We start from the raw sequence: 144,179 nt of genomic DNA on the forward strand, positions 1-144,179 counted from the left end.
ACCAGTAAAAACCAGATTTAGGAAGTTCGACTAGTAAAAACTGAATTCAGGAAGTTCAACCAGTAAAAACCGGATTTAGGAAGTTCGACCAGTAAAAACCAGATTTAAGAGGTTCGATCAGTAAAAATTGGATTCAGGGAGTTCGATCAGTAAAAATTGGATTCAGGGAGTTCGACCAGTAAAAACCAGATTTAGGAAGTTCGACTAGTGAAAACTGGATTCAAGGAGTAGGCTTCACCCAAAGGTTGACTGGTAAAAACAGTTTCGATAAAAAACTCAACCCGAAGGTCGAATTTGAAAAAGATTGGTGTTTAGAAAGCGCTTGATGATTGTGATGTGAGATTTTCAATCTTCACCCTCACGATGACCTAGACAAATGTCACGGGTCTCAGGATTTATCCCTTATCCTGAATGGGTAACTCAGGTTTATCCCTTAACCTAAAGGAAAAAAATGAATTTGATGCAAATGGATGCAAATGAATGCAAAATGGGTGCACATGCGTGCAAAATGCGAGATTTGTTTGATCATGCCTGCATACATAGTTTCTAAAAAGAATAAATTTTTATAATAAAAAAAATACCCCAGTATAACTGAGAAGAAAGAATAATATTTGAAAAATGCTATTTTAGAAAATAGGAGAACTTAAAAATGGGATATTTAGAAAAAGAATTGAAAGAATTTTTGACAAAAGAAGGAATCAGGTCGACAAAAGATGATATCCCATTACCAGGGATTGGGTCATCACAAAATTTGCGACAATTATGTTGTTCCTCCATGGGGAAGAATAAATAATTAGAATATAAAAGAAAATGTTATATTTTTTAAAAGATATATCTTTGAAAAGAGATTTTATTGTGAAAAGGTAAACAAGAATTTTAGAAACAGAATCAAGATATACACTGGAAGATATGAAAAAGTTTGAAAATAGATGATAAAGATTTAAAATTTGAAAAATAGCAGGCAAAATCAAAATATGGTTGAAAATTCGAGATCCAGAGGAAAGGTAGGAAAGGGAAATCGCCTAGACTTTTTTGAAGAAAAATATGAGGTTTTTGAAAATCGTCCAGGGTTTTGATAAAATTATTGGAAATATAGATGAAATTTGGAGAATGATATAAAAGAGAAATAAAATAAGGCATTCCATTATACTCTGCACAAACAATTATGTGCATACAGCATTCTCTAAGAAGCTGACTCTAAATGCATCAGTTTTGAAAGAGTTGTAGGACCCTAATCCTGACTCTAGGCTCAGATCAGCTGTGTCCAATCATGCTATGCCGATATACTCGAGCCAAGGCCCGATGTACGTGGCATAAGATCAATTTCTCTGGTTCTAGGTTCATGTTTTTCATTATCCTTGAGCGTCTGCCGATATACGTTGGACTATGACCCTTGGTACGTGGTAGGGGGGGGGGTTTACCCAAATAGGTGGCTCAGTTGTGAGGCTTTGTCTTGAACTATGGTTCTGGAAGAAAGCCCAGCAACGTGAAGACCGGGTAGACATAGGTGGGGTGGTTTTTTGAAAACATGAGCACATGCAAGCAAACAGAGGGCTCTAAAACCTAAAGAGATAGAGATTTTGAAATTTTTGAAGAAGCAAACATTGTGCTCATACAAATCCTAGATTGAGGAGTGTTGTATTAGACCTAAGTCTATATGAGCATGAAAATTTCCTCCTCAATATGGCCCTACCAAACCATGCCTAGTCTACATGTAATCCATGTCAGCTGGGTTCAAGTCTAGGCCCCTAGGTTCACATGATATCAAAAAGTAAAAGCTGACATTCTATAGAACACGATTTTGACAATTTGAATTGAGTCAAGCACACAATTGATCAGGCGAAGACAGGTCCCATAACGGTCGCCAAACCTGTTATCATCGCAAAATTTTACTTTTGCAAGTCAAACTGACCTTTGAAAAAGTTTTTGAAAATAACTCGCCTCCGTTTTTAAAATGCAGGATAATTTCGAGGAATGGGACTCGCCTGTCGGTACGAGGTTCAACTGTTTCTTGCGCCTTTACCAGGGGTAATCGAACCAAGGATCAAAAGTGTGTTTAGCTTTGTTCAACTTGTCTAAATCGTGTTCTGTTTCCTAAATGCACAAAGAATCAGGCATGTGCCATGAATTTCTGAAAATGCAAATTTGAAAACATGATGTTTGCTTCAAAGTTTGGAGAAAATACTTGGAAAAGAAGTCCTTTGAAAATCGTGAATCCTGATTTAGAGGATGTTTCTGAGAAAATAAAAATCGATTTACGAAGAAATTTTGAAGTTTTGTGAAAATCGATTCTGGGAAAACTTGGTTAATTCTGAGAAAAGTTTGAATTTTGAACTTTGGAATTGAAGATGTTAGGATTTGGAAATTGAAAATATAACTTGAAAAATCAGGATTTTGAACTTGAGAAACACTTGAAATATCCTTTGAAAACTCAATATTTTGAGAAAATCGATTTTTGAATAAGACTTGAAAATTTTTGAGAAAATCAATTTCTCTGAATGGGAATTGGAATTTGCAAATTGAATGAAATGAATGAATATGGATTTGAAAGACATGATTTTGAGGAATTGAGAAAATCTTTTTGTATTTTTGAGAAATGCAGTGCATTTTGAAGTTAGCCTAAGAGTGTAGGCTGAATGTGGCTAATATGAAGATCACAAATCTAGGCCTCATTCGTATTCTGACTATGGTCATAAATACGAATTCCACCGAGTTTGTCAACTCTATAAGAGCTTGTGCACGTGCCATTCGTGTAGACCATGGTGAATTTGTAAAAATATGCATATGAATGACAAGCATAACAGTTATATATCAAAGTTCAAACTATATGCAATGCAAATCCTAATCTAAGTAGAAATTGAAATTCTTATTCCAAAGTTTACATTTAATTTACATCACTAATTCAATTTAAATATATAAAAATAAAGTCTTCAATGTCCCTGCAAAACTAGAAAACTTGTTAGTGAAGATATGTTGGCTTTTCTAGATTTATCCAGAAATATCTAGAAATTATTGGATTTTGCTAGATATAAGACTTTTTCCATGATTTCCTGAGATAAACATAATGAAGTATTAAATAAAATTTAAGAAATATAAAAATGGGATTTGAAAATTCGAAATTGGGGTCAAAATAACCAAAATACCCCTCATAACAAGACTATGGCCTTGAAACCAGGGTTTTCAGAAAGAAATTTTGTAAAATACAACTTTTAAAATTCAAATGAGGATAAATCAAACTAAAGATGATATGATATGATTAAAAAAGAGAAAACCAAAGTTTGGAATTTCGAAATTGAGGTCAAATGACCAAGATGCCTCTGATAGCAAGACTATGGCCTTGAAATTAGGGTTTTTTAAAATAGATTTTGGTAAAAACTTTGGATTTAGAATTGAAATAAATATAAAATCGACCATGAAGCATCCTAATATGATTCTAAACATGAAAAAACCCTAAAATCATGAACTTATGCATAAAAAACCAAAAATATCACAAAAATCATGATTTTGGCAGTGTTTCGGGATCCTCCAAGCACCCTGTTTTGCAATTTGGCTCATCTAAGCATCAAATGGATTCTAAAATTGATAAAAATCAGTACCTGCACTTGTTATCACCTTAAAATTAGATGGGAATCAGAAAAATGTATTTTTAACATTATTGCAATTCGAAAATTGCATTAAAACCCTAAAATATGTTATTTTTACCCATGGGCATGTACCAGTTTTAGTGTCAGACCCAAATGAGGGATCAATTCACCATGAAAATTTCTGAAATTTTATAGAGCAATAGTAGACAGAAAAAAAAAAAGAATCTCCCTTTTACAGATTGGAAAAATCATCTCCGGTTAGGGAGATATCGTTCCGACAATCTGAACTTAAATTTAACGAACATAAAATTGATCAAAATAGATATTTTTAGTTGTAAATACAAGGAAAAATAGCATAATTCATTAAAAATTTCTGAGATTTCAGTAGTGAATAGTATACATATAAATAATGAGCTTTCCTTTTTACAGATCATGAATCGGATCTACGGTTAAGGATCTATGACCAACGCAAGTTGAATTAGGGTTTTTCTAAATCAGAACGAGTTTCAATACATGGACCTGACTTTCTGACAGAGGAAAAATTGTAAACAAAGATAAAAAAATTATAAAAATTTTGCAGTAAATAGCCTACATCAACACGAAGCCACTGCACTTTACGGATCTTAAATCGAATATTGGATGAAAGAAATAACGCATCTGCAAGTTATTCTTGAATTTGAACAACGATTTTAATCAACAGAAATACTGATTTGACTTTGTATTTTATAAACAATGTTTTTGAATCCCAAAACGTCTGATTTTTTTACACAAACTCAACAACATATCCATGTATCACATATAAAAAAATCAGCAATTTCTAAACAACAAAACAAAAATAAATTTAATGTTGAAACACATGCAATGAACATTAATATGATAAAAAAATAAATAAAACACAGGGAATCCATGACTGAAATTATTTTCACCTTTGAAAACATAGATTTAATCCATTTAACAGATAAATCTCATGTTTTTTTGGTTACGAACATGAAAAACGATAATGTAAACGATTCTAATGGATTAGAATCTCAAAATACAGCACTAAACAAGGTTAGATCATCTTCTTTGACTAAACTTGAGGTTCTTGGATGGATTCCATGGTTGAATCCATGAAACAAAAGACTTCCATGGTGAAATCATGGTAAAATAAGGAAAAAAATTAATAAAAGCATAAAAAAAATAAAAAAACATACCTTGGATGGATGCAGCTGCAAGGAGTAAGGAGAGGGCTGTAGAGAGGAGAGAGAGACCACGAAATTGGGAGAGAAAAAGTGCCCCCTTTAACCCCTCTAAAGACCCCTTTTTATAGTTTTTTCAAAACCCATGTAATTAGGACTAATTAATACCTAACTTTGACTTTTTCAAACTCTATCTAAAACCACCAAGGGAGGACTATTTTTTGTGGTTTCCTAACCCTAAAGGGACCCTAACTAACCCAAATTAAACTTCTAAATGTTTTAGGGAACTTCCCAAATGTGGCGCTACTTGGCGTTTTTCAAAAAACCCTAATTTAAAACTTTAAAATCAAGGTTAAAATCTAAAGTAAAAAAATATGATTTTTAAAATCAAGTTTGGATTCTTATAGATTCCTAACCTCTAAACTAACTAGAAATATGACTAACACTAGTCTAACCCTGACTTTTACAAATGTGGCACCACCCAGAGTGGGCCCCACTTGAATTTTCAAAAAACGATTTTAAAACTTGAAAATGAGAGGTTTTTCAAAAGATATTCAAAAGTAGACTTTGAGATTGAAAGTTTTGAAATTGTACAGAGTCTTGACTGAGTCAGAACTCCTCTGGATATGGTGCCAACTGAGTGGGCCCCACATCGAAGTTTTGAAAATTTGAAATAAAGACTGAAAATAGCTTTGAAAATGGGTTAAAATCAATAAATAAAATTTAAAGGCTTGAAAATAGAGTCCTAATCGAATTGGAACTCTAGGCTAGACTTCTGAAACTTTAGGACTCTGAGATTTTAAGATTTTAAAAGCCAAATGAAGAATTTTTTGAATGTTTTTATCGAAACTAATGAAAATAACTCAGAAAATACAATCAGGGTTAGACTCCTAGCTCAACCGAAACTCTGGGATAGAGTCCTGAATCAACTGAGACTCTACAAAATGACCTAAATTTTGAAAAATAAATGAAAATAAATGAAAATGTAAGTAAAAACAGACTTCAGAACAAGCTCCTAACTGAATTAGGACTCTGGGACAGAGTCCTGATCGGACTGAAACTCTAGTTTTTTTTGGTATTTTCTGAAAAACAGATGAAAGAACTTGTGAAAATAGTAAAAACAATAACAAATATTGAAATCAAAACAGAGTCCTGATCCAACTGGGACTCTGGGGACAGAATCCTGATTGGACTAGGACTCTCAGAATTTTAGAATTTTTGAGAAAACAAATTAGAGGATTTTGAAAAACAAGTGAAAACTAGATAGAATTGAAGTTTGGTTCAGAGTCCTGATCTGATTAGGACTCTAAAGAAGAGTCCTAATTCGACTAGGACTCTGAAAATTTTTTGTTTTCTGAGAAACAAATGATGAGATTTAAACAAAGCTTTTGAAAAACCAGTGAAAATGAAGTGAGAAAATAAACTTTGGATAAAGTCCTGATTCGATCAGGACTCTGGGATAGAGTCTTGATTCGATCAGGACTCTGGGATAGAGTCCTGATTCGATCAGGACTCTGGGATAAAATCCCAAAATTTTGAAATTCCATGATAAAGGTATAACAGTTTTGATTCCTGAAAGGATAAATAAAAGGATTTTTGAAAGATACTCGCAAAATTAAAATCAGGGTCAGAGTCTTGATCCAACTAGGACTCTTCAAAAAGAGTCCTGGTTCAACAAAAACTCTAAGTTTTTAACTTTTCTTTGCAAGATTTTGAAAGATTTGATTAAAAACATGTAAGAATAACGATGAAAGATAGAGTCCTGGTTCGATTAGGACTTTGAGAAAGAGTCCTAATTTGACTGGGACTCTATCTTTCATCGTTATTCTTACCTGTTTTTAATCAAATCTTTCAAAATCTTGCAAAGAAAAGTTAAAAACTTAGAGTTTTTGTTGAACCAGGACTCTTTTTTAAGAGTCCTAGTTGGATCAAGATTTTGAAATTCCATGATAAAGGTATAACAGTTTTGATTCCTAAAAGGATAAATAAAAGGATTTTTGAAAGATACTCTCAAAATTAAAATCAGGGTCAGAGTCTTGATCCAACTAGGACTCTTCAAAAAGAGTCCTGGTTCAACAAAAACTCTAAGTTTTTAACTTTTCTTTGCAAGATTTTGAAAGATTTGATTAAAAATAGGTAAGAATAACGATAAAAGATAGAGTCCTGATTCGATTAGGACTCTGAGAAAGAGTCCTAATTTGACTGGGACTCTAGAATTTTGGCAAAAAACAAAGGATTTTGATATGTTTTCTCAAAAACAGGTAAAAAGGGTAGTAAAAAATAGAGTTCTAATCCGACTAGAACTCTGAAAAAAGAGTCTTGATCCAATTAGGATTCTAGAAAAATAGTCCTTATTGGACTGATATTTTGAAATTTGGACAAAAATGACAAGAATGGGCAAGGATATGACCACAGCTGGTTTAAAATCTGAATGGTGTTTTAAAAAGTTTCAAAAAGATGAAAATACAGAGTCCTGATCCAACTAGGACTCTGAAATTTTTGAGATTTTTGATAAATAAAGGGATCCAGAAGCGACACCACTTACATGGGTCTCATCTGATAATTGAAATCAATTGAAATTGAGTTTAAAATGAATCCAGATTGTTTTCTGAGAAAAACATTTCGAATTATAAGATTCTGGGGGTTGGCAAATGGCAAAAATGTTGATTTAAAACCCAGGTTTTGAAATTGATTTCGAAAGAAAAGTTTTTAAAACTCAAATCTGGATTAATATTTTAAAAACAAAAGTTCTGGATCTCGATAATGAGATGCAATGACATGCAATGCTATGCAATGCAATGACATGCAATGCAATGAAATGACATGTCAAATGCATGCAATGACCTGCAGTGACACATGAAATGTAATCACTGGATGAGGGTGAAAATTTGGTGTGTTACACATGTGCATAAGGGTGTGAGTGTATGAAGTGAATGATTTTTAATCATTTTTTAACTGAATTTTAGAACCAAACATTACTATCTTTTGCACTTATCATTTTATGTGGATTTTCGTGGAGTTTTAAATCCAAATTTTTTCTATTCTTTTCCTCCACGTGTCCTCTAAGTGAATACCAAAAATCAACCCATTTGGAGTTGATTTGGTCGGGTTTTCAAGTGTTTTTCAAAAACTAGTTTATCAAAAGATTGAATTTCGGGATAGACCAATTTTCAAATTTTATGTGTTCTTGAAATGCTTATATCTGAAGATTATGGATAAATTTTTGAATTTTGTAAAAAGGGTCAGATTTCTGCATGTGTCAAAAATCCAACAAAACACATTTTATAAATTTTGGATTCCATTTGACCCTTCAAATCGTTTGCTTTCCAAAGTCTATCAGAAAGTCATTCCTACACTATAGCGAGGGCAAAATAGATATTTCAACAGTCAATTAATTTTCTGTAGTTTTTTGTAGTTTTTTGTAGATTATATAGTTTGATTTTATGATTTAGTGTAATTAGCAGTAGATGAAATTAATTGTTTTATTAGAATTTATATCTTAGTGTAGTTTTATTTAAATTACAAATTAGTTGTAGTAGTTATTTTTTTGAATTAATTTAGTTGAATTTCTGAATTATTGTAGTAATTTCAGTTGCTGACTTTTAATTTTCCTTTTTATAGGTTGAAAAGTATACTGCAGGTCAAAAGGTATTTACGCCAAGGGTACAAATGCCATAACTTGTGAAAGGATGAAAATACCCTTTTGGACTTGGAGAAGGCTTGAACAACATAGTTTATATTTTTTTTAGTTAATTTTTATTTATGTTAGTGTTGAATTAACTTGTACTTTTAATTGTAGACATTTTAAAATATTAATAAGTTGAAGTAATTAGATTTTATATTGAATATTATCCCATTCTCTATGAATTCGACCCGTACTCACCACGATTATGAAAGTTCTATTTTTATATATTTGGTTGCTGAATTTCCAAAATAATTATTGAAAATATATTTTTAAAATCAACATTGCAAAAACCACAACCACTTAGAAAGTCCTATAGATCAATACAAGGGACCAGATGAGTCATCCGGGTACATATCTTATTTGCGGGAGTTTGGGCAGCACTTCTATAGCGTGGTTTCAAAGCCTCTAAAAATTTTGGTAGTGCTTCCACTACACGTTATCAAATTTTCTGATGGTGAGCGAAGATTTTTGCAGCCTAACGACATAACATAAGCATATTGTTCAATTTAAACGAAGGGACGAACAACTAGGTGTTGGTTGTTCTAGTCTGTCGCACGTAGAGTTGTGCATAGACGCAGCAGTGCAGGCATGTAGAGAGGTTCACTGGCAAAGGAGGAAAGCTGAGAAAGCCACATGTGTTGTAAGTGAACTAGAATAGGTGCCTAGGCAGCACCTATGGATTAGTAGGTTCATCGACAAAGGAGGGTGGCCGTGAAGGCCTTCGGTGCCTTGTCTTAACGAAGGCGAAGGTTCTAAGAAAGGTGTATAGTGGTGAGAGGTTCCACAAACAAAAGAGGGTAGCTCATTAAGACCGGTGTTGTGGGTGTCTGTGTAAATACGCCTTGACAGAGGCGTGTGCGCCTAGAAGTGCACTCTAAGGGGTGCATGGTAGTGGGGTCTCCGTGCCATAAGGGGTGGCAATTTAAGGCATCCATTGTCATGGTTGCATCATATAAAACATCTCGAATATGCTTCAAGGATTAACCAACACAAGGGGCGTGTGTGTGCATGGCTAAGTCACAAGAGAACTCAGATTTGCTTATCGTGTTTTGATTTGGACAACACTCCTATTGGTGATGCTCCAAAAGCCAAATTCGTTTGGGCATGGCTCCCCCAAACAAACTGAAACCGCCAAGCTGTAGAGGCAAGGGGCGTAGGGGCTTCTAGTGGAGTGGATCAAAAAATTGATGAAGACTTGGGTTAGAATTCAAGAGAGAAGTTAGAGAGAGAGAGGGGAGGAGAGGGAAATTTTGAGGAGAGAGGAGGGGAAATTTTTTCTAAGGAGAGAGAGAGAGCTCCAGGGGGCTATTTATAGCCCAAGGGGGGTGCTCCCTGTTGGGTGTCCTTTCCTGATTTGTTTCCTTTAAGATCATGTTTTGGGCTCAAGGTTTCTGGAACATGGTTTTCAAAAACCACTTACATAAATCATTGGCCTTTGATAGTTTTACAAAAAAGGTGGAAACTTTTATTATTTTATTATTTCTTTCATTTATTTCTTTTATAATTTCTATAAATCTCATTTATTTTTACCAAAATAGCCTTGGTCTATTTTTACATAACCATGCCACTTGGGTTATAAAAATTACCTTTTTACCCCTTTGTGGTTTTGACATTTACCTGATTATGTGCTTCGGGTGGTAAATTACCAATTTATCCTTGTACAATTCAACTATTCTCCTGAAAAATATCCTTGAGTTATAAAATTATCATTTTACCTTTAGTCAATTTTATTATTTCTCAAAATATACCCCTAAGTTGTGAAATTATTGTTTTGTCTCTGAATAATTTAAATATTTTTCAGCATATATCCCAAAAATATGGATTTGGATTAATAACCACTAAAAATATTCACTTGGATAATGTTCATATATGCTTAAAGGATTCAGTCACTATCTGGGCATGGATCTGGATCAATATTCAAAACAAAGAATTTAGATCCTTATCTTACTTTGATCGAGCTTCTGGACTTCGAATCTCATTCTAATTCGACTCAAATTCGATGGGGTTCAAGCTTACATAAAAAATCACAAATCATAATAAAAGAACTTATTAAGCCTTTAAAATTTTCAGTATTATAATAAGGTCCCATGAAAAAACTAGCAAGGCAACATGATGTAATGGCTTCATCATTTCCCTTTCAAAACCATGACATTTTGTAAGGGTGAAGGTGTTTTTCAAATGTCAAATCCAGTCTCTGGACCAATGTTGAAGACATCATGTTTTCACATGCCCCTCTATCTATGATGACACTACAAATTCGACCCTTGCAATTCATATAAAAAAAGTTATGTCGTAGCCAACTATGACCTCTAGACTCACGTTTGGATGAGAGAGTGTGACGAACTTAGAGAAGATTATTGACATCAATACCATCGATCTCAATAATTTCTTTATCGGTATCACTTTCATATCCTGATTCTTGAGCATCCTCATGACATCCCAAACTAGACTCGTCACCTTCTTAAGTTTGTTCACCCAGATGATTACATTTAGTGAGGGTAGGACACTATGCAGCTAAGTGGCCCATCTCATTATAACGAAAATAACGAGTTGCTTGTTAGGTTGCCAGAGTTCTCAATCCAGTATTGTAAGTGGGTCCTGAGTCTTCCTTGAGGTGAGGCTTTAGGTTCGCTTTGGTGGTCTTCGATTCCCTAGTGTTGGGGGAGGCTACTCGTCTGGCTAGAGGGCTGAAGCTAGATTGATGGGATGTTAGGCGAGACTCACCTTTTTTGTTCTAGATTTCTTTCAGGTTATACTTACTAGTTTGATCTATATCGCTTACTGAGACACAACTAAATGCATTAGACAAAGAAGTACAGAGCAGAGTTACCGGAAGCGCCTATGTAAAAGGGGAAGTGCGCTTCCTCGAAGCGCGAAACATCGTGCTTCCGAAGCGTGTGGAGAAGCGTCACTTTTAAATGGGAAGTGTGCTTCCCTTTTATGGGAAACACGCTTCCCTTTTATGGGAAACACGTTTCCCTTTTATGGGGAGCGCGCTTCCCATCATGCTTCCCCAATTTTTTTGTATTTTTTATTTATTTTTTTTATTTTATTTTATTGCTTCCCCCTCGCTTCCTAGGTCACTTCCGGTTCGCTTCCTAGGTTGCTTTCAAGACGATTCCCGACTCACTCCTAAGTGGTTCCACGCTTCCCACTTCCTAAAATTTTGAAAGTACCTCATTTTCCGCTCCCGCTTCCTGTATTGCTTCCTGCTCCCGCTTCCTCAATTGGCAACCACGGTACAGAGTCCAACAATATACCTGGTGACTGTCTGCATGGATGTCTCTTGCAACTGAATATAAAGTGATAAGCAATGAAACTCCTCAGTATACTCATACACGAGTCGTGAAGCCTACTGTAGGAGGAGGTACTACTTGTAAACCCGCTCTACATAATATAAAGGGATGAACTTAGCGTGTATCAAACACTTCATCTCATCCTAGTCTTGGATCTACCCTAATCCTTGGTACTCATGAGTCCATTATAGATCAATCCACCACACCTGAACCAAACCCCTCAAATGTGATGAAGCTACTTGTGTCTTCCGTTGCTCTGGAACGTTGCCACTCAAACGACGACTCCATCGAATGAAAATAAACTCTACATCAAATCTGCCTACGAACTTGAGGTTGTGTGTATTGGGTCGTGTGTCCTCACGTTGTCGCCACTACACTACCCGATGGATGCTCGTGCCAAAAAACATCATTGTTAGATCGAAGCAGGTTATATGTTCCCCCCGAAACACGTAGGTGCGTGTTCTCGGGTCTGAATGAGCATCATGTATGTAAGCACGTGGGGCTTATTTCCCCGTGTGTGTCAGCATCACTTAGCATCGGAGTCTGGTGCGTTTGCAAAGACTTAAGTACCCTTTCTCGCATTAGCGCCATAAAATGATGTTTCGAGTAAAGGACAAAAATGTTCTCCCACCATAAGGGGTTAAAACCATCATCGTTTTTGCCCTAAGGAGTAAACTCCTTTGCTTTAACAAGAACTCCTCGCAATATATCACCCTAAATGTTCTGGATCACCCTTTGGCGATGCACCATCTGCTGTAACAGAAGTCTGATTGACGACGCACCCTTTGTCGTCGTCTGCTGTCGTCGGAGCACCCTTTGTTGTCGTCTGCTATCATCGGAGCACCCTTTGTCGTCGTTTGCTACTGTCAGAGCACCCTTTGTCATCGTCGTCTATTATCGTTGGAGCACCCTTTGTCGTCGTCTGTTCGTGAGAAATAGTTGAACTATCAGAAAAATCAACATTTTGTCCATTGTTCATCATGATACGAGAGTGCAAACGTCGAACTGAGTAGACAGAGAATAACGATTTACAGAGATAATGATGACAACGTCAAACTGAGTAGAGTAATGATTTATAATAAAAATCAGATAAGAGAGTAATGATTTATAGTAGAAATCAAATTAGAGAGTAACGATTTACAGTAGAAATCAGATAAGAGAGTAGCGATTTAAAGTAGAAATCAAATCAGAGAGTAACGATTTATAATAAAAATTAGATAAGAAAATAGCAATTTACAGTAGAAATCAGATAAGAGAGTAGCAATTTACAGTAAAAATCAGATCAAAGGGTAGCGATTTACAGTAGAAATCAAATCAGAGAGTAGCGATTTACAGTATAAATCAGATAAGAAAGTAGCGATTTACAGTATAAATCAAATCAGAGAATAGTGATTTACAGTATAAATCAGATAAGAAAGTAGCAATTTACAGTATAAATCAAATCAGAGAGTAGCGATTTACAATAAAAATTAGATAAGAGAGTAGCGATTTACAATATAAATTAGATAAGAGAGTAACGATTTACAATAGAAATCAAATAAGAGCGTAGCGATTTACAGTAAAAAATAAATCAAAGAGTAGCGATTTACAGTAGAAATCAAATCAAAGAATAGTGATTTACAGTAGAAATCAGATAAGAGAGTAGCGATTTACAGTAGACATCAAATCAGAGAGTAGCGATTTACAATAAAAATCAGATAAGAGAGTAGTGATTTATAGTAGAAATCAGATCAGAGAGTAGCGATTTACAGTAGAAATCAAATGAGAGAGTAGCGATTTACAGTAGAAATCAGATCAAAGAGTAACGATTTATAGTAGAAATCAAATCAAGGAATAGCGATTTACAGTACAAATCAGATTTTTACTGTAAATCGTTATTCTCTGATTTGATTTCTACTGTAAATCGTTACTCTCTAATCTGATTTGTACTGTAAATTGCTTTTTTCAACAAAGAGAGAATAAAAAAACCCACGGCCACTCAGAGAGAAATCTTATTGCTCTTTTCAACAGTTACAAGAGAGAAAGAAAAGAAATAATTTATACAAGGCAAGGGCGAAAACCCTAAAACTAAACAAGTTGGGTCTGATCCATAAGAAACAGAGTCTCAAACATAAGCCAAATAAAATATCTTTCGAGGGGCGCTGCCCCCCCTGACCCCCGCCCGCTCCGGGGAGAGCCCCCGAACCCTCCTTCCTGCAAAGGCAAAAACTTTGAATCAAACTCCACAACTCATCAGGCAGGAACGAAAAGGCGGTCATGTGTTGTAACACAAGCAAAAAACAAAGGCGAAACGTACAAATCTATTTACGGGGAGCAGGAGGACATTTTCATCCAACACATATCTATCTTATCGGAGGACATTTCCGTCAAAAGCATATCTATCTTTTTTATATATTATTTTATTATAAAGTCATCATGGGCAACATTGGCATATGAATTATCACAGGTCCCAAGATATTCCTCTGTACACACAGGAACACGCAAATTTGTGTTTCGAAGAGAACACACACCACCCTCCCTGGATTCAGCAAAAGCATCATCAGGGTCACTTCGAACATCATGTCATTGTGGGTCCCTCTCTCGAGGTCTGGGGAACCCATCCTCTCTAAATATCTGCAAGTGGTGGTACAACAAGGAGCATGTGTTGTGCTCAGACCGGAGGTCATGGATCTAGACCTCTCAGTGGATCAGGTGCCCAAACTAGTCCAAAATTGAGGTTTAGAACAAAATAGGTAGGGCTAGGTGGGTCATGATGGGGGTAAAGGCGGTATAGGGTCCACGTAGAACTGGTTTGGATATGGGTTGGTTTGGCTCTCTGTTAAGGTGGGGTTTGGGTCTAGATAATACTAGGTTTGGTGAAAATCTGGTTGGATCGTAATCGGATTGGGTATTATATTAGTTGTGGGACCCAGTTAAGGATAGGTTGGACTCTGGATTGGGTCTTGGGGTACATTGACCTTGTTTAGACCCAATCTAGATTCATAATGTGCATGGGTCTGGTCTTGACGTTGCCCAAAATGTGATTGGAGTAGGGTTTCGGTCTGAACAAGTTAGGCTTGTGTTGAATTTAATGCATTGAGACCAAAAATGATCAGGTTGGGGAAGATCTAGACTGAAAACCAGATCAGACACGATGAGATTAAGTAGATTTTGGGTCAGAACTAGGTCCCATACCGTATAAAACAGTTCTGGATCCCCACAACTGGCCAGATCCATCGTGAATGGGGTGAACTGGATCAGAACCAAACCAATTTGAGCCATTAGGGGCAAGGTTGTCAAATGCGATGAGGCGAAGCGAGGCGTTGAGCCTGCGCTTCGCCTCTGAGGCGCCTCAGGTACTGAGGAGTACGCCTCTCACAATTGGATTGGAAGTGAAGCGGTGGGAGGGGAGGCAGTAGGAGAAGGACCATGCGCCCAGCTGGTACGGAATCGAGGGGGGGCGCGTCCAGTGGTCGGAGAAGACTGAGCAGCCAACAGCGAAGTTCGCCACCTGGGAATTTGTAACCGGGGAACTGTGATGAGGGGCAAATTGCGCATCACAGCAACGCCTCAGTACCTTGAGCGTGCGCCTCGCCTCTGAGGCGTACGCTTCAGGTACTGAGGCGTACGCCTCTCACAACACTGATTAGGGGTGCCCTGTTGCTAGGACACCCGACATCGAGTAGAGAAGAACCCCAACCGTGTTGCCCTGTGTGCCACCGTCGGGAGCCCACTTGTAGGGGTTGGCTAAAGCCCTCTGGCAAGCTCCCGCCGGTAAGGCATCGCCAGCGGGCGGATGAAGAAGAACCCCATGTGCCACTGTCGGGGGGCCACCCGAAGGGGGTGGGTAAACCCCTTCGGCCAGCTCGGTAAGGCTTCACCGACAGGCGGGTGCTTGAATCCACGTGCTGATCCATGTAGGTGGTGAGTCTCGTACCTGTCGTCGATGCCATCCTCGGTCAGGTTTCACCGAGATTCCAACCACGTCACCCTCGCTCGCTGCTCCAGCTATGCCGTCATGGAAGACGAGGGCTGGTACAACCGACAGTAAGGGTTGGCTACCCTGCCATCGCCACGAGTTCTTTTCGGCTTCCTTCGCTGGCTGCGAGATGATGATCACCTTCGGCCAGTCTCTGTTACAATTCGGTTGCCACTTCTTGTTGAGGATTGCCCACCAGCAACCCTGTCGCCGAGCATTCCCCTTGCTAGGAACAAACCTCACTTTGCGGAATCACTGCCACCCGTTCTGATGCGCTTTCACGTGTGCCATATTTGGCTTGTGGTTGCATGAGGCATTCCTCTGATAAAAGTTCCCCAAACCAATCGACATGGCGATTGGGGTGTCCTTTATGTTTTTGTGCGTCCCTCAGATTAGACCCAGGTTCGCACACCTGAAAATCAGGTCCAAGTCTGGTTCCACCTGAGTCCGAACCAAACCCGACCCGTTGACACCCCTACCGACACTACTGAAAAATGCTGTATATATCAAAGCACTTTACTATTTCCACTTAAACCAATGGGATCGCCAACTTAACAAAACTTGATGTTTGAAGGGAGAACCTGCCTAAATCCGGACAAAATCTGAGAAGAACCAGTCTCCTAGTCTTGCAAAGGCAAACGCCAACTTAACAAAACTTGGTTTTCCTAACCTAATCCTCATACGGTCCTATTCCCCACAAAAATAATTAACCATACGAGCATCCTATTAATTAATTACACTAAAAGGATTAAGAGCAAACAAGAAAAAGGAAATCATGGCAAAACTGAGCCTGTCAAGTACTCAATCGACTTCCTCAAAAAGCAGTTGGCCGATACTAAGTTCAAGACGCATGCAACGAAGAACATGTGCCAAGTCAATGGTGGGACGGCACCGTAAAGCCTAAAGTTTGCTAACATCCTGAAGGCAACTCTGCTCGCAACCGCCTCAACCCAACAAGGGATTCCAAGCGGGTCCAATATTTGACCCAGGGAATCCATGCGTGATACTCAAGTATATGCGGTTGTTTCTTTCCAATATGAAAATGGAAAATATATCAATCGACGTGATCTTGCGTCTTGGATGGACCCTAATTTGGCAATCAGTGGTAAGAATCTGATTCTTGGCCCATCATCCGTGGACTAAAGCTCTTTGAGTAGGCAAAACAAATTTTATATATGTACATATATGAGAGAGAGAGCCATACCAAGTGGATGGCACCCGCAATTTTTTTTTTACCAACGATGCAAATCAGATCTGGCATGTATTCATCATGATATGTTTACTGGAAACCAGCACTTGCAAATTTTCTTTTTTCAAGGAACCTGCGGGTTTCGTAATCAGATGGTTCAAGAGCTGATTACTTGCATCTTTGGGAAAGCTCATAGAACAAAGCCACAATGTAGGGCATCTCAAAGGATTGCTTGGCAAGATGGTGCTCCAACGGTTTCAACCAGGACATATCCTGATTGTAGAAACAGTAATCCCAATAAGATCTTTTAAAATCTTTGATTTTTACCTGTGAGCAATATCAGCAGCAAATAAATTAAAATAAAAATAACTACACCAGTAAGCACCGTGACCTTACAGGGTAAAAATAATACAGCCAGGATGACTGAAATGACATGAAGCCATGATCTAGATTAAGATGTGGGAATTATAGTTCAAGTTCATAATCAATGGCCATGTGGATTATTATGTGTTCATACCAACAAGCCAGATCACGTTCTCATGACATTCACCTGTAGTTTGTTCCAAAATTCATCTTGAAGGGCGTTACATTAGACCAGGGAGATACTGTTTAAAGAAAAAAAAAAACCTTTGGGGTAATGCCTGTGGAGTAGACAGGTCGCCTTCTTTTACATATGTGAAAAATAATCTACAAGTTCAAAAATAACTCCATATTGGAGAAATGCAGAAGAGCCACGGAAAACTCGTCATTTGGACTTCTTCTTCAGCTTGCTCCACTTGAGATAAATTTGGTAAGACAAACCACCAAACACCATGAGCACACATCCCCATTGCTTCGAGGACAACGGATTTCCACTCAACAATGATGATACAACTATGCTCACAAATTTCCGAGTTGTTGTTATAGTGGTGTTGGTGAGGGATCCGAATCGGCTGATGGTCATGAAGATGAAGTTCTGTCCAACAGCACCACAAAGACAGTACAAGAAGATATCCCATGCCACTTCTGGGTGCTGCTTGCAAAATTGAACTGCCTCATAACCAATTCCACCGGACCAACCAAACATGTAAAGGCTGTTGTATATGATACCCCAGAGGTTCATCCCAAGCATGATATCCCAAGCACTCGTCTTTGGATAACTGTTAAATATATCATATAGCTAATAAGGTCAGTATCTGTAAAACATTGACTAAATTATGAACTGAAGCACTCGGACTCGGATTAATCAGGATAATAGTCTGACAGCACAACTCAACAACTTGAATAGTGTTCATGATCGGAGACACTAATTTGGCTAATTTTTAATTTCCATTGTTAAAGAAACAACTCAACTCAAGTTGCAGCAAATAGAATCCCTGCTCACAACTATTGATAACCAGTCCGTGACCGAGGGTTTCTCGTCTCCAACACATCATGGACTATTCCCCAGCTTGATATAACTGAAAAAAACTACTAAATAGTGCACAGCCCAATTTTGCCAGAAATGCCAAAAGTACTACTACATTTCAATAGCATAGAGCATTTTTGTTATAATTTCAAATGTCTTACCTTAATGTCAAGGAATCTTGAGTGGCATTAGTGAACCCATCCAATGCTAAGTTGACGAAACACAATCCATAACCGAGGGGTGCATTAGGATGTGCAAGCTTGGTAATGGTCTTTGAGCTAGTCTGCAGAAAAAAGAAACAAAAAATCTGTAAGAAGTAAAATTCAGCATGGAAAATAAAAGTGTAGGAAACTTCCAACAACTGCCAACGCCACCTGGAGCACTTAGGTCACTTATTGGTTAGATATCGACTTTGATGGAAACATGCCATTTCTTTCTTTACTGCGTAGCTTCGACTGGTCTAATAAACCAATTACCTTCAGCAGTGCGAATGCAGAAACCCCTCCCGCAACAAGAAGGGTGCAAATGTATTCAGGAACCGTGTATTTGATTCCATAAATAAGAGTTCCCATCAACATTACTGCAGTCATACAAGCAAAGCAGAAAAGAATCAGATAAAATCATTCTACAAACATGACAATCAAAATCCTTGAACATTGAGATTATACAAGAATGTAAAAACATAGAACCTAGGTATGGGTGCGGGTACGAGTACGGAGGGTATGACACGACAAATACAAAAAAATGAGGGTACGGGGACACAACTATATATATATATATATATATAGAGAGAGAGAGAGAGAGAGAGAAATGGAAACCTACCAGATAGAAAAAGTACCAACCCTACCCACTAAGAAATTTTTCGGTGTTTTCTCGAAATTCTGACCTTACAGATGTGTTCAGCATGATTGATTTACTAGAAATTGAAGCCTCAAAAATTTATAAAAACTGTAGACCGTTGATTTTTTTAACCTTATAAAAACATATCCATGCATCGGAATCAAATGATCCAAGTGTCAATTTTTAGTAAATCAATCATGCCCAACACATCTGTAAGGTCAGAATTTCAAAAAAATACCGAAAATTGACAGTCCCATGCAATTGGATACCATCTGGTAGGCTGCCACATGGGTGCGGGTGCGGGGGTGCGGCAAAATAAATAAATAAATATATATATATATATATAATTTGTGCAGGGAAGGTGTTGAGCCGCCTCCATGTGCCCTCTTTGTGCAGAGGAGGGGCCGAGCCCCCTCCCTGTCCTCCCTCTTTGTACAAGGGAGGGGTTGAGTGTAATATCCAAAAATTTCTAAGTTCTTTTCTATAGCATTGTGAAATGTCTTGAATTTCGTGCCAATATAGAACCCTAATTTCTTTAAAAATTAATGCTCGAGTATATTTGTAAGGCTTAGGGGGTTTAATAAGGTTGAATTGTAGTAAATATAAACCCTACACGGTTTGAATAATTGAGAAAATCCTAAGTGATGCCTAATTGAAAATGTCTCTCTTAAAAAGAAAATGTTGAATTTTCTTTAAGTAAAGATAATTAAATAATATGAATTAACAAAAGTAGGTTGTGAAAATATACATATTAATATGCTTAATAAGTTGGAATTAGCTTATATTCAATTCCTTTACATTTTCACATGATTTGTGGTTATATAAAACAAAAACGATTTTTAATTGGAATTTTATGGTTATTTAATTATAGTTTAATAAAATAGAGTTTTTATTTATAAATTAAAATCTATTTTCATTAGTTTAGTAGGAGCCCATAGGTGGGCCGTCCTATCCTATGTGGCATCTTACTTCAAATTTATTTTGAAATTAAAGGCCTAGTGATTTTCAAGATTATTTAAAGCTTAACTAGTCAAATAGGGAGATTAAGGGCTTTCATTGGTCTTCATGCTTTGATCAAGGGATGGAATTAATTCCAGCCCATAACCTAATTTAAGAAGGGTTATAAAACCCTCCCATAGCCCATGCCCCCCTCATTTGTGCTGAAAAAAAAGGAGAGCTTCTCTCTCCCCCAAAAACCCTCTTCTCTCTCTCCTCTCTTTCCCTTCCCTATTCTCTTCTTTTAGGGTTTCTTTTGGTTCTTGAGTGCAAGATCCAGACCTTAAGGGGTGTGGTGCGGAGATCTAAGGTCCTCACCTTCCTGGAAGAAAGGGTTGATCGGTGGATCGAGCAAAAAGGGTCGTTCATCCATCAAGAAATACATTTTTTTCAACAAAAGGTAGGGTTTCTATGTTTTTCTTGCAAGAACAGAGTTCTTGGCATGGATTTTGATGCTTTTTCATGAGTTTAGATCATGATCAAACCCTCCTAACCGTGGGTTTGACTCAGATCTAATGATCCATGGCAAAAACACGTTTTCCCCTAAAGAAAACCATTTTGAAATCGGGTTTATCATAAAAATCGGTTTCTTAGAAATAGATTTGTAAAATATATTTGTATTTGATTTATTCCATGATTTTTATGCAAATATTAGTTTGGATTGATAGATTATGAATTGTTCCATCTACTGTGAATATTTTAGAATTTTCGGAATTTTATTTCATGCGTATTTCCTATTTCTTTTAATTTTTCTTGGGATTCGGGTGACTCGGTTTGATTCACCCAAATGCAAATCTCGGAATTTCAGGTTTTCCACTTGACCTCCGTTCAATAAAATGGTCGTTTCTCCCTCGTCCGGAGGAGTTTTGACGAACGGATTGTTGCGTTGGAAAGCTAACTCCATTGTGCATCTACTGTAGAAATTTGAGCTCTGTTCATGGACCGAGCACGTCTCTATGACAGTCGAAAAAAAAACTGATAGGTCTGTAGTAAAACATGCATAACTCCCTCATACGGAAGAGTTTTTACGAACGGTTTGCGGCTATGGATAGATGACAACAATTTCTATATACTGTAAAAATTTTAGCTCTGTTCATGGAGCCAAAAATTTTCTGTGAGCTCTGTACCAGTCGGACAGAGTTATGAAATTAGAAAAATTAGGGCAAATTCATAAATCAAGGCTCAAAGGGTGCATAGTATATACGTTTTTATTCAATTTCTTTATAGAATTAGTATGCATTATGTGAATGATTATGCAGGTCTGATTTTATACAATCTTATATGATTATGGCATGAATTGTAAATGGAAGGTTACACATTAAAGATTTAGGATCAAAAGGTCCAATGAATACAAGTTTATGTTTTAAATTCTAAAAATGTGTTGACTACATGTATGTCCATGATATCGTGATGATATGATTGTTTCATTGATATGGATGTTCATATATATTCTCCTTATTGCATTGGCCATGTACATGCATATGCATTATGATGTGTGAAAATGAATAAGATGTTTATGCTACGCATGTGCTCAAATGTCTGTTACAAGTTTAATTAAAAGACTTTGTCCAATGATTTATAAGAATGCATCCATGACCATAAAGTGGTTTAAGTTTAATGTTGCATAAAAAGTATGACTGTAATCAAGTAATCATGTGACATTAAACTCAAGATACTTGCTTGGAGAGTAGCAGGTGATACAAAACTTCGTGGGACAAGTTCTGTTACGGGTACGGAAGGTTGCTCCTCCTCTCCCACGATTTTAGGGGGAAAACCCCTGCATTAGACTGCAGCGTATAGGTTATAGTACTCATGAGGAAAAACTGATGCATCGGGTTGAAAGGTGTTGTGAATCTCTCTCGTATTAACGTCCCTCACCCCGTCTTAGTGAATGAACCTGGTCAGGCTAAAGTCACCCCTGTATGTAAAACACGTCTTGTGTCATGGTCCTGATCTGAGAATGTCTGCCTGTGTCGTATCAGTAGAGCTAAGAAGTGATAACTTAAATGGTGTGTGCATTAATTTGGCATCGCATGCATCATCTAATTAAGAAAATGTAACTAAAGATAAGAAAATATGCATGCATTGAAAGAGCTTCTGCATATGGTAAGTCATGCATTTTAATGGTTCATGCATTTTGTATTTTGAATGTATGGATTTATGTTTTTCTATTAAATATGAAAATTCTAAACATGCATGATTTGTTATATGATTGTTTAAGTTAAATTGAATGTTAAACAATGAAATTTCTATTGAAATTTTTGTCTTGTTATTCTGTCTTACAAGTTTAGCATAATTACTCTACTGAGACATGTTGCCTGACCCTATATGGTTTAAAAAAATTCCAGGTGATGAGTAGGTACTTACGTACGAAGGCGAAAGGTTGCGATGGGAACTGAGCCTACCTTTCCTCATGCTTCATGAATTCTAAACTCTGATTTTACTTTAATTCAATTCAAGGACAAATGTGATTAATTTTGGATATTGTGAAACTTGAATTTTATTTCATGCATAGTTAATTAGTTGTTAAAGTTTAAATTCTATAATTACATGTTTGCAAGCATTCGTTTGAAGTAGCACGCCAAGTTTTATGCCAAATGTGTTTTTTCGTTGTTAACTGCTAAAAGATTTAAATGTATTTCAAAAAAAAAATCCACCATTTTCGGGTTATAAAAATTGGGGTGTTACATTGAGCCCCCTCCCTGCACTCTCTCTGTGCAGGAGAGGGGTCGAAGAGGAGAAGAGGAGAGCGGAGGGAGTCGGAGAGGAGAGAGCGTACCTGAGGAGGAGAGGTCCAGCGGAGCAATCGGCAGCGGCGGGGGGGTTCGACGGAGGTCGATCGGCATCGGCTTCAGGAGGAGAGGAAGGGAGGATTAGGGCAAAATTTGCCCTAATCCTCCCCTTCACAGCATATTTTATCGGGCAGAAAAAAAAATTAAATATAAAAATTGGACACAAATGACCTTGGGTGCGGTCAACGCACCCAAGATTGGGTTGACCACACCGAGTGTGGCGCCCGATTTGCCGAGTCCCTGTGACATAGCTGGTAGGGATGCTGTCAAGTAGGTTCCCACTACTATATATATATATATATATATATATATATATATATATATATATATATATATATAGAGAGAGAGAGAGAGAGAGAGAGAGAGAGAGTTTGGATCATATGTGGATCTAAATCTATGTCACAGGGACTCGGTCAACTAGGTGCCGCATCCACGTCACTCGACGTGACGCGGGTGCGGTCAACACACCCAGGATCATTTATGTCCAACTTTTGGACTTTATATATATAATTTTTTATATTTTTGCCGCAGCCCCGCACCCAAGTTTTTTTAAAGTGTCGCACCCCCTCACCCGCACCCACACCCATGTGACATAGATCTAAATTAAGGTTTATATTAAAAATTTAAAAAAAAGGTCTTTATGTGTAAGAAAAAAAGGGGAGGGGAATGAAAATATAAAAAAGGTCTATATGTGTAATTTTCGAAAAAAGGGGTAATGAAATCTCTCTCTCTCTCTCTCTCTCTCTCTCTCTCTCTCTCTCTCTCTCTCTCTCTCTCTCTCTCTCTCTCTCTCTCTCCTTGAAGGAGAACGAGGAGAAGACGAAGAAGAAAAAGAAGGTGGAGCCAATCCTAGCCCCACCATCTCTCTCTCACTCTCTAGGGGTACGAAGGAGAACAAGGACGTGAAGAAGAAGACGAAGAAGAAGATGGAGGAGGAGGTAGGTCTCTCTCTCTCTCTCTCTCTCTCTCTCTCTCTCTCTCTCTCTCTCTCTCTCTCTCTCCCCTCCTGCTGCCGAGGGTGGGAAGGGGGAGGTTTGATAGAAAAAAAAACAAAAGTGTGGGTTTCAGGTTGGGTCTTAGTTGGACCCGACCCAATCCACATGCTCACGTACCCGTATCGGACATGGTACTTGTACGCGTGTCATGCTGTGTCGACATGGCTACTGGTCATGCATAATATTTGCATTTTATTCATCTTTATTTATGCATGATCCATGATGAAATCACATTAAAAACCCATCTTTATCATTGCTTTTGATAATTCGCTTCGAGATTGAATTTCTGAGAAAAAACACATTTTCTGGTTCGGCCCTGCGTTTTTCGATATTTTTATTAGTTTTAGAATTTTCTTAATTGTAGTTTAATTAGATTAGGAGTGTTTTACTAATTTTTAATTAGTTTTAGAAAACCCCCTTTTTAAAAACACGTTTTCTAGAGGACTCTTTGGAAATTGCAAAAATATTTCGGACCTTCTTTAAAAATTTGTGTTTTGACCTAGAATAACTTATAAAAATTCCTTTTTCCAACAAAGAAGTTTTTTCTTCAGAGAAAACGCAGACCACTTCTCTTCTCTTCTCTTCTCTTCTCTTCTCTTCTCTTCACTTCCTCCTCCTCTTCGTTCTCAACCGGTTCTCCCCCGATCTCTTCCTTTCTCCCTTTGATTCATCTTGCTTCTAACGTTTTTCTATCACCGATTCTTCTTGCATTACTCGACGAAGATACGTGAAGCTCAAAGGAAAAGCCATGTTCCTCTTCTCAACCCCACCATCGGATGCAAATCATATTGTTTGTGTCTTCTCCCCCATCTCCGTAGATTTTTAGGTTCATCGCATGCATTTTTTTTTACGTTTTGCATCAGCATTGCATAAAACATATTTTCCTTTGTTGTCATTGCATCCAATTAGATTATTTGTTTTCAGCCTTTGCAAAAAGAAAAAAAAGAAAAAAATCGTAGTTAGATATGTTCGATTTCGTGATGTTTGTTTTCGGTATCTTAGATTAGAGTAGAATAGTTTTAATTTTGATATCATAGTCGTTTAATATTTGTTGTTAAGCACCCACAACGTCAAATTGCAATGTTGTTTTAATTTTTTAGTCGGTTTAGATCACTGCATATTTTTTTACTCAATTGTTTTTAAGCTCTGTGTTTAAATTTTTATTATTCAGTCACTGCATGTTAATTTTTAATCTTTAGGTTCGACATTTTTTAGCGTGATTCAGATTAACATCAGCGTTTTTCTTAATTCAATAACATAGTTGTGGTTAGTTTAGTCGATACATGCTTTAGTTCTTTAGCTTTTGAGTTCAGTAGTTATATGTTTTAGCCGTTTATTCATTAACGGCTGTGTTTTAAGCAATTGATGTTAACAGATTTTTATATAGGTTAGGTTATTTGATTTTTACATAGGTTAGTCAATTAACGTTTTTAGTTTTTATTGTATTAGGGATGGATTCTTCATCAGACCTTTGTTTGTTTTAGTTTTTATTGCATGGATCGTTGACTACATTAGTTGTGTATTTCATTTTATTTTATAGGTCATTGGTTTCATTACTTTATGAATTTAATAGTTGTTCAGTCGGTCCATTAGTTCTAGTTCATGTCATTTAGTTGTAGTGAATTTAGTCAATTTTAATTTACTAATAGCGTTAGTTCAAATAAATTCTTAAACTGATTTTTAATTAGTTTGTTTTAACTCCAGTTCGGTAGCTTAGTAGCCGATTAGGTTAATGTTTAGTGTCTTATTAATTTCTGGAGGTTGCTAGCTGAATAATTATTTTTAATTCTTAATTTTTCGATTAGACTCTCTCCTTATTTTCTTAGTTAGCTTGTTGTACAAGAGTTAGTTCTTGTTATTCAGTTTGTTTCATTCTTTCGTCTTTTAGTAGTTTATTATTAGTTAGTTTAGACCTGTTTTCTTGCTGAATTTTTAAAGAATTAAATCTTAGATCTTGTTTAGTTCTTCGTTGTTTTGCTTTGTTTTCGTGTTTGATTTTTGCGGGGAAGCGGTTAGACGTGCAGTGAGCCCTTTTTCGTACCTTCGAAGTGCCCTCTGAGGTCCCTTCAGGCCTTCATAAGTGCCCTCGAAGAGCCCTCAGAGAGCAAAAGAAAACAAGCATTACCTGAACCATTAAGGGAACTAAAGACTCGTAGCACTGAAGACCTTTTTCTCTTCTTTCTAGATTAGGTTTATTTTATTTTATTCATTTAATTGGGTTTGTAATAAGGCCATTATTCATTTGTTTAAAGTCCTCCACAAAGGGCTGCACTCTCTCCTTATTTACTCAATTAATTGATTTTTTTTCTTTTTGGCAATAAAGCATAATTTAATTATGTGCTTGAATACAAAGTATTTTTCGTTCCTTAAGTTCGACCCGGACTTCACCACTAGTGTAAACCGGTTTTTATTATTTGATGCACGGTTTTGCATAAACATTTTTATTGAAAATATATTATTAAAATGCTTTATTGAAAAAGTTGCATCAAATTTTTGGTATCGTTGCCGGAAAACGGTGATTGATACGAGTATTCACTTTTACTTAGGTTGTTAGTTTCCTTTTTGTTCTTTACTTAAGACTATTTAGTTTACTTTTCCTACTCATTAGTTAGGATTGTTTAGCTTCTTTTCAGCATTTAGATTTAGAACCACGTGTTTGCATACCTTAGATATCAACTTACCTTTATTGCACAACCCACCTATTAGGATACCCTTAGAGGTGACTGCGCACGATTGGTACCGTACTCATAGCTTATTTTTCACAGGATATCTGTTGAGTGCAATTGTGTGGTGCTTATTTATTTTCTGCTTTCTAGTCTTATTTTATTTTCTTTTTACCTGCTTTGTGGTTTGCTATGGTTTGGTCGCACTGCACGTTAGATAGGTAGAAAGCCTTTTACTTAGGACGATTGTTACACCAGTCTACCCTTAGGTGCATGCAAAGGCGACGCTCGCTTGACCCCGAGCTTGCAGAGATAGTTGAGGACCTTGAATCCCTTATTAGGAAAGCCCATCGATCCGACCACATGGCTTGGGATTAACAGTTGAATCATCCTCTTAGGGAGTACTTCACTCCCAATGCTTACACTCTCGCCTCCCGCATCACTAGACCCGTTGTAGGAGCCAATCATTTCGAAATAAAGGCCAGCATAATCCAAATGCTTTCATCTTTTTATGGCCTGAGCAACGAAGACCCCTACTGTCATCTTGATGAGTTCCTCAAGATCTGCTCCACTGTGCGGATCAACAATTTTGGGGATAACTCATTGAGGTTGACGTTGTTCCCGTTCTCCCTCAAGTATAAAGCCAAGCACTGGCTGAAGGCCCTCGATACTTTTTAAATTACCACTTGGGAGCGCATGCAGCGTGAGTCCTCAAGAAGTATTCCCAATTGGTAAGACGAATCAGTTTCGTTAAGTCATTACCAGTTCCCCTCATATTGAAGGAGAACAGTTCCATGAGACCTGGGAGAGGAGGATGAAAGATCTTCTCCATAAGTGCCCCCACCACCAGGTGCTCCATTGGCAACTGGTGGAGTACTTTTACGATAGCCTGACCAAGAAGGACAAGCAAATGGTTAACTCTGTTGAATTAGATTATCGAAATCTTATATATTTTATATATATAAAGGATGATACATTTACATATATGATATATATGTATCTATCCACTTATATATATATATATATATAATATATATATAATATATATATATAATATATATATATATATATTTCCTTATTTTAGCCATAAGGGTAGTTTAGTCATTTCCTCAGTTTTACGCACATTCATTTTCGTGAATGTGATTGTATTTTTTATTTTTATTTTTATTTTTATTTTTTATTTTTTGTACTGAAAGGTACCATGGGGGGCCACTCAAATAGACGTTAAAGGGGCTCCAACGTCTATGAGTGGAGCCCCTCCAAGGCTCCTTTTTGGTGGATTATAAATAAGGGTTCTCCCCTTGTAATTCTTAAGGTTTTGAGTCAAAGCCTACGTGTGATCTAATAAAGTTTTACATTTCTTTTAATGCATTTGTGAGATATTGTAGGTTGTGCCTTTGTGCACAAGTATTCTAAGTGTTCTTATTGTGCATTTGTGCACTTGTTCTCCATCAAGAACATCGTGTCTTGATCATAGTATCTTTTTTAAGACACTTTCACGTGGTATCAGAGCAAGGTTGAAGAAAGAAGATCGTGTGGTTTCTCACCTTTTTTGAGTGCCTCGAAAAATGTGCCCTCAAAATTTTGATGTTTGGCGCGAACTCTTCTCTTCATCCAATATTTTAGAAGCCTCTTTTACCAAGAAAGATCTAAAATTCCTTTGTGGTACATATCTCTTTCTCTCTTTTCTCCTCTCTAATGGGTGAAAAAGATTTTCATTTCTCTCTTGGTTTTAAACTTTGGGTCCAATTATCACGTATGGGCCAAAAACATGGAAGCCCATATTAAAGGAAAAGGGCTTTGAAGCTATGTCCAAGGCTCAATTTCGGAACCAGAGCCTAAAATCACATTGATGGAAAAAAAAGAAATAAAGATCCTTGAAAGAGAAGAAAGAGCCAAGGCTCTTGAAGACTATAGTAAGAGACATGAAGAATGGGAGATGAGGAATTTCAAAATCCTATCATGGATTTTCTCATCCGTTGAGACAAGGATTAATGTCAACATCATCAAGTTCAAGAAAGCCTCTCAAGCGTGGGAATACCTTAAAAAGATGTACACTTCAAGGGATTTGTCCCACAAGTATTATCTTCAAAAAGGGGCCTTGACCCTTCAACAAAACAAAATGACTATTAGAGAGTATTTCGTGAAATTATCGTCTATTTGGGATGAACTTGCTATGCTTGAACTCAAATGGAGTGGAGAGGCTATTGAACTTAGGCATAAACAATTAGAAGAGGATCACTTTTTTAACTTTTTGAATGGGCTTAGGCCTGAATTCGAGCAAATTCGATCCTTCCTTCTTTCCTCTTTCACTTCCCCCTCTCTTGAAGATGTAATTACGAAACTAAGTGGGGAAGAGACTCGTATAGGCATAAGAAAAAATAACCCGTGTTCTAGCAACATCTTCCAACCATGAAGAAAGTGAAGGTGTTAATGTCTCTCAAGACCGAGAAACAGCTTAAAAACTTACAAACCTCCCCACTTCAAGAATCAAAGCCAAGGTACAAGTGGTTAAGGCGTAAAGAGAGATTATAGCAAGCTTGTGTGTCATTTTTGTAAGGAACCGGGGCACATCAAGCCCATTTGTCCAAAGTGGAAGAAGTTGCTAGCTATAGCTACCACATCCCAACATAAAAAAGAAGAGTATTCGTCATCTTCAAATGGAGTTCTCTCGTTACAACAAATTGTGGAGGCACTTCAACCTCTTCTCAAAGGGACAATTTTCGGAGCCGCCATGTCAACATTCTTCACCTTCCGGTAAGACTTCTTGGCTTTTAGATTCGGGTGTTTCATTTCACATGTCTCCATGTATTAGTACTTTTTCTGAATACTCAAACAATCTCTCACCATCCTTCGTCTCAACCGCGGATGGAACATCTCTTAAGTTAAAGGAATTGAAAATTTTAAAAAATATGGGTTTTTTATTCTAAAAATTAAATTTATACCAAAATTAAACTTAAACTTGTTTTCGATTTCTCAACTCTCAGATCATGGGTGTGCTATAAAATTTTTATCTAACAAATGTTGGATACAGGATCACCGGTCTGGGAGGTTGATTGAGGAAGGCTCTAGGAAGGAAGATTTATACTATATTGATTCCCTTCAAATTCTAAAGAACCCTTTTTGTAATGTTGTCCAACAAACGGATATTAATGTATGGCACAAGAGACTTGAACATCCAAATGTTGTAAAAAATTCCTACTTACCTTTTGTTAAACACCTATGTAAAAATGATTTCACTTGTAACGATTGTATTCTTGAAAAAATGAAAAAGATACATTTTTGTCAAAGATCTATGTTTACAACAAGACCTTTTGAAATTGTCCATTCAGATGTATGGAGACCGACACCAGTTTTATCAAAAGGGGGTTTTGCGTATTATGTAATTTTTGTTAACGACAGTATAAGATATTGTTGGATATTTTTCTTAAGCATAAATATGAAGTCTTTTCGACTTTCAAAATCTATCATATGATGATTAAAAATCAATTTAATGGAAACCTAAAAATTTTCAGAACTGACTCTGGGGGAGAATATCTTTCAAGTGAATTCAAAATTTATCTTGAAAGTCATGGTATTCTTTATCAAAGATCTTGTCCAAAAACTCCTCAGCAAAATGGGTTAGCCAAAAGAAAGCATAGACATATAATAGAGACAACTCGAACCCTTCTTATTTCTCAAAACATCCCAAAGGTTTTTGGGCCGAAGCTGCCTTAACATCTGTCTATCTTATAAATTGACTACCATCCAAAACTTGAACAAAATCTCGCCTTTCGAAATGTTGTATACTAAAGAACCTGACTATAGTCAGTTGAGAATTTTCTGTTGCAAATGCTTTGTTCGACAAGAACGACAAACTTTCACTGAAAGCCATTGCATTTCTTGGATATTCCGAAACCCAAAAAGGGTTTCGATGTTATGATGTTAAGAATGATAAGTTATATGTTTTAAAAAATGTGAGTTTTTTGGAAAATGTTAATGGTTTTGAGAAAAGTGAATCTAATAAAGAAAATATGGATTATTCCTTTTTATTTGAGTTGTTATCGAAAGATGATGATAGTGATGATGAACTCACTCATATGATGATAATGATAATTAAGATGAAGAAAATATTTCCTTCTATCCATCTACCTAACAAAACAGTGATGAAGAAGCATCGAGAGATCCTATAACATATACTCATAGAGACAAACAGTTTTAGAAGTGCGATTGAAAAATACAGTGAATCTAGTGGCCCCACTTCAACAAATGAAGAAAACCTACGAAGAACTGAGAGAAATAGAAAGGTGCCTTCTAGGTTCATCTCATATGATTCATTTGAAAAAGTGTATTCTGGATATATTTTGGATATTAAGACCCGGGTCCATTGTATATACAGTCTGAATATTAGGACCTGAGTCTTAAGCATGGTCCATTGTATGTTTTACTTCTTTTGGGTCTGGACATTACACCAGACCCGGACCCTCTGTTCATTTACACTTATTAATACCATGTTTAGGTCACGATTTCAAAACATTGAAATCGTGACAGCCGCACCCTTTGTTCTTCTATTTTCTTCTTCTCTTTTCCCATTTCACAGGTTTCTCTCGAACTTTCATGGTATCAAAGCCGAGATCCAGGATCGAAGAGGCTTCCTCAAAGAAGGGTTCCACCAGAACTAGAGGTTTGAGGTTTTATCTCTCTCGTGTTTTTCTCCTCTCTGTGGATTCACGTTTCACGTGAAATCCCTAATTTCATCATCGTGTCTCTCCTTTATCTCCTCTCTGTGGATTCACGTTTCACGTGAAATCCCTAATTTCATCATCGTGCTTCTCTCCTTTATCTCCTCTCTGTGGATTCACGTTTCACGTGAAATCCCTAATCTCATCACGGTAAGGTGAAACTTTGAAACATCCAAAAGGATCGTTTCTCTCCCTGATTTTCTGGCTCAAATATTCTTCAATATTCAGTCCTCCTCCTTCTGCGTGTTACTTTTCTTTGATTGAAATATCAATTCATTCCTAACCAATGTCTCTATCTCCATTTTGTATTTCTATTCTCACTGTCTTATTTGGTATTCAGAAAACAGCTGACAGTTCATGGTATTTTACCTGTGCTTTATCTGCTATTTGTTTAATTTTTTTTATTATTGCTTCAAACATAAGCCTTATAAAAGGAGGAAAGGAAAATTTTTCTGGATCTGACAGACTCAGATCGCCAATCTCTTGAAAAGTGACAACCGAAAAAAAAAAAGTGACCAGTACCCTTCTCGGCAACAAATTGAGTATTTCACTTCGTGATTGTTATTGTTAATTTTCTTCTCCCTCCTTTCTCTTCATGGATTCGCATTCCTCTCAATCGAGCATTTCTTCGAATTTTCTCAATCAGCTTGTTTCCGAAAAGCTAAACACCTCAAACTTCTTCATCTGGAAGAGACAAATTATCCCTTTTATAAGGAGCCAAGGACTCTTAAGCCACCTGGATGGAACCACTTCGGCACCACTAGAGTTTGTTACGAGAGAAGAGAAAGATGACAAAGGGGTAAGTTCAATTGTGTATGTTAAAAATGTGGAATATCTCAACTGGGAAAGGAAAGATCAGTCAATGGTTGCATATATCACTTCTACCTTGTCCCAAGAGGTCCTTGTTGCCATTCCCGACAATTGTACAGCCCTGCAACTCTAGGAGAGATTGGTTCAGACGTATTCACAGGTTTCACAGGCGATGATGGTTTTTCTCAAAAGAGAATTTCAGTTGCTAAAAAAAGGTTCCATGACCATCATGGAATATCTGAACAAGATGAAGACTATCACAGACCAGCTTGCAGTTATAGGATGTGTAACACCAGTAAAAAAAAAAATAATTAAAGATCGGACCCGGGTCGGGTCCAGACCCGACCCGGATCCAACCTGTGCCAGCCCCTCGAAAACCCTTTTCGAGGGGACTGGCAGCCCACGGCAGGGGGCCTCTCCGGCGACATAGGGGGCGGGCCCTGTGTGCGCCCCCTCCCTATTTAAAAGACGAGAGGGGAGAGGGGAGGGCCTACGAGCCTCCCCCGACCCCCCCCCCCCCCCGACTCTCTCTCTCATCTCTCGTCTCTCTCCCCTCTGCTCTCTCTTCCCCCGACTCCATCTCCCTCTCCCTTTTTGCCGACGCAGGCCAACCCCTCCCCTTCACGGCATCCACTCGCCGGCGAGCCCCTCCCCGACAACCTCCTTTCTCCTCGGCAGCCCAGGTAAACACCCCTCCCCCTCTCTTCTTCCGTTGGCTCGCCGGAAGGCCGGCAGGTGGCCGACAGCCCCTGCCGAGCCTTCCTCCTCCTCTTTTTCGACAGGCAAGGGGCTCCGCCCCCTTGCCTTCCTCTTTCTCGACAGGCAAGGGGCTCCGCCCCCTTGCCTTCCTCTTTTTTCGACAGGCAAGGGGGCTCTGCCCCCCTTGCCCTCATCTCTTAGCAGGCAGGGGGCGGAGCCACCCTGCCCTTTTTAATATTCTGGCAGGGGCCATGGCCCCTGCCCTTCCCTTCGTGTAGGGGCCGATGGCCCCTGCCCCTCCCTGAACCGACAGGGGCCTCTGGCCCCTGTCTCTCTTTCCTGTCGAGCAAAGGCTCGACAGGGGCCATTGGCCCCTGCCACCTCTCCTGATTAGCCGCAGGGGGGGGGGGGGCTTTGGCCCCTGCACTCCCCCTCTTTTCCTTGAAACCCAGCAAGGGCCAATGGCCCCTGCCCCTCTCTAGACCGACAGGGGCCTCTGGCCCCTGTCCCATTTTCTTGTCGAGCAAAACTCGACAAAGGCCATTTGGCCTCTGCACCCATCTCCTTTAACGGCATGGGTCATTGGACCCTACCCCGTTCTCTTTCGCAACGGTAGGGGCCGATGACCCCTGCATTGAGTTGCGGAGAAACCGAGCTTTCTCCCTACCTATATTCATTTTATGCATGCTAAACTACGTATTTTTGCAGTTTACGCAACGGAGCCCGTTCGCGCCCCGCGAACTAAACCGACAATCACTTACGTTCGTAGAAGACTCCATCCTCGCAATACTCCAAGGTAGGAGAAGTTGCACAAGGACTTAAATAATTAAATCAAGCTTAAATAATTGATAATCGAAATGACTTAATGATATATTTATATACTTATATGTATATAAGTACACTTTTAAATCAAGGACGCGGTTTCGCGATCCTTGTCCTTTGCTTTCGCATTTCAGTTTGCCGTCGCGCTTTGCGCCCAGGCTTTTACTTTCGTATTTACTGCTTATTGTCTTTTAATTCAAGGACGCGGTTTCGCGGTCCTTGTCCTTTGCTTACGGACTTTCTGTTTCTGTTGCCGTCGCGCTTTGCGCCCAGGCTTTTGCTTTCATAGTTACTACTTACTGTCTTTTAATTCAAGGACGCGGTTTCGCGATCCTTGTCCCTTGCTTTCGCAGTTCCTGTTTGCCGTCGCGCTTCGCGCCCAGGCACTTCCTTTTCGCATTATTATCTTTTGTTTCTTTTCCTTGCCATAGACTCAGTGTATTCGAGAGGTATACCTATTCCTTTTTCCACCCGATATGTTTTGGGAAAACCCTTGATCTGGGGCAAGACCAAGTTGTTGGGTGATAGGTTCCTTTGTGAAACCCATTTACCAAAACCAGTGTTGTGACTTACATAGCACTCAGACACTGCGTCATCGGATGTCAGATTCGAGAAAATCACATGCCTTATGTTGGCAAGATTGTGTGTGGTTTCGAAAGATTTGATATGTTAAAATAGTTTTTAAAAAACATTATATCTTTGCGAAACACACTCTCGAGGCTCCTATTAAGGACCTGTATCCCTTTTCTCGTAAGTGTACTTCTTAAACATGCGAGACATGTTAGTACTACGACGATTGGATGAGAGAGTCTTATGACCTCGATTAATGCTTAGTGCAGGTTGTTGAAAACACATATAAGAATGGGATCGCCTTCATAGGCAAGATGCTCGTTTCGGTCTAATGGACCAGAGCATGAAGAATGAGGCAACGGCTAAGAAACCCCATCGCGCTCAATTCAACCTTGCTTCGTCAAGAGAGAGGACGAAGGGTACCATCTCCGATGGACAGTCCATTTATGGCTTTCAAAAAGGGCAAAAGACCCGTTTTTCCCCAGTCATCGGAGGTTAGGGAGAGGGATAGGGGCTACATAAGTTAGCCTAACACTTCTGCAAAAGTTGGATGCATCCCTATCAGGCCTTGGGGACTTACTCTCTCGACCATCGGTCGTCTCCATAGGAATAGGATTCAGTCAGACAACCGAGGTATATTAAAATACTTAACATAATGAACACTCGGCTTGGACTCGACTGTCTCGACTCACGTGCCATGTATGTACCCGCATGGCCGGTTATCAAGTAATAACTAAATTGAGCATGCACACCTTTTCAGTTTGTTGTACTTAGCTTATTCCTCCAGTCTATCTGCTTAGTTCGCTCGTTACTACCTGCTGCATAAATTATCTATGCCTAATTTAGTTCTTTCTGTCTTTGTACTCTCCTGCTAGTTTTTCGCAAAACTAACCCATTTCATGGGCACAGGTGACGATTAGGTGCATCAGGCGATGGCGCGACTGCGAGATGATTTAAGGATCCACTGTTTCTGCTCGTAGTGCTTCTCCTTGACATTTTTTTTGGTTTTTGATACGGTTTTCCCTTGAGGAAACCCAAATTTTGTACAAACTTAATACTCTCTCCAAATAGAAGGAATGGTTTCCTAAGTATTATTGCAGATCGTCCATGGTAAATCTTTGTTTCCTCGCTAACGTGCCCAAGGTTGTCAAACCTGTCCTTTTTTCTTTTAAAAGAAATCGTTTCCGCTGATTTAGAAATAAACTCTGTAAAGAAAAGGAATTTTCCAACTATTTCAAGGAATTTATAAGGTTCGAAATTTTGGGGCGTTACAGGATGTGCGGTAAGTGACAGCGATATGGTGCAACAAACTCTAAGTGGATTGGGATCTGACTACCATATGATTGTTACTTCACTATTGTGTCTACCTGCCCTTCCTACCTTTGATGAGTTACGAGCAAAATTAATTCAGTACGAAATGACTCTGAAGGGTTTTTCTGAAGAAACTCATGTTCATACAAATTTCCAAGAAATTCTTGTCACAGGGGTGACTTACGGCCGAGGAAGAGGACGAGGGGGGCAAGGGCGAAGTGGACACGGAGGACGTGGTTTGCTCCCCACTCTGAACATGATGACTCATGCACAGGGACAAAGATCCATCCCCACTTGCTTCCTTTGTAACAAAAGGGGGCATATCAAGGCGAATTGTTGGCACAATCCAGAAAATAAAGGAAAGGCTTCACAGACAGAACCCAAAAGAAATTTCACCAATATCAGAGACAGTGGAGAGATTAAAGACCTGTTGATATCCGCCTTGTCAGAATTGAAATTGAAGCAGAATGATCAAGGCGCTTGGTTTGTTGACTCAGGGGCAGCAACTCATGTGACTGGTGATGCAGGTAAACTTTCCAACCCTATTCCTTATTTTGGTGAAAGTAAAATTGTCACTGGCAATGGATCCCACCATCATGTTTCTCATGTTGGAAAAATTGTCATTCCCATGTCATATTCCACCCTTAAACTTTCTGATGTTCTTCATGCTCCCAACATCAAGAAAAATATTGTGTCTGTTTCCAAATGATAATCATGCTTCAGTTGAATTCACTCCCTTCTCTGTGCAGGTCAAGGACCTTCGCACGAGGGAAACATTCACTGAAGAAAAGAGACGAGGCAATATGTATGTCTTTGAAGAAGCTCCATGTCATTCTGTCCCCCCTGCTCATCTGGATTCAAAGTCTTCATTAGAGTCGTGTTATTCCTCTTCTGCAAATGTTTTTAGTATTTCTGAATGTAATAAGCCTTTCTTATGGCATAGTCGATTAGGACATTGTGGGAGTCATTTTATTGAAAAACTTGTCTCGAATAATCTCATCCCAAAAGAAAGTCTCAATGGGGATGAGAAAAGTCAGAAATGTTCCAGTTGTCTTTTATGCAAAAGTCATGTATTGCCTTTTCATTCTATTAATAAGAGAGCTTCAAAACCTTTTGAAATAATTTGTTCTGATGTATGGGGACCCGCACCAGTTGCCTCTGGATCTGGAAGCAGATACTACCTAATCTTTGTTGATAGTTATTCTCGATACACTTGAATATATTTCATAAAAAATAAGTCGGAAGTTTTCCTTTTGTTTCGAAATTTTCTTTCCTTAGTAAAAAATCAATTCTATGAGTCTATCCAATTTTTCCAATGTGATGGAGGTGGGAGTTCAGCTCTAGTGACTTTATTTCTTTTCTTCAAAATAATGGGATAGGAAGAAGGGTGTCCTGTCCACACACACCTCAACAAAATGGGATTGCTGAGCGAAAACATAGGCATATCGTTGAAAGTGCCATGAGTATGCTTCATGACAGTAATCTTTTCATCAATCTGTGGACAGAAGTTTTTCATTCTACCGTACATGTGATAAATAGACTGCCTATGGTTGTTCTGGAAAATAAGTCCCCTTATTATTGTCTTTTTGGAGCTCATCCTAATTATCATGATTTGCGTGACTTCGAATGTGTTTGTTATGTGCACATTGATCGGTCCTTGAGAAATAAATTTCAGGACAAGGCTCGAAAGTGTAGATTTGTGGGATACGCAGACGACTACAAAGGATATAGGTGTTATGATCCAACCAACAGGCGCATCAGAATCTCAAGGAATGTTGTCTTTGATGAGCAAAATTTTGATCACAGAGTCGACACAACAGACATGTCATCTAATACAACTGAAGTTTATTATCCTTGGTTAAATTCAGAACTTTTTACCAGTTCCAATGAAGTCTGTCCTCCAAATTGTGTACAGCAAGAAGAAGGAATGTTTGAAACCACCGGGACATCGAGATCACAGAATGAAGAAGAAGTATCATCATCTGTACCGGGCAGATACAAGGGCATTTCCTATTCTAGACAGAGAACGAGAACATCAAGTCATCTAAATCCCGTCTCAGCAACCGACCCTACTCCTTCTCATACCCTTGAAGTTAGGAGGTCAAATCGCATACGACATCCTATTGATAGATGGGTGAGCTACAACAACTTTTCCTTGGACTTTCAGTTGTTTTTAACAGCCCTCAATAAGGAAGATGAACCTATTATGTATTGTCAGGCAGCTACTTCTACCAAATAGGTAGAAGCCATGAATGATGAAATGCAATCCTTACATGAATGTGGAACCTGGGAAATTGTTCTTAGACCACCTGACAAAAATGTTGTCGGATGCAAATGGGTCTACAAAATAAAGTATAAACCGGATGGAACCATTGAACGATACAAGGCAAGACTGGTGGCAAAGGGGTTCACCCAAGAAGCAGGGCAAGATTATGATGAGACCTTCAGCCCGGTGGTGAGAATGGGAACGATTCGAATCATTCTTTCCCTGGCTGTTGAACATGGATGGAAGCTGAGTCAACTTGATGTAAAAAATGCGTTTTTGCATGGGGATTTGAAGGAGGAAGTCTATATGGAACAACCTCCTGGATATCAAGAACAAAACTGTAAAACCCATGTGTGCAGGCTAAAGAGAGCTATTTATGGTCTAAAACAAGCATCTCGTTCTTGGTTTGAAAGCTTCTCGCTTGAGATTCAAAAGCATGGATTTTCACATTCCCTACTGGACCACTCATTATTCATTTTTAGAAGTCAGAATGTGACCACCCTACTGTTAATCTATGTTGACGATATTGTCATCACAGGAAACTCTGAAGCTCACATCAAAGAAGTAAAAAAACTTGCTAGGCCAGAGGTTCAAAATGAAAGATCTTGGTGTATTGCGTTACTTTCTTGGTGTAGAAGTTGACAGTCAGGCTCATGGTTTGACTCTCACTCAACACAAGTATACAGTAGATGTTCTCAGTAAGGCAAGTATGAAAGACTGCAAGCCTCTAGGAACTCCAAGTGTGCTTCACCAAAAACTTAGCATTCACGATGGAGACCTATATGAGGACCCCACCAGATATCTCAGTCTAATAGGGATGTTACAGTATCTCACATTCACTCGCCCTGATATTGTTTATTCAGTTAATCAAGTGTCTCAGTTTATGCATGCACCACGTACTGGACATATGGAAGTGGCTAAGAGGATCCTTAGATATCTGAAAGGAACCATTGGGGAAGGATTAATATATTCCCCACAGTCATCTGGCAGCAAGGATGAGCATGAACTTACTGTATATTGTGATGCAGACTGGGCAGGAGACCCTGATGAACGAAGATCTACATCAGGATATTGTGTCTTCATTGGTAGAAATTTAGTCTCTTGGAGTAGCAGAAAACAAAAGGTTGTCGCTAGATCAAGCACTGAGGCTGAGTATAGATCCATGGTTGTCGCTACTGCTGAAGCCACTTGGATCAGGCATCTACTAACTGAAGTGGGAGAAAAGATATCTCACTCTACCTTGTTGTGTGACAATCAAAGCGCTTTCAACATGTCATTCAATCTCATACATCACAGTCGTGCTAAGCATACTGAGATCGACCAACATTTTGTGAGGCAAAAGGTTGAAGAAAAAGAGATTGAGCCTGAGTTCGTCAATACTGAAAGACAAGTTGCAGACATATTTACAAAGGGTTTGACAAAAGATCGTTTTTGGTTGCTTAAAGGCAAGTTGTTCATGGTCCAAAACCATGATCAACTTGAGGGGGGGTGAAAAAGTGTATTCTGGATATATTTTGAATATTAAGACTCGGGTCCATTGTATATACAGTCTGAATATTAGGACCCGAGTCTTAAGCATGGTCCATTGTATGTTTTACTTCTTTTGGGTCTTTCGGGTCTGGACATTACACCAGACCCGGACCCTCTGTTCATTTACACTTATTAATACCATGTTTAGGTCACGATTTCAGAACATTGAAATCGTGACAGCCGCACCCTTTGTTCTTCTATTTTCTTCTTCTCTTTTCCCATTTCACAGGTTTCTCTCGAACTTTCATCTTTTACACCTAAACATAGAGCCTGTCTTAGCGTCATTCACTCCTATGTAAAACCCAAAAACTTTGAAGAAGCCAAAAAGAATGATGAATGGTTAAAAGCGATGGGATGTGAGCTTACAACTCTCAACAGGGCGAAAACTTGAGAATTCCAAGATCTTCCCAAGGGTAAAAAAGCAATAGGGTGTAGATGAGTATTTAAGGTAAAGACTAAAAGCGACGGATCTCTAGAGAGATATAAAGCTCGACTAGTTGTGAAGGGATATAGTCAAGAATACGGGATTAACTATGAAGAAACATTTGCCACTGTGACCCGAATGGTCACTGTCAGATGTCTCATCATTGTTGCCTCAATTAACAAATAGAACATCTATCAAATGGATGTTAAAAATGCCTTCTTAAATGGCGATCTAAACGAAGAAGTATATATGGATGCCCCGCCTGGAACGGAGACTCCTAAAGGAAAAGTGTTTCGTCTTCGAAAAGCATTGCATGGTTTAAAACAAGCCCCCAAGGCTTGGTATGAAAGATTTAATTCTGTAATGTTAAAAAATAGTTTATGATCCTGTTTCACTGACACTGCTCTATTTGTTAGAAAAACCAATGCAGAGATAGTCATTTTGCTTTTATACGTAGATGATATGCTAATAACTAAAAGTGATACTAAAGGAGTTAAAAGCATAAAATCAATTTTAAAGGATAGATTTGAAATGTCTGATTTGGAATTTCTAACATATTTTCTGGGTATTGAACTGGCATACTCTCATAGAGGGTATTTTTTATCTCAAACTAAGCTTGCCTCTGAGATTCTTGACAGGTCAGGTATTACATATAATAAAGTTTCTGTTATAGTAGAAGCCAAAATGAATACTGATGATGGCATTCCCCTCACAGATCCCACTCCCTACAGACAGCTTTTGGGATCGTTGATGTATCTAAGTATTACTAGACCAGATATCTCTCATGTAGTTCATACTGCAAGCCAGTTTCAGCATGAACCAACATTTGTTCACATGAGTGTCATTTTGCGAATCATCAGATACATAAAGGGTGTTAAAATGTAATCTCGTATTTGTATAAATATATATATATAGAGAGAGAGAGAGAGATACATTTACATATATACCACATATATATGCAAATATATCTCTATATATATAAATATATATAGCAATTCTTGTAAAACCCGACAAGGGTATTTGAGTATTCCAATAGGAATATGTTATACTTTTATATTTTATTTCTTTTTCTTTATTTTCTTTTTCTTTTTTCTTTTTTCTTTTTTCTTTTTTCTTTTTTCTTTTTTTCTTTTTGGTCAAACCTTGGGGGCCCCAATATAGTCGTTGGGCCACTCCAACGGTCACATTTGTGACCGTTGGAGGGGCTCCAACGACTATGTTGGAGGTCCCTCCAAGGCCTCCTTTTGGTTCCTTATAAATAGGGGTATTTCCCTTTGTTGTAGACAAGCGGGGGAGCTCAAGCTCTTTCCTCATTTTTTAATATATTTCTTTTTTATGCCCTTGTGCAAGATTATTTTTCTTACGCCTTTGTGCGTACTTGCTCAAGTGTTATTTGAGTGCCTTTGTGCACATCTCTTGTGAGGTTTTTGTGCTTGTATGCGTATTGTATCTTCGTAGATATTTTTACACGGTATCAGAGCTTGGTTAAAGATTGAAGATCGTATGATTCTTCGTTTTTTGAGTGCCTCAAAAAATGTGCCTTTGGCTTCTTGGAGATTGGAATGGGGGCTTCTCTTCGTTATTTTAGAAGGGCATTACGACAAATAAGACTGATGATGCATTAATTACTCATAAACATAATATATTTTTATTGCATAAACGCATCATTTATAAGGTTAGGACTCTCACTTAGATGCATTTAGATGTCATTGAGCTATGGTTCGAATTTTGTTCGAATCGGACTTAAAACGAGAGAAATATCGCATTTACAGTGCATTGGATCAGACCTCGGGGCGAAGCGGGTCAAAAGTGGATCCAAACGGCCATTTAGGCCTTGGATCTGGATCAAAACCCCAAAATCCAACCCACACTCCACCCCATTCACGATTTTTAAAGTATTTGCTAAAAACCCCTCCAAATTAGGCACCTAGTTAATATTTTATTTTTAATCCTTGTTTTGGAAATATCCAAAACATGGGTTTTTGCTTAAAACGCATGGAGAAACCCTAGCATTTTCGTCTCTTGCTTGAGAATTGCGCCCTCACACCCAATTCCTCATCTTCCCACTTCTCTCTCAACCATCCTACGCCCCTCTTCTTCACCCTTCATGGTCGTGTATGGCTTCCAAGCACCTCCATGGAAGTCGTCGTCCCTTCTTCTCCCATTTCCCTTCTTTCATACATTCCCTTCTTTGCCCCTTGCTGAAACTAACGTCTCATGCTCATTGTGCAGGTTATAGCAGTGATGGAAGCACTTCAGCCATAGCAAGGACGCAGTCTGCCCTTCCATGGCTAGTCGGCCCGGCCCCCATCCGGCTCTCTTCACCATTACTTTCACGCCATCCTCGGAGTGCCACCCGTTGCCATTTCCAGCACCCTGCAGCAAAGCAGAGTTTGACAGCACCATTGAGGGTTGTGTGCGAAGGACCTGAGCAAGATTCCGCTCCCCACTACCCCTTCAATCGTCGAGCATCCCAATGTGAGGTATGTTTTTCCTCTTCCCCTTCATTTAGTTAAAACCCATAGTGTGTGTGTGATTTTCTGTCTTGTTTTAGTGTTTGCATTTTTTTTCTTTCTGTTTGTTGTGTTGTCTGCGTGAATATCAGTTGTAGATAGGTGTGTGTGTGTGCTTGAACCAGCACTTAGGTCAAGTGTAGCATTAGGTTTGTTCGTGATTTTTAGCTTCGATCTAAAGCATTTCTCATTAGTGCATAAACCTGCTAGGCTTATGTTAGCCGACTAAAGTCAATTTGTTTTAGGATTTTAATTTAGTTAATGTGCATAATTAGTGTAGATTTCTAAGTGTGTATAAAGTAATTTTAATTTTGTAGAAGACTTATCCGATGCTTAATTTCTATTTCATTTTTAGGTACATTCAAATACCAAACTAAGATGTTTAGGCATTTCGTGTACTTAGGGTATAGTCTTTAATTTTCTGTGTTAACAGCAATTCTTTAGATGTTTAGTTGCTAATTAGTGTAGATTTATTCAGTTTATAGCCATAATGTTTTAATCGGATATTAGGTTCAACTTTGTTTTCGCAGGATTTAGATGATGTTGCATGTTACCCGTTTTTTTTTGTATTTTATGCAAATTAGCTTTTCTTAGTTGTTTTGTGAGTTGTTACCAATAGATTCAGTTAGAAATATGTTAATTATAATATGTTAATTAGTGAGATTAAGTGGTATTAGGTTGATCACTTGTTGAGTTTCGTTTACATGTTACTATAGTTTGAAGATTAGTATTATTAGAAGTAATTTCACTCTAATCGATTCTAGTATTACATATTAAATTAGATTTGCGTAGTCATTGGTAGTTTCCTGTTTTTCCAACTTGTTATCAATGTTGATTAATTAATTCCCTATATGCTACATAGTACTAACATCCTAGATTAGTTATTTGTGTTGTGTGTTAAAATATATGTAATTCATATATATGTATATATTTATATACATATATATTTGTATTATCTAAAATACCCGATAGGGGTATTTTAGTCATTTCACAAGTACCCGATAGGGGTACTTGTTTCTTTTCTTTCTTTTTTGTAAATTCCTTTTTATTTTTTTACTTTTTATTTTTTGGTTTTTTGCCCACCTAAAAGGGGCCCCACCATGGAGTCGATGGGGCCCCCAACGGTCACATTTGTGACCGTTGGGGGCTCCCAACGACTCCATGGGAGCCCCTAGGTGGCTCTTCTTTTAAGGCCATAAGGCCACTCCTCCTCTCCTTTTGTGTATAAATAGGGGTGAACCCCTCTTGTATTTTTTACTCTTAAGAGCTCTGTCTCTTTTCAATAAGAGACATTTATATTTTTATGTTGTGTTGTCTCTTGTGGTTTTGGGTGTTAGCTCTTTTGTTTGTTCATTAGTGGATGTTGTAAGTGCTTAATGCACTCTTTGTTTTTTCGCATATTTCATTACATGGTATCAGAGCCTTGTGTATGCTCTTCTTCTTAATATAGCTAGTTGTTTAGTTATATTTTTTTTCTTGTTGTATCTCTCTTCATTTATCCTCTTGTGAGTGATTAACATGGAAGGAGAACAAAAGATTGATCTCTCCTTCAAGCTCAATGGCTCCAACTACATGATGTGGGCCGCTGCCATGGAGAACAACCTCAAAGGCAAAAAACTTTGGGGATACGTTATGGGCACCATTCCGGAACCACAACTCCAACTAACTAAGATGGATGGTGATCAAGAAAAAGCTCTTGAAGGAAATGCCCGCATGAAGGCCATTGAAGATCACCAATCTAAAGTAGAAGATTGGGAAAGTAAGCATGCCAAGATTCTTGCTTGGTTCATGAACAATGTGGAGCTCAAGATTTGCGCCAACATTGCCAAGTTTCGGATGGCGAATGAAGCATGGTTCTTCATGAAAGGTATGTTTACTCAAAAAGACCTTGCTCGTCAATTCTTTCTTCAAGAAAAAATCCGGACTATCAAGCAAGGAGAAATGAGTGTAAGGGATTACTTTAGCACTCTTGGTCCTCTATGGGATGAACTATCTTTACTAGAACCAAAATGGGTTTCTAGTGTGGATGTGGAATTAAGGAGAGAACAAATGGAAAAAGAACACTTTTTCCAATTTTTAGATGGGCTTAGGCCCGAATATGAACAAGTTAGATCTTCCCTCCTACATAGATCTAAGCCTCTTCCCTTGGAAGATGCCATAGCCGAAATATGCCAAGAAGAAACTCGTCTTGGCATGATTAAAGGAGGAGATGATGTCTTGGCCGTATCAAAACCCGGCAACCATATGAAAACTTACAAACCTCCATATTTTGGAAGGCAAAATAATTATAATGGCAACTATAGAAAAGTCATTTGCCATCATTGTCAAGAGTCGGGTCATATAAGACCTAATTGCCCTAAGTTGAATGAAGCACCTAAAAATAAGGTTGCTTCCGTTAAAGAAGCTACTCAAAAGAAAGAGGAAGTCATCAAAGGAAAGGAATATTTTTCTCTTGCTCAACTATCGGAAGCACTACAAACTCTACTCAAGATACCATCAACTTCGGGTGCCGCCATAGCTTCTTCCTCTCCTCCAAGTATGTCGTCTTGGATCATTGACTCTGGAGCTTCCTTTCATATGACCCCACTTGAAAATGAGCTTTCCGATTTATGTAATAATTATAAAAACTCATATGTTTCAACTGCCGATGGTACATCTTTACAAGTAAAAAGTTTTGGAACTTTAAACTTTTCCAAAGATTTCTTTGTTCCAAACGTGAGAGTTGTACCTCAACTTAATTTAAATATTCTCTTTGTTGCTCAAGTATGTGATCATGGATGTGAAATCCCCTTCTCAACTAAGGATTGCTCTATACAGGATCTCCGGTCCGGGAAGCAGATTGGGCAAGGCCATAGGAGGGGAGATCTCTATTATATGAGCAACTTGAAACTCCCCACTAACTCTTTTTGTAACCATGTCCAAGATAAAAATATTGATATTTGGCATCAAAAACTTGGACATCCAAGTTTCTCAAAAATGTACTCATTTCCATTTGGAAAGAAATTTTGTAATGAGAAACATTTTGTTTGCAAGAATTGTATTTTTGGCAAAATGAAATCTACTCTTTTTCCAAACCGAACTTTTGTTTCCAAAAGACCTTTTGAGTTAGTCCATTCGGACGTTTGGGGTCCTTCCCCGGTCATGTCTAAAGGAGGGTACTCCTATTACGTTACTTTCATCGATGACTACACTAGGTATGTATGGATCTACTTTCTCAATTTAAAATCCGAAGTGTTTGACTTCTTCAAAAAGTTTCATATGATAGTTAAAAATCAATTTTCAAGTAATATCTCTACTCTTAGATCCGATTCGGGTGGAGAATATTTATTAAATGAATTTCGAAACTATTTAGAAGTAAATGGAATTTGTCATCAAAGATCGTGTCCTAGGACTCCCCAACAAAACGGCTTGGCCGAAAGAAAGCATAGACACGTCATGGAAACCACTAGGACACTCCTTATTTCCAAAGAAATTCCAAAGAGTTTTTGGGCTGAAGCGGCCTTAACCTCAACTTATTTAATAAATAGAATGATATCTTCATCCTTACAAAATACATCTCCATATGAAAAACTATTTGAAAGAACACCCGATTTCAATAGATTAAGAATTTTTGGATGTAAATGTTTTGTCCTTACACATAAACGGGACAAATTATCTCCTAAAGCTATTGAATGTGTTTTCTTTGGATATTGAGAAAATCAAAAGGGTTTTAGATGTTTTGACTTGAAAAATAACAAACTCTATGTATCCAAAGATGTAACCTTTTTGGAAAATGAAAATGGTTTTGTGAAAACTAAAGATATTGACGAAAGTGAATATGCTTTTTTATTTGATCTTCTATCTCAAGAAGATGAGACTCCTCAAGAAGAGGAAATCTCTAATGAGTCTTTGAATGACTTAGAGGATATTCCTCTTGATAATGTTATAGATGAAAGTGATAGACCAATCCAAACCTATGTTAGGCGTGGTCAACAAACTCAGATGAGCGCCTTAGAAAAATACTCTCAAGGATCCAACATAGAAGAAACCTCTTTAAGGAGATCCGGTCGGATCTCCAATCCTCCTAATAGGTTTGTTTCCTATGAGTCCCTAACTCCAAGATATAGAGTGTGTCTAATTGCGTTGCATTCATTTCATGAACCTTCACACTATAATGAGGCCAAAAATATTCCCCAATGGGTTGAAGTCATGAACTTAGAGCTTAGTGCCCTTGAAAAGGCAAAAACTTGGGAAATAACTTCGTTACCTACTGGAAAGAAATCAATTGGATGTAGATGGGTCTTCAAAATTAAAACTAAGAGTGATAGTTTATTAGAACGTTATAAAGCACGGTTAGTAGCTAAAGGATATGCTCAAGAGTATGGTATAGATTATGAAGAAACCTTCGCACCTGTTGCTAGAATGACTAGTGCTAGGACTCTTATTGCCATTGCGTCAGTGAAAAAATGGCCTATCTATCAACTAGATGTTAAGAATGCATTTTTAAATGGCGAATTAAATGAAGAAGTTTACATGGATCCCCCACCAGGAGTATGTATTGGGAAAAATAAAATTCTCAAACTTAAAAAGGCATTATATGGTTTAAAACAAGCCCCAAAGGCTTGGCATGATAGATTTAGTAATGTAATGACAAGTTTGAATTTTCGTTCATGTTATATTGACACTGCTTTGTTTGTGAAAAGTGCAGGGTCTTCAGTAGTTATTTTACTACTTTATGTTGATGATATGATCATCACTGGAAGTGATGAGCAAGGAATTTATGATATTAAGAAAGTTTTAAAAGAACATTTTGACATGTCTGATCTTGGCTTCTTAAGATACTTTTTAGGGATTGAAGTGACGTACTCTCCTCGAGGATACATTCTCTCTCAGATGAAACTGGTGTGAGAAATCAGATGTGGGAGTCACCTTACTATCGTAGCAAGAGATAGAGAGAGAGGTAAGAGGGAAGAGAGAAAAAAATGTTGGGCGGCAATGATGTCTTCTCCCCTTTCCATTGATATTTATATGTTGTACGAGTGGTACAATACAGTACAATAGTACAATACAGTACAGTATGTTGTACAATACAGTACAATACAGTATGCTGTACAATACAGTACAATAGTACAATACAGTACAGTATGCTGTACAAGTGGTACAATACAGTACAGAAATATATTCATTTACATATACATATTTAACAGCCTCCCTCAAGTTGAGGATGATCTTCAATCATGCTCAACTTGCCCTTAAGTAACCAAAATTGATGACTAACCAATCCTTTGGTGAAGATGTCTGCTACTTGGTCTTCTGATCTGACATACGAAGCCTCAATTTCTTCTGTTTCAATCTTTTGTCTAACAAAATGCTGATCAATCTCAATGTGCTTCGTGCGACAATGATGAATAGGGTTAAAAGAAATATTAATGGCACTTTGATTATCACATAAAAGCAGAGAGGAAGAGATAGGTTCATTCAACTCTTGAAGAAGATGCCGTACCCAAGTGACATCAGCTGTCCCTGCTGCCATTGCCCTGTACTCTGCCTCAGTGCTGGATTTAGCAATGGCCTTTTGTTTCTTACTACTCCAAGTGACAATATTTGGGCCAATAAAAACACAATATCCTGAAACCGACCTACGCTCATCAGGGTCCCCACCCCAATCTGCATCACAATATGTAAGTAAACGGTGTCCTGTAGTGAAGCTTTCATCTTTGTGATAGAGCAATCCATCTCCAATAGTCCCTTTCAGATATCTGAGAATACGCTTAATACATTCCATATGACAATCGGTGGGAGCATGCATAAACTGAGATGCTTGATTTACAGCATAAGCAATGTCAGGTCTTGTAAATGTAAGATATTGCAACATACCAACAATGCGGCGATATAAAGTGGAATCATGATATAATTGGCCTTCTTTTGCACTAAACTTATGATTTAAGACAGATGGGGTGCTGAGAGGTTTACAATTAATCATACCAGTGGTGTGAAGAATGTCAAGAGTATACTTGTGTTGACTTAGAGTGAGTCGATCATCTTGTCTATCGACTTCAACTCCCAAGAAGTATCGCAATGGGCCTAAGTCCTTCATCTTGAATTTGGCCATGAGTAAAGACTTGACCAAGGCAATATGTGCATCATCACTCCCAGTGATAATGATGTCATCAACATATATAAGAACCCAAGTAGTAACATGATCATTTTTATACATAAATAAAGAATGATCAAGTAACAGTACAGTATGCTGTACAAGTGGTACAATACAGTACAGAAATATATTCATTTACATATACATATTTAACAACTGGCTGCTGACATTTGTTCTAAATCTGGTATCTCTGATGATAAGAAGACAGAAACCTCTGAAGTCATCAATGCAAAGTTAAGGTTGGAAGATGGAACAGCTCTCGAGGATCCTACTCCCTACCGGCAACTTGTTGGGTCTCTAACCTACTTATCCATTACTCGACCAGACATAGCTCATGATGTCCATTCTGTCAGTCAGTTTCAACATGCACCTACAACCGTGCACATGAGTGCAGTCTTAAGGATCGTCAGATATATCAAAAACACCATAACTAAGGGAGTTTTTCTTTCCTCTTCTTCATCACTTGATTTAATTGCTTATACTGATGCGGATTGGGGAGGAAATCCCAATGACCGAGTCTCAACTACGGGTTTTTGTGTTTTCTTAGGTGACTATGATTTCTTGGAGGTGCAAGAAGCAGCACAAAGTATCATTGTCCTCAACGGAAGCGGAATATCGTGCTATGGCCACTACAACCATGGAACTTGTATGGCTAAGAAGTCTCCTCAGTGATATGGGCATTGTCATCTCTACTCCTTCGAAGATGTGTTGTGACAACAAAAGTGCAATTTATATTGCAAGCAATCACACCTTCCATGAGCGTACTAAGCATATTGAGATGGACTGCCATTACGTCCGTGATGAATACCTGAGAGGAACCATAGCACTACCTTACGTCACATCTGAGTACCAGTTGGCGGACTTCTTCACTAAGGCCCTTGCTGCTCCTCGTTTTTTGTTTCTCCTTAACAAGCTTTCGGTTATATCCCCGTAAAGCTTGAGGGAGGGTGTTAAAATATATGTAATTCATATATATGTATATATTTATATACATATATATTTGTATTATCTAAAATACCCGATAGGGGTATTTTAGTCATTTCACAAGTACCCGATAGGGGTACTTGTTTCTTTTCTTTCTTTTTGTAAATTCCTTTTTATTTTTTTACTTTTTATTTTTTGGTTTTTTGCCAACCTAAAAGGGGCCCCACCATGGAGTCGATGGTGCCCCCAACGGTCACATTTGTGACCGTTGGGGGCTCCCAACGACTCCATGGGAGCCCCTAGGTGGCTCTTCTTTTAAGGCCATAAGGCCACTCCTTCTTTTGTGTATAAATAGGGGTGAACCCCTCTTGTATTTTTTACTCTTGAGAGCTCTCTCTCTTTTCAATAAGAGACATTTATATTTTTATGTTGTGTTGTCTCTTGTGGTTTTGGGTGTTAGCCCTTTTGTTTGTTCATTAGTAGATGTTGTAAGTGCTTAATGCACTCTTTGTTTTTCCGCATATTTCATTACATTGTGTTAAGTGTTTTTGGCAATTGATTCATCCAAAAACCAAAACCGAGTAGCCTGTGGCTACTCGATTTGGGCGTTGGGCAAAGATTGACATAGACTAGTAATTGCTGTGAGTTTACATTTTTAGCAATGATTTCCAGTAGTTTATTTGTATATTGATGTGTGGATTTGGTATTAGTTTAGGTGATTTGATGAATGAGTTATATTAATTAGTTTGGTTATTGTATTAGCATTAGTTTGTATTTCGCGCAAATAGTGTAGGTAGTCAATTTAGATTTCATTTTCTTAGTATAATTAGTTGTATTTTCTGTTAGGTAATTAGGAGTAGGCTGTGAATGACTTTAATTGTGTATGTTTTGAGCAACAATGCTTTCTTGGGATTAGCACAAATGAATAGTGGATTGAATTCAAATCCAGAATATTACATGGACTTACACTCATTGTTTTAAGTGTTAATTTTCTAAGTTTTTCCGATATTATTATTCTAGTCTATTCATTAGAGTGTTTACTGTTTGCAAACCAAAATTCAGCTCGTTTCAAGTTGATTTGTTTGCCTTTAAAGCGTTTTACAAAATTAGGTGTTTCGCGATTTTAGATTTCGGGTTAAACGATTCTAGAACTTTTCTTTGAACTTGAAGCGCTTGCATCCGGAGTATCCGAAGAAGTTTTTCAAATCTGTAAAGTCCGACAAATTCTTGAATCTGTTGGGCGCAGAATAAAAGAAAAATATTTCAAATCGGACTTCGTTTCCCCCTTTAAACTCCCTGTTTGCGAAAACCTATCAGAATCTATTTTGCACTACAAGGGTAAAACAGTCATTTACTTAGTTGATTTTCGATAGTTTTTCATATTTTCTGACATATAGTTAATGTACTAACAGTAGTTAGACTAGTTAGAATTAATATGATTAGTTAGTCTAGTTGATTTTTCATTTTCTTTTATTTCTAGTTAATTGTAATTTAGTTTAGTATTTAGTTCAGAATTAGGGTTAGTCTAATTTTTAGAATTACTTCTGGAAGTGTTACCAACTTTTGATTTTCTTTTGTTTAGGTTGATAAGTTAGAAACATATCAACAGGTGTATTCAGAATGCGAGTGCAGATGCACGTGTGGCAAAAAGACATGATTACCTTTGGCGATCCGGAGAAGACTTAATAATCTGTTTCAGTTCATTTTCATTTTCATTTTCATTTTCATTTTTAGATTGTCATTCAATTAGAATTGTAATGTTAACGTAGTTGTAAACATTTGTGATATTAATAAATTAAAGTTTATATTTAATTTGAATGTATCCCGTTCCCCGAGGATTCGACCCGTACTTGCCACATTTATGGAAAGTCGGTTTTTATTACTTGATTGGTGATTTTCCAACACGCTTTCAACGATAAAATAATGTTTTAAAAATACCATTGCAAAAAATAGCGTCAAAGACTTAAAAATCTTATTGCGGTATGTATTTCTTCTTTCATCTTTCCTCTTTAATGGATGAAAAAAAGTCTCATTTCTCTCTTGGATTTAAACTCAATGGCTCCAACTATCACGTTTGAGCCGAAAACATGAAGGCTCACATAAAAAAGAGAGGTCTTTGGGGTTATGTGCAAGGCACAATCTCGAAACCAGAACCAAAAATCACCTTGATAGAGAAAGGTGCAATTAAGATCCTTGAAGGGGAGAAAAGAACCAAAGCCCTTGAGGAATATTCGAAAGAGCATGATGACTGAAAAATGAATTTTAAAATATTGTCTTAGATTTTTTCTTTCGTTGAGTTCAAAATCAACGTGAATATTATCAAATTCAAAAAGATTTCTCAAGCATGGGAGTATCTTGAGAAAATGTATACTTCTAGGGACTTATCCCATAAATATTACCTTCAAAAGAAGGCTCTAACTCTTTTTCATGGCGAAATGACCATTAGAGAATATTTCGCCGAACTTTCTTCCATTTGTGATGAGTTTGCTATGCTCGAACAAAAATGGAGTGGAGAGGCTATTGAACTTCGTCACAAACAATTAGAAGAATATCGATTCTTTAATTTTTTGAATGGGCTAAGGCCCGAATTTGAGTAAATAAAGTTTTCTCTTTTGTCATCTTTCACTCCCCTTCTCTTGAGGATGTTCTCACCAAATTAAGTGGGGAAGAAACCCGTATGGGTCTAATATGCTTGCAGTTCCATCCAATTCCGAAGACAATGATGGGGTCAAATGCGGTGTCTAGGCTCGGAAACAATTTAAGAGCCTACCATCCCCCTCATTTTAAATATCAAAATAAGGAGGAAATGGTGGATAAGGTGGGAAAAAATTATAGCAAAATTATTTGCCATTTTTGTAAAGAACCGATGCATATCAAACCCGTTTGTCCCAAGTGGAAGAAGTTGTTAGCCATGGCCACCACTTCTCAGCCGCAAAAAGAGGAGACCTCTTCAAGTGGATCTCTTTCACTAAATCAAATTGTGGAGGCACTGCAACCTCTCCTCAAGGGAGCCATCTCAGGAGCCGTCGTGTCTTCTTTCTCTCCTGCAGGTAAAACTTCTTGGCTTTTGGATTCGGGTGCGTCCTTTCATATGTCCCCAAACATGTATACTCTTTCTAAATATTTAAAAAGTAGTTCACCATCTTTTGTTTCTTCTGCGGATGGGACTTCACTTGAAATTAAAGGTGTTAAGAATTTTGAAACTCAAAACTTTTTTATCCCCAAAATTAGATTTATAACAAAATTAAACTTGAACCTTCTCTCTGTTTCTCAACTCTCGGACCATGGATGTGATATTAAATTTTTCTCTGATAAATGTTTAATACAGGATCGTCGGTCCGAGAAATTGATTAGGGAAGGCTCTAGGAAGGAAGCTTATATTATATGGACTCTCTTCAAGTTCCTAAAAATTCTTTTTATAATGTTGCCCAACATAAAGATATAAATGTTTGGCACAAAAGACTTGGTCATCCCAATATCACCAAGTTATCTTATTTGCATTTTGCTAAAAATCTTTGTAAAGATACATTCTCTTGTAATGATTGCATTCTTGGAAAAATGATAAGTATGCCTTTTGAACAAAGATCCATGTTTACTTCTAAACCTTTCGAAATTGTTCATTCAGATGTTTGGAGATCGACACTTGTTTCAAAAAGGAGGATTTGCCTATTATGTGATTTTTGTAGATGATTTTTCTAGATACTCTTGGATATATGTTCTTAGACATAAGCATGAAGTTTTCTCATGCTTTAAATCATATCATGTGATGATTAAAAATCAATTTAATAGCGACTTAAAGATATTTAGAACCGATTCTGGAGGAGAGTATCTCTCAAATGAATTCAAGAAGTATCTTGAAGATAGTGGTATTGTTCATCAAAGGTCATGTCCTAAAACCCCTCAACAGAGTGGGTTGGCCGAAAGAAAACATAAGCATATCATTGAAACCCACTCAAACTCTTCTTATAGCTCAAAATATTCCAAAAAAAATTGGGCCGAAGTGGCTCTTGCATCTGTCTATCTTATCAATCGTTTACCATCTAGAAATTTGGGTAAAATCTCTCATTTTGAAACACTATATAAAAGAGAACCTGATTATAACAGATTGCAAATTTTTTATTGCAAATGCTTTGTTCTTATAAATAAAAATGACAAACTTTCCCCTAAAGCTATTCCATGTGTCTTTCTTGGATATTCTGAGACTCAAAAAGGCTTTCGCTGTTACGATTTTAAAAATGATAAGTTATATGTTTCAAGAAATGTGACATTTTTGGAAAATGAGAGTGGTTTTATAAAAAATGACTCTCACCACGAAAATGTTGACTATTCTTTCTTATTTGACCTATTATTTAATAATGGTGATATGTCTAGTGATGATGAAATATCATCAAATCATGATAATGATAATGAAGTAGACATTAACGACTTCAACTCACCCAGTACTTAAGAAGACAGAACAACAAATGACTCAATAACCTATTCTTGTAGAGATAAAAATACTTTAGAAGTGCAATTGAGCAATATAGTGATTATGTTCCCACACATGATCCCAGACGATCTGAAAGAAATAGGAAGCCTCCAACAAGATTTGCCTCTTTTGACTCTTTTTCACCTAAGTATAGAGCTTGTCTTAGTGCTATTCGTTCTTATTTTGAACCAAGAAATTTTGAGGAAGCCAAAAAATGTGTCGAATGGCAAGAAGCTATGGAAAATGAACTCAAAGCTCTTAGGAAAACTAAGACATGAGAATTTCAAACTCTACCTTTTGGAAAGAAAACTATAGGTTGTCGTTGGGTGTTTAAGGTTAAAACTAAGAGCGATGGATCTCTGGAAATGTATAAAGCTCACTTAGTCGCAAAAGGGTATGGTCAAGAATATGGAATTGACTATAAAGAGACATTTGCACTCGTAACACGAATGGTTACAGTCAGATGTCTCGTCGCTATTACATCTATTAAAAAATAGAATATTTTTCAAATGGATGTTAAAAATGCCTTTTTAAATGGTGATCTTAATGAAGAAGTTTATATGGATGCCCCACCAGGTACGAAAGTTCCTAAAGATAAAGTTCTTCATCTTCCGAAAGCTCTCTATGGCGTGAAACAGGCACCCAAAGCCTGGTATGACAAATTTAACAATGTTATGTTAGAAAATGGATTCTCTTCCTGTTATACAGATACTGCATTATTTATCAGAAAATCCGATGTAGGTATTGTGATATTATTATTATTATATGTTGATGATATGTTAATAACATGTGATGATGTCAAAGGAGTCAAGGATATCAAATCCGTCTTGACTTCGAAATTTGAAATGTCAAACTTTGGGTTTCTGACATATTTCTTGGGAATTGAGGTTGCTTACTCCCAACGTGGTTATTTTCTATCTCAAACTAAACTTGCTTGTGAGATTATTGACAGGTCAGGAATCTCAGATGACAATTTAAGAAACTCCTGAAATAGTGGGCTCGAAAATGAAGATCGATGACGGGATTCCTCTGATCAATCCTACTCCTTACAGACAATTGGTAGGCTCGCTGATATATCTTAGCATCACACGGCCTGATTTGTCACATGCAATCCATATTGTTAGTCAGTTTCAACATACACCTACAACGGTTCACATAAGTGTCGTTGTTCGTATCATCAGATACTTAAAGGGAACTGCAAATAAGAGAGTATTTTTGTCTTCATCTTCTGAATTAAAGTTAATTGCCTATACTGATTCTGATTGGAGAGGTGAGCCTAATAACCATCACTCCACCACTGGTTTATGTGTTTTCTTAGGTAAATTGTTGGTTTCTTAGAGGTGCAAGAAGCAACAAAATGTCTCTTTGTCCTCCACCGAAGCTGAGTATAGAGCCATGGCATCTACAACCATGAAAATGGTATGGATTTGGCGTCTGCTAGAAGATATGAGAGTTCATATTCAAAAACCAACAAAGTTATGCTGTGACAATAAGAGTGTGATATACATTGCCAAGAATCATACCTTTTATGAGCGCACAAAGCACATAGAGATGGACTGTCATTATGTTCGAAGGTTATCGATCTTCCATATATGACATCTGAATATCAACTAGCAGATTTCTTCACCAAGGTGCTTTGCTCCCCCAGATTAATATTCTTTTGGGCAAACTTGCGGTCATCACACCGTAAGTTTGAGGGGGGGTGTTAAAATGTAATCTCGTATTTTTATAAATATATATATTTATATAGAGAGAGAGATACATTTACATATATACCACGTATATATGCAAATATCTCTCTCTCTATATATATATATATATATATAAATATATATAGTAATTCTTGTAAAACACGACAAGGGTATTTTAGTCTTTTTTGTTTTGCATATATTCCAATAGGAATATGTTGTACTTTTATTTTTTATTTCTTTTTCTTTATTTTCTTTTTCTTTTTCTTTTTTCTTATTTCTTTTTTTCTTGGGACCCTCCAACAGTCACATCTGTGACTGTTGGAAGGGCTCCAACGATTATGTTGGAGGCCTCATTTTGGTTCCTTATAAATAGAGGTATTTCCCCTTGTTGTAGACAAGCTATGGAGCTCAAGCTCTTTCCTCATTTTTCAATATATTTCTTCTTCATGCCTTTGTGCATGATTATTTTTCTTACACCTTTGTGCATACCTGCTCAAGTGTTATTTGAGTGCCTTCGTGCACATCTCTTGTGAGGTTTTTGTGCTTGTATGTGTATTGTCTTTTCGTAGATATTTTTACAAATGGCACATTAAATAAAGGAGTATTCTTATCATCTTCCTCTGAATTGAAATTAATTTCTTATACTGACTCTGACTGGGGAGGTGACCCAAATAACCGTCACTCCACTGTTGGTTTTTGTGTGTTTTTAGGAGACTCGTTGATCTCATGAAGATGTAAGAAGTAGCAAAAAGTGTTTTTATCCTCTACCGAAGAGGAATATCGAGCCATGGCAACGACTACCATAGAAATTATGTAGATTCATCAGCTATTAGAAGATATGAGGATTAATGTAGAAGGGCCCACCAAGCTTTGCTGTGATAACAAGAGTGCAATCTATATTGCCAAAAATCACACATTTTATGTGTACCAAACACATTGAGATGGACTGTGACTATGTTCGTGAAGCATATTTGAAAGGAGTCATTGATCTTCCATATGTAACTTCAGAATATCAGTTGGAAAACTTCTTGTGTGCTCCGCGTTTCAACTTTCTTCTTGGCAAAGGGGGGGTGTTAAATTAGATTACCGAAATCTTGTAATCTTATATATATTATATATATATAGGATGATACATATACATATATGATATATATGTACATGTATCTATCCACTTATATATATAATATATATTTCCTTATTTTAGCCATAGGGATAGTTTAGTCATTTCCTTAGTTTTACGCACATTCATTTTCATGAATGTGATTGTATTTTTGTTTTCTTTTTCTTTTTCTTTTCTTTCTTATTATTTTTTATTTTTTATTTTTTGTACCAAAAGGTACCTTGGGGGCCCACTCAAATAGACGTTAGGCCCCTCCAACGGTCATATTTGTGACCGTTGGAGGGGCTCCAACATCTATGATTGGAGCCCCTCCAAGGCTCCTTTTTGGTGGATTATAAATAGGGGTTCTCCCCTTGTAATTCTTAAGGCTTTGAGTCAAAGCCTATGTGTGATCTAATAAAGTTTTTCATTCCTTTTATGCATTAATGCATTTGTGAGATATTGTAGGTTGTGCCTTTGTGCACAAGTGTTCTAAGTGTTCTTATTGTGCACTTGTTCTCCATCAAGAACATCGTGTCTTGATCATAGTATCTTTTTTAAGACACTTTCACAAACTCTTCGTGTGGAGGCACTTTCATGCTCAAGAGCGAGGACGAGGCATGGTCCCTATTCAATACATTGAGCGAAAATACCATGCATCATGCCCTGTCCTCGCGTATTGATAGGACCACACCTGTTTCTAGTGGTCCTAAGAAGGGAGGGATTTTCGAAGATGGGTTCGGACATGATTTGAAAATCAAAGTGGACCAGTTGACCAAGAAAGTAGATCAATTACTGGCCAACCCAGCTTCGCTAAATTCAGTAAGAAAAGTGTGTGAGCTATGCACTAGTTCTGCACACTTTGTTTCTGAGTGTCCGGCAGCACCACTCTATCCTAAATTCATTCAAGAGCAAGTAAATGTTGCCCAAGGTTTCGCCAAACCGGTGCACGACCCTTATGCATCTACCTATAACTCAAGATGGCAAAATCATCTCAACTTTGCATTGAGAAATCCACAAGAGCCACCCCACAAGCCTCCCAGACACAACACAAACAGGGTAACCTCACATAAAGTTACCCGTCCTACATTTCCACAGGCCCATCCCCAGCTTAGCTTACCTTCTCCTCAAGAGCCCACATCGAGCCCATCTTTTCAGGAGAAGCTGCTCGAGGCCTTTTCTGACCTTAAGGCCAACCTTAATTCCCGCATGCAATCAATAGCGAATCTAGAGACTCAAATGGGACAGTTGGTTGAAGCCCTAAGCAGGCAAAGCGAGGGAAGCCTCCCTACTCAGTCTGTTGTCAACCCGAAAGGTAAGGAACCCATGTATCACGACCTTCACCTCACAGAGTCCCACCAAGAGTAGGCCAACTCTGTTATGACCCTTCGGAGTGGGAAGGCATTCCACCCTACTCAGGAGTCGACTAGCGAGCCCACTACCACACCTACTGACCAGTCGATCTCCTCCACCAAGCCTAAGGAGAACGGGCAGGGCTCACGGCCTGTGCCTTCTTTGTATATTCCCAAATCTCCTTTACCTGAGGCCTTGGCCAAACCGCACGATTTTGGCAAGCAGGGGGCGTGCATGCACGAGATGCTTGACATGTTCAAGCAGGTTCACATAAACATTTCCTTGTTTGATGTCATCCCACAGGTGCCTGCCTATGCAAAGTTCCTCAAAGAACTTTGCACGCAGAATAGAAAATCGAGGTCGTTGTCCAAGATGATCTTTTTTACTGAGCAGGTGAGCTCCGTGTTTTGGCACCAAGCCCCACCCAAGCTCAAGGATCTTACGGCACCAATCATCTCGTGTGTTATAGAGAACATGACTATCGAGCGTGCATTACTCGATCTTGGAGCAAGTGTGAACATATTGTTGGGTTCCCTATATGACACCTTTGGGATTGGGGATTTAAAGCCCATGACTAGTGTCTTACAGTTGGCTGACGGGTCTACCAAGCGTCCTCGGAGAATCTTGGAAGATGTGTTAGTTAAGGTCGAGGACTTTTACTTCCCTGTCGATTTTCTTGTTTTGAATATGGAGGACACTGATGTCGCTCACCAAATCTCCATCATTTTGGGTAGACCATTCTTGGCCACTGCCCATGCTCATATCGATTGTTATACTGGAGAGATGGAGGTTTTCGTTGGCAACAAGCATTTGTGATTACATATCTTTGATGTTGCCACGAGATCGACAGGACATGACAATTGCCTCCAGGTGGCAGACGTCACAAGGAAGCAATATGATCCACAGTTGAATGTGTGTCTTGATAGTTAGGGACGGCAGTGGACCGGGGGAAAGCGGGGCCCCGCCTCGCCCCATTTGGACCGGGGATGAAGGGTATGAAACGGAGATGGAGGCGGGGACAAAGGTTAAAATCCATCCCCGTTCGGGGATGGACGTACCCTTTTCCCCGCCTCATCCCCACCCCACTCCGTCCCTACCACTTTTCCCCGCCTCATCCCCGCCCTGCCCCACCTCATCCTCGTTTGAACCGGGGATGGAGGACATGAAACGAGGATGAAGGCGGGGGTGGAGGTTAAAATCCATCCCTGTCCGGGGATGGAGGTGGGGATGGAGGTTCTAATCTTGAGGCGGGGTGGGGTGGAGACCTTGTCCCCCGCCCCGCCCCACCCCACTGCCATCCCTATTGATAGTTGTTCGATTTATGACTCACCATCATTTGAGACTAACCTCCTGCCTTCTAGGTTTCAGAGTCATCGTAGGATACTTAGGGGTAGAGTTGGAAGACACATAGTGCATAGTGTCACAGATGACACTATTTTCCTTAGAACCCTTGATTGAGGGTGACTTCACGATCTAATGGACGATGAAAGGTCTTCAGAGATCCGTCTGGCTGAGGACGTAAAACTTAGCGCTTTATAGGAGGTTGCCCATATTTGTGATGTATTATTAGTAGTCTTAGTAGTTTTATGTTTTAGGAAGTTTTCTTCTTTCAAGAGTTAGATGATAGAGCATGTATGTATTACATTTTTGTATATTTTTATGAGTTGCATAATAGGTAGGCAGGTGGAACCTCTGCCGAACCATTCACATGACATATCAGGTAAGGTTCCACAGTGTGCATCAGGTGACTTCTACTCATTTTTTTTATTTATTTTCGTTCTCATATGTATTCACTCAATTTCATACAAGCATGAGGGAGTGCCGCTGAGGACAGTGTCATTCAATCATGGGGGAGGGTGTAGTTTGCACACCCAAATCTTTTTATGTTTTTGTACTTGCACTTTTGATGACAACTCATAAAATTTAAGCTTTTAAGGAATGAGTTTAAACTTATATGAATGCATTGCAAAATCCAATGTTTTTAGAGAATTTTTAAGCCCCACAAATTTTTTTTCCGACACTGATCTAGAAAAACATGGTTGTTTATGTGGATTTCAAAGAAATGGCTATAGATGCATGTTAGAGTTTATTTTGAATCATAAGTATGAATATGCACAGTTTTATTTTTGAAAACTAAACAAATGAATAACATTGAAAATAAGAGCTCAAAAATAAAAAAAGAGCATATGTTTAGTTGTTTGATATCTTTATATTCTCCAGTAGCTGGGCTCAGACACAAGTTGAAGTGTTTAAGTTTCATGTTGAAAAGGATAATGAAGAAAATCACTTCTTTGTCTAAGTTAATATATGTGGTCTATTTTGTTCGAGCAAGTAGAGTCTGAGGGGTGTTTACACCTGGTGCCCTAAAGCCATCTGGTTTGGGAGCCACCAACCCGAAAGCCCGTTACATGGACTTTATAGAGAGCCTAATAGATATTGACATTGCACATGACAGAGAAACAGACTATACGTAAACAGAGCAATTAAGTCTGAAGGGTACTTAGTATCTGGTGCCCTAAGATCGTCTGGCCTGGGAGTCATTGACCCAAAGCTCATTACACGAGTCACGAAAACTAAAAATTTGATATAATGTCCAACGAAAGAAAGAAAGAAAAAGTATAAAAAATTTGAAAATTAAGAAAAAGAAAAGAGCGTAAAAGAAAAAGTTCACTGCTTAGAAGCAAATATTAAGAAAACCTGTACAAAAAACATATGAGTGAGGTTAAATAAATAATATGTATATATTTGATTTTCTGAGAATAAAGCATAAATAATTATGATATTTAGAAAAGTGAAAGAAAATGTTTTATTCTGTGGTGGCCTATAAAAGACTCTAATCATGTTTTGATAATGTAATGGCATGAAATATTTGTGAAAACAAACTCCTCAGTTGCCTAATGCTTCTTAAATTGAAATCTTTATGCATACATGAAAGAGATGTTTATGGGTAGCATCACTGCAAACCCTCACGAGACCTTACTCCACTGGGGTAACCCAGGGGTTCAAAGGGCTTGTTGCATATGCTAAATGCAACCGTGATTCCTACAAAAGTGAGTTAGGTTTTTGTTTTAGTTAGTTTAGCATTTTTGCTTTTTGCTTCAGTTTGCCCGAGTACTAGCAAACGATAAGCATGGGGGTATTTGATCATGCATAATATTCGCATTTTATTCATCTTTATTTATACATGATCCATGATAAAATCACATTAAAAACCCATCTTTATCATTACTTTTGAGAATTCGCTTCGAGATTGAATTTTCGAGGAAAATCGCATTTTCTGGTTCAACCATGCGTGTTTTGGTATTTTTATTAGTATTTTTATTAGTTTTAGAATTTTCTTAATTGTAGTTTAATTAGATTAGGAGTGTTTTACTAATTTTTAATTAGTTTTAGAAAAAACCCTTTTTGAAAAATATGTTTTATAGAGGATTCTTTGGAAATTGCAAAAATATTTTGAACCTTCTTTGAAAATTCGTGTTTTGACCTAAAATAGCTTATAAATACTTCTTTTTCCAGCAAAGAAGTTTTTCCCTTCGGAGAAAACGTAGGCCTCCCTCTTCTCTTTTCTTCCTCCTCTTCGTTCCCAACCGGTTCTCCCCCGATCTCTTTCTTTCTCCCTTTGATTCATCTTGCTTCTAACATTTTTCTATCGCCGATTCTTCTTGCCTTACTCGACGGAGGTACGTGCAGCTCAAAGGAAAAGTCATATTCTTTTTCTCAACCCCTCCATCGAATGCGGATCGTATGGTTTGTGTCTTCTCCCCCATCTTCATAGATTTTTAGGTTCATCGCATGCATATTTTTTTACATTTTTCATGAACATTGAATAAAACATATTTTTTTCTTGTCATTGCATCCAATTAGATTATTTGTTTTCAACCTTTGCAAAAAAAAACGTAGTTAGATATGTTCGATTTCATGATGTCTATTTTCGGTATCTTAGATTAGAGTAGAATAGTTTTAATTTTGATATCATAGCCGTTTAATATTTGTTGTTAAGCACACACGACATCAAACTGCAACGTCATTTTAATTTTTTTAGTTGATTTAGATCACTGCATATTTATTTATTTACTCAATCGTTTTTAAGCTCTGCGTTTTAATTTTTATTATTCAGTTACTGCATGTTAATTTTTAATCTTTAGGTTCAGCGACTTTTAATCTTTAGGTTCAGCATTGTTTTAGCGTGATTCAAATTAACATCAACGTTTTCTTAATTCAATAACATAGTTGTGGTTAGTTTAGTCGATACTGTTAAGACAAGGAAGTTGTACACGACACTTCAAGTACAAGATTTTGATGATGAACAAGTGGAATAACTAAATTTCAGCTAAGGCAACGAAGAAAGATGAAAAGAATTGAAGAATTTGTTTAAGAATCTGTGAAGACAAGTGTGCAAATGTAAATCTCTTTAAAAGTCTTAGATTCTTGTAAGAGCCTTACTTTGATTGCATATCTCACTTGCATTTCACCTAAAAATACTTAGCAAAAACTTTTCTAAAAGAACCCTTAACAAATATCATTTTAGAAAGCTTTTTACCCACATTTTCAGGTTTACCAGTCGACCGATATGTTTCATCAGTCGACCGATTTTCTAATGTCTGTTTTTCAAAACCAATTGTCTATATTCTAATCAGTCGACTAATCGACTCTTAGTCCACCGACCCGAGAGTTTGATTTCTGAAAAGTTTAACAGCAGTCGACTGAAATTTTTCTTAGTCGATCGGACAGAATGCTTGATTTCTGAAAAAAATTTGCAGAGTCGACTGAAAGTTTTTTTCAGTCTACTGATGATTTTCATCAGTCGACTAACTTTTCTTTAGTCAACTAAGTTTCAAAAACCAGAATTCAAAATTGTTCAGCTAGACACAGTAGTCGACTGACTTTAACTCTCAGTTTGCTAATATTTGTTTTCAAGTCGACTAATATAGTCATTTTCTAAAACTTTTAAAATGTGAGTCTTTTTAGTTTTTCAAACGATTTGACTGTTCAAAACTGACTGTTTTGACACCATTTGGTACCTCTAATGTATGGAATTCCTCAGTTATAAATAAGAGTGTGATCTACACTCAAAATAATCAAATTGAATCTAATTACATTGATTTGAAAGATCGAATTCTTTGTTTTTCACTCTTATTCATTCAAGTATTTGTTTTCTCACTTACTGGGTATTTTCACTCTAGTTTTTCACTCCAATTCCTTTTGTGAGTTAGTGAAATTATGAGTTGAGTATTTCAGCAGCCTTAGAAGCCTATTTCACTTCATTTGCATTCATAAGAAAGGTTCGTAGATTGATTGTAATTGATTATTTCTTTTTTCTGTAAAAGGAAAAAGGTTTCATTAGTTTAAAGGAGGTGTTTGCTTTCAGCAGGGTTGTTGTTGAAAGTGAGACTGGTTTTCGTTTATTTATTCTTATGGTGACACAAGTGTGATAGTGGAAATCTCAAACGAGTTTTGCTTGGGGACTGGATGTAGGTCTGGAAGACCGAATCAGGATAAAATTTTTGTATTCTTTGTGTGTGATTGCTTTGCAAGATTCAAATCCCCTCAAATTTCAAAGACAAAGCTTAAAAGCACTATTCACCCCCTCCCCCTCTACTGCTAGTTGCAGCGATCCTACAACACTTTTCAGATACATGTTTTAGTTCTTTAGCTTTTGAGTTCAGTAGTTATATGTTTTAGCCATTTATTCATTAACCAGTGTTTTAAGCAATTGACGTTAACCGATTTTTATATAGGTTAGGTTATTTGATTTTTACATAGGTTAGTCAATCAACGTTTTAGGCAGATTCAATTAACGCTTTTAGTTTTTATTGTATTAGGGATTGATTCTTCATCAGATGTCTGTTTTAGTTTTTATTGCATGGGTCGATGACTACATTAGTTGTGTATTTCATTTTATTTTATAGGTCATAGGTTTCATTACTTTATGAATTCAATAGTTGTTCAGTCGGTCCATTAGATCTAGTTTATGTCATTAAGTTGTAGTGAATTTAGTCAATTTTAATTTACTAATAGTGTTAGTTCAGATAAATTCTTAAACTGGTTTTTAATTAGTTTGTTTTAACTCCAGTTCGGTAGCTTAGTAGCCGATTAGGTTAATGTTTAGTGTCTTATTAATTTCTGGAGGTTGCTAGCTGAATAATTATTTTTAATTCTTAATTTTTCGATTAGACTCTCTCCTTATTTTCTTAGTTAGCTTGTTTAGTTAGCTTGTTGTACAAGAGTTAGTTCTTGTTATTTAGTTTGTTTCACTCTTTCGTCTTTTAGTAATTTATTATTAGTTAGTTTAGACTTGTGTTCTTGCTGAATTTTTAATGAATTAAATCTTAGATTTTGTTTAGTTCTTCATTGTTTTGCTTTGTTTCCATGTTTGAATTTTGCAGGAAAGCGGTTAGACATGCGGTGAGCCCTTTTTTATACCCTCGAAGTGCCCTCTGAGGTCCCTTCAAGCCCTTAGAAGTGCAATTAAAGAGCAAAAGAAAATAAACATTACCTGAACTATCAAGAGGACTAAAGACTCATAGCAGTGAAGACTTTTTCTCTTCTTTGTAGATTAGGTTTATTTTATTTTATTCATTTAATTGGATTTATTCATTTAATTGGATTTGTAATAAGACTGTTATTCATTTGTTTAAAGTCCTCCACAGAGGGCTGCACTCTCTCCTTATTTACTCAATTAATTGATTTTTTTCTTTTAGGCAATAAAGCATAGTTTAATTGTGTGCTTGAATACTATTTTTTGTTCTCTGAGTTCGACACGAACTTCACCACTAGTGTAAACCAGTTTTTATTATTTGACGAACGATTTGCACAAACATTTTTTTTAAATATATTTTTAAAATGCTTTATTGAAAAAGTTACATATGAAATGTGTCCTGTTTTGCCGTGTCTCGGTAACATAGCATAGAATATAGACTGGACAAAATTATTCATGAATACAATTAGAAAACCAAATATATGATATTTTCATATCCCAGTGTATCCCCCGTTAAAATGTAAAAAGACATATGTATTTTTATTTTTATTTTTATTTTTACTTTTTTATTTTGTATTTTGTATCATGACTATCTATTTCATATTGAACTAGATAGTTAGGGTTTTGGTCAAGTTCCAATTGGAACTTGACCAAACTCAAGTTGTTGGAGCTAGTCCAACAACTAGAATTCTACCCGTTGGACTAGCTCCAACAGCTAGAGGGAGAGTTGTTTATGAGCTCTCCTCCCCTCTCTCTTATAAATAGGCGGTGCATCCCCTATTGTAACTTACTTGAAGAAAATGCTTTTTAAGCATTTCATATTTTGAATAAATTTTTTTTTATTTTGTGTTTTCCATATTTACCCTTTTACGGGTCATGTGTGAAGTGTCTTTCTAGACACTTGTTTGGTTGATTCAAGTGCTTCAGTGGAATACCACCATTTTCTTACATGGTATCACAGCAAATTTAGATTGAGATATCAAATATCCCCGAGGAGAATAAGCAACTTCTATTCTTAAAAAGTATCTCAAAAATCCTAATTCAGACATTTCAAAATGAGTTTTAAGAAGAGTTTTGATATTGGTCAATCCCTGTTTGTCGTCACCAGTGATCATATTGTCCACATAAAGAAGAAGAATGATGATACCTACATCAGATTTCTTAATAAACAAAGCAATGTCAATTAAGCCAGAATGAAATCCAATATCTGTCATATCATGACTAAACCTGTCATACCAGGCTTTCGGTGTTTGTTGGAGACCATAGAGAGCCTTCTCAAGACGAAGAGTTTTGCCCCTGGGAATACAAATACGAGCTGGAGGATCCATGTAGACTTCTTTAGCAAGACTCCCATTTAAGAAAGTGTTTTTGACATCCATTTGAAAAATGTCACCTTTTAATAGAGGTCAAGGTGATTAGAGTTCTGACAATGGTCATACGGGCTACAGGAGCGAAGGTTTCTTTGTAGTCAATGTTATACTCTTGAGCATAACCTTTGGCTACGAGTCATGCTTTATATCTTTCTAGAGTCCCATCACTTTTGGTTTTGCCCTTAGCCTATAGGTTTCTTTCCCGGATGAAGGTCTTGAATGGACCAAGTCCAGGCCTTTTCTAAAGCATCTAATTTTGCTTTCATAGCTTCAACCCATTCTTTATGATTTTGGGCTTAAGAGTAGGAGAAAGGTTCAACATAGGATTGGATTAATGCAAAAGCTGCCCTATATGACGGTGAAGATGAGTCATAAGAAACAAATTTGTCGGGAGGTCTAGAAATTCTAGAAGTCCGTCAAGGAGGAACTTTGGAGAACCTTTCTAACGCACATGGAGGATGTTGTTCTCCCACTCTTCGTCTTGCATACTGCAATCCAACATCCCTACTGGTTTGGTATATGCTACCAGTGTTAGGAATAATGGGGCTTTGATCATTGTCAAAGTTACATTCAAAATCTTCTTCATCAAATTTTGAGGTTAAATCTATTAGAAAGGATTATTCAGTAATATCCTTAGTTTTTTCACTCTTAAAAGCATTTTCTTTTTCTAGAAAAGACACATTTCTTGATAGATATAATTTGTCAATTTGAATATCATAGCACCTGTAACCTTTTTTATTCTCAGTATATCCAAAAAAGGCACATGGGATTACCCGAGGAGAGAATTTATCATTTTTATCTGTAAATACAAAACATTTGCAACTAAAAACTCTCAACCTAGAGTAATCTGGGGTTAAATCATAAAGTTTCTCAATTAGATATACATTTTTTAAAGAAGATGGTGGCATTCTATTGATGAGATAGGTGGCAGTTAGGATTGCTTCAGCACAAAACCCTTTTGGAACTTGACTTGCAATCAGTGAAGTCCGAGTGGTTTCTATAATGTGGCGGTGCTTGCGTTCAGCAAGACCATTTTGTTAAGTTGTGTATGGGCATGATCGTTGATGAGTAATGTCATGTAGATTAAGATAATTTTTAAATTCTCTAGACATAAATTCTCTCCCTGAATCAGTGCGAAAAAAGGAAATATTACTTTGAAACTTGTTAATAACCATTTTATGAAACATTTGAAAGTGAGCAAAAACTTCGGATTTATGTTTAAGAAAATAAATCCAAGTGTGTCTAGAAAAATCATCAACAAAGATGACATAATACGCATAACTGCCTTTAGAAATAACTGGTGCGGATCCCCAAACATCCAAATGTACTAACTCAAAAGGTTATGTAGAGACAAAGGTTCTACTAGAAAAAGGTAATTTTTTCATTTTACCAAGAATGCAATCTGTACAAGCAAAATTTTCAGATTTACAAAAAAATTTCAAACTTGAGAAGAATTGGATTTTGGACATATGAGGATGGCCAAGTCTTTTGTGCCATAATTCTATTTCAATTTATGAACATTTAGACAAAAAACATTATTTGGTAATTCCAAAAAGTCCATATAATATAGTCCTTCTCTATGGCCTTCCCCAATCAACTTCCCTAACTGGCGATCTTGTACCCAGCACCCATCAGAAGAGAAGGATATATTACATCCATAATTAGAAATTTGTGAAACAAATAAAAGATTCAAATTTAATTTTGCGATATATCTAACATTAGGAATACAAAAACTTTTAGATTTTTGATAATTTTCAAAACATCATATTCCTTTTATTTCAAGAGATGTTTCATCTACTGTGAAAACTTTTGATATACTTGAGTTGTTTTTAAGACATTCGGATAGGCACTTGTCATTTGGGGTCATATAAAATGAAGCACCAGAATCTAAAAGCCAATAAAAGTTACCTGAACCGGAAACAGATGCGACTGCCGCTCCAGTTGAGGCTTTAGTCGAAGATGATACCCCTTTGAGAAGAGGTTGGAGGATCTCCATCAGTTGAGCCATTGAAACAGATGCATCTTGATCTTTTGGCTCGACTTCAACAGAGGCAACCCTTTTTTTATCCCTCCTTTTTAGTTTTAGACATTGGGGCATGTAATGTCCTGGCTCATGACAGTGGTGGCAGATAACTTTTCTTTTATCGAACTCACCGTTCTGCCTTCCAAAATGAGGTGGCTGGTAAGTGCGAGTATGATTCCCTGGCCTAGATAGTGCTAGGACGGAATCATCATCAGTTTTTTGGGTGCTCTTCCGAAGACAATTTGGAATCATTGATCTGCCATATGTTACATCAGAATACTAGTTAGCAGACTTCTTCACCAAGCCTCTTGCAGCTCCCTGATTTAACTTTCTCTTAAACAAACTTTTGCTCATTGTACTGTAGGTTTGAGGGAGAGTGTTAAAATGTAAAAAGAATTATATGTATTTTTATTTTTATTCTTATTTTTTTATTTTTTATTTTGTATCATAACTATCTAGTTCATATCGAACTAGATAGTTAGGGTTTTGGTCAAGTTTCAGTTGAAACTTGACCAAACTCTAGCCGTTGGAGCTAGTCCAACGACTAGAATTCTAGCCGTTGGACTAGCTCCAACGGCTAGAGGGAGAGCTCTTTATGAGCTCTCCTCCCCTCTCTCTTATAAATAGGGGGTGCATCCCCCATTGTAACTTACTTGAAGAAAATGCTTTTTAAGCATTTAATATTTTGAATAAAATCCTTTTTTTATTTTGCGTTTTCCATATTTACCCTTTTACGGGTCTTGTGTGAAGTGTCTTTCTAGACACTTGTTTGGTTGATTCAAGTGCTTCGGTGGAATACCACCATTTTCTTACATCCCCTTTGTATCCATGTGACATAGATGGCCAGCTTCAAGAGGTATAAGCCTATAACTTTTTGGAGTTATTTCCTTCTCTACTTCCATGACACAAAGGACATCTTTGGTGTTCCATTTGCTAACAAAGGCATACTATACACATAATACATACATACATACACAGACATATATAAATAAATAAATGGAAACATTGGCTACAATCTAGAGTGTTGTGCTCTCTAGCAGAAACAGGTGTGACCTTCAATCGATCAATCTGACCCTGCAGATGTGTTCAACATGGTTCATACATAGGAAACACACTCTGGATTCAGTGGTTTCAATGCAAAATCCAATTTTTTAATCATGAAATTCTAATGCATTTTGGACATTGATTTTTGAAGTTCTTACAAAAACATGCTTACATAATGCAATCAAAGGTTCATGCTTGCAGAATGCAAACAAACATAATTAAGATTTTAATTCATGGACTAAGTCTAAACTTGATTCGACTTGGGGCAACTCTTGAACCCCAAGTTAATGCTATGAACTTTTACCAAAATAAAGAAAATGAGAGGCTCACCAGGGATCATTTTTGAGGATTTTGCTAGAACCTGGCCAAGCAAAAAAAAACAAATTACTTTAGCATTTGGGTATTTATGAATGATAAAGCCATCTATCCCATATTTCACAACTAAAATCAACAAGAATTGTCCAAAACAATAACAAAAAAGAAAAAGAAAAGAAAAGAAAAAAAAATTGAAAGAGAGAAAAACATTGTTCCTATGGCCACAAACAATTAAACTGAAACAAGATTATTACTTGGTTTCCCATACATAGATAACAACCAACTATAAGCTCATTTTTATTGTTTGCATTTCAAAGAAGAGAAAAAGAATATCAAATGCAAGCAATACATGCAATCATAGATCTACAAATATTTTTCATGAAGCCACATTAGAACCGAATTTCTGAATTCAATATGCATAAACTTAACAATTACATCTTAAAATGTGTCCTAGTTAGGGATATGATGTTCATAAGCCTCAAACTTCTCCAAAAAACAATCAAGTGAATACCCGAAAACCTAAAATACTTCACAATTACAAAAAAATAGGAAACTCAAAGTTTGACCAATAAGAGGCTGGCTACTCAAGCTGGGGCAGCAAAGCTTTGATGAGCCATCAATAATTGAGTAAGCCATTCTTAGCACTTAGTTCAAAATTTGGCTCCTTGAAATTTTTTTATAGGACCAATCAAAAGTAAAAAATGATGCAGCCTAATAATTACAAGGCTGGATTTTTGGCTAAAGTTATTGTGACATTTGAAGATGGGCCATGTGTTGGGAAGTCAAGCCTTCCTGTCTATTTCTGAACCAATGGAGAATAACAGACCACAACACAAAGATCAAATATGCAAGCCAAACAAAACCATGGGGCAAGATTTTACATGAAACCCCTTCTATGCATCCATAGGATAAACCAAGGTTGCCAAACTAGGAAGTGAAAGCGGGAAACGATACGGGAAGCGGAAGCGAGAAGTGATGTATCTTAAAATGTATAGGAAGCGGGAAGCGAGGAATATTAAAAAAGAAATATAAGAATTGAATGAGAATCAAAATGAAACACAAATAAAAACTAAAATAAAGTGACTAATACTAAATTTCATGATTTTTTTAGTGTAAGAATTAAAATTTTAACAAAATCTAAAAATGATGACTACAAATTTAGAGAAAACACATGAAAGTGAGTAAGAGTGAGAGAAAACACATAAAAAACATGAAAAGTTGAGTAGGAGAACATATAAGAAGAATAGATGATGCATGTGGAAAGCATAGGAGAAGGGTTGGGGAATCGAGGTTTTCACCAAGTTTCGGAAGCATGGAGTATCGTGCTTCTGAAGCGAGCTTCCCACCTATCTAAGAAGTACGAAGCTTACCGTAACTCTGGGATAAACGGATAAAAATCTACTAAACTAAATAAAGTCCAATACAATAGGTCATCCCAAACTGATCAAATATAACTTAAGGATATGATGAAAAAATGAGAACAGTAAGCAATGTAATAACTCCAAGATGAAACCACTTTCCTTTCTGATCTATACATTTCCAAGGATTGATGCTGATTCAAAACTGAATCCATATAGAAAGAACAAAAATAAGACACTTGATTGATATGGTATTTTGATATCCTCTAGAGGGTGCACCACCACAATTTCTCTCTTTTCTCCAGATTTCTTTTCCCTCTCCTCTCGTATCTTTCTTCATGTAAACTCCATTTCTCAACATCACAGCCCTTTACCATCAACCTCTCCCTTTCTTGCCCTCACGTCAAACATTTTTTCATCTTCTTAGTAGATCTTAGTAGGCCTCCTTTTGAAAGGATAAAACCAGGGCTGCTGGAAACACAAGTAGAGCATGGAAAACACGTTTCACAGGAAACAGTTTCTGAGATGAAAAACACAGCACTTCTGAACTGCCTGGAAACGTGAAATTATTTTATGAGAAATTCATTTCCCACTCCATGAGAAACAAGTTTCCCATGCTATAGGAAACATGCTTCTCAAGTTTGGGAAACGAGACAGGTATGATATTAATTGTTTTTAAAATGTGCTTTCAGAAAGAAAAAGAAAACCTTGTTTGACATTAAAATCCTATAGAAATTAGCTGTATTGTTAATGTATATATATGTTTACATATGTATTTCTATACATATATAGTTCAGGGGCATTTTTGTCTTTTTACATGTACATTTAAATAAGTGTATTTTTACTTTTTCCTTTTATTTTTTATTATCTCTTTTTATTGTAATTATTCCCAGCCAAGATGGGCTTTTTGGAAATTAGGTAGGGAGTCGTTGGACCCTACCCAACGGCTAGAATTCTAACTGTTGGGTAGGTCCCAACGGCTCTCTATGAGCCTTCTCATGTATATAAAGGGGTATTCCCCCTCTCTTTTTGTAAGGAACTCTAAAGGGTTGTTCCCTAATAACATTCCTTATTTTTTATGAGTGTTCTCAGTCCTTTAAGTGGATTATTCTCGTGTTTTCTTGTGTTGATCCATAAGAGGTCATATTCTCAAGTGTTCTCTTGCCCATAAGTAACTCACTAAAGCATCATCAATCAGTTCGTGACTAGATCATCTCTTTTGTGATATTCAACTCTTCCTCAAGCATATTTGTAGTAGTGTGAAGATCGGGCCTTGCCTTGGGAAGCATGCCTACCAACTTTCTTGAAGATTGGTCATCGCATGGATGCATAGAGGCATTGGTGCTTCAAAAAGAGTTGAAAATAGTTCCAAGTATTTATTCATCTTCCTTTTTATTCTCTTTTGTTTTGTATTTTTTTGTTTCATGGCCGACAAAGAAGTAGTGACGGTAGTCCTAATCAAATTTGATAGGAAAAACTATAATTTATGAGCTACCGTTATTAAAAGAATTCTTATTGGTAAAGGTTTATGGGAGTATGTTGATGGTTCCACAATTGAACCACAACTCACTCTCACAAAATCAATTAAAGAAAATGATGAAACCATTAAAGAAGTTCTCAAAGGAGAAGAAAAGAAAAAGGCTTTTATGAGTTATAAGAAAGCCTTAAAAGAATGGGGAATAACCCATGCCTAAGTACTTTACCTATTCATGGGAAGTATGAACGAAGATACATGTAAAACTATTTTGAAATTTGAAAGAGCCAATGATGCATGGCTCTTTATTAAACAAACATATACTCAAAGTGATATTGCATTTAGATGAGAGCTCCAAGATAAAATACACAATTGTAAACAAGGCGATAAGAGTGTTAGAGAGTATTTTGGCTCTCTAAAGAAGTTGTAGGATCAAGTGGCCAAGTGAGAGCCTATTTGGGAAACTCCCAATGATGCTTAACTTAGAAAGAAGCAAATAAACAATGAGCAATTTTTTCAATTTATAAGAGGATTGAGACCTGAGTTTGAACAAATGAGAAGTAATATCATACATAGAAGACAAGATGAGCTCCCTCTTATCAAAGAAGTTTTACCTCAAGTTTGTATGGAAGAGACTAGATTGAGGTCTCAAAATGAAACAAGAGAAGCTAAAGACAATGTATTGGCCGTCTCAAAGCCGGAAGCAAATACCCATACATACAAACCACCACACTTTTATAAGAACAATAACTATGGGTAGAATCATGTGCATGAGAGAAAAGGAGATGGAAATAAAAGAGAAGGTATTTTTTGTCATAATTGTAGAGAACTGGAACATATTAAACCATTTTGTCCAGGTTGCTTCTGTTGGTCCTTCACAAGTTGATCAAGATACTTTAAGTAAATCTATTTCAAATATGTCTCTTTCTCAACTCGTGGAAGCATTACAACCGCTTCTTAAAGGACAATTTGGGATTGTCGCTTCTTCCTCTCCTCTAGGTATGGCTCCTTGTCTCTTAGACTCGGGTGCCTCGTTTCATATGACATATGATGGATCTATACTTTCTAACTATAGTAATTCTACTAGTAGTAGAAATGTTTTTACTGTCAATGGAATCTCTCTTGATATTAATGGAATTGAAATTTTTGAAAAATCTCTCATTTTTAGTATTCTACAAATAAGATTTGTTCCAAAACTAAATTTAAATTTACTTTTTGTTTCTCAAATCACTAATCATGGATGTAGAGTCTCTTTCACTTCTAACCAATGCTTAATACTGGATCTCCAGTCTGAGAAGCAAATTTGGGAAGGACATAAAGAAAGAGGCTTATATTACATGGAACAGTTGAAAATCTCCATCAAGACTTTTTGCCTTAAAGTTCAAAAATTAGATAAAGTTTTGTGGCATCAAAGACTAGGGCACCCTAATATGTATAAATTATCCAATGTTCCTCGTCTAAGGACTTTTTGTAATGAGCAAATCTTATGTACTGATTATACTATTGCAAAAAATGAAATCAAATTCATATCAAGAGAGGTCATTCTCTGCTTCTAAACATCTTGAGTTAATTCACTCTGATATGTAGGCTCCTGCTAATGTTGCCTCAAAGGGAGGATACACTTATTATGTTATTTTTGTAGATGATTACTCACACTATACTTGGATATATTTTCTCAAACATAAATATGAAGTCTTTGAGAATTTTAAAAAGTTTCATAAGTTAGTGACAAATCTTTTAAAGACTAATATATCTATTTTTCGTTCAGACTCAAGCAGTGAATACATGTCTAATGACTTTTAGCAATATCTAAGCCGAAATGGAATACCTCATCAATGGTCATGTGCCAATACACTACAACAAAATGATTTAGCCGAAAGAAAGCATTGACACATAATAGAAACCACTAGAATTCTTATCATATCTAATAGTATTTCAAAATATTTTTGGGCTAAAGCAGCTCTTACTGCAGTATATCTTATAAATAGGTTGTCGTCCTAAAAAATTCAAAATTTTTCACAATATGAAAAGATTTATAAAGTCTCACCTGATTATCCTAGACTAAAGGTATTTGGGTGTAAGTGTTTTGTGCTCACTCATAAAAATGATAAATTATCTCCTAAATCCATCCTATGTATATTTTTAGGATACAGAGAAAGCCAAAGGGGATTTAGGTAATATGATATTAAAAATAATAAGTTATATATTTCTAGGAATGTCACATTTTTAGAATAAGAAAATGGTTTTGACATTACCACACCAAAAGATGAAAATGAATACAAGTTTTTAGAAATTTCCCTTGAAAAAAATGCTTCACAAAATGAAAACATTGATGAGATAACTTGCAATGAATCTCAATCTAATATTCAATATAATGAATCCTAGGATCATACCAAAGAAGAAGAGATAATAACAAATTAAGTGCTTTAAAAAAATATTCGAACATAGGAGAACAAGAAAACACAAGAATTAAGCACTCAGAGAAACCACATAGAGCCCCAGATAGATTTGTACCATATGAATTATTTGAACCTCATTATAGAGCTTGTTTAGCAAAAATCTATTCATACTTTGAACCTTCTACATATAAACAAGCCAATAACTATCCTGAATGGCAAAATGCTATGAATAAAGAAATTAAAGCCTTAGAGAAACCCCAAACTTGAGAATTATCTAACATATCAACCAATAAGAAATCAATAGGATGTAGGTGGGTATTTAAAGTTAAAACTAAAAGTGATGAATCTCTAGAAGGATATAAAGGTAGGTTAGTCGCAAAAGGATATGCCCAAGAATATGAAATTGATTATGATAAAACTTTTGCACTTGTAGCACGGATGACTACTGTTTGAATTTTCATAGCTATAGCATCCATTAGAAAGCGACCAATTTACCAGATGGATGCTAAAAATGCATTTTTAAATGGTGATTTAAAAGTACATATGGATCCACCCTCGGGATATAATGTTCCTAAGGAAAAAGTTCTTTGCCTTAGAAAAACTTTGTATGGTCTTAAACAAGCTCCAAGTTCTTGGTATGATCGTTTTAGTTCAGTTATGCTTAAGCTTGGATATACTTCCTATTATACTGACATTGCTTTGTTTGTTAAGAATTTCACTGCAGGTATTGTTATTTTATTATTTTATGTTGATGATATGATCATAACTGATGCAGATAAATAGGGAGTAGGTCAAGTTAAATTTATTCTTAAACAAAGTTTTGAAAATACTAACCTTAGTTTTCTCATATTTTTCTTAGGGATTAAGGTTGCATATTTCCCTAGAGGGTATTTGTTGTCTCAATCCAAATTTGTAGCCGAAATTATTGTCAGGTATGGAATTATAGACAACAAAAGAGTAAATACTCCTGAAGTGATAAATGTAAACATGAAAATTGATGATGGAGCACCTCTGGACGATCCTACTCCATATCGGAAAATGATTGGAGCATTGACATACTTGACTATTACCAGACCAAACATAGCGCATGCAGTTCACACAACCAGTCAATTTCAGCACTCTCCTACCACTGTGCACACGAGTGTTGTGATGCGTATTGTCAGATATTTATAAACTTCAACTTCTAAAAGATTATTCTTATATTCTTCTTCTCCTCTTAATTTACTTGCATACTCTGATTGGAGGAGAGACCTTAATGACTGACGCTCAACTACTGGTTTCTGTGTTTTTTTAAGAGATTCCTTAGTGTCATGAAAATATAAGAAGCAACAGAAGGTATCTTTGAAGATAAGGATATTTGTGTCATTATCCTAAAACATCCTTTTCTAAACTTGAGATTTGGTTTTCAACCTCACCATGTTGACCAGAGTTCAATATTGTTCCATGAAAATGCAGGGTGTTGTTGAGACGTGATATGTTTATGTTTTGGATCCAGATCTGGATCCACATTAAGATTTGTTGTGAAACATGTTTCCTTTGTATTATTTTATATGTCCAGTTTACCCCTTATCATTTAATAGTTGTATTTTATAGTTTGGGGGTAATATTGTATTTTTTGATGTAACAGTTATAGAAAGCATATCAATATAATGAGGAAACCCACACACTTCTCATGCATTGATGTCTTTGGGTATTCTGTTGCAACCCTATTCTCTCTTTCTCTCTCGTACCCACGATTCTGGTGGATGATCTCGTTCTCACATTGTATCAGAGCGGGTGATATATGTTTGACTATCAAGGTGAGCTCAAGATCTTGGCTTTCAATCTTCTATTCTTGATCTTTTTTTTATCTCAAATCAATATCTTTCTTCAGATTTCTCTTTGTTCAGAAACCCAAATTTCTATCTATTCAGAAACTAATCTTTCATTTGTTCTCTTTGTTCAGAAACCCAGATTTTTATTTGATTTCTAAATATTCAAAAATCCAGAAAATATTTTCTTGAATCCCAAAATATTTCTCCATTTGATTTCTTTCTGTTTTATCTCTTCTTGTTGTCACGTGAATTACAAACCCAGATTCACGTGAATTGCAAAATCCTTCTCTCTTTATCTCTTACAGGTTTAATAGAAATCAATTTACTTGAAATTAGCTTCCCAATGAAAACTTTATTACAATGCGCAAGACTACTATGCCAAACACTAGAATTATTTAAATCAGGCTCGTTAACAAGACACAATGATAAAGAACAACTTTTGGATTGTTGAATTGCTATGTCACAGGGACACAACATAGAGGCCGCCGCACCCACGTTGACACAACGCGACACAGGTGTCGATGCAGGTGCGGGTGTCGCAACCGGTGTGGTCAATGTGGCCCTGGGTGTGGTCAACCCGCACCCAGGGTTATTTTTTACCAAAATAGTTACACTAAAAAAATTAAATTATGTAAAGTTTTGTCCCATATACAAAGCTTTGAAAGTTTGAAAAGTTATGCATTAAATGTTTTGAGCCATGTCTTTTATTATTTTTAAAAAGTTTTGTTATAAAAAGTTGAGTCATTACATTCTTTTATACTTTTTATAGAGCTTTGTCATAAATGCATTAATAAAAAAAGTGAAAACTGCATTGGAATGAATTTCTATATTAAATGAGAACTGAGTAGGTCGGATTCTGTATTAAATGTACTTTTGTATTAAATGGGAAGAACTGAGTAGGTTTAAATGCATTAATAAAAAAAGTGAAAACTGCGTTAGAATGGACTTTTTTATTAAATGTATATAAAATCCAAATCTGATTATGCAATACCCGATTAAAAATTTGATAAAGCAATACTTCTAAATTTTTTATTGTTTATGGTGAAAAACAGATTTTTTTATTGAGAGCTTTTTTTATGGATAAGTTTTATATATACATATATTAAAATATTAAAAAATATATATATATATATATATATTAATATACCCTCCCGCACCCCCGCACCCAAGTTTTTTAAAGTGTCGCACCCGCACCTATGTGACATAGCTGAATTGATTTACTCTTGACCTTAACAAATGGATCTTCCTTAAAGAGGTACATGTTTCCTTGTCTTTGGCTTTCAACGTACGTCCTCTTCATGTGGAGATCCTTCACATAAACAAAAGAAAGGGTGAAAATAATGAATGAATTGGTGTCTTCAATTAATTTTGAAACAGACACGAGATTCTTTTTTATGTTGGGAACGAGGCTAGATTTGGATATAGGAATAGAAACTTTTCCATTGTCAGTGATGGGGTGTCGAGTTCCATCTCCGGTAATGACTATCTTTTATAAAATAAGGGACCAAGTTTCAAATTTTACCTTCATCTCACGTGATGTGGTTTGCTGTCCCAGAATCCACATACCAAACTCCTTGATCATTCTGTTTCAGATTAAGTCCTGCAAGTGCAAACTTGTCCCTGATCCTCCTTGCTTATCTGACAGTTTTCCTTGGTTGTACCGGGGATCATCCTTAAACCAACAATCTTTCTTCACGTGACCTGGTTGCTTGCACACATAGCATGTTGGGACCTTTTTGCTTTAACCCATCAATGGTGGAGTATTTGGAAGTGGAAGAAGACCATGGCCTCCCTGGTTCTCTGTACGTTCACGCCCTTTTCCTCCTCGTACTCCACCACGTCCTCTTCCATATTGTGACTCATATAGGAAGACATTATGATTGTCTGCAGCAACCGAATTTGTCCCTAAAGTTTGGAGCATGTTCATCTCAAAAAGCAACAATTTAGATTTCAATACTTCAAAATTGGGTAATGTTTCAAAGCAAGATAGTATGGTATATACCACACCATATTCAGGTCCCAAACCATTAAGTGCTTGCTGCACTTTATCTTTTTATGGAACTTTATAACCAACCATAGTGAGTTGGTCAGTGATTTGCTTCATCTTATTTAGGTATTCCATTATGGACATGGAACCCTACTTAAGATTTTAAAATTCTTTCTTTAAAAACATGACTTTTGCTTCTAAAACTTGTGAAAATGTTTGAACCAACTTACTCCAAAGTTCCATAGTTGTGCAATCATCATGGATACCAATTAAAACTTCCTAGGATAGTGTAGATGTAATATATGCCACAAGTTCCTAGTCCCGCTTCATCTAAGAGATAAAATCTGGATTCTACACATGGGTTAGTCTCAATAGCCTCTTTTACAACATTCTTTTCCTGCATAATAAATTCCGGTGGAACCTAGATTGATCCATCTAAATGACCTGAAAGACCTTGGCTGCGAATGAAAGAAAATTTTGTCTCTTCCAGGTGATGAAATTGGAATGATTAAGTTTTTCGAATACGAGTTGATTCAAGAAATTAGAGGAAATATAAGAGGAATCCATATCGAGATAAAGACAACGATCCAAGAAACAGTGATAAGATCGACTATTAACAAAATCTAGTCTATTTTTTTTTTTGCAAAAATAAATAATCAGAAACTAAATCTCAAAAAGAGTCGATCTTAATAACTATATCAAATAACTTATCAGATTTGAGATAAAAGAATTTCTTGAAAAAGAAAATCACTTGAAATATGTTGCAGAAAGATGGATTCTCAGAGTCATGTTTGTCCTAGTTGTCAAATGTCCAAGAGTCATGTACTACCTTTTATTTCCAGCAATAAATGTGCTTTCAAGGTATTTGAAATCATTCGTTCTGATGTTTAGGGACCTGCTTCCAACACTTCTTTTTTTGGGAGTAGATTCTATGTGATCTTTGTTGATAACTATTCACGATACACTTGGATATATTTCATGAAACATAAGCATTAAGTTTTTGACATTTTAAAAAAAATCATGATATGGTTAGAAATCAATTTTCCATGTCCATAATGAATTTCCAGTGTGATGGTGGGGGAGAGTATTTTTCGAATGATTTTATTGAGTACCTCAAAATAAATGGGATAAATCAAAGAGTCACCTGTTTCCAGACAGCTCAGCAAAATGGGATTGCTGAGAGGAAGCACAGACATATTGTTGAAAGTGCATTGAACATGATACATGAAGGATGTGTTCCTATATATTTATGGACCGAGGAATTTCATGCAGCTGGTCATGTTATCAATATGCTGCCAATGAGAGTGATTTATGATAAATCTCCCTTCTATGAACTGTTTGGCAAACATCCTGATTATAAAACTTTAAAGGCCTATGGATGTGTTTGTTTTGTTCATATCAATGCATCACTGAGAAATAAATTGATAAGAAAGTATGCTAATGAGTACAAAGGTTATCAATGTTATGACATCTGAGATCAGATGCATTCGAGTTGTTTTTTATGAAAGAAGATTCAATCACAAAGACAACATGCATGAAGGAGTACAAACAACCACATTTTACCAGCCCTAGTTAAGTGAGAATCTGTTTCCAGCAGAAAATGATGAGACATCACAAGACTTGGAAAACTAAGATGAATGTGCAGGTGAAATTCATGTAGAGCAGCAGGGTGATGACTCAGGAAATCAGCAGCATGATGTATCAAACGCAGTCCCAGCATAATGACAGAATTAAAGGGATATACAGCCGCAGAAATGTGAGTGAATTTGACACAAGTTCATTACAAAAAATCACAGCCAATCAGGCTGATCAGGTGCAGCAGAATGTGATCAACACCCAGGTTGATCATATGGCCTCAACTGGAAGAAGATCTGAGTGTATCAAACATCCATTGGAAAGATGGGTAAGCTATGAAAATTTCAGTATAGATCATCAATTTTTTTTAACATGTCTCAAAACAAGAAAAGCCCAAAACATATCATCATGCTTCAAAATCAAATAAATGGATTGAAGCTATGAATAAAGAGATGAAGGCGTTATATGAGTGGTAAACACGGGACATTATACCAAGGCCTCTTAACAAAAATGTTGTATGATCAAAATGGATTTATAAAATCAAATATAAACCAGATGAGAGCATAGAAAGATATAATACTCACCTTGTAGCGAAGAGATTCACACAAGAACATAGATTGAATTATGACGAGACTTTCAGCCCAGTGGTTAAAATGGAAACTATTCATATTATTTTATCTCTTGCACTCAATCATGGTTGGATATTAAACCAATTAAATGTTAAAAATGTGTTTTTACTTGGGGACTTGAAGGAAGAAGTTTGCATAGAGCAACCAAAGGGATATAGTGAAAGGGACTTCACTTACTTTCATGGTTTTTCATAAGCCTTTCAAACTTCACCTTTATTAAGAGTAGCTATACTAGTCTAAATCTATTATTTGCTCATTCAGGATAGTTGTCATTCAACATCTTATGTTGCATAAAATTGCATCTATTATCATTTGGTATGCATATAATTGCATTGTTAAAACTTGATTCTTGGATTATCCCAAAATGGTTCTTTCACATGGCATTGCGTATTTGAAATAAGGTCCTTTTAAGAGTATTTTTTTCCCTTTATGACACTTATATTGTCCATCACAGGTTGTTATTTGATCCCTTTTTGGCCGTTTTATTGTTATATCAGAGATGTTTGTTGAGGTGAGTTATGGGCACCTCGGTTTAAGTCAGTTTTGGTTGTCACATGTGGTTTGACTCAAACTGATTGTTTTATGTTCTCTGATTATGTGTGTGTGGTATCACTTCGTTTCTCTTTGGCCATTGATTTTACTATAGATGCTCTTTATTATGAGTACCTGTGATGGATATATATTGTTTTTGAAACCTTAGTGTTTCAAAATATGTTTAAAATTGTCAATTTTATTTGCATTAGTGTTCGTCATTACAAGTCTTCTTACCTCAATCGACTTTCTCCTTCTATGCCTCTTATCTAAGTGTTACCTTACGTAGACAAGAAATGTTGTTTACACCTTCGTGTGTGTGTTTAGCCCATTGTTGGTTGTGTTCTCTTGATCTAGTAGCTGATACACTTGTTTTGAGTGTCATTATATGTAGACAAGGCTTGTTGTTTCACACCATTGTATGTGATGTTGGCCCATGGATGCCTTTTGTGTTCTTGTTCTAGTCGCTGATACACTCATTTCAAGTGTCATTTTATGTAGACAAGAGATATTTTGTCACACCTTCGTGTGTGTTTTAGCCCATGGTTGGCTTTGTACTCTTGTTTTAGTCGCTGAACATACTTGATTTTGAGTGTCATTATATATACACAAGAGATGTTTGTTTACACTTTTGTGCGTGACTTTTAACTCATGGTTGGTTGTTGTACTCTTGCTCTAGTCGTTGATACACTCACTTCAAGTATCATTATATGTAACAAGAGGTGTTTATACACATTCGTGTGTACCTTTGGCCCGTTAGTGGCATTATATTTATGTTCTTGTTATAGTCGCTTATACACTTAATTTGTTGGTTTTGGAGGTCTAATGAAGTGATTGCTTGTAATGGATGAACTATTGTTGAGATCTGCAAATTTTCATGTTTATGGGAATGTGTAATTTAGTTTCCATTTGCATATGAAATTTTTTAACTCATGTTCATGTTTTATAGCAAAATTTGTATGTGCATATGTTCTTGTGTATCTAAGGATATATCTTTGTCCCATAAGTGGACTTGCATGTATTTTTACACTTTGTCCTGGTGTAAGGTTCATACCTTTTCTTTTATCATTTAAGCATTTTCTTTGTAAAATCTCCTTCAAGAGAATTGCTCTATTCAATAACACTTGCCTCTTGTAAGCTCAAGTAATATACTTGATTGAAATGTGATTGATGCATGCCCATTAATGACTTATTTTAGCTACATGATATCGTATGCATATGCCCATAATGGCTTTTCAAGCCCTCATTCAATAAAGTTCATATTTTTTATGTGTTGCCTCTTTGAAGGCTTCTTGTCCCTTAGTGGACTATTTTTATATTCCCCATTGGGGGTTTATGTTGGTCCATTCATTGGACCGTGTGAATGCATTAAGCATTCTTGTTATACCTTTCCGCTTAATGGCTACTATTCTTAGGCACTTATTGAAATTTTCTCACTTTTGATTATTTTCAAGTATATTGATCTGTATAAAACTTCTTTAAACACTAAATTATTGTATGATTCAATCTTGCATTCCATATTTTTTAGGCTTATGTGCATCATTACTTTGCTTTTACACATTAAATCATATCTTTACGAGTTGAAAAATATTGTTTTAAAGCAAATATATTTTCTTGTATACTTTGAGCTTTTTGTTTTGTTTTTCAGGTTCTAGGTTCTTCAAGATGAGATGAAAGAATAATCCTGATATATTATAAAGATTGTCCGAAAAAATGCTTAAGGGAGCTCACTGTCAAGATCAATTGGAGGAAGACATTTATAAATTTCAATGGCATCTTTACTGTAGACTCTTGAAGACTTGAGATTCTTCCTCTTGTATTCTTCAAACTTTTCGTTCTCCCATGCAAAGTTTGAGGGGGTGTTAAATTGTATTTCTTAATATATATATATATATATATATTGAAAGAGAGAGAGAGAGAAAGATATATATATATATGCAATGTATATATGTATATATGTATATGTATCTACCTACATATATATAAATATATATTTCTTTAATTGTAAGCCCTCAGGGGCATTTTGATCGTTTCCCATTTTTGCGCATATTCATAATTATGAATATGACTGTAATTACTTTTTTTTCTTTTTTTTCTTTTTTTTCTTTTTTTTCTTTTCTTTTTTCTTTTATTTTTCTTTTGGTTGACTTTAGTCAACCTTGGAAGGGGGTCCAACATCTAGTCGTTAGACCCCCTCCAACGGTTAGAATTCTAACTGTTGGAGGGGCTCCAATGACTAGTGGAGCCCCTTCCAAGGTCCCCTAGTGGCTTATAAATAGGGGTCTTACCCCATTGTAAATGGATAAGGGTTTTTACCCTCTCCCTTAATGAAAATTCATTCTTTTTAGCCCTTTTGGCTTCGTCCCTTTGTGGGTTTATGAGTTTGCACTTCATATGCATTTAGTTACCCCTTAGTGGGTTTGTGTATTCGCACTTTATGTGTGTGTTTATCAGTTCATTTTTTAACCTATTGTAGTCAAGGCCATTTTCTAACAAATGTCATGTTCAGTATTGTTTTGTGATGCACCTAAATATATCTTTTTTTACGAAAATAAAAAAGATTAACAAAAAATCATCAATAAACATAAAATAATTAAAGAAAAATGTTACCAAGAGATAGAACTCATGAAACAGAACAAAAAAAAATAGGAAAACGCTAAAGCTAAAACATTGAACAACAATGTTCTACAATAATTAAAAGTTGCCCTTTCTCTATTCCAACACCCGCTAGATGCCCCTTTGTATCTTGAATGAACTTCATCATCATCAAGCATCGTGTCATCCATATTGGCTATTGTGCTTTGAGTTAAAGTTGTGTGCTTATTAGCAGACAAAGAGTTGCACCCCGCCCCTTATTCTATGCTTGTGTGTGTATGTGCATGTTCACATGAGTGTGCACCGCTATTGTCATATAATGGCTTGTGGGGGCAGTTGCACTCCAATATTGGTGTTCACTATTCAAAAAAGTGAATGTGATGTCTAAGGAATTTTAGATATTTTACAAAGTAGAGAAGAGTTGCCCTTATCCTTAAGAGTTTGGGGGCAACATAAGATATGGCGGATGTTCTGGATGGCAGACCATGGCGTTTAGAGGGCCTCACATGTGTAGGTAGGGGAGAAAACATCTACAATTCCTACGCAGCGAAAAGGACTTCTCTAGTAATGGCAACTTTAATAAATAATTTTGCACTTTATAAATACATGTTATGTGTTGGCATGTATGGGCATGTGGGGTGCGAGCGTGTGCGTCTATGTCACAGGAACTCTCCAACTAGGTGTCGCACCCGCATCGCACCCGATGAGGTCAACCTAACCCTGGGTGCAATCAACGCACTCAAGGTCATTTATGTCCAACTTTTGGACTTTATATATATAATTTTTTATATTTTTTCTGCACCCCCGCACCCAAGTTTTTTGAAAGTATCATACCCCCCACACCCGCACCCATGTAATTGTAATGAAATATGCGGAAGAATCCAAGAATGCTAAAGCATTCACTATGTCCCACAAAGACAAATGCAACAAGCATAAGAGAGGAAATCCACTAAGGGATATACGAAAGGCCTCATAAAAAGGCTACACACATGAAAAATAATATCACTATTATTGAAGAGGAGCTCTCAAGAGCAATACACATACAAGGGGGGTTCCCCCTGTTTATAAGAAAAGGAGACCAAAGGGGCTCCCAATAGAGTCGTTGGGAGCCCCCAACGGTCACAACCGTTGGGGGGGCCCAACGACTCCATTGTGGGGCCCCTTTTCGGTATCCAAAAATACATTTAAAAATTAAAAAACAAAAAATAAAAAACAGTGAAATAAAACAAGTACCCCTATTGGGTACTTGTGAAAAGACCATAATACCCCTATTGGGTATTATGGTGAATATACATCTATATTTATATATATATAGATGTATTATTACATATTATTACATATGTTTTAACACCCCCCCTCAAACTTTACGGGGGAATGACCGAAAGTTTGCCAAGAAGGAACAAGAAGCGAGGAGCAGGCAGGGCTTTGGTAAAGAAATCTGCAAGTTGATATTCTGAAGTGACATATGGCAGTGTAACTGTCCCACGAAGATATTCATCACGTACATAATGACAGTCTATTTCAATATGTTTAGTCCTCTCATGAAAGGTGTGGTTGCTGGCAATGTAGATGGCACTTTTGTTGTCGCAACAAAGCTTCGAAGCACCGGTAATTTTGACTCCCATATCTTGAAGAAGACTTCGAAGCCACACAAGCTCCATTGTAGTAGTTGCCATAGCCCTGTATTCTGCTTCAGTAGAAGACAATGAGACTTTCTGTTGTTTCTTGCACCTCCAAGCAATTAGCGAATCTCCTAAAAAAACACAAAAGACAGTAGTTGAGATTCGATCATTTGGGTTTCCTCCCCAATCAGCATCAGTATAAGCCAGTAAGTCTAAAGAAGAGAGTGAGGATAGGAATAGCCCTTTAGTCAAAGTATTTTTTATGTATCGAATGATCCGGAGCACAGCACTCATATGCACAGATGTAGGAGCATGCTGAAATTGGTTTGCAGAGTGCACAGCATGAGCAATATCCGGCCTGGTGATAGTCAGATAGGTGAGAGAGCCTATGAGTTGCCTGTAGGGCGTAGGATCATCCAGCAGAACTCCATCCTCCAGTCGTAGTTTAGCATTGATAACCTCGGGAGTCTCCACCTTTTTGTCATCTAAAATCCCAGATTTGGAACAAATGTCTGCAGCAAGCTTCATCTGTGACAATATATACCCTCGAGGAGAGTATGCTACTTCTATACCAAGAAAGTACCTGAGAAAACCTAGATCAGACATATCAAAATTATGTTTTAACATATTTTTAACATTAAGAATACCACTTTCATCATTGTCAGTGATGATCATATCATCAACATAAAGCAGAAGGATGATGATACTATTACCTGCACGTTTAACAAAAAGAGCAGTGTCAGTATAACATGAGCGAAATCCCAATTTTAACATGATAGCACTAAATCTATCATACCAAGCCTTAGGGGCTTGTTTAAGACCATATAAAGCTTTTAATAACCGAAGAGCTTGACCTTGGTTAACGCTAATTCCCGGCGGAGGGTCCATATATACTTCTTCATTCAACTGATCATTAAGAAAGGCATTTTTAACATCTAATTGGAATATAGGTCATTTCTTAGATGATGCTACCGCTATTAAAGTTCTAACGCTTGTCATGCGAGCCACGTGAGCAAAAGTCTCCTCATAATCGATGTCATACTCTTGTGAGTATCCCTTAGCAACTAATCTAGCTTTATAACGTTCTAGGGAACCATCACTTTTAGTTTTGACTTTGTAGACCCATCGACATCCTATAGCTTTCTTATTTGGAGGAAGAAGAACTATTTCCCAAGTTTTAGCCTTATTTAAAGCATCTAGTTCAACTTTCATTGCTTCAACCCAATGAGGTATATTTTTTGCTTGATTATAATGGGAAGGTTCATAGTAAGAATGCAAGGCTATTAGACAAGCTCTATAGTTAGGTGAGAGAGTTTCATATGAGACAAACCTATTAGGTGGAATTGATGTTCTAGAAGAACGCCTAAGAGAGGTTTCTTCTAGGGGTTCATTAAGCCGCAAGAATTTTTCTAAAGCACTAATAGGTTGGGCTTCCTCACGCCGAGTGTAAACTTGGAGATTGTCACCATTAGTTGGTGATACATCATTATCATGAGAATCATGAGTATTTTCTAAACTTCCGGATGACTCAAAGAGTCATCATTTGAATCTTCTAAAAGATCATTGATAAACATATAATCAATTTCATTTGGTTTTTCCAATATTTCAAATCCTTTTTCATCTTCTAAAAAAGTCACATCTTTGGAGACAAATAATTTATTGTTTTTATGGTCAAAGCATCTATAGCCCTTTTGATTTTCACCATATCCTAAAAATACACATTTTATTGCTTTAGGTGACAATTTATCTCTTTTATGTAAAAGAACAAAGCATTTACACCCAAAAATACGAAGACGATTGTAGTCGGGTGTCATATTGAAAAGTTTTTCATAAGGAGAGATATTGTTCAATTTTGAAGATGGCATCCTATTGATTAAATAGGTGGAGGTTAACACGGCTTCGGCCCAAAAACTTTTAGGAATATTTTTAGAAATGAGTAAGGATCTAGTGGTTTCCAAAATATGTCTATGTTTTCTTTCCGCTAGAACATTTTGTTGAGGAGTTCTTGGACAAGATTTTTTATGACAAATGCCATGTTTTAGATATGATTGAAAATCATTTGATAAGTACTCTCCACCCGAATCGGATCTAAGAATGGATATTTGACTTTGAAATTGATTTTGAACTTTTGCATGAAATTCTTTAAAGAAGTTAAAAACTTCTGATTTAAAGTTAAGAAAATAAATCCATACATATCTAGTATAATCATCAATAAAAGTAACATAATATGAATAACCACCTTTGGATAGAACCGGAGATGGTCCCCAAACATCGGAATGCACCAATTCAAAAGGTCTTATTGTCACAAAGGTTCTAATAGGAAAAGGAGTAGACTTCATTTTTCCAAAAATGCAATCTTTGCAATTGATATCTTTTTCTTTACAAAACTTGTGTCCAAAAGGAAAAAGATACATTTTAGAGTAACTTGGATGTCCAAGCCTTTTATGCCAAGTTTCAATATTTTTGTCTTGGACATAAGTACAAAATGAGGTATTTGGAAGCATTAAGTTATCCATAAAATAAAGGCCTCCCTTCCTATGGCCTTGCCCAATCCGCTTCCCGGACCGGAGATCCTGCACAAAGCACCCTTGGGATGAGAAAGATATTTCACATCCATGGTCGGCTATTTGAGAAACGGAAAAGAGGTTAAGATTTAATTTTGGAACTATTCTAACTTTTGGAACAAGGAAATTTTGAACATTTTTAGAATCAAGAGTTCCAACACCATTTATTTTGAGAAAAGTTCCATCGGCCGTAGAGACACAAGATATTTTTGAATTGGTGTGCACATTGGTTAATGCATTTTCACGAGGAGTCATGTGGAAAGAAGCTCCGGAATCTAAAATCCAAGAGTACGTACCGGGAGGTGATGATGAGGCAATGGCGGCACCGGAGGTGGAAGAAGTAGCCTTTAGAATTTGTTGGAGAGCCAAAGAAATTTGTCCAAGAGTATCTTTGAGATCCCCGTTCTTGCCGTCATCTTCTTTGGTGGATGATTCTTCAACGAAAGTCACCTGGCTTGAATGCTCCATTTAGCTTTGGGCAAACGGGTTTAATATGCCCCAGCTCATAACAATGATGACATATAATCATTTTTCTTCCACCACTCCCTTGCTTACCAAAATGAGGTGGTTTGTCTGTTTTGACATGATTGTCGGGTTTAGATACGGCAAGAACTTCATCAATGCTTTTTACCCATATTATGCCTAGTCTCTTCTTGAGTAATCTCGGCAATAGCCTCTTCTAAGGGAGGAAACGTAGATCTATGGAGAAGTGAGGATCTAACTTGTTCAAATTCGGGACGAAGCCCAAATAAAAATTGAAACAATCTATCTTGTTCCATTTGTTTTTGTCTTAGTACCACATCCTCCATAGACACCCATTTAGGCTCTAAAAGAGCCAATTCATCCCACAAAGGATTTAGAGCACTATAATAGTCTTGTATGCTCATGTCACCTTGTTTTGTAGTTCTCACTTTTTCTTGCAAAAAATAAGCTCTTGCAAGATCCTTTTGGGTAAACATACCCTTCATAAAAAACCAAGCTTCATTTGCCCGGCGGAATTTTGCAATATTTGCACATACCTTAAGTTCAACATTATTCATAAACCATGCTAGGATTTTTGCATGGTTGCTCTCCCAATCTTCCATTTGGTGATGATAATCTTCAATAGCCTTGAGACGAGCATCGCCTTCAAGTGCTTTCTCTTGATCTTCTTCCATCTTTGTGAGCATAAGTTGGGGTTCCGGAACGGTTCCCATTACATAACCCCAAAGCTTTTTACCTTTGAGATTATTCTTCATTGCGGATGCCCACATCATGTAATTTTTTCCATTGAGCTTGAATGATAGATCGATCTTGACTTCCATTGCAACAAAATGGAGGTGTGAGAAAAAAAAGGAAGTAGAGAGATACACGATTTTACCTTAGAAGATCGTATGGCTCTGATACCATGTAATGAAATATGCGGAAGAATCCAAGAATGCTAAAACATTCACTATGTCCCACAAGGACAAATGCAACAAGCATAAGAGAGGAAATTCACTAAGGGATATACGAAAGGCCTTATAAAAAGGCTACACACATGAAAAATAATATCACTATTATTGAAGAGGAGCTCTCAAGAGCAATACACATACAAGGGGGGTTCCCCCTATTTATAAGAAAAGGAGACCAAAGGGGCTCCCAATAGAGTCGTTGGGAGCCCCCAACGGTCACAACCGTTGGGGGGGCCCAACGACTCCATTGTGGGGCCCCTTTTCGGTATCCAAAAATACATTTAAAAATTAAAAAACAAAAAATAAAAAACAGTGAAATAAAAGAAATAAAACAAGTACCCCTATTGGGTACTTGTGAAAAGACCATAATACCCCTATCGGGTATTATGGTGAATATACATCTATATTTATATATATATAGATGTATTATTACATATGTTTTAACAGTAACATAGGTGTGCATATGCATGTGAGCGAGAAAGAGACTTTCAGACATGGCTGGCCAGGTTTATTTATTTTAAATTTTGTAAAAGATTTATGCATGAAAGGTAGAGACAACTTGTCATCTACTTGGCGTTATCTAAAATTCAAGTGAGTGCAACTAAAACGCTTCTTCTCACATAAATTTTCTTTCTTATCACATGAGAGAGTGTGAGAGCAGTTTTGGTCCAATACAAAGCTAAAGAAATGTCACTGCTTTGTCGAATGAAAGTGACATTTTTTATATAAACCCTTCAACCATGGTCTCACTTTCATGGTTTCATCCCTTGCTAGTCGCAGAAAACTGTGATAACAAGATCATCCACCAGAATCGTGGGTAGGAGAGAGAAAGAGAGAAGAGGGTTGCAGCAGAATACCCAGAGATGTCAATGCATCAGACGTGTGTGGGTTTCCTCATTATATTGATATGCTTTCTATAACTGTTACATCAGAAAATACAATATTATCCCCAAACAATAAAATACAACTATTAAATGATAAGGGGTAAACTGGACAAATAAAACAATACAAAGGACAGATAAAATAATACAAAGGAAACGTGGTTCACAGCAAATCTTAATGTGAATCCAGATCTGGATCACATTCCAACAGATCTGGATCCAAAATATAAACATGTCACATTTCAACACCCTCCCTCAAGTTGTACATGGTTAAAATCATGGACAACTTGCTTTTTAGAAACCAAAAACAATGATTGCTCAGGCCTTTTGTGAATAGATCAGCCACCTGTTCTTTTGTCCCAATGAATTTTGCTTCAATCTCACCATTTTCTATTTTGTTTTGGATGAAGTGTTGATCTATTTCAATGTGCATTGTTCTTCTATGCTGAATTGGATTCAGTGAAATTTTAATTGAAAAGCCATCTCCATCAACGGACTCAAGTAGGAAACAAGTTGTTTTCATCTCGGAGTTTTAATATGTGACTATTGCAAGGCAGTATTGATCAATTTATTTCTATTAGGCACGAAGGAGGTATACTCTTAGCATTTCGTTGACTTACTAGTTTGATATTTAATTTATATAATAGAAATATTAGCCTTAAGCATTTTGTAATAGGAAATGCAGGAGAGCTAATATGCTGATTGAAAAGGAAAGAGGAGGATCACATGAAACTTTTCCCTTTTGTGTTTGATCAAACCTAGTATACAAGATCGAAATTGATACCTACTAGGGGAAATTTTCACAGCCTTGGATCTCCTGAGGTACATCTACAAGTCAAATAACCAAAAGAGAAAGGCTAGTGAAACCTTAAAGACCTTGCACATATTTTTTCTTTGGCCTAAAGTCTCCTAGTCAACCAACTATGTCCTTCTAGCAGTTTTCAACTATGTCGAAGGGACACACCATTTTTGTTGTGTTGTCCTGGTGACATCAGCAAACATGCTGATTCAGAGACGGATTCATATGGCCATTATTTTAATAGTTTTAATAAACTTTATTACTTATAATAACATTTCAATGTAAAAGATTTTTTAAATATTAGAATATCAAAAAAATATTGATTTAGAAATTAAAAAAATTTGTCCTTGTATCCAATTCTGAAAAAGATTTCACATGTGCTCGTGTCCACCTAAGTCACAGGGATTCGGCAAACCAGGTGCCGCACCCGCGTCGACGTGACACGACGCAGGTGCGGGTGCGGCACCCGGTGTGGTCAACCTGACCCTGGGTGCGGTCAATGCACACAGGGTCATTTTGGTCCAATTTTTGGACTTTAAAAAAATGACTGATGAAATGGGCTGCGAAGAGAGGATTAGGGCAAATTTTTTTGCCCTAATCCTCTCCGCTCCCGCACTCCTCTGCTCTCTCGCTTGCCTCCTCTCCTCTTGACGTCTCATAGGGGAGCCCGATGCCACCTCCTCCTCTCCTTCGTCGCGGACCTCCGGCGATCGTCGGCGTCAACCCCACCCGCAACCCCGACGACGGGCACGCTCCTCTCAGGTAACCTCTCCCTCGTCCCCTTCCTTCTTCTTCTTCTTCTTCTTCTTATCTTCTATTTCTGACAAGTTGGCGGGGGGCGACGCCCCCTGTTGTTTGTATTTGACCTATCAGTAGAGGCTTTTTGCCCCTGCCCCTTGATTTTTCGGCAGTCCGGCGAAAGTTACCCCCCTGCCGTCTGCCTGTAACTTATCGGCAGGGGCCTTTGCCCCTCCCCCATGTTGTCCGGCGGGAGGGGCTCTGATTTTAGGGGAGGGGCCGAGCCCCCCTCCCTGCTCCCTCTGATTTTAGGGGAGGGGCCGAGCCCCCCTCCCTGCTCCCTCTGATTTTAGGGGAGGGGTTGAGCCCCTCCTTGCTTCCCTGTTTTCGCAGGGGAGGGGGGGGTGAGCTCCTCCTTGCTCCCTGTTTTTCTGACAGTCAAGGGTGGGGCAAGGCCCCAACCCTTCCCCCCCCCCCCCTGCCGTCTGCCTGTAACTTATCGGCAGGGGCCTTTGCCCCTCCCCCATGTTGTCCGGCGGGAGGGGCTCTGATTTTAGGGGAGGGGCCGAGCCCCCCTCCCTGCTCCCTCTGATTTTAGGGGAGGGGTTGAGCCCCTCCTTGCTTCCCTGTTTTCGCAGGGGAGGGGGGGTGAGCTCCTCCTTGCTCCCTGTTTTTCTGACAGTCAAGGGTGGGGCAAGGCCCCAACCCTTCCCCCCCCCCCCCTCCTCCTTGTTTTCCCTAGACAAGTCGGGAGTTTGGCTCGGCCTGACAGACCGAGCCTACCCCTCAACCTTCCTTTGTGAGTTGGGAGCTGGGCTTAGCCTGACTGACCGAGCGCACCCCTCGGCCTTCTTTTGCGAGCCAGGGTCGGGCTCCACCCTCCCTGCTGCCTCTGATTTCAGGGGAGGGGTCGAGCCCCTCCCTGCTTCCTTGTTTCTGCAGGGGAGGGGTGAGCTCCTCCCTACTCCTTGTTTTTTCGACAGTCAGGGGTGAGGCGAGGCCCCAACCCTTCCCCCGCTCCTCCTCGTTTTCCCTGGACGAGCCAGGAGCTGGACTCGGCCTGACAGACCGAGCCTACCCCTCAACCCTCCTTTGTGAGCTGGGAGCTGGGCTCAGCCTGACTGACCGAGCGCACCCATCGGCCTTTTTTTGCGAGTCAGGGTCGGGCTCAATCTGACAACCAAGCCCACCCTTGGCCTTTTGTTTGTCGTTCTAGTTGGGTTGGGGTCGGCTTCGACTACGTACCTTTCGATATTAATTTATACGTACTACTACTATATTTTTTAAACTTATTGTATATGTTATTGACTTTGCACGCAATATTATAAATCTTGAATCTTGATTGTGTGCATAATTGATTTTAATATAATTTTGTTGTGTTTTCATGACAAAAACGATGGATAAAAGGAAAGGACTTGCATCATCCTCATCCCCACATGTGAGTTCTGCTGCTAGTTTTGCTGATAGTTATGGTGGGAGTGATGATGTGGGGACACTATGGGTACATGTAGATAAGCTTGCAAAAATAAGAGAAGAAGGTGGTGGAAACAATAGATTTTGATGCAAGCTCTGTGAAAGAGATTTTGTTGGGTCTTACACAAGAGTGAAGGCTCATTTGTTGAAGATATCATGACATAGCATTTCAGGATACAGAAAAGTTGGCGAAGCAATGCGAAGACAATACAAGAAAATACAAAAAGAATATGAGAAGAGAAAGACAATGAGTGTTTTTTGCGCAATTAGTATGTCATTTGGAAGCCACCAAGAAGATGCTGAAAAAAAAAATCAATGTAGAAGGTAGAGGAACAATACAATCAGCATTCAATACATATGGAAGGGAGGATATGGATAGAAAAGTAGGGAGGTATTTTTATTCTAGTTCGCTCCCATTTAATGCGGCTAGAAATCCTTATTGGAAGAATTTAGTAACATCTTTGGCAAATTGTAATTTGAGTGGCTATGTGCCTCTAAGCTCAGAAAAACTATGAACCACACTTTTTGCAAAAGAGAGGGCAAATGTGAAGAGGTTGTTGGAGATTAAAAAAGATTCATGGGAGCAAAATGGAGTTTCTATTGTTTATGATAAATGGACGGATATTCAAAGGCGTCCACTGATCAATTTCATTGTTTGTTCGCTTAGCGGCCCAATATTCTTGAAAGCATCTAGGGAATATAAAAATGCAGAGTATTTAAAGGGGTTGTTTATAGAAGTCATAAAAGAAGCGGGTGATCAGAAAGTAGTACAAATCATTACAGACAACGCTCCAGTTTGTAAAAGTGCAACGTTGAGTTTGAAGAGTGAGTACCCTCATATTTTTTGGACTTCCTGTGTATCACACAGCTTAAATCTGACCCTAAAGAGCATCTGCAACCCCAAAGAAAAAGAAAATTCACAAGCATATGTTTTATTCTCATAGATTGAAGATTTAGAAAGAAATGTCAAAAGCATTAGGAATTTTGTTGTTAACCACCATCATGCTAATGTTATATTTAATATGCATTCTGACCTGAAATTGTTGAAAGTCGCCGAAACACGATTTGTGTCCATCATTGTTATGGTGAAGAGGATTAAAAAAGTGAAGAATGTTTTGGTTAGCATGTTGAAAATTGGACATTCTATCGTGCTGATGATGATGTCAAGGCTCAAGAAATTAAGAAATTCATTATTGATGATGAGTTTTGGGACATAGTGGTATACTTCCTTCAATTTACGCAACCTATTTGGGAAATGTTGAGAGAAGTTAATAAGGATGAGCTCATGCTTCACAGAGTTTATGAAATGTGGGATAATATGATTGAAAAAATACAAGTTGTAGTTTTCAAGCATGAAGAAAAAAATCCTGCATTGGATGATTCAGAATTTTTTAACCATACTCATTCAATTTTAGTCAGAAGATGGGATAAGAGCAACACTCATTTGCATTGCATGGCACATTCTCTTAATCCAAAATATTATGCAAAAAAGTTTGCAGGCAGGTGGTATTGGTCGTGTCCCTCCAAATTTAGACCCAGAGCTATCAAGACATAGAAATATGTGTATGACAAGACTTTTTCCCGAAGCATATCTTCTAAATCAAGTCACACAAGAGTTTGAAAATTTTTATCTTCAAGATTATATGGACAGGCATTACTCACGAGAGAGGAGAATAATATAGATCTTATCATATGGTGGTCAACATTTGGATCAAAAACACCTCTTCTTCAACGTCTTGCATTAAGATTGTTATAGCAGCCTACTAGTTCATCTTGTTGTGAAATAAATTGGAGTACATATTCTCAAATCCACAACATAAAGAGAAACAAACTCACCAGCAAGCGTGCAAAGGATTTAGTACATGTTCATTCAAATCTTCGACTACTTTCGCTAACCAATGATGAATACATGTACTAATTTGCTCTCTTAGTTATTTGATTATTTCTTAATTTTTCATTTAAATATACTTGTATTGTATTTAACATTTTTAAATTAGGTTTGTAACGCAGACAAGAAACATCCAAATTTTGGAATGTAAACCTAAAAGAGTGTGACTTCAAGGAAAAGCATGATTTCAACATGACAAATATGGATTTATCTGAGCTCAGTCTACCTTCTTATGATGCATTTGATGATGAAACAGGAAATTATTAAGATTCATTACTTCATCATCATATGCATTGTAGGATATACTTTTGTATGTAATTTAGTTTTTTTATGCTTTATTTATTTAATTGATATTTAGGTTGATTTAATTGCGGTGTTAGTTTTTGTGATGTAGAATGAAATTGTAGAATTGTTAATTTGCTATATTGCATGCATGATGAATGATATTATGGCAATGTTAATTGTTAAATTATAACAATGTTAACGGTTAAAACTTCAAAATTATATATATATATAATATATATATATATATGTATAATTTTTTACATTTTTGCCCCCGCCGCACCTGCACCCATGTGACATAGGTGTCCACGTATCTTAATGACATAGGTTTTCAAGGTTATGTTTCTATACAATTTGAGAAATTACTGGTGGACCCACTCTAGAAATTACGTCATCCTTAGCATAAGGTCTACATCTCTAAGATTGGACAGACAAAGATAATGGCGTAGGCAAAGAGACATTGAACTCATGAGCCGGAGTGAACTATACATGCCTTTTGACTAATTCCTCATCTATTGCATGAAGTGAGAAGCAGTTTTGGAATACGAGTGCTTACAACACCCTTTCTAATTTTCTCAACTATTGGTAAATTAAACATATCTCTCCCTTTCTGGCAGTAGACCAAACAAGCACCTGAAAATCCATCAAGCAGCGGCAAGAGCAACAAAAAGCATGCATCAGTTACTCTTAGAATGTTTTCTAAGGCTGCCTTCAGCATGAATACTTTTTAGTCAAAAGGCATATCTTTTCATAGCCTGAATTTGGCCTACACATCTACAAGTGCCACGTTGAAGCATTGAGATGCAAAAATAATTTGGCACATTCATCAGAGTGCCACATATTTATTCAATGTCAACAATTAACCAGAAAGGCATAATCAGCAAGGTTTCTTATTATTTTCCAAGTTTGAGAGAAATAAACACAAGAACAGTAGTACACCTGTGCAGGATAACTGATGTACTTCAATGCTTCAATTCCCATTGCTGGACCAATAGTGTTAGTGATACTAGCACTCCAGTAACTCCACCATGGAGCGCCCCCAGTACTTCTAGGGGACCAGAGATTTATCACTTTTGAAGAAGAAACCAAAGACAAATCAGAGAAAGAGAGAAGTAAGGTTAAACTCTTACAAAAAAAATCAAGCAAGGTTGGCACAGATTTAGAAGTCAAGGACGCTTACTTATCGATGACCAGATGAAACAAACGACAGCTTGTGCAAGATTTAAGAAAGAGAGGTATTCAAATCGTTTGTCATCAGGACCAAAACGCTTGGTAGATCTAGAGGAGAGAGGAAAAGTAAACAAATTAGAAAAAAAACTATACCGCAGGACATGTCTCACCAGCAAAATAAACGAACTCTTTAGGAACCAATACAATCAACATAAAAATTGGTAAATACAACCACATATCACCAGGAAAATATGAAAAAAAATCTCAAACCATGAATTTCGAATTGAAGCAATTGATTTAGCAATTAATATGCACTAAGACGAATCAAAGGCACAGGAGGGCAATTAAAAAGAAAAAAAAAAGTCCTGTTTGTGAAATGCAAATTCACAAGGGATACTACCTTAAAGTTTGTGCTTGGATGCAACCACTTATCCAAGAAGACGAGGTAAGTCGAGAAGAACACATTTTACTCCAAAATGCAGTTTACACGATTATCCCCTTTTTCTGGATAAGCTGGTGCCACCAAAGGAAAAACCATCCAGACCAGAAATGAACGAACCAAAAATGCTAACTCAAACACCGGGATCGACAGCTTTCTGACGATCACGTGAATAAGGAAAATTCGGACCCGTGGAGCGAGATCGTATTTGAGCATGTGATGAGATCCGATTGAAAATCGTTAAGAGACCTAAACCCCCTTTAACGTAAGAACGGAAGGAAGAAACTGGGAAAAGGATAGAGAAAGGGAATCACAGTGTTTCCTGAAGGACGCCTTGCGTGATGTAGGCGGACCAGATGCCGGCGACGCAGAAGCCTAGCAGCAGAACGCGGCCGAGCCCGCCACCTCGCCCCTCCATGACGACGAGAGCACGCCTGTGCTGTGGTGGTTTGCGGGAGCTCCCAAACTCGAGAGAAAGAAGAAAAACGAAAGAGAAAGAGAAGCAGCGGGAGCGCGCGCGAGAGAGAGAGAGAGAGAGACGCGATGGATCGCCAGAAAGGGCAACTTCCAGAAAGGGCAACTTCCTCTCGATGTTTAAATAGTAGGCGCGGGCGCTTTTGTCGATTCCACGTGGGAAGCTACTATTGGATATTAACAGCAAAGCTCCACTGCTATTGGTCGATACACGCTAGATCTTGCCGTGGGCCCAGTTCATGGCGCGTTCTGTGAGGCTAACCGTTTTTTTTTTTTGTTCCTCTCTTTCGTTAATTCACTTGACCAGTTGACCCAGCATCGTCTTCAACACGTCACAAAGATACTGGTACGAGGACGGACACGCGGCTCGACATTGACACACGAGTTCTACACATTTAAATAAATAAAAATCATTTTTGGCATTTTAATCTACGAAACCTAATTTTTATTAAAATATCATTTAAAATATTTTAAATATTCACACAAGTCGAAGTCGTGCCGCATGTTACAGCACTCGTGCCATCCAAGATATACAAAACTCTAGATGGCGTGTCACTGTGAGACAACGTCTTGATTTTCTGAAAAAAAAAATACATTAAAGCTTAAACGAAGAGTTATCAGTTGGCCGGACCAATTCATGATCGACTAGACCTGAGACCCATATTTACGTTAGATCCAGATTCTAGGACCACATTGTTTAGGGGTCCAGGTATTCACAAAAGCAAATTGGAAGAGGGACCCAACTTGGGCCAGAGAGACCACTTGCTCCAATTTGAATCAGATTAGCTCCCTACGTTTAACGTATCCAAATTTATAACCTATTCGATTCACCTTGTGGATCCATTTAATTAAGTAATTTAAGAAAAGTCACCCGACCTGTCAGTTACTTACGAAAAACATCTAATGTTTGGGTTATTGAATTCAACAGATTAATTTATTTGAATACAAATAATCATTTTGTGGTTTAAACTGACATTTTTAGTTTTTTTTTTTTTTTAGGACAACTTATCTTGTGTCGTCTCATGGCTTTTTGTGAAACAAATCAGCAACGAGTGCATTTTTGTCACTTTATTTGACTAAGCAGAGTTTAAGGAATGAATATAAAACCAAGTGTGTGCTTGGAACATAAACTATATATTCAAGTGGTTAATTACAACTATTAAAATGTTAGGCGGCTTTTTCCAAATAGCTGATAAGTTGGGCGGCATCTTGTAAATTATTGTTCTCATTCTTTGTTGGCTTCGCTCTTGAACGCACGAAGCAGGTTATATGTTCCCCCCCGGAACACGCAGGTAAATGTTCTCGGGTCTAAATGAGCGCCACATATGTAAGCATGTGGGGCTCGTTTCTCCATGTGTGTCGTCATCACTTAGCATCAGAGTTGGGTTTGTTTGCAAAGACTTAAGTACCCTTTCCCACCATTAGCGTCATGAATTGACGTTTCGAGTAAAGGACAAAAATGTCCTCCCGCCAGAAGAGATAAAGGGTTAAAATCATCATCGTTTTCGCCCTAAGGAGTAAACGATTCTTCTTTAACAGGAGCTCCTCGCAATATGTCGCCCTAAACGTTTTGGCTCGCACTTTGACGATGCACCATCTGTTGTAACAGGAGCTCCATTTGACGTCGTCTGCTACCACGGAATCACCCTTTGTCGTCGTCTATTGTCGTCGAAGCACCTGTTTGTTGTCGTTTTCTGTCGCTGGAGCACCCCTTTTCGTCGTCTACTGCCGTCGGAGCACCATTGCCACCATCGGCTGCATCTACCTTCTAGGTGTTTTTCCTTCATTGTCGGATTAGCAAAACTTATGTCCTTTTAGTGAGTTTTGTGTAAGGTTTCGTTATGTAAACAAATCGATTTATAAATTTGAATGTTAAATCTTACAACTGGTTATACTATTTATGCTAAATAACACCTATTTTTATACTGAAACAAATCGATTTGTACATATTCACCTTTTGGGCATCGAAAAACAGTTAGTATGATTTGTTCTTATGAAGGTCAAACATTACAATGATATGAGGGTTAAATTTCTACAATGATTTATAAGTTTGAATTTAACAATGATTTATACATTTAATGCAGTAGTGATTTGTTCGATGCAACAACGATTTATCTGTTTCAAGCAGTAGCGATTTACGATTTATGATTCATGATTTATACATTTAAAGCAGCCATGATTTATACATTTAATGCAGTAGCGATTTATGATTTACAATGATATGTACTTATGAAGGGTTTAATTTCTACAACGATTTATACGTTTGAGGCAGAAATTTGTATGTTCAATGCAGCAACGATATATACGTTTGAAGCAGTAGACATGTGTATTTATGATTTATGAAGTCACCACGATTTGTACTTACGTTTGCTAAATCATACTATGATATTTACTTACGAAGCCAAAATGTTACAATGATATGTACTTATGAAGGGTGCGATTTGAATGTTTGAAGCAGCAATGATTTATACGTTTGATGCAGTAGTGATGTGTAATTATGAAGTTACCTCGATTTGTACTTAATTTTGTTAAATCGTACTACGATGTTTACTTATGAAGCCAAATATTGTGATGACTTGTAATGTTGGTGATTGTGTAACAAATGTGATAATTTGTAATAATATATACTTAGGGAGGCGGTTGTAACATATAATGATGCGGTTAAATTTATGTGTTGTGCAGGTTTGCAATGACTACAATTCGTAAGACAAGAAAGCCTTCGCTGCTGGAGGGAATGACTCTTGGAAAAATCATTCACCTATCCAATATATATGAGGGTTATGTAAAGTACCAAAATATAATGAACATTGAGAATGAAAAAGATAGGAACAAATTGTTGGATATTTATTACGTGGAGCCTGATCCATCAGATATTGAAAATGAAAAGCAAACGAAGAAAGATGAGAAAGAACTAAGGATGAAGAAGAAGAACAAGGATAATGAAGAGAAAGAAAAGCAAAGAAAGAAGGAGGAGAATGAAAACTATGCGCACTTAAGAGGCAAAAAGATTATTTCCTGCCGACCATGCAAAATTAAATCTACATGCACATCATTCTTCATGTTATCTGTCATGATCGTCAGTTGCATCGTACTATACTATGCATCGAGTTGTTATTTACCGTGCCAATAAAAGAAATGACTTATCGTATATGTGTGTTGATGATAGCTATTCATGTGACAATGATTTAATGAGAGCTACGATGTTGTGAAGTGATTTCAATTTTAATCGCTAAATGAATAGCGATTTGAATATGCAAATCGTCACCACAATTGCGCAACAATATAAATGTTGCACGCACACGTTTCAATATCATAATACAAATATCTTACAAATCGACACTAGCAAACACATAATATATTACAAATCCATATACATATCGCATAATATATTACAAATCGATACAAAAATTCAGCATAATAGCTTACAAATCGATATTAACAAACAAAACAATATCTCACAAATCGATAGTATATTACTACAACCGCGATTTGCATTATACTATTCCAGTATTTTCTATACAAAGGCAAATCGTTGTGGCCGTCATATACGTTATTGTGTAAATCACATAAATCGTCAACCGAAATCCAGGTCTCACAAGGCATATCGATTTTTGACAACGAGCGGGATATGGAATGACGTTTACTGTTGAAGCCCAAACGTTACAATGATATTACTTATGAAGGGTGTGATTTCTACATCGATTTGTACGTTTGAAGCAGCGATTTGTATGTTTAAAGTAGGAACGATTTATACGCTTGATGAAATAGCGATTTATACTTGTTGTTAATAGTGATTCACGTGACAACTATTTAATTACAAGTACGAAAACAACTAATTAACTACTAACTAACACAGATTAATATATTAAACTCTAAGAAATAAAAGAAGTAATTCGCCGTTCCCCGGCAACGGCGCCAAATTTTTGGTTGAGTTTTTGTAAATGGTATTTTTAAAAGATAGTTTTTCAATAAAATCTTTGGAAAATCGTCAACCAAAAGTAAATAACCGACTTTCCACAAAGTGGTAAGTACGGGTCGAATCTACAGGGAACGAGAATTAATCAAGTATTTCTAAAAAATTTAATTTATTAATCACAAATATCAGTCTGCAATCAATGTTAATATAATGACAACTTAATACTAAAATCAAATGGAAAAGCAATTCAGTCTTCTATTGCACGCCAAGGGTATTTCTGTCTTTTTTGCCACTCAATTTTAGCACTTTGACAAGAATCCCTGGAAAGTTATTATGCTTTTCAACCTAAAAGGACAGGAAAATACAAAGTTAGTAAATCACTTAATGAAACTAAACTAAAATGTAAATTAAACCTAATTCTGAAGAATCTAAACAAATAAAACCTAATTAATAATAAAATAATAAAGAAAATATCAAACTAATTTTAAAATCAATTAATCTAAGCCTAACAATGCTGGATGATGCAGATGCAGCAATTAAAATACAGAAAATACTGAAAATAGGCCAAAAATGGCTAAATGAATGAAATTACAAATCTACCCCTAACTAGTGCAAAATAGACTTCTGACAGCTCTTCGGAAAATGATTGTTTGGTAGAGCAAACGAGGTTCGATTTTCTCAAAATTTGTTCTATTCTGTAACTAGCAGATTCAAGAATCTGATAGTTTTTGCAGAATTAAAAAATGATATCTGGAACTCCAGATATAAGGGCTTCAAAACTGGGAAAAATCTGGATATCGCATGTCCCGAAATTTTAAAATCCGAAAAAGCGGTTTTCACAAAACGCTTAAAAATCAGACCAAACTAACTCGGATCAAGCTGAAATTCAGTCTGCAGACAGTTAACACGCCAATAAAGTGAACAGAAAAAAGAATTTTTGGAAAACTCAAAATTTTTGCACATGAAATAACGATGTTGCAACAGGGAAAAAATCGGGTTTCGGGTTCAATGCACTATTCACTTTGGAATTCTATTTTAAACACTAATAATGTAATCTAACACTAATGCAAACCTAAATGATACCGAATGACAGTTTATATGCAGATGATAAATGCAATTAAGCTAAATGAAATGAAATTGAATAAAATATGCAAATTATGACTAAAGCTAGGTTAATCTAATGCATAAAATGAAACTATCTTAACTAACGATGCAAAACTAACTATATGAACTAAATGATGAATTACTTAATGCTGATTACAATGAACTAAATGCAATAGAACAGTCAAACATCATATACTAATTATAAGTTAAATACACACCTAGTTCTAAACTACGATTATACCAAACAAAAGGACCAACTAAATTAACTTAATCTATAGTTACTATTAATCAAAACTAAGGTTAAATAAATAACTAAAGACCATTGGTGCAGTTTATAATATGACTTGGACTAGGTTCATGCCACACCTAGCTAGGTCAACTAAGTTGACTATGTTAAACACCAACTAAATTAGGAAATGACCAATGTAAATCTAATTAATCAATATCTAAAATCAAAATGACAATGTATTAAAGACCTTATCTAATCTATGTACCCCTAAAGAAAATAATCAATGTAAATATAACCTACCTAACTAAGGTGGACTATTGCTAAAATCGACATCTAAATAATTGACCTAATTAATGCACCTAAGTTAAATTAATAAAGAAGAAGGTAATAAATAGGAGTTAACAAATTGAATTGGCAAAAATGTCCAACCCAGAGAGATAAACTTACCTTAATTGATTGATAAATCAAATGGGAATAAAGAATTTAAAACGTTCAACTCACAGAGGGCCCACACGTTTTTGGTTGTCTTTAGAAAGGAAGGATAATTTTAAATCTCAATGTATCAACCTTTTAGTAAGTCTTTGAAATCCAAATGGTGTTTCCAAAAATATTAAAATGGGGAACTTTCTCTCTCGGCTGGAGTAAATGTTCAAAACATTTCCAAAATGGAATTCACGAATTTGGAAGCCATCATTTTTTTCTTCTAAACAAAACGTTTTCCCCTCCAATTGCCTTTTTGCTCTCCTTCTAAAAACGATAACACCTAACTAATGCAATGATACTATTCTAACCTAATTAATGAATATCTAACTACAGCAATGAAAATATGAATGCTACTAAATAAACTTTCTAAAACACATTAATTAACATAATCTTAAAATCCAACTTACCTAATCACACAAAAACGTTTCCTAAGCTATACCAATGAACCTGGACACTCTAAGGAACTTTCCTATTCAATTGGACCCTACCAAGAATGGCCTAGAGCTCTAGTGGAGCTCTAATGGCTGACGCCCCTCCTTGGGGAAGATGACTACACTAACATGAAACACGAAATCTATAATTTAAACTAATGAAAAACGATAATTGCAAATCTAAATTCAAATAAGCTAACACACGATTATTACTAACTAATTACACTAAAAGACCACAATTAAATTAACTAATCATGCTGGAAATTAAATCAAAACAGAAAATATTAAATCAATAACCTAAGGTAATCGGCTAACCTAAATTCAAAACAGATATTCAAACATAACAAAATCTACTATATGATTAAGACTAACTATAAATAACAACTAAGACACATTAATCTAATTTATCTAAATACAATTAACCTAAACACTATAGCCGGTTGGACGTCCTACCTAAAAATCAGAGAAACATTACTCGACTAGGAAATTTCACAAAATCTAAAAACGCACAAAATAACAAATGATCTAGATACTTTTCCTAAGGTGCTAAACTCGATTAAGACAAGATATACGAAACTGGACACAATATAAAATGCAGGCATACAGAAATATCAGATTCAAAATACACCTAACAAACTGAAATCACACGCATTCACCTAACTTCAAGCTTTCATTCACGAATCTTTCAAAACCATTCACACGACATGGAGAGAATCAATCCTCATCTCAAACGGAAATGGCGCACACTGGACATAGCTACCACAAATCAGATCACGCAGTAGAACCACATAAAAAAAATTTGCAGAACCTAAACTTACTAAAACCCAAAGATCGGCTAGAATTAATCTAGCCGATTTTTTTTTCTTTTTAATCTAAACAACAATCAATTAACCCAACGACCAAACTAAATCAAAATAAACTTTTTAAACACATTTTTCTGTAAAAACAACACAATAAAATACGCTGGACAGAAAGAGAAAATCGGCTAAAAGGGGATCTAGCCGATTTTCACGTTTTGAGTGAAAACAATGAGAAATCGAGACTCGAACACAAAAACAATGAAACAAAACCTAGATCTACCGTGTTGGTCTGTGCACGAATGCTATTCTAAGGTGAAAACAATAAAAATACAGCAGACACACAGAAAATAAAACACGAAAAACAAGCACACACGATTTAGGTTTTAACTAGAAGAAAAGAGAGAAGAAGACCTACCTCCGGGGCGATCCAACGATTGTGGGGGGGAAGAGAGCGGACAATGGCCTTAGCTTGACGTCCCGGACTGTTCGAGAATGCTGGAATATCACCACGAGCAGGGTTTCTACAGCTGCAACACGTTGGAGATCCACCGAAGATGGAACGGGTGCCGATTCGCGATCGGAGGGCTTAGAAAACCGGATGGAGGTAGGGCCGGCTCATCTTGTTAGGGTGTTTCGCACTTCCACACAAGATAAATGGTCTCCACCTCTGCTACACCTGCAAAAACACAACAACCAATGATTAAACACAGCAAGGAGGATTAAGAAATGAATAGAAATGAAAAGGGAGATAGAATAATGCTTGATTTCCAAGCAAAAAACTGATCTTCAATGGAAAATGAGGTAGGATGAGGGGTTGGAAGGGGGCTGGAGTTAGAGTCACAGTAGGAGGCGTCAATCCCAATGCCAAAGATGCCTAGGGTTTGCTGCAAACTCTAATTTATACTTTTGGTGTTTTTCAAAAACAGTGTTATAATAAAAAAATTTACCCTGCGCCACTTTCTGGGGGGTTTTCTGCAAAATGTTTTCTAAATGGGTATGGATATGCGTGTGGGTTGAATTTGGGCTTTCTAAAGGTTGATCCAAGGTCCAAAACAGCCTAGTTGGGTCGGATATGGATCTGATCCACCTCAAAATTTGTGCCCGAACACTAAAATAGTCATAACTCTCTCATTTTAACTCCGTTTTTTCTGAAATTCGAACCACAATCCCTTACTATCAAAATGCATCTAAACATGGGGTTTAAACCTTAATCTCACCATAAAATGCATGAATAACTAACTAACATGATGTGCATTTCATACATCATCACCTTCGTTCCTTCGAGATTGGTAGACTTGATCAACCTGCCTTCATTCCAGTTGAGCAAGTAAACCAAGCCACTGAGAAAGAGAAACCTTGGTACCAAGACATCAAAAACTTTATTGAAACTGGTGAATTCTCATCGAAATTGTCAAGAAAGAAGCAACGTGTGATCCAACGCATGTCGGCCCGTTATTTCATCCTTGCCAATACTCTTTATTGCCGTGGGTTCAGTTCTGAGTATGCCAGATGCTTAGACAAGGATGAAGCCATGGAAGTTGTCCGAGAGGCACACGAGGAAATTTGTGGTGGTCACGTCGGCTACCAAACACTCGTCAAGCAGATTATCCGAGTAGGGTATTACTGGAAAATCATGCAGCAGGATTGCCATCATTTTGTGAGGAAGTGCGTCAAATGTCAGATGCACGCACCTTCCATTCATGCGCCAGCCACATACTTGCAATCCGTGGTTTCTCCCTGGCTTTTTTCAATGTGGGCCTTCAACGTGGTAGGTCCGATCACTCCTTCAACTTCTAATGGCCACAGGTATTTCCTCGCAGCTACAAAATACTTCATCAAATGGGTCGAGGTCGTGACTCTGCGAACAGTAGAAGGCCGACATGTGGTTTCGTTTATTCATAAGAATCTTTTTTGCCGCTTCGGCGTCCCGCATGATATTGTGTCAGACAATGGCAGTCACTTCAAGAATAAGAGGATGAAAACCTTCTGTTCGAAGTTCAGGATTCATCACCATTTCTCAGCTCCTTACTATCTTCAAGAAAATGGTCAGGCAGAGGCCACCAACAAGATTTTGATCCGCATTCTGGAAAGAACTATGGAGACGGGCCGCGATTGGCACGAGAAGATGCATGATGTGCTCTGGGCATACCGAACCACCATTCGAACCCCAACCAACGCTACGCCTTTGGAGCTTGTTTATGGGACAGAAGTAGTATTACTTCTTCACGTTCAGAAGCCCGCACTCAAGTTTGCGTCGCTCATTGAACTACCGTTTGATCAGTATCAGCAGCAGAGGTTGGTACAACTAGATCTATTAGATGAAAAAAGGCTCAAGGCAGCAGAGCATGCTCAAGCTTATCGTCAGAGGATAGCTAGGCACTATGCCAAATCAGTTATTGAGAGAAGATTCTGAGTCAATGATCTTGTGCTCAGATTGACAACTCATCTCAAGCATCGGCCAAAGGGAAAGTGGTCACCCAATTGAGAAGGCTCTTATGTGGTTAAGGAAGCGCTGCCTCGCAATTCCAATAGACTGATCAACGCAGATGGAGTGGAACTGCCAAATCCTATCAATGCTTTACATTTGAAGAAATTTTATACTTAAATTATTCATCCTAGTCTTTTGTACTCTTCAAAAGTCTTTTTCAATAAAGCAATAATCTTCCATTGAATTCTCGCATTCTTCTCCATGATACTGGGGCATTTTTATTTTGATCTATACTTCCTCCATCATATGCAGGCATGATCAGATGAATCTCTTTCTAAAAATCTTATCAACTTTTCGGTTAATCTTGTTATCTTTATTAAATTACATTCATTTCATTTTCCAATCTAATCAAATTTTCATCAATTTATTGTCAATTTTATGAATTTTGTCAAGTTTTATCAAGTTTTATTAAATTTTATTCCTTTATTTTTAACCCTTTCAGGTTAAGGGACAAACCTGATGCCTCATTTCAATGAGGTATTTCCCTTTCAGGTTAAGGGACAAAACCTGAACCTCGTCCCACGAGGCCCTTTATTTCCTTTCAAGAACAAAGGATAATCCTAAATTCTTCTATCATGATTTTTTCCTCAAATTTTTGTCAATTTCTACTAAATCTTTATTGTCAATTTCATTAATTTATTCCTTTTATCAATCTTTTTATCCTTTATCAATTTCTATCCTCGTAATATTCTCTCTCTTCCTTCTCTTTTCTTTTCTATCCTCTATTTTCCTCCTTTTTGAAGGGAGAAAAATGAAAGACAGAAAGAAAGAGAGAAGAGAAAAGAAAAGAAAAGAAGAGAAGAGAAGAGAAGAGAAGAGAAGAGAAGAGAAGAGAAGAGAAACTCTTTTGCGGGGTCTCACTTGACCTTAATTTGAAAACATTTAAGAAAATAACTCACCTCCGTTTTGAAATGTTTGCGGGAAAACTGGGAGACGGAATTCGCTCATCGGTACGAGGTTCGACCGTTCCTGGCGCCTTTACCAGAGGTAATCGAACAAAGGGTCAAATTTATGCCTTTTGCTTTGCTAAGATTTTATCTAAGAATTTATCCTAAGTCTAAATGCACAAAGAATCATGCTTGTGCGAATACAAAGATGTATGCTCTTTTTGAAAAATGATTTGAAATTTTCCAAGTGTTTCTGAGATAAATCTAATGATAGAGTAAAGAAAATGGTTTCTAACTTAGAACTTTAAGATTTAAAGTTCTAAGTTTTTGGAATAATCAGATTTTGAGAATAAATCTTGACTTTTAAAAGGAATGATTCTGAAGTTGAGATAAAAGGAGAAGAAAGGAAATTTCAAAGTCATAATTGAACTTTGAATCAGAATAGAGATGAAATGGAATTGGAATTAAGAATAGAAGTTGATTTGAAATCTAGAATTCAAGGTGGAATTTTGAATCCAAAGTCTGGATTCTAAATAGAGTTGAAATCCAAGATGAAATTGAATTCTGAAATTAGAATCCTAAATGGGAATTTTAATCTGAAATTTGAGATCCAATGATAATGTTGAATTCTAAATTTTAAATGAAATTGGATCGAAGATTTGGAATCCAAGATGGAATTTGGATTTGAAGTCTGAGATCCTAGGTGGAATTGAATCCGAAATTTGGAATGGAATTTGGATATGAAATCTGAGATCCAAAATGGAATTGGATTCTCGATCCTAAAATGGGTTTTGGATCTGAATTTGAAATCCAAGATGAAATTGGGTTCTGGATCCTAAAATGAGTTTTGGATCTGAAGTTTGAGATCCAAGATGAAGTTGGGTTCTGGATCCTAAATGAGTTTTGGATCTGAAGTCTGAGATCCAAGATGAAGTTGGTTTCTAGATCCTAGAATGGATTTTGGATCTAAAGTCTGAGATCCAAAAGTGGATATTGTACTTGGAAATCTGGATCTAAGTTAGGATTAAGATCTAACTTTGGATTTGGATTCTGAAAAGTCAAAATCGGACCTTTAAAGATGGATCTGGGTTTTGAAAACCCAGATTGAATTTTAAAATTTAAGAAGAGTCAAGTTTTGAGATTTCAAATCAATCTCAAACTTTGATTTTGAATTTGAAGATGAGGAAAATAAACTTGATTTTGAAACAGAAGATGGTTTCAAAGTTAAATTGAACTTTGAAGTTTGGATTTTGAATTGGAATTTGAATACAAAATGATTTTGAAATTTCAAAGTCAAATTGGACTTTTGAAATGGAATTTTTGAATTTTTAAATGAGATGGAATTGAGTTTGAATCTATAAATGAGATTTGATCTGAGAAATGAAAGAACCACTTGGAATTTTGAGAAAAGAATTTTGAAAATATGATGCAATTCTATCCTAAATGATGAATGAATTTAAAAGATTTAGATTTTGAAAAGTTATTCCATTCTTGAAATGAATTAAGAATGAAGTTGAAGATACAATATATCCCTGACTATGGTCATTGAATATATCATATAATAACCATATTTAAATTCAAGTAAAGAATAAAATACATTTTTGGTGCTTTTATAGAATTTAAAATGAAATCAACTCTCGATATACCTTGACTATGGCCATTGGTATATATATTGAATTAATTTTAAATTAAATTCTGATAAAAGAGGAAAATATTGAAAGAAAACATGATGAATTTTGAAAAGGATCCAGTGTGGATCCAGTGTTATTTAATAAAAGATAAGAATCCTAAGTTTTGTCTACATCCTGACTATGGCCATTGATGTAAATCATCAACTTAGGATTAATTACCTCTTACAAAATAGTGCACATGCCATTCTTGTTTTACCATTGTGAGAATTTGAGAAATAAAGGCAAAAAGCATGAAAATAAGTAATGTATGATATTTACAATGCTCATTCATTCTATCTAAAACAAGAAATGTAAATTCTCATTAAGACCTAACTTATTACAAGGCTTAACTTCGAAAATATAAATCTCAAGTGATGATATTCTCCTCATATTTCCTGCAAAACAACTGGATTAATGTGAAAATAGAAAAGAAAAAAAAAATGACACATATCGTATGGATATCTAAAAAAAAAAATATTTGTATACCAAGATATGAATGATGGAAAGATAGAGGAACTGATATATATGCTTATACACGTATATATACATGCATATGTTATATATATAGGTATATATATGTATACGTATATATATATATATATATATAGATATATATGGCATGAGAGAGGATATGAGCTAATGGGCTGTAGGTAGTGGATGCTGGATGACATGTGTGAAATGGAATGAGCTTGCAACAATATAACGACTGATAGGTAGAAAAAATAACAAGATATCTAAGGGTATGCTAATGATTCATTTTGCTACAATGTGAATGAGGATATATTACTGAAGCGTGTGCTTTTGTGGGTTTGGAAATGACACAGTGGTGAGAGGGCTGCTGTTAGCAGGTTGCAGGGAGTGAATGGCAGCAGAACTGAATGTCTATATGGTAACAGATGGTGATGCTGCAGTGCTGTGATAATTGTAAGCCACATGCTTTGGTTGTGCATTGTGTATGGCTATGACAGTGTTGAAGCTGAAGCTGCTGGAATGGTGTGCTGAAAGTGACAATTTAAGGAGCTGAATGGAGTTGCAAGGATATTGGATGGAAGATGGTGTACAATATGCTGAAGGGTGTAGGAGCTGCAGGTGTTACCTGCGATGAAGACCATAAGGATGGTCAATAGTAGATTAAGATGATATATGTTCTAAGGGGGAACCTGCAACTGATAATTCCAGCAATATATGGCTGATGACAGGTTGTTGGTGGTCACGACATGGTGAGGGGATCAACACTTCTGTCGGTGCCTAAGCATTGTTATGCTCATTGACAGGGGTATCTGGTGGTTTGGGTCTACCTCAAAAGAGACTGTAGTAGGTGGGAACAACAGTGGGATGATGGCGAGGCTTTATTGGAGACGATGGTGAAGCAAGATGGACATTTCACAGCATCTTGTCAAGAAGAGTATAAGCAAAAAGCTGGAATTACTGCAAAATTTTAGCTGCAGAAGAACACATACAGGGGACATATGGATCCTAATACTAAGATTTAAGGAAGCAAATGTTTTCACGAAATGCATGAGCTAAAAAAGTATCTTAGATGCTGGATGAAGAGACCAAAGGAACAGGATGCATAACAGAGGTTTGAACCGATGCCAGTGATAAGGGGAAAAGGCTAATGCATAGATGATGTGCAGTGGGGTATGATATGGATGCAACAAATGAAACATGTATATGTGGCTAAACTTCAACGAGGCATGTTCTCAGCAGGCTCAAAACGCACATTCTACTACTGAGGCTTCAACATAGTCATGTTGTACGTAAACTGGCGTGGCATTTGCACATCTAGATCACCAATCCTGCTTAACTTACGCACGAGGTTGACATAGGCACCTTCAGCTTACCACCAACATTCACATTCTTGAAATCAGGGCCATGTTTCCCTGGGGATCTATGTGCAGAGAATTGGTGCTGCTCCACAACAGGAGAAACCAATAGTTCAAGAACAATATCTTTGGAATGACTTTCAATATTTTCAACCAACTTCTGAGTTTTCAGAGTGCTCCATCTCTTGGATGGTGTTAATGAAAACTGGAGATGAGTACCCCAATGCTTCAAGGAAACAATTTGGATCAATAGATTGGCTTATTACAGTGTGCTCTCTTGGTGGGTCTTTTTTTTTAGGCATTAACAGATCCACCAACGAATGATATCATGGCATCAAAACAGATACATTAATGCAGGGATATGTAATTGAAAGAATGCTTGAAACAAGAATCATAGAACCACAAAAACAAAGAAAAATATCACACCAGCACAAGGTGTGGGAATCGAAAATGTAGCGCAGAAATATAACCATAAATGAGGTATGGGAAATAGAAGTACATGGTCAAAATGAGAATCGTGCATTAGGAAGTGAACTATGATGCTAAATGGATTCAAGATAATAAGATGAGTAAGGGCCCAAAATATAGATACTGAGCAATAGACGATGCTGAATTTGAACACTGATGATCTTCTGAATCCTCATGATCCTCCTGTGCCTGCATCTCCACCTTAGTTAAAAGCAACCGTGAAGGGTAACAATGCTACTCAACTTTAAAACAAGCGCTTACAGATTCAGTAGATGCTAACGTGAGATGCTCAGTAGCCAGTAAATGGAACCATACCACTAAGATGTAAGAGGGTTAAGCAACCCTCTAATATATGAACAGGTTGTTACCTCCAATAGAAAGAAATAATATAGGGGCTGTGGATTACAGGGATTACATTAAGAGATGAATGTTCATTTCTTATTACCTGAACTGATGGTTTCATGTAGTTCAGAGTAACCTACCACTGAAACATTGATGCTACTGTAAAGAAATTATAAATGCAAAACTGATATGACATACGAAATGCAATGATACAATATCAACCCAGAATTACTAATGAGAAAGAAAGAAATAAGAAATAAAAGAGGGAAAAATGAAAATCTAAATGATAAAGAGGAATGCAGGCCCATATTTAGTAGAGAAATAGTCATAAATCAGAAATTTAAGATTAATGAAGAAAATGGTCATGAAATAAAACCGTAGCCTAGACCGGGTAGTAAAACTCAGAAGGAAATAAGGGGGGCGGGGTCTTAGGTATATTGGAATGAGATCATTCCTTTATTGTTGCACAGAGGAGGATCGATTGGCTGTGAACAAATCGATTCTACCATGGTGCTTCAATTTAGGCAGAAACAAAAAGAGATAATAACAAAAAAAAAGAAAAAAGAAAAGTAAATCTGAAAGCAAAGGAGAGAGGAGATATGAGGTTCTTACCTCGTTACCGCGGGGATTCTGAAGACAGGAGGAGAGTTTTTTTTTTGCTTCTTTCACTGTGATAACTTTCTTTCCTCTGGAAAGAAGAAGAACAGAGAGGGGCGGTATTCCCTCTAATCCCTGATGATGGACCGATTCTCGTGGTTTGTAGGGATTATGATAGAAAGAGGGAGCTGAGGTTTTGCTACCAGATTTACTTCCAAATGGTAGAGAAAGGGGGATGAAGGAAAAGGTGAGAGCTGCGTGAAGATAGGTGAAAAATGGGTGTTGATAACGGCTCAGAAAGAGGAAACTTGATAAAGGTAGATTGTAATGGATGCCTCAGAACGGATGAGGGGTCTCCTCTTAAAGGGTGATGGATGATTCGAGAAGAGGAGGTTCGTTGAAGATTGAGGGCGGAGGGGAGAAACCAGTGATCAAAGGGTGGAGAGCGAGCTCGCATGAATCGGCCATTTGTATTTTTTTCTTTTTTCGAAAAAGAGGTCCCCTTTTTAGAAATTTTTGTAAAATGGTTCAAGAGTGAGTTTTTTAGAAAAATCAACTTAAAAAGTTTCAAAACCATTTGTTTTCCTCGTAAGTTTTCCAATTTTTTGGTTTTTGTGTTATTTTTCATTTTTTTGTATGTTTTTGGAATAAAATCCTAAGGTTTTACTGGAAAACAAAGATTAAAAACTATTTTTTTTGTATTTTTGCAAAATATTTACAAAAGAGAGTTTTTCTGAGAATTCAAAAGCTATTTCTCTGAAAAATTCTTTAGAAAACAAAATTTGACCCGAAATTTGAGGTGATATTTGAGGTTTTGACCTTGAATCGAGTAAATATAAAATAATGGATCCAAATGGGTGTCGAATGAGCCATTTGAGCCATTCAGAAAATGCTTTTGGTATTTTATAATTTTGATTTGTAAATTAAGTAATGAGGCTCCAATTTGAACCTTAAACACCGGGTTCGGCTCTGAAATTGAATTTGAATATATCAATGTGGAATTCAATCCAGAAAATCTGAAGAATGACTGAATTTTAGCTTTGGTTTTCTCAGAAAATGGAACTAGGGGCAAAAAGGACATTTTTACAAAACTTTGAAAAAATTGGGGTGTTCACAGATGCCCCTCTTTGCTACTAAGTCGGTTGAAAGCCGAGCTTAGTGGCAAAGACAACACTCCAAATTTTGAAAATGCCCCAGTTAGCAGATCTGAACTGGGTGTGGAAGAATTTATTTGAAAGATGGCTTCTCAGGATTAAAACCTTATCCTGAATGGTTTTTAGGAGACGAAATCCTCGAAAATAATATGATTGAGTAGAAAATGAGGAAATCGTGATGGGACTTTGGGTGAAAATCTCGAAATGGTGGAAAATCAAAATTTTGATCAAGTCTCATGGGTGAGACAAGATCCGTTTTTTGGAATGATTCAGGTTTATCCCTTAACCTGGATGGGATGAAGATATATCAAAATGAATTGAATGAGAAAAGGAATACATGAAGACCTTGAAAAGACATTTTTTGGAAAAATGCCTCATGAAATGCAGCTCAAATAAAATCCTTTCTTGGATGGATATATGAAGCATGGATTCCTCGATGGGAAGAGCCATGATGGGACTGGAAGAAAACATCTCGTCAAAACGAGGAATTTTGTAGGAACAAAAACTCAGGTTTAACCCAAACCCCAAAAAGGAAGATACCTCGCGAAGCGAGGTTCAAGGTTAACTCTTAATCTGAATGAGAAATCTACCATACAGATTTCTCAAAAGGGAGAAACCATGATGGGACCTTCAGAGTTTGGGCGAACAAATCCGAAAGGGGTTTTCGCGAAAGGAGGAAAATAGGGTTCCCTAAAGCTTTGAAAAGGGGAAAAAATGGGGTGTCTCATTGCTGAGACTGAAATAGCTTTTGAAATTAATGGCCTTTCGCAGAGGATTCAGGTTTGACCCTTAACCTGAGTGAGAATCTACCATACGTATTTCTCAATGAGAAAACCGTGATGGGACAGGAAGAGATACTTCTTCTGAAGGAGGCAACTCTTTTGGAAAATATAAACAACGCTAGGTTGCATTAGAATGGATATTGAATATTCATTTCATTTTTGGAATAGCTAGAAAATTTTGCCAATAAGATAAATTTGTAGTTTGATTCAATTGCTTGAAAATGTGCACGTATGTGCAAAAGATATTTCCTCTTTTACCTAGAGTATTTCCTCCAACGAAGTTAACTTCTCAATCTTAAGAGTGAAATTCAAAATTTTAGCGCTGAAGATTTTCGTCAAGGAAGCTATCCATTTCCTTGATATGAGAATAGAAGAAATATTCTTAATTTCATAAAAGCAAGTAGTTAAAAGATATTGATAAGAGAATTTTGCATGAGAAAAGTTGACTTCTAGCAATTTTGGCAGTTTGATATCTGAGGGTTTTCCCATGATGATCTTTTTGCACTCCTTTTGAGTCATTAAACTTTCTTGGGTTTTAACATCATCCTTCATTTGGATTTGTCCTGACTTTTTTCTCTCTTTCGAGGAAGGGTACGTCACAAACTCCTTCATCTTGGAGATGTTCTGATCCTTCTTTTATCTTAGGAATTCTATTGATGACATTGGCTCAAAAGGTCTTTAGATGATAGCAGAAATCAAATATCTTTTAGGGTTTGTCAGTAGGTTCATCACACTCGCCTTCATCTCGACAGTGATCTGAACTTTCTCTGGAAGGATCCTTCACAAACTCCTTCATCTCGGAGATAATCCAAATCTTCTTTGGCCCCGGGGGTCTAGTTCGCTTATTCGTCTTCATCTTGACGACAGTTGAGAGATCCCTTTTGCGGATATTTGATTGCAGCTTAAACGGTTGAGAAGACATGGATGAAGTGGATTCTTTTTTATAGCTCAAGATATTTCCACTGCCTGATTGCCAGATAGTCGTCTTTAAACATGCGCCATAGCCATGATCAATATCAATTCACTTCTGGTTTTTCAACATCATTGAATATTTCTTTTACTTAATCATATCGAGGATATTTCTTTCATCCTTTTGGTTGATCAACAGGGAAAAGATTTAAATTTTATCCCCTTTTCGCAAAGAGCTTTACCTTTTTGGGAAGAATACTAGAGGAAATTTGAGGTAATTCTTTTGTGTAGTGAGAATTTTGGAATCAACAACTGTTTTTAACAAATTGGCATAATATTCCAGAATTCTTTTGTGAAATAATCACTCAATATAGATTTTGATGAGACCTTTAGTTGAAATTTAGAGAAATGGTGTAAGAATTAGACTTTAGAAAACTCGATTGATGAGAGATATTAGATTTTGGAAATCTCGACCAGTTATGAGAAACTAGATTTTGATAATCCCGACCAGTGAAAACACTGGATTTTAAATCCTGGCCAGTTATGAAAAACTGGATTTTGAAAATCCCGACCAGTGAAAACACTGGATTTTAAATCCCGACCAGTTGCAAAAAACTGAATTTTAAAAATCCCGACCAGTGGAAACACTGGATTTCAAATCCCAACCAGTTATGAAAAACTGGATTTTGATAATCCCGACCAGTGGAAATACTGGATTTCAAATCCCGACCAGTTATGAAAAACTGAATTTTGAAAATCCCGACCAGTGAAAACACTGGATTTCAAATCCCGACCAGTTATAAAAAAAAATGGATTTTGAAAATCCCGACCAGTGAAAAATACTGGATTTCAAATCCTGACCAGTTATGAAAAACTGGATTTTGAAAATCCCGACCAGTGAAAACATTGGATTTCAAATCCCGACCAATTATGAAAAATTGGATTTTGAAATGAAAGATTTAATCTGATGGTTTGAAAGTGATTGAATTTGGAAGGTTATAACCCGAGGGTTGAGAAAATGATGAGATTTTGAAGATATTGTAACCAAAGATTGGGAAACTGATTGAATTTGAGAGATTGAAGATCTTGAAGGTTTAAAAATGATAGAATTGAGGAGTCGCACCTTAAGGGTTTGATCTTTTGGAATACACGACCAATGGGAGCTGAATCTTTTGGGATACATGACCAACGAGTGTTGGATCTTTTGAAAATACATGACCAACTGGTGTTGGATCTTTTAGAAATATATGACCAGCGAGATGCTGGATCCTTTGGAAATACATGACCAACGGGATGCTGGATCCTTTGGAAATACATGACCAACTGGTGTTGGATCTTTTGGGATACATGACCGAGTGTTGGATCTTTTGAAAATACATGACCAATTGGTGTTGGATCTTTTGGAAATATATGACCAGCGAGATGCTGGATCCTTTGGAAATACATGACTAATGGGATGCTGGATCCTTTGGAAATACATGACCAACTGGTGTTGGATCTTTTTGGAAATACATGACCAGTGAGATACTGGATCCTTTGGAAATACATAAAATTTTGGGAGATTTAAGCCAGAACTTGAATTTAGAAGGAGAAAGGTCTTTAGTCAAAAGACTGAATTTAGAATGTTACCGGTGTAAGAACTAGATTTTCCAAATGAGCTTAACATATATTTAAAAAAGTTTAAGAGATAACCAGTGCAAGGACCGGGTTTTGAAGATGAGTTAGATTTTCAACATGAGTTTTAGAAGATAATTCAGAATTTATCCCCTTATCCTGAATGGGGGAAATAATAAAAAGAATTCCTCATTGACAGGAGGCATCAGGTTTATCCCTTATCCTAAAAGGGTATTTTTAAAGATAAAGGTAGATGAAATTTTAATAAGATTGACGAAAATTTGTTTAAAACTTGATATAAATGAGCAATAGCTTGATGAAAATTTGATCAAACCCAAAAGTGAATCAAATGAAATGAAAATAAAGATACCAAGATCAATTGAGAATTAATAAAATTTGAGGAAAAAAGCTTTTGTCTAATCCTGCCTGCATATGATGGAAGAAGACGATTATAGATCAAAATAAAATGCCCCAGTATCATGGAGAAGAATATAAGAATTGATAGAAGATCATTGTTTTATTGAAATGGCTCTTTGAATTGTACAAAAGGCTTTAAAATGAAAATTCTAAGTATACAATTTCTTCAGATGCAGAGCGTTGATAGGATCTGGCATTTCCACCCCATCTGCGTTGATCAGATGATAAGAGTTGCGAGGTAATGCTTCCTTAACCACATAGGGGCCTTCCCAATTGGGTGACCACTTGCCCCATGGTCGATGCTTGAGATGAGCCGTTGATCTGAGCACCAAATCGTTAACTCGAAATCTTCTCTCAATGACGGACTTGGCATAGTGCCGAGCTATCCTCTGTCGATAAGCTTGAGCATGCTCTGCTGTTTTGAGCCTCTTCTCATCCAGTAAATCCAGCTGCACCAATCTCTGTTGCTGATACTGATCAAGTGACAATTCTTTAAGGGAAGCAAATTTGAGAGCGGGCTTTTGGACGTGAAGAGGCAACACTACTTCAGTTCCGTAAACAAGTTCTGAAGGAGTGGCGCTGGTCGGAGTCCGGTTGGTGGTTCGGTAAGCCCAAAGTGCATCATGAATTTTCTCATGTCAATCTCGACCTGTTTTTACAGTCCTTTCCAAGATGCGGATCAGAATCTTATTGGTGGCTTCTACTTGGCCATTCCCTTGAGGATAGTAGGGAGCTGAGAAATGGTGACAAAATTTGAATTTAGAACAAAAGGTTTTCATCCTCTCATTTTTGAAATGGCTTCCATTGTCTGAAACAATGTCATGCGGAATGCTGAAGCGGCAAAGAATGTTCTTGTGAATGAAAGAAACCACATGGCAGCCTTCTACTGTGCGTAGAGTAACAGCTTCAACCCATTTCGTGAAGTACTCTATCACAGCCAGAAAGTATTTGTGGCCGTTGGAAGCAGAAGGGGTAATCAGGCCGACGACGTCGAAAGCCCACATAAAAAATGGCCAAGGAGAAACAACTGATTGTAGATAAGTGTCCGACGCATGAATGGAAGGTGCATGCATCTAGCACTTGACGCACTTCTTCACAAATCTATGACAGTCGTGCTGCATGGTGTTCCAATAGTAACCTGCTCGGATGATCTGCTTGACGAGAGTTTGATAGCCAACATGGCCACCACAAATCCCTTCATGTGCTTCTTGGATAATTTCCATAGCCTCTTCTTTGTCTAAGCATCTTGAATACTCAGAACTGAACCCACGACGGTAGAGGACATTGGCAAAAATGAAATAACAGGTAGACATACGCTGAATCACATGTTGCTCCCTTTTTGGCATTTCTGGTGGAAATTTACCAGTCTCAATGAAATTTTTGATATTTCGGTACCAAGGCTTCTCTTTCTGATTGACCTAGTTTACTTGCATGGTTGAAGCGAAAGCAGGTTGTTCAAGTCTGCCAACTTTAAAAGAACGACATGATTCACTGCCTTTGAAGGATAAAATGGAGCCCAAGCTGGCCAAACCGTCAGCTATCTGATTATGCTCTCTTCTGATGTGATTGAGTTGAAATTCTTCAAAGCTATCCACAAGAGCTAGGACGATCTTCTGATAGAGAATCAATTTGGAATCTTTCACTTGTCATTCAGTGTTAACTTGACTGACAACAAGTAATGAATCGCCAAAGGCATGCACTTTCTTGACATTGAAACTTTGCAGAATTTTGAGGCCTTGTATTAGAGCTTCATACTCGGCCATATTGTGAGTGCATTGGAAACCAAGCTTGAGAGAATAAGAGATCATTTCTTTTTCTGGAGTGATTAACAAGACTCCAATCCCTATGCCAGACATATTTTTAGAGCCATCGAAGAAAATGTTCCAAACTGGGGGCTGTTGGATATTGCAGATGTGCTCATCAGGAAAATCATCCTCTGCTTTAATTTCTTTTGTCAAAGGGAAATCCGCCAGCTGATCTGCGATTGCCTGGCCTTTAATTGACTTTTGAGAGACATACTCTAGGTCATATTGCATTAGAAGGACTTGCCACTTCGCAATCCGTCCAGTGAGAAAGGGTTGCTCAAGAATATATCTGAGAGGATTAAGCTTCGACAGAAACTTGATTTTGGAAGCCAACAAGTAATGTCTTAATTTCCGACACATCCAAACCAGAGCTAGACAAGTTTTCTCCATCTGAGAATACTTCTTTTCATAATCAATAAAGGTTTTGCTCACATAGTAAATGGCGTGCTCTATCAGGCTGCCTTCTTCATATTGTGCGAGGAATCCACCACAGACATTTTGATTTACGGAAATATATAGTAAAAGAGGCTTTCCCAATTTAGGCGGCTTCAAAACTGGTGGATTAAGGAGATACTGCTTGATGTGCTCAAACGAGAGCTGGCATTCTGATCCTCATTCAAATTTAACTCCTTTTCTTAGCAAATGATTGAAAGGTTCACATCTCATAGCCAAATTAGAGATGAATCTGCGAATAGACTAAATATGCCCTTGAAGGCTTCGCAGTTCCCTGAGATTAGTCGGAGGCACCATATCGATAATGGCTTTTGCCTTGGCCGGGTCCACCTCTATTCCTTTCTTGCTGATAATGAAGCCGAGCAATTTGCCAGACTCAACTCCAAAAACACATTTCTGAGGATTAAGTCTCAATTTATAGAGAATAAGTCTTTCAAAAACTTGACTAAGAGCATCAAGGTGATCCTCTTCTTCTTTAGACTTAACCAGAATATCATCCACATATGCATCCATATTTTTGTGTATTTGATCATGGAAAATGACGGCCATTGCCCTCTGATAAGTTGTCCCGGCATTTTTGAGCCCAAATGGCATCATAGTATAGCAGAAAGTTCCCCATGGTGTAGTAAAGAAAGTCTTTGACTGATCACGAATGACCAACTTGATCTGATTATAGCCTAAATATCCATCCATAAAAGAAAACATGGCGTGACCTGCTGTGCTATCGATCAACAGGTCAATGTTGGGAAGTGGATAATCATCTTTCAGGGTAGCCTTATTGAGATCCCTTAAATCAATGCAGATCCGAACTTTTCTGTTCTTTTTAGGAACTGCCACGATATTTGCTAACCAATATGGATAATCAATGGTCCGGATGAAGCTTGCTTTCAACAAATCTTTAAGTCCTTCTTTGACCAGTTGCTCAATTCAAGGGTCTAATTTCCTTAATTTCTGTTTGATTGGTCTGGAATCTGGTTTCAGTTTGAGTCGATGCTCAACTAGCTTGGGATCTAATCCTGGCATATCTTCATAAGTCCAGGCAAATACTTCCTGATGCTTCTTAAGGAATTGGATGAGTCTAGCTTTCTCTTCTGCTTTTAAACCCAAACCGATTTGAAGAATTTTCGGATCATCTTCTGACCCAATATTGATATCTTCAGTTGGATCTTGAACCAAAGACGAGGGTTCATCCTGCTTCTTAATGTGAGCAAATTCAGGCAATTTCTTAATAGTGGAATCAAATTCGGCTGGCTCTTCAGTCTGCTCTGCTGCCTGACTGACCTCTGCTCTGTATTTCATCTCAGAAAACCTTGCCAATTTTAGATATTTGGGATTGATAATGAATTTCTTCATTGATTCAGGAGTTAATGGTCCTGAAAATGTAAGAAAGGTTTTTAAGAGAAAGTACAAGTCAAGAATAAGCCTTTTATACAAAGCAAAGAATAATGGCACAGACAAAATGTAAGATAAGAATTATAGATGCTCAAATGTGAAGAGAAAATTGATCTTTCATTAATTGAAAATGAAGTATGTACAAGATTGACAGAAAGATGGGACTGTGTTGTCCCTACAAGATTTGGTAGAAAAGAAAGGACAAAAAACAGAAAAAAACTAAAACATCATCTTCTTCATTTGCTTCCTCTGACAAAAATGGTTTTCTTGCTGGAATCCTGGCCGGTGAACCCCAACTCTGAGTTGTCCACATGCTATACTAGAATGATAGGCTCTATTATGCCGTCCTCATTTTTTCCCATGCCTTGGAATGGCTGATATCCATGTTTTATCAAAAGATCGAATCCTTTTCTGGCTTTGGAAAATTGAAGAAATAAGGGATGATCTTTGAAGGAGGTGTAATTGATACGCCCTCCTAACTTGAAGAAACAAGGTCCCTGCCATTGGACTACTGCTGCGACATTTTCTTCTTCCATGACGTCTTTCAACTTCAACATCTCTAGGCTATCACTAAGATTGATTTCGTCTGCCTCCCGGATGCTGGGAATATCTGCTGTAAATGTCGGATGGGGAATCATAGGCTGTGGCAGCCTCTCTTTAGGATCTTCGCCCAGGATAGTAGTAATCATTCTGCCCTTAGACCACTTTATGCATTGATGAAGGGTTGATGAAACAACATTAGCATTATGGATCCATGTTCGTCCCAACAGAAGATTGTAAGTTGGTGGTACATTGACAACATGGAATAATACTGTGTGCACTGAATAATTGATAAAAATTTCTAGGAAGATCTTGCCTTTGGCAGTCTGCCTGTGATTATCGAAACCATAAATAGTAATGGGATCAGACACGTATTCTTCTTCCTTCAATCCCAGGGCCTTTGCTCTCATCTCTGGGCAAATGTTGAGGCTGCTGCCTCCATCAACCAGCACGTGCGGGACAATCATGCCTCTAGTCCTTACCATAATATATAATGCATTATTGTGGAATGAATGAGGCTTTGGCAAGTCCTCATCTGAAAAGGTGATAGGCGCGTTAGTCATCGCCTGATTCACAATCTGTGCCATATCTTCTGGCGTAGTGCTCGACTTCACTTTGATTTTTCTCAGTAAATCATCTAATTTTTGCCGATGCTTGGGAGAATCATGAGTTAACTCAAAAATAAAGATGTTGGAAAGCACTGTAATAGGCTTCTGGAAATTATCGGCCCGCTCTTCTGCTGCCTTAGAGGTTTCTGCTTCCTCTGCGCAGGCTTCTTTCTTAAGGAATCTTCTTGGGAAAATTTGAGTTTTTTTGTTCTCGACTGGTACACTCACTTGGTTAAGCAGCGAGAAGATATCCATCTTCTGAGATACATGCTGATTTTGATGTAGAACCATTACCTGATGTTGGAGATTCAGTTCTTCAGTGGAACATGGATGTATATGGTTTTGTGGAAGGAATGAATGTTCTGAAATGGTTGATGTGGAATGTTTTGGGAATGGAGCAGATAAAATTTCCATTTTCCCTTCTTCTTCCTCTTCTACAAGGATACTCTTGTCAATACAGTCCTGGACCATGTGTTTCAAGACAAAGCAATACTCTGTATCATGCCCCATCACCCTATGGAACTTATAGTATTGTTCCTTGAATCTTCCCATGATCACTAGCGGATCTGCAACTTTGGGAAGCTTCACCATTCTGTAAGATAGTAAATATTCCAGAACTTTTTCCAAAGGCTGGTCGAGGGGAGTGAATTTCTGATCCCTGCTCCAGTTTATGTGCTTGGGTTTTTTCTGAAGGTCCCCTTTTTGTTGAGGACCGGTCTAGAGAGGCTTGTTATTGTTCTTGAAGAACTTCCCCTTTCTCCCTCTGCTCTATTCAGGATTCATGCCACTGCCGCTGCCATGCTTGCTGCTACTGCCCTACTCATCCCCTGGAACCTCAGCTGAGTAAGTGAAGTGTGCTTTCTTTTTTGGATCTTGGACATTCTTGGCCAGGGCAACACCTTCATACATCCCGTTCTCTATCCCCATCTCAAGCCATTATGCTCGTTCTGTCAGTTCAATAAACGACTTGGATGGATATGGGAAAATGAGGCTTTTCAAGGTCTGACAGAAGTTGTTAAGGATGACTTGAAGAGCATGCTCTTCAGAAATGGGATTTCTCATTTTGTTACAAAGGCTCCTCCACTTATGGATAAAATCCCTGGCCTTTTCATTGGGCTCATGCTTGAGGTTGCACAAATGGTTTAGGGTGGGTAGAGCTTCCGTATTGAATAAGAAGCATTCAACAAACATATTAACCACTCTGTCAAAATCCCTTAGCTGAATGGGATTGACGTGCTCGGCATACCATTTAGCAGCTATCCCCTCCAAACTGCGGGGGAAACAAAGGAAGAAGGCATGATTATCCTCACTGAACCGAGCACATTCGGCAAAAAACATTGCCAAATGGGCCTTGGGATCTCCGAATCCATCAAACATAATGAATTTCCAGGGGAGGTTCTCCAGATTGTTGTCCCCTTCCAAGCCGAGGTAGAAATCTTGCCTGGTGTATGACCTTTTCTATTTGTCCCAAATCTGCAGGTCCTTGACTATTTTGGTCAGTGCCTGGATTGAATCCTCTGTGGGGGCCCCACACTTGGGCTTGTTCACTGAAATGTCTCTTCCACTGGTCTTTTGGACGATCGCAGATGCTTCAGAATGTAAATCAGTTCTTCTTCTTTAGAGTTCTCTTCTGCTGATTTGGAATCCTCAGAAGTACTGTCACGCTGTACTTTCTGTTTGCTGATCTTGACGGGCTTCTTCATGGGCTTCTTCTTAACCTTGCTCTTAGAAGCTGCTTTCTTTAGACCAGCCTTAGCCTACTCGGCCATCATCTTGGACATCATTTTTTGAAAGACCCGGTACATGGCCGGATCAACATCGCTCTCATCCCCTGAGCCATGATTCTTAGATGATCTGGGAGAATTCCTTTCTTCTGGCTCGCTGTCACTGTGCTACTGAATAGTCTGCTTACTTGCTCTTGTCTGAACCATTTTTCGAGATGCCAAAGTTTTCTTGCAGAATATGGGAATGGTTAGAGTATGGAGAAGCTTTTTGAAAATCATAACTTTTCGAGGAAAAAGAATGAAGGATTTTGGTAGACAATTTCAAGAGATTATCCCATTACCCAGAACTGGCTCATCACAAAATTTGTGACAATTGTGTTACCATTTTGATGATAACAGAGAAATGTGCCTTGTTACCTAGGCGAGGTCGTCAACCATAATAAAACATTTTGAAAAAATGTGGAAGAAATATCCCTTTTACCCGTGATGAGGTCGTCACCAAAATTGTGACCATTTGTGCTATAAAAAAAAATACAAGAAATAAAATTTTTGGCTCAAAGAGTAATTTTTATTGATAGTAATATTTACAGACAAAGAGAGGGTGGGCAGATAGTTTGCCACCACTCTTGATATTCAGACGATACATTTGGTTCAGGAAATACAGACAGAGAAACAAAGGAGTCTCAAGTATATTTGGTGACATGGTATGCCCCAGACCACTGATCCGACTGCAGGTTGAATTCTGGCATGTTGCCTGTCGGGAAGCGGGTGTTGGCACGAACCTGCCGCTGCGAAAAACTGTCTGAGACATCATTCTGGCTGATAATCAACACAGAAGAAGGGGCCTAACAATCTGTAGCGCTTGGTGCGAGCATAGGTATATCGAGAAACGGCCTCTCTTCTGTCGAAGAAGTCCCAAACAATCTCCTCCTGATGCATTTTCTCGATCAAGGCTCGATACTGAATGACAGACTTTGGCTGCTTACCGCTGAATCTGAAAGAACTGGCCTTTGAGGGAACATGTCGCAGGAACCACGACTGCAGTGCGTAAGTGCATCCTTCTACCAGAATAGTCTCTCCAAGAGCAAATCGAGCCAAGCCTCGGTAAAGAAAAGCCAAGGCTGCCATAGAAACTGATAGCTGACGGGTCTGCTTGCTTCCCCATCTTCGAAAGAGCTGAGCAACTCTAACGTCTATGAAATTCTGGCCATCTTGGAAGAAAGCTAATCCTACTGTGCATAAGATCATGGCATTCTGAATTCTGTCTTTCGCTGCTCTAGACAAAGTGTCTACCTCTTCGTAAGCTCCGTACTTGCGATAGAGTCCGAACAGGTCGATGAATTGATTTCCACCGATCTCAGTGAGAGGCCAGGATCTGCTCCCTGTTGCTCTGGCCAAGGCTTCTCGAACATCTACCCCTTTGATGTTGATCAAAAACTGTTGCTTGACAGGATCATCTGGCTGACCAGCTGGTTCGGGCAATCCCATGATATCATTGAATTCGTCCATCAGTAGAGTCATCTCTTCCCATGGAAACCAGAATGTGCAGGTACGTGGATTCCACCGTTCTGCCATAGCTTGAATTAAAGCTCCATTGATGGTTCGCTTGCCCACTACTGATGCCATCTCCAACCCACAATCATCCAAGTGGTCTGGGAACATACGCGAGAAGGTGGCGAACCAAGAATAATACCACCGGGGGAAGAAAGGACGAGACTGGATGACCCGTTGATCCAGGGATCCATCCTGAATCTGATAGAAGACATGATCTCTGGGGAAGACAACATCAAGAGAATTGGACGCCATCGAAATGATAATGGGGCAAGAGAGGAAATGAGAAGAATCAGACAGAATGCAGGACTTACAGACAGACTCTTTGAAGATACAAACCTGAAAATTTTGAAAGATCGAGGAAATTTTAAAAAAATCTTCCAGGGTTTTGAAGAAAATTTGGTCTGAAAAAGGAGAAAAAGAAATATAGGTAGAAAAATACACACCTGGGGTTTTTGAAAATAAGGGGAAGTTTTGAATAATACACCCAGGTTTTTGAAGAAGGTTTGATACATATATATGAGAGAATAAGAGAAACATCACAAAAGCTGCACAAACAAGGATGCACACACAACACTCCCTAGAGGTTGACTCTAAATGCAATATTTTGAAATGGCTGGTAGGACCTTAATCCTAACTCTAGGGTTCAGATCATCTAATTCCAATCAAGATATGCCGATATACTCAAGCCGAAGCTCGAAGTACGTGGCATAGAAATATATTTCTCCGGTTCTAAGGTAATGACTTCCCAACATCCTTGAGCACCTACCGATATACCTCGGACTATGGCCCTTAGGTACGTGGTAGGGGGGGCGCGAACCCAAATAAGTGGCCCAGTTGTGAGGCTCTCTCCCGAACTATGGTTCAGTGAGACAACCCAACAACGTGAAGACCGGGACAATATAGGTAGGGGATGTTTTCGAAAACATGTTCAACATGCAAAAAAATCAGAAGGCTCTAATGCAAATCCTAAAAAGAGATAGAATTAAAATGAAGAAAAACATACACTTGCATACATTGTTTACATTCAATCCCTAGAATTGAGGAGAGTTGTATTTCAGACCTAAGTCTAATGTGTGCATGGAATAATCTCCTCAATATGGTCCTACCAAACCATACTTAAATCCTATATGCAATGATGTCAGCTTAGGACAGAGTCTAGGCTCCTAAGGTTTGCATGGAAATGAAGCTGGCATTTTGAAGAATAAAGACTTAGATAATGTCAAAGCAAAAGAAAAAAACATTAAATTCGACCGGACGAAGACGGGTCCCATCACGGTCGCCAAAACTGTGATCATCGCAAAATTTTTCCTCTCGTAATATTCTCTCTTCCTTCTCTTTTCCTTTTTATCCTCTATTTTCCTCCTTTTTGAAGGAAGAAAAATGAAAGACAGAAAGAAAGAGAGAAGAGAAAAGAAAAGAAAAGAAAAGAAAAGAAAAGAAAAGAAAAGAAAAGAAGAGAAGAAGAACTCTTTTGCGGGGTCTCACTTGACCTTAATTTGAAAACATTTGAGAAAATAACTCGCCTCCGTTTTGAAATGTTTGCGGAAAAACTGGGAGACGGGATTCGCTCGTCGGTACGAGGTTCGACCATTCCTGGTGCCTTTACCAGGGGTAATCAAACCAAGGGTCGAATTTATGCCTTTTGCTTTGCTAAGAAATTATCTAAGAATTTATCCTAAGTCTAAATGCACAAAGAATCATGCTTGTGTGAATGCAAAGATATATGCTCTTTTTGAAAAACGATTTGAAATTTTCCAAGTGTTTCTGAGATGAATCTGATGATAGAGTAAAGAAAATGGTTTCTAACTTAGAACTTTAAGATTTAAAGTTCTAAGTTTTTGGAATAATCAAATTTTGAGAATAAATCTTGACTTTTGAAAGGAATGATTCTAAAGTTGAGATAAAAGGAGAAGAAAGGAAATTTCAAAGTCATAATTGGACTTTGAATGAGAATAGAGATGAAATGGAATTGAAATTGAGAATAGAAGTTGATTTGAAATCTGGAATTCAAGATGGAATTTTGAATCCAAAGTCTGGATTCTAAATAGAGTTGAAATCCAAGATGAAAATGAATTTTGAAATTAGAATCCTAAATGGGAATTTTAATCTGAAATTTGAGATCCAATGATAATGTTGAATTTTGAATTTTAGATGGAATTGGATCCAAGATTTGGAATCCAAGATGGATTTTGGATCTGAAGTCTGAGATCTTAGGTGAAATTGGATCTGAAATTTGGAATGAAATTTGGATCTAAAATCTGAGATTCAAAATGGAATTGGATTCTGGATCATAAAATGGGTTTTGGATTTGAATCTGAAATTCAAGATGGAATTGGGTTTTGGATCCTAAAATGAGTTTTGGATATGAAGTCTGAGATCCAAGATGAAGTTGGGTTCTGGATCCAAAAATGAGTTTTAGATCTGAAGTCTGAGATCCAAGATGAAGTTGGTTTCTAGATCCTAGAATGGATTTTGGATCTGAAGTCTAAGATCCAAGATGAAGTTGGATTCTGGATCCTAAATGAAATTTGAATCTGAAGTCTGAGATCCAAAAGTGGATATTGTACTTGAAAATTTGGATCCAAGTTGGGATTAGGATCTAACTTTGGATTTGGATTCTGAAAAGTCAAAATAGGACCTTTAAAGATGGATCTGGCTTTTGAAAACCCAGATTGAATTTTAAAATTTAAAAAGAGTCAAGTTTTGAGATTTCAAATCAATCTCAAACTTTGATTTTGAATTTAAAGATGAGAAAAATAAACTTGATTTTGAAACAGAAGATGGTTTCAAAGTTAAATTGAACTTTGAAGTTTGGATTTTGAATTGGAATTTGAATACAAAATGATTTTGAAATTTCAAAGTCAAATTGGACTTTTGAAATGGAAATTTTGAATTTTGAAATGAGATAGAATTGAGTTTGAATCTATAAATGAGATTTGATCTGTGAAATGAAAGAACCACTTGGAATTTTGAGAAAAGAATTTTGAAAATATGATGCAATTCTATCCTAAATGATAAATGAATTTAAAAGATTTAGATTTTGAAAAGCTATTCCATTCTTAAAATGAATTAAGAATGAGGTTGAAGATACAATATATCCCTGACTATGGTCATTGAATATATCATATAATAACCACATTTAAATTCAAGTGAAGAATAAAATACATTTTTGGTGCTTTTATAGAATTTAAAATAAAATTAACTCTCGATATACCTTGACTATGGCCATTGGTATATATATTGAATTAATTTTAAATTAAATTCTGATAAAAGAGGAAAATATTGAAAGAAAACATGATGAATTTTGAAAAGGATCCAGTGTGGATCCAATGTTATTTCATAAAAGATAAGAATCCTAAGTTTTGTCTACATCTTGACTATGGCCATTAATGTAAATCATCAACTTAGGATTAATTACTTCTTACGAAATTGTGCACATGCCATTCATGTTTTACCATTGTGAGAATTTGAGAAATAAAGGCAAAAAGCATGAAAATAAGTAATTTATGATATTTACAATGCTCATTCATTCTATCTAAAACAAGAAATGTAAATTCTCATTAAGACCTAACTTATTACAAGGCTTAACTTCAAAAATATAAATCTCAAGTGATGATATTCTCCTCATATTTCCTGCAAAACAACTGGATTAATGTGAAAATAGAAAAGAAAAAATGACACATATCATATGTATATCTAAAAAAAAAAATGTTTGTATACCAAGATATGAATGATGGAAAGATAGAAGAACTGATATATATGCATATACACATATATATACATGCATATGTTATATATATATATATATATATATATATATATATATATATATATATATATATATATATGGCATGAGAGAGGATATGAGCTAATGGGCTGTAGGTAGTGGATGCTGGATGACATGTGTGAAATGGAATGAGCTTGCAACAATATAACAACTGATAGGTAGAAAAAATAACAAGATATCTAAGGGTCAACTAATGATTCATTTTGCTACAATGTGAATGAGGATATATTATTGAAGCGTGTGCTTTTGTGGGTTTGGAAATGACACAGTGGTGAGAGGGCTGCTGTTAGCAGGTTGCAGGGAGTGAATGGCAGCAGAACTGAATGTCTATATGGTAACAGATGGTGATACTGCAGTGCTATGATAATTGTAAGCCACATGCTTTGGTTGTGCATAGTGTATGGCTATGACAGTGTTGAAGCTGAAGCTTCTGGAATGGTGTGCTAAAAGTGACAATTTAAGGGGCTGAATGGAGTTGCAAGGATGTTGGATGGAAGATGGTGTACAATATGCTGAAGGGTGTAGGAGCTGCAGGTGTTACCTGCGATGAAGACCATAAGGATGGTCAATAGTAGGTTAAGATGCTATCTGTTCAAAGGGGGAACCTGCAACTGATAATTCCAGCAATATATGGCTGATGACAGGTTGTTGGTGGTCACGGCATGGTGAGGGGATCAACACTTCTGTCGGTGCCTAAGCACTGTTATGCTCATTGACAGGGGTATCTGGTGGTTTGGGGCTACCTCAAGAGAGACTGTAGTAGGTGGGAACAACAGTGGGATGATGGCGAGGCTTTATTGGAGACGAGGTGGTGAAGCAAGATGGACATTTCGTAGCTTCTTGTCAAGAAGAGTATAAGCAAAAAGCTGGAATTACTGCAAAATTTTAGCTGCAGAAGAACACATACAGGGGACATATGGATCCTAATACTAAGATTTAAGGAAGCAAATGTTTTCACTAAATGCATGAGCTAAAAAAGTATCTTAGATGCTGGGTGAAGAGACCAAAGGAACAGGATGCATAGCAGAGGTTTGAACCGACGCCAGTGATAAGGGGAAAAGGCTAATGCATAGATGATGTGCAGTGGGGTATGATATGGATGCAACAAATGAAACATGTATATGTGGCTAAACTTCAACGAGGCATGTGCTCAGCAGGCTCAAAACACACATTCTACTACTGAGGCTTCATCATAATCATGTTGTTCGTAAACTGGCGTGGCATTTGCACATCTAGATCACCAATCCTGCTCAACTTACGCATGAGGCTGACATAGGCACCTTCAGCTTACCACCAGCATTCACATTCTTGAAATTAGGGCCATGTTTCCCTGGGGATCTATGTGCAGAGAATTCGTGCTTCTCCACAACAGGAGAAACCAATAGTTCAAGAACAATATCTTTGGAATGACTTTCAATATTTTCAACCAACTTCTGAGTTTTCAGAGTGCTCCATCTCTTGGATGGTGTTAATGAAAACTGGAGATGAGTACCCCAATGCTTCAAGGAAACAATTTGGATCAATAGATTGGCTTATTACAGTGTACCCTCTTGGTGGGTCTTTTTTTTTAGGCATTAACAGATCCACCAACGAATGATATCATGGCATCAAAATAGATACATTAATGCAGGGATATGTAATTGAAAGAATGCATGAAACAAGAATCATAGAACCACAAAAACAAAGAAAAATATCATGCCAGCACAAGGTGTGGGAATCGAAAATGTAGCGCAGAAATGTAACCATAAATGAGGTATGGGAAATAGAAGTACATGGTCAAAATGAGAATCGTGCATTAGGAAGTGAACTATGATGCTAAATGGATTCAAGATAATAAGATGAGTAAGGGCCCAAAATATAGATATTGATCAACAGACGATGCTGAATTTGAACACTGATGATCTTCTGAATCCTCATGATCCTCCTGTGCCTGCGTCTCCACCTTAGTTAAAAGCAACCGTGAAGGGTAACAATGCTACCTCAGCTTTAAAACAGGCGCTTACAGATTCAGTAGATGCCAACGTGAGATGCTCAATAGCCAGTAAATGGAACCATACCACTAAGATGTAAGAGGGTTAAGCAACCCTCTAATATATGAACAGGTTGTTACTTCCAGTAGAAAGAAATAATATTGGGGCTGTGGAATACAGGGATTACATTAAGAGATGAATGTTCGTTTCTTATTATCTGAACCGATGGTTTCATGTAGTTCAGAGTAACCTACCACTGAAACATTGATGCTACTGTAGAGAAATTATAAATGCAAAACTGATATGGCATACGAAATGCAATGATACAATATCAACCCAGAATTATTAATGAGAAAGAAAGAAATAAGAAATAAAAGAGGAAAAAATGAAAATCTAAAGGATAAAGAGGAATGTAGGCCGATAATTAATAGAGAAATAGTCATAAACCAGAAATTTAAGATTAATGAAGAAAATGGTCATGAAATAAAACCGTAGCCTAGACAGGGTAGTAAAACTTAGAAGGAAATAAAAGGGGGGGGGGGTCTTAGGTATATTGGAATGAGATCATTCCTTTATTGTTGCACAGAGGAAGATCGATTGGCTGTGAACAAATCGATTCTACCGTGATGCTTCAATTTAGGCAGAAACAAAAAGAGATAATAACAAAACAAAAAGAAAAGAAAAGTAAATCTGAAAGCAAAAGGAGAGAGGAGAGATGAGGTTCTTACCTCGTTACCGTGGGGATTCTGAAGACAGGAGGAGAGTTTTTTTTTTTTTTGCTTCTTTCACTGTGATAACTTTCTTTCCTCTGAAAAGAAGAAGAGCAGAGAGGGGCCGTATTCCCTCTAATCCCTGATGATGGACTGATTCTCGTGGTTTGTAGGGATTATGACAGAAAGAGGGAGTTGAGGTTTTGCTACCAGATTTACTTTCAAATGGTAGGGAAAGGGGGATGAAGGAAAAGGTGAGAGCTGCGTGAAGATAGGTGAAAAATGGGTGTTGATAACGGCTCATAAAGAGGAAACTCGATGAAGGTAGATTGTAATGGATGCCTCAGAACGGATGGGGGATCTCCTCTTAAAGGGCGATGGATGGTTCGTGAAGAGGAGGTTCGTTGAAGGTTGAGAGCGGAGGGGAGAAACCAGTGATCGAAGGGTGGAGAGCGAGCCCGCATGAATCAGCCGTTTGTATTTTTTCCTTTTTTCGAAAAAGATGTCCCCTTTTTAGAAATTTTTGTAAAATGGTTCAAGAGTGAGTTTTTTAGAAAAATCAACTTAAAAAGTTTCAAAACCATTTGTTTTCCTCATAATTTTTCCAATTTTTTGGTTTTTGTGTTATTTTTTATTTTTTTGTATTTTTTTGGAATAAAATCCTAAAGTTTTACGGGAAAACAAAGATTAAAAACTATTTTTTTTGTATTTTTGCAAAATATTTACAAAAAAGAGTTTTTCTAAGAATTCAAAAGCTATTTCTCTGAAAATTTCTTTAGAAAACGAAATTTGACCCAGAATTTGAGGTGATATTCGAGGTTTTGACCTCGAATCGAGAAAATATAAAATAATGGATCCAAATGGGTGCCGAATGAGCCATTTGAGCCATTCAGAAAATGCTTTTGGTATTTTATAATTTTGATTTGTAAATTGAGTAACGAGGCTCCAATTTGAACCTTAAACACCGGGTTCGGCTCTGAAATTGAATTTGAATATATCAATGTGGAATTCAATCCAGAAAATCTGAAGAATGACTGAATTTTAGCTTTGGTTTTGTCAGAAAATGGAACTAGGGGCAAAAAGGGCATTTTTACAAAACTTTTAAAAATTTGGGGTGTTCACACAATCTAATCAATTTTTCATCAATTTATTGTCAAATTTATCAATTTTGTCAAGTTTTATCAATTTTATTAAATTTTATTCCTTTATTTTTAACCATTTCAGGTTAAGGGACAAACCTGATGCCTCGTTTCAATGGGGTATTTCCCTTTCAGGTTAAGGGACAAAACCTGAACCTCGTCCCGCGAGGCCCTTTATTTCCTTTCAAGAACAACAGATAATCCTAAATTCTTCTATCATGAATTTTTCCTCAAATTTCCATCAATTTCTACTAAATCTTTATTGTCAATTTCATTAATTTATTCTTTTTATCAATCCTTTATCCATTTCTATCAATCTTTTTAGACTTTGTCAAATTCTCTTCGGGATAGGGGACAAAATCCTGAAAACCACCCTAAATAAAATTCAAATCTCAGGCCATCTTGGGTCGAGGATCATGAATAAGTTTTTTATCCTCATCGTCGGAATCTATTCGTGCTTTTGTTCAATCCTTCTGAAATCCGACTTATGGGAAGGAGTTATTTCTTTCCCGTCTGAGTTCCGACTCAGGTTTTGTTTTTATTTTATTTTTATTTTTGGAAGATCCGTGTCCCGACTTGAGTTTTTGCCTTTTTATCTTTCGTTTGAAGTTCCAGGTTCCGACTCAGACTTCTTTTTGGATCCAATGCTCGTGTTGGAACCAATCGTTGCGCCGAGAATTCGAGTTCTCAAACTCGATTCTCGTTCATTCTTTTATTTTGAAAAGCCGGGTTCCGACTCGGATTTTCCCTTTTGTATATTCTTATTTCTGAAGCTTCGAGTTCCGACTTGGGCTTCCTTTTGGTCCCGATATTCGCATTGGACCAATTGCTACGTCGAGAATTCGAGTTCTCAAACTCGATTCTCATTCATTCTTTTATTTTTGAAAAACTGGGTTCTGACTCAGATTTTCCCTTTTTGTATATTCTTATTTCTAAAGCTTCGAGTTCCGACTTGGGCTTCCTTTTGGTTCTGATGTTCGCATTGGACCAATTGCTACGTCAAGAATTCAAGTTCTCAAACTCAATTCTCACTCATTCTTTTATTTTTGAAAAACCGAGTTCCGACTCGGATTTTCGCTTTTGTATATTTTTATTCTCTCGAGTTCTGACTCAAATTTCCCCTGTTGATCCAATGCTCGTATTGGACCAAAAGTTCTCCTTGCCTTTTCCCTTTCAGGTTAAGGGACAAACCTGAACTTCCCCTTCAGGATAAGGGATAATCCTGAAACGCCGACAATCATGCTTGCTTAATTCTTAAGTATCTTCGAATGTCGGTCTCTTCCTCAAAATCTCTGTTGAGAAACCAGTGCTCGTGCTGGTGTGTATTTTCGAAAACCTAGTGCTCGTGCTGGTGTGCATTTTCGAAAACCCAGTGCTCGTGCTATTTTGCATTTTCGAAAGCTCAGTGCTCGTACTGGTATGTATTTTCGAAACCTAGTGCTCGTACTGGTATGCACTTTCGAAAATCCAGTGCTCGTGCTGGTGTGCATTTTCGAAAACCCAGTGCTCATGCTGGTGTGCATTTTCAAAAACCTAGTGCTCGTTCTGGTGTGCAATTTTGAAAACCCAGTGCTCGTACTAGTGTGCATTTTCGAAACCCAACTCTCGTACTGGGGCATTTTTTCGAAATCCAGTGCTTGTGCTGGTGTATTTTTCAAAACTCAGTGCTCGTACTGGTACATTTCCAAATCCAGTGCTCGTGCTAGTGTTTGGCTGACTGATCAGTTAGCCCTCCCGGTTCAGTCTTTGTATTAACCAATCATCAACAATTCAAGCTCTAAATTCTCAATTTCAACCTTCGGGTTACCATTTTGTCAAAAATCAATTTTTTTCTCTTGCAAAGGATCCTCTTCAGGGAGAGTTCAAGGGAGCTTGTTCCTTTTGCATGCAACCATCTTTCGTTTGCAAGAACCCTCTTCTAGGGAGAGTTTGAAGGGACTCATTTTTCTTCGCGAACAGTTTGCAAAACAACAACCAACTTTACACAAAAGAGCCCTTTTCCAGGGAGAGCTTCGACGAAAGCTCGTTTCTTTTTGTGGCCCCCATTTTTCTCATCTTTGGCCAATCCCTTCACAAGGGGCCCTCTTCTAGGGAGAGTGTGATGGACTCATTCCTCTATGATACTTTCTTGACTTTGTTTTCCGGACGCCTTTCCATAAGAGAAGCCTAGAAATAGGGAGTTTTGATGAAAACTTAATTTCTCTTCGAAAGTTTCGTTTTGCAAACACCTCCTCTTTGGGGAAGAGAAGAGTATTTTCAACTTCCCATTCAGGTAAGGGCTAAGCCCGAGTCTCTCTTTTGGGGAAAAGAGAGGAGAATTTTGTCGCAGACATGTCGATTCGATATCAAACGATTTCTTTCATCAAAGATTTATAGAATACTTTGCCAATTTGCTATCAAAAGTCATTGTTGATCTCAAAGTTTTCATCACATAAAGAATTACCTCAAACTACCTTTAGTATTATTTCCAAAAAGCAAGACTTTTGCGAAATAAGAACTGAATTCAAGCCTTTTCTGTTGGTCAACCAAAAGGATGAAGAAAAATCTTCGATATGACCGACAAAGGAAAGATTCAATGATATTGAAAAGCCATGAGCGAATTGATATTGATCATAGCTATGGCACATTCTTAAAGATCATTCTTTTGGCAATAAGACAGTGGAAATATCCTAGGCAGTAAAAAAGGACCTACCCAATCCATATCTCCTTAGTTCTCTGAGCTGCAATCAAATATCCGCAAAAGGGATCTCTCAATTGTCGTCAAGATGAAGACGAATATGCGAGCTAGACCCCCGGGGCCAAAGAAGATTTGGATCATCTCCAAGATGAAGGAGTTTGTGAAGGATCCTTCCAGAGAACGTTCAGAGCACTGTCAAGATGAAGGGGACTGCGATGAGCCTCCTGACAAAACCCTAAAAGATATTTGATTTCTGCTATCATCCAGAGACCTTTTTGACCAATGAACCAATATCGTCCAGTATAATCCCTGAAAAAGAAAAAGAAGGATCAGAGCATCTCCAAGACGAAGGAGTTTGTGACGTACCCTTCCCCGAAAAGAGAGAAAAGTCAGGACATCTCCAAAATGAAGGATGAGGTAAAAGCCCAAGAAAGCTCCATGATTCAAAAGAGTGCAAAAAGATCATCATGGGAAATGCTCAGGATATCAAACTGCCCAAAACTGTCAGGAATCATCTTTATTTATGTGAAATTCTTCTATCAATATCTTTTCATTTAATTGCTTTTATGAAGCTAAGAATATTTCCTCTCTTTTCATATCAAGAAAATTGATATCTTCCTTGAAGAAACTCGACAACAATAAATTTGAATTTGATTCCTGATTCTACGGAGTTAGCCCAATTGGAGTTAATACTCTAGGTAGAAAGAGGTGATATTTTCACATATGAGCACAATTCAATCATTCTGAATCAACTACAACTTTTGGCATCTTATTGGCAATATTTTCTCGTTATCCAAACATGAAGTGTGAACTTGATATTCGTTTTGACGTATCCTGACATCATCCCTCGCTAGGACTGAAAAGTCCTTTCCTTCCGTCTGATCTGAGCGTTCTCAGATTCGCATGTTTTCCTGTGTTCCCCACTGTCCTACCACAGACAGTTCCCGCTCAGAATAAGGGTTAAACCTGAACTTTCTGTAAAAGGTCTGTTATTGTCAAAAGCTATTTTCAGTCTCAGCAATGAGGCGCCCAAGATCAACCCCTTTTTAAGCTTTAGGGACCCCCATTTTTCATCCTTTTGCAAACCCCTCTTGGACTTGTTGTGCAAAGTCTAGAGGTCCCATCACAGTTTTCTCGCTCCTCGAAGATTCTGTATCTATTCAGGCTAAGGATCAAACCTGTTACCTCGCTCCTCGAGGTATCACCCAAACCTTCTGCGAGAGGTCGTCTGTTTTTTAGAAAGCTAATTTAGTCTCAGCAATGAGACGCCCCAAATCATCCCCTTTCCAAGCTTTAGGGAATCCCTCGTTTTTCTCTTCTCGCAAACCCCTCTCGGATTTGTTCATCCAAATTCCGAAGGTCCCATCATGGACTCTTCATCCGAAGATTCTGTATGGTCATCCCTTTCAGGTTAAGGGTTAAGCCTGAACCTCGCTCCACAAGGTACCTTCCGTTTAGGTTTGGGTTAAACCTAAACCTCGTTTCGACAAGGTAGTCCTCCCATTCCCATCATGGTTCTTCCCCATGAAGGAATTCATGCTCTGTACATCCATCCAGGAAAGGATCATACTTGAGTTTCATCTCGCGGAGCATTTCTCTCAAAAATGTCCCATCGAGGTCCACTTATATTCCTTTCCCCATCCAAATTATCTCGATCTATCCTCACCCATCCAGGTTAAGGGCTAAACCTGAGTCATTCCCAAGACTGATCTTGTCTCACCCATGAGGCTTGATCAAAATCCTTATCTTTCACCATTTTTAGGATCTTTACCCAAAGTCCCATCACGATTTTCTCATTTCTATTATCCAGTCATATCATTGTCGAGGATTTTGTTCCCCCTCGGCACCATTCAAGATAAGGTCTTAAGCCTAAAAAGCCATGTCTTCGGAATAATCCTTCCACACCCAGTTTAAGTTTGATGACTGTGGCATTTTTCAAAATTTGGAGTGTTTCTTTGCCACTAAGCTCGGCTTTCAACCAGCTTAGTAGCAAAGAGGGGCATCTGTGAACACCCCAAAATTTTCAAAATATTGTAAATATTTCCTTTTTGCCCTTTGCCCCCATTTTTTGAGTAATTGAGTCAGATTTAAATCTAAATTCCATTTTTGTTTCTCAAATTTTGTTGAAATTAAATTCATTTTACATATCTGACTCAATTTCAGATTCGGATCCAGATAAAAGATTCAAATCTGAGCTTCGTTATCCAATTTTTAAAACAAATTCTCAAAATTACCAAAATAACCTTTTAAAAGGACCAGACAGTTCATCTGGTATCCGTTTAGATCCATCGCATTATATTCCTCGATTCGAGGTTTAAAACTTGAATATTTTCTCAAAACTTGGGTCCAAACTCATTTTCTGAAGAAATTTCCCCAAAATAGCCTTGACTTTCTCAGAAAAACCCTCTTTTGTAAAAAAAAATACAAAAAAGCAGTTTTAAATCTTTGTTTTCTCGTAAATTTTAGGGTTTTATTCTAAAAAAAAAAACAAAAAGATAGAAAATGAAGAAAAGAACAAAAAAATAAAAATAAAAAATATATATATAGAAAAGAAAAAAAATACATAGTTCTGAAAACCTCCTTTTGAAAAACATCTTTTGAAAACCATTTTTTAGAAAAACCTTTCGAAAAGGACCACCATTCTGAAAATTCTTTAAAAACGAAGTCTCGCTTTTAACAAAATTTTTTTAAGGGTTACCGAAACCCTCTCTCGTTTTTCGCAAACCCTCTCTCGTCCGAACCCTCCATCAGCCGCCAGAAGCTTCCCCATGGTCATCCCAGCCCCTAAAAACTTCTCCTCAATGGCCTCCTCCCCAGAAAAACACTCGTAGAGGATCAGAGGGCGCACCAATCAATGTCTCCACCCTCAGCCATTGATCCCAAATCGCCTGCCTCTCGATTCTTCCTCCCTCTCTATAAAAGAGGCGCAAAGGGAAGGGAGCGGGGAAGAAGTTCCTACCCCTCAATCGCCTGTCTCGATTAGTTCTCATCGGCCTTCCTTCACCTCCCAGCTCCTCCCATCGATCAAGGAAAATCGGTAGCATAGTAAAGCAAGCCTACTCCTCTTTTTCTGGTTGACCAAAGGGATCCTTCATCTCCAACTTCTCGAAGAACTCCAGCCGACCCCTGCAGAAATTCGGTAAAAACAACCTCTTTCTCCCCTTTCGTTTTGTTGCTCTCTTTTATCTTGTTTTCAGAATTTTTTTTATCGAAGCACCCACGCAGCATTGATCTTGCAGATAGCAAGTATAGATCTGTGTAAAAGGTGCAAAATCAAAGGGGATGAATGGTTCCTACAAATTTTCCCTGTTTCTGTAAATTACGCATCCATATGCTTTATACTTATGTTACCATTTTACGATTATGTTCAGCAACTTTTTTTTTTCTTTTTTCATATCTTTACATTCCTCTTTCTTTCTTTTTGCAACTTACACAAGTCTTATAAACCTAATTGGCTGTTTATCTTGCTTCTTTTGCTTCCATTATTACCATTTGAGCAAACAGTAGGTCTGTAGATTCGCTAATTTCGGATCCGTGCGTGTTTTTGTATCCTTCTAGTTATTGAAATCGTCTTCATGATTTTATTAGTTGATTTGGCCCTGGTCGGGGTATTATCCAGGAAATTATGTTTCGAACTCCCTCTGGATTAATCTCTGATGCTTGCATTCATAGTCTCATATCCCATTTTATCACTGTCTCAATCTGCATCGTTTCAGCATCCCTTTTGGGTTTTGAGCCATATTTGTCATGTAATTTCTGTTGTGTTTGTCTGCGGCTTCCTGTTTGAGCTCACTCCCATTTCCCTTTTCCTGTATCTTAGTCCAGATCCCATGTGTATCGAGATTTGTATCTATATTTTGTTTAGTATGATATCCGATGTAAGCCCCTCTGTGTATTCACCTGTTAAATGCGTGCTCCATCGCAAATGCCGTCGAGAAGTTGGATTGGATTTCAAAGGCTCATGGTGAACCATCGAGAAAAGCACAAGGAATTTAAGAGGACATTGAAGATAACAAAAAAAAAAGATCACTGCATTGTTTAATAGACCATTATATCAGTTTTTTTTTCACGGTTTTTCATGGTAGTTTAACTGAACATGTGTGATGGACTATTGATGTTTCATCACATGTTCCAGGCAAATTCATGGATAGCAATCATGCCTATCTATCGCAGCAAGATGAGATGCTCGTGATGATGAGGGTAAAGAGTTCTTTGAACTAGGAAACCCAGATAACAATATACAGGAAATACATGGATGATAACACTTTTTTTTTTCAGTAATACCTGCAAATCTGTAATTTTAAATAGTTTCCATCTGCTCTGTTCATTTTGTCTTGGAAGAAAAAGCCATTGCTGCCATGGCACACACTGGAAATGCCAGTCTAGAGGATCGAAGGAAAAAGGAGGAATTTCCTATAACATTTTCATTTCGCAGGAAATCAAGTGTGCTACATCTATTTCTGCTGGTGAAACATGCTTACAGGTTATTTTATTTATTTATTTATTTTTTCTCTTTTTTTTGCTGCGGTCTCCAAAGGTTTTTATTAACTGTAGTCATTTGTGTATTTCAAGGAAATAACATACCCTCAGTGCTGATGATAATTTTTTTTTTAATGAGTGACGATATTGTAATCCTTGTATTCACAAGATCATCTCATTAATTGGCCTGTCTCAGTTAATGCAACTGATTTTGCCATCAGTTCATTCCCAGCAATTCCAATATCTGCAACCTGTGGGAGATTCTATCCCCTGCAGCTTTAACTAGCTGTTGCTAAAACAAGCACGTAGATCAAATACATTAGTATGCCTGCAGAAATTTTAGGCTTATATGTTGGTTTGTGCTGATGCATCTTGATTTACAAATTCGCATATGCTAGTTTTTTTTTTTTGGGTATTCTACAGCTATACTCATGTGCTAGTTAATTTCACCTATTTATCCCCTTTTGTTGATTCAATCATATATGCTTTTTCCTTGTATGATGTTTTTACATATCAATGACTCACAAGTGGTATACTATAGTTGAAGTCTCGCACTAATAAATACAGTAGCTGTCATATTTTCCTGTTCATCTCATGCATTTCAAGTAGGTTTTCTTTTTCTCTATCAGTTATTTCCCTATGATTTCATCCTCCCACATCACCTCAACCGCTACCACCCTGCACAGTGGTTCATGAATCATTACACTTCCCATTTCATATATGTCAATGTCTCGCGGTAAATACCATCCATATAACCTTGATAGTGTTCTCATTCAATAGTTCATTGACTGATATTGAAATGGTTTGTTTCAGTGGCTGCTGTATGGAATTCCTGTCAGTTGTATATTGACTAAAAGCATTGTCTACTGAGGTTTGAAGTAATTCATTGAGTTTTATCTGTTGAAATTTGTGATGGTTCGGACCTGTCAGAATGCGGTTGATCTTGCACAATGAATGAACATCTGAACATGAATGTCGAAGTGTTTGAATGTTATTCGGATTTTAGTTGATTGCCATTTATTTTGGGCAAATGTCATTCTTACTGATAGTCACCTTATCAGATCAGTTTTGATACTTAAATCATTGAACTCAGCTTGAATGATAGATATTAGGTTCAGAATGGAAGTTATCCTGTGAATCCCTAAATAATTGCAGTTAATAGACTTGTTAAGTGTTAAATTATATATTGCTTGGTGAGTCAACATAGTTTGTATTAGTAGGTTAACGTTGAATTTGAAATTACAGAAGGCATTAGCAGTAGGGGTGTCGGTCCTCACTAAGATAGTCTGGGCTCGATAGTCATGTTGGTACATGTTGATGGTTAATCTAATATCAGTTAGCATTTGTTATTTTCAACAACTTGCATCAATGTTAGGGTCTTTGTTGACAATCACGAATCGTCAGTTAGTGTAGATGTTAGCAATTAACATCTAAGCATTAGGATAGGACATACATTAACTACATAATTAGTGCTATGCCTGCTACCTCCACACTCAGTTAAGTCTCCCTGATTGATATTTCAGTCAATCATCCCTGCTGCATATATCATAAAAAAAAAAAGAAAGAAAGAAGAAGAATAGCCAGACTGAATACCGTTAGCAAAAACTTTGTTCTTTGTTTAAGCGTGCCAAGTTGCTCTGTTTAGTCATTTTCCTGATGAAATTTCGGTGCTAGCTGAAAGCCATGCCTTGGAGAAGGGTCCAGATGCATCTCCAGAATCAACAGAGCCCTGCCGATGAATTATCACTATCTTGTTTAATCAGGGTTATTAAAATTTCTTATTTTCTGAAAATGATATCTTGAAGCATGATGAAATTCACTTCTCCTTCTTTATCTTTGTCATCTGTTAGGAATTTTATCTCTTTATAAAATCCTGCTTTTTTACTAAACAAAAATTATTAGAGGTCGAAAACTCTATCAGCAGTGTATAAAGAGAAGCCTGTTACACTGGTATCAGTTGCCTAATTCCCAAGTGTGTAGGGCTAAAATTCAGAAAGAAATGTGTCAGCCATATGGATCATCTCTACTATAGCATTGTTTCCACTTGCATCCATTCTTCTTACCACATGCACTGGCCCCCTTTATAACTTCCCAATACAGTAACCCAACAACTGCCGTATATGTCACAGTGGTTCGCAATGAACCACTCTGTTCCCCTCTTCTCTATGGTAGTTCATTAAGAACTACCATAGTCACCATATTTCACAGTGGTTCAATATGAACCACTGTGTTCCCCTTTTCTCTATGGTAGTTCATCAAGAACTACCATAGCTGCCATGTTCCACGGTGGTTCGCAATAAACCATCATGTCTCTTCCTTTCTATGGTGGTTGATCAGGAACCACCACATTTCATGATGGTTCACCTTGGACCATCTTGGCCCTTGCCTTCACCCATTGCATTTAGATGTTCATTTAACCATGGCATTGCCTATATATATACTTATATATATGTACATTTGCTAACAAGTGTAGGGTAGGACAAATGCCTTCCTCATTCAAATATGAGTAAAGCATCTTGTGTAAATTTTTTGATAGTCATTGTACTCACACTTTTAAATATCCTTTTGTGCAAATTCTATCTTGCAAGAACATGAGAGAAGCTTGAAATTAGAAATTTTTCGATGTTTTTTAACTCCAACATTGTAATAAGCTAGATATTAATGAAAATTCTACATTTCCAGTCTTAGATTAGAATGGATGAGCATGTAAATAACATTTGTTCCATTATTTTCCTTTGTTTCTGAAAACTCACAAATGGTGAAACACGAATGACACGTGCACCATTCTAATAGGAGGTGATTAATCCTAAGTTGATGATTTGCATCAATGGCCATAGTCAGGATGTGAACAAAACTTAGGGTTTTCATCTTTTATGGAATGACACTGGATCCTTTTCAAAATTCACCATATTTTCTTCAAATATTTTCCTCTTTTATCAGAGTTTAGCTGAAAATTGATTCAATACATATATCAATGGCTATAGTCAGGATATATTGAGAATTAATTTCATTTTAAACTCTATGAAAGCACCAAAATGTATTTTATTCTTCATTTGAATTTAGATATGATTATTATATAATACATTCAATGACCATAGTCATGAGTGTATTATATTATTAATCTTATTTACATTCATTTAAAAAATAAAATAAGACTTTCAAATCCAATTTTTAAAATTATTTAAATTCATTCATCACTTAGGATAGAATTGCATCATATTTTCAAAATTTTCTTTTCAAAATTCCAGGTGATCCTTTTTCTTCATTTCTCAGATCAAATCTTATTTATAGATTCAAAATCAAATTCTATCTCATTTTAAGATTCAAAGATTCAATTTCAAAGTCCAATTTGACTTTGAAATTTCAAAATCATTTTGTATTCAAATTTCAATTTCCAAATCAAAATCCAAACTTCAAAGTTTAATTTAACTTTGAAGTCATCCTCTGATTTCAAAAATTCAAGATCAAGTTTATCTTCTTATCTTCAAATTCAAAATCAAAGTTTGAGATTAATTCTGAATCTCAAAATCCGACTCTTCCCAAATTTTAAATTCAATCAGGGTTTTAAAAACCCAGATCCATCTTCAAAAGTCCCATTTGGACTTTCAAAATCCAAATTCAAAGTTAGAACCCAATCCCATCTTGGATTCCAGATCTTGGATCCAATTCCACCTTTAGGATCCTGAATCCACCTCCACTTTTTGGATCTCAGACTTCAGATCCAGAATCCACCTCCACTTTTTGGATCTCAGACTTCAGATCCAAAATCCAATTTAGGTTCCAGATTCCGGATCCAATCCAATCCTGGATCTTAGACTTCAGATCCGAAACCCATTTTAGGATCCAGAACCCAATTCCACCTTGGATCTTTAGATCCAAAAAACCATTTTTAGGATCCAGAATCCAACTTCACCTTGGATCTCAGATTTCAGATTCGAAATCCATTTTAGGATCTAGAATCCAATTCTATCT

The 144,179-nt window shown here is 37.2% G+C and overlaps 1 protein-coding gene across 3 annotated transcripts; it reads right to left on the minus strand.

Moving 5' to 3' along the window:
• Window positions 1–17,022: 17,022 nt before the first annotated feature.
• LOC149840233 (UDP-galactose/UDP-glucose transporter 3-like) lies at window positions 17,023–97,327 on the minus strand. Of its 3 annotated transcripts, none has more exons than XM_090003084.1 (7): window positions 97,093–97,327; window positions 96,350–96,447; window positions 96,109–96,239; window positions 69,143–69,173; window positions 18,754–18,857; window positions 18,439–18,560; window positions 17,023–17,217 (listed from the first exon to the last, which is right to left on the minus strand). In XM_090003084.1, the coding sequence occupies exons 1-7, from the start codon at window positions 97,194–97,196 to the stop codon at window positions 17,214–17,216; spliced, it is 594 nt and encodes a 197-aa protein (XP_089859210.1). In that variant the 5' UTR covers window positions 97,197–97,327; the 3' UTR covers window positions 17,023–17,213. The 3 variants fall into 3 exon arrangements, with proteins under 3 accessions (XP_089859210.1, XP_089859208.1, XP_089859209.1); XM_090003082.1 differs by lacking the exon at window positions 17,023–17,217 and adding an exon at window positions 17,323–18,029; XM_090003083.1 differs by lacking the exon at window positions 17,023–17,217 and adding an exon at window positions 18,049–18,329.
• Between the last annotated feature and the right edge of the window lie 46,852 nt (window positions 97,328–144,179).

The sequence above is a fragment of the Nuphar pumila genome, chromosome 4 (genome assembly GCF_984573655.1).
Source record: "Nuphar pumila chromosome 4, dmNupPumi1.hap1.1, whole genome shotgun sequence".
NCBI lineage: Eukaryota > Viridiplantae > Streptophyta > Magnoliopsida > Nymphaeales > Nymphaeaceae > Nuphar > Nuphar pumila.

Excerpts from the sequence above, each read along its gene's own strand:
- LOC149840233 (XM_090003082.1), bottom strand. The coding sequence starts at position 97,196 with ATGGAGGGGCGAGGTGGCGGGCTCGGCCGCGTTCTGCTGCTAGGCTTC. Across the intron at positions 69,174-96,108 it reads ACATCAGTTATCCTGCACAG|GTTCTAGCAAAATCCTCAAA; the intron begins GTGTACTACTGT and ends TTGCTTGGCCAG. Across the intron at positions 18,561-18,753 it reads CTGCATTCGCACTGCTGAAG|ACTAGCTCAAAGACCATTAC; the intron begins GTAATTGGTTTA and ends TTTTTTCTGCAG.